The sequence below is a fragment of the Tenrec ecaudatus genome, chromosome 3 (genome assembly GCF_050624435.1).
Source record: "Tenrec ecaudatus isolate mTenEca1 chromosome 3, mTenEca1.hap1, whole genome shotgun sequence".
Taxonomy (NCBI): Eukaryota; Metazoa; Chordata; class Mammalia; order Afrosoricida; family Tenrecidae; genus Tenrec; species Tenrec ecaudatus.
The window spans coordinates 25,310,688-25,454,866 of NC_134532.1; the positions used below are offsets into that span (position 1 = coordinate 25,310,688).

General features: G+C 42.2%; 1 protein-coding gene across 1 annotated transcript; it reads left to right on the forward strand.

Moving 5' to 3' along the window:
- Positions 1-40,009: 40,009 nt before the first annotated feature.
- On the forward strand, positions 40,010-88,171 carry LOC142443186 (zinc finger protein 613-like). Its single transcript, XM_075544713.1, has 4 exons — positions 40,010-40,198; positions 43,705-43,831; positions 47,816-48,648; positions 88,127-88,171. Exons 1-4 carry the CDS (start codon positions 40,184-40,186, stop codon positions 88,169-88,171), a joined length of 1,020 nt encoding a protein of 339 aa, XP_075400828.1. The 5' UTR covers positions 40,010-40,183.
- The last annotated feature ends 56,008 nt before the right edge of the window (positions 88,172-144,179 follow it).

The following is a 144,179-nucleotide window of genomic DNA, read 5'->3' on the forward strand; positions in this document are numbered from 1 at the left end:
TATAAAGGGGGTTCAAAATTCCATGGCTTGGATGAAGCCCACCTTAGTCATCAAAGTAACATCCTTGCTTTTCAACACTTCAAAACAGTCTTGTGTTATAGATTTATGCAATGAAATGGGTTATTGGATCTGAGTGCTGCATCTATGAGAATTGACTGTGGGTCCAATCCAGGTGAAGTCTCTGACAACTTCCATCATTTCCTCATCTATTGTCGTGTTTCCTAATGGTCCCAGTTGAGAGCTTCTTAGTTTGTTTGTTTTTACACTGAGTAGTAATCTGTATTTTAGGTTAAAATTCTTGATGTTCATTGGAAAATGCTCCAACATTTCCTCACTTTCAGCAAGCATGATTTTGCCGTCTGCATATTGCAGGTTATTAATGACGGTGCCTCCAATATGGGTGCCACTTTCTTCTTCATGGAATCCAGTTTTGCTGATTGTTTGTTAAGTACACAGAGTATGGTGACAGGCTATCACATCGACACACACTTCCTCAATGGCACCTGACAGCAATGAGTATTCCCTGGTTGTGTTTTCACAACTTCCTCTTGATCCATTTGGAGGTTCTGCATGAGCACAGTTAAGTGAACTGGTTCTCCCATTCTTCTCAAGATTATTTGTCGTTCGTTTGCGTGCACATAGTCAAGTGCGTTTGCTAGTCAATAAATCAAAACCAAATATATTTTTGGCATTCTCTGCTTTCAGGACAGATCCATTTAAATTCAACAATAATATTCCATTTTCTATGTTTTCTTCTGAATCCTACCGGAATCTCTGACAATGTACTGCTGCAAATGTTCAATAATCATCAGCCAAATTTTACATGAGTGTGATATTAATGTTATTGTTCTACTGTGCGTTCTGTTGGGTCACCTTTCTCCCCAATAAATGCAGGTATGGATCTCATGCATTTGGTTGTTTTAATACTTGTCTTCCATATTTCTTGGCATAGATGGCTGAGTTCTTCCAGTGCTTCATCAACTTGCTGAAACATTTCAATTAGTATTCCATCAATTCCCAGAGTTTGATTTTGATTATTGCTTTCAGTGTAGCTTGGGCGGCTTCCTTCATTAATGTTGCTTTTGATCATATGCTAATTCCTGAAATGGTTGAATGTTCACTAGTTCCTTTTGGTACAGAAGGTCTGTGTATACTTTCCACTTTCTTTTGATGATACCTGTATCATTCAATATCTTGCCAATGGAATCTCTCAATACTGAAAATTGAGATTTGATTTTTTTCGTTTGTTCTTTTAGTTTAAGATTTGCTAGGCATGTTTTGAGTTAAGCTGATATTTAACTCTAGGTCTTTGCATATTTCTTTATATTTACTTTGTCTTCCTTATTTCCCTTTAAAATATTCTCTTCAGCTCTTTGATGTCATCATTTCCTCCATTTTCGTTATACACTTGACAAACAAGAACTGATTTCAGAGACTTCTCTGACACCCACTTCGATCTTTTCTTTTTGATATATTTTTTGCTTTCTTAAGGAGCCCCAGTGGCATAAGGAGCTCTGGTGGCATCGTGGTTACCAGTTGTGTTACAATCCACGAGGTTCACCATTTGAAACCACCAGCTGCTCATGGGAGAAAGATCGGGTATTCTAGACCTGAAAACTGTTACAACCTCAGAACCTCACTGAGGCAGTTCTGCCCTGCTCTATAGGGTCTGTATTGACTCGATGGTAGTGGGTTTTGTTTTGATTTTGTGTTCTTAAGTATGATGTTCTTGATACCCACCCCCACCCCACAGCTCATCAGGTGAGAAGTATTTAGTGATCAATTCTTGAAATCTTTTCTCGTGATATCATTGAAATCCAGATGGGAGATCCTTAAGGTTGTATTTTGGCTACCAATGATTTTTCTTAATTTTCTTCAGCTCTAAAATGAATTTACCAATGAAAAATGGATAGTCTGTTCCAGTTGCTGATACTGAGCTTTCCCATCAATTCTTACCACAAATTCAGAGTCTGTGATTTCTACATAGTCTATCTAGCTTTATATATATATATATATATATATATATATATATATATATATATATATATATGTTTTCATGATCCATGCTTTTGTTGTATGTCTAAAATCGTGAATATATAAACATGTACAGCTAGATTTTTTATGATTTACTTCTAGATGTTTTGAATTTCATACACAATCTTTTTGTTTTCTGAATAGTTTTAAAGTATTAATCAAGTTGTTTTATTTACAATTCTTTGCGATAGTTTGTACTGTGTGTTGGGAGCAGCATTTTTCCTCCTATGTAGTTTGCAACAGTAAGAGTCTTCGCTTAGATGTGGTGCCTTCAATTTGGATTTCTACTCTGCAGACCCTGAAAAATGCATTTTTATTTTTAAAATCCACCAACTTGTTATATTAAGTTACAATAAGAATTTTGGTGACATTGGGTTACAAGTTGCTTTAGCATGTCAAATCTACCTGAAACAGATGTCGTGAAAACGTGTTTAATGAAACAAATAAATTACTGGATATTCTATCTTTGATCCCCTCCATTCCCTCTTTCCCAGGGACACTCATGTCACTAGAGAAGGAGGTCGTATCAAATTAAAAGTACTCATATTAGAATCATAATCTCCATTTTTCAAAATATTGGACTTTTTCCTCAGACTTAAGGGCTCTGAAGAAGATGTAGTACACCCTTCTAACCCTAAAATATTTGGGTCTGTGACTGCTTGATTTTCCAGTAAACCAACCACTTAACCTCACAAGACATCCTTCAAGTAGGAGCTGCAGCTTCACCGTTAAGTGTAAAGATGTTATTCCCCGGGACATACTGTGGGTCCAGTGCCAGGAACTCCCTCTTGCGCACACTGGGCTCTCTACTCATGGAGAAGTAAGTCCTCAAAGAGTCACTCGTGATAACAACAGTAGGCACACCCCATGCTGACTTAATCGGTTAAATCCTGACCAGGCACCCTGGGCGTGTGGATATCTAAATATACCCTGGAATGAAAGAGAGGCCCAGATGTGGACAATTCAGCAACTAAGAAGCCATTAGTGGAGGTTTCAGAGTCAGCGTGTTAGCACAGGCTGAATATATTTGAGCTCAACCCCAGGGACTTACGGAGGCGAAAGGTTATGTTCCTCCCTGAGCCTGTCTTACATACCTATTCGCTGAGGGTACCTGTTGTGGAATAGTTACCTATGCCCAGGTCCCAGGTACTTTTACCTTCCAGGAAGTGCAAAATATCCAAGCAAGGATGATTCACTCTCTTTCCACACAGCACACCCTAATCTGAAATCCACATCTGTCCCAATTCCAACACCTTGAATTATCTGCGTCCAGGTCCACCTGGATCCTGAGCAGGAGCTGGGAAATAAAGGAGGGAAGGCAAGGGACTGATTAAAGGGTAATCGCCTGTAATACTTCAGCATCATTATTAAATCGACGTAATTTATACTCCAGGAGTCTTCCTTATTGGAATCTCTATCCTTTGGTGAGTCCAGAAAATCAGGGTTCTCAACCTTCCTAAGGCCATGGCTTTTAATACAGTGTCTCGTATTGTGGTGATGCCCAAACATAAAATTCTTTTCTTTTTCTTTTTAATATTTTATTAGGGGCTCATACAACTCTTATCACAATACACACATATACATACATCAATTGTATAAAGCACATCTGTACATTCTTTGCCCTAATCATTTTCAAAGCATTTGCTCTCCACTTAAGCCCTTTGTATCAAGTCCTTTTTTACCCCCTCCCTCTCCACTCTCCCCTCCCTCATGAGCCCTTGATTATTTATAGATAGTTATTTTGTCATATCTTGCCCTATCCGGAGTCTCCCTTCCCCAATTTCTCTGCTGTCTGTCTCCCAGGTAGGAGGTCACATGTAGATCTATGTAATTGTTTCCCCCTTTCCAACCCACTCACCCTCTACTCTCCCAGTATTGCCCCTCACACCCCTGGTCTTGAAGGTATCATCCACCCTGGATTTCCTGTGCCTCCAGCTCCTATATGCACCAGTGTACAACCTCTGCTCTATCCAGTCTGGCAAGGTAGAATTTGGATCATGGTACTTGGGGAGAGGAAGCATCCAGGATCTGGGGGAAAGCTGTATTCTTCATCGGTACTATATAGCACCTTGACTGACTCATCTCCTCCCCTAAACCCCTCTGTGAGGGGATCTCCAGTGGCCGACAAATGGGCTTTGGGTCTCCACTCTGCACTTGCCCCTTCATTCACTATGATATATATATATATATATGATGATGCCTTATACCTGGTCCCTTTGACAACTCGTGATCGCGTAGGCTGCTGTGCTTCTTCCACGTGGGCTTTGTTGCTTCTGAGCTAGATGGACGCTTGTTCACCTTCAAGCCTTTAAGACACCAGACACGATCTCTTTTGATAGCCAGGCACCAGTAGCTTTCTTCACCACATTTGCTTATGCACTTGTTTGTCTTCGGTGATGGTATCATGGAGGTGTGCAGCCAATGATATGATTTTTTGTTCTTTGATACCTGATAACTGATCCCTCATAAAATTATTTTCATTGCTACTTCATGACTATCATTTTCCTACTGTTATGCATCAGGAGAAACATGTTAAAGGGGCGTTCAACCCCTAAAGGGGTTGTGACCCACAGGTTGACAACTGCTGGTCCAGATGAATAAACCCAGGGTGGATTGGGTGAAGTTGCTGTGGGAGGTGTTCTTAGGAAACACTTGGCACCTCTGGGAACGCCTTGCACACACAGACACACATGCACACAGGTGCTCACATGAAAATATTAGCAAACAAGAACCTAAAATGTACGCACAGAGAATTCAAAAGCCAAGTGAAGTGAGAGACCATGTATAATATTTAACTTACAATAAGGACTCACCCCAAAAAACTAGAGCTTAGCATCGTGATCTGCGTGTTTGTTGCATTTATAAACTGTAATACTTGGTGACACTTTTTTCCCAGTTAATCTCATTTATCAAACGATGCTTTTTCAACCGTACATAAACTCTTGTCAAACTTCATTGTGCATTGTTCAACCATAACCACCCCTTAAATATTATAAATTCTCACAAAAATATTATAAATTCTCTCTCTCTCTCTCTCTCTCTCTCTCTCTCTTTCTCCTTTCAGTGTAGACTGCTTAAATTTTTTCATGTTTGCAATTTATGAATACTAAGAGGGCACTACAACTTCACCACAGGGCATAATTACCAATGAAAGCAAATTAATTATTTATAAAGATTGTTTAGCTTAATTTTGTATCCTTAATTATGTGTGTCTTATTTGGAGATAAATAGAATGAATGGGATTAACAATGAATGGTAATTTTTTATCACCATTATTTGCAAAAATCTGCCCCGGCACACAGAGAAGACAGTAAGGCCAACATCAGCTTGAGAAATGATGTCCACTTGCTGGAGAGTACATTGTCAGAGGACCATGCTGGGGATACATGGTGTGGAGTGAGCCTGGTCTGACCCCCACCTCCCTCCACAGTGGGGTGGACCAATAAGGGAACAGAACAGGTCAGCAATGGGAGCGAAGCCGAGCCATAAAGCCCCTGAGGAGCCACAAAAGTAGACTTCAGGCTAGGAGGGGAAGTTCCCCAAACCCCCCAGGACCGTCGGCGAGAGTCATAAAGGTCAGCGGACAGACCTGGGAATGTGTATGTTTTTAGGTTTGGGTTTTTCTTTTTTTGCTATTTTTTCAACCCGTTTAAATTCAATCTATTCTTTTTGTTTTGTTTCGGCTTTTGTTGTTTTGCCTACCCATATAGGCAATGGTTCTGGAGGGCCTTGGGGAAAGGGGGGTGGGAAGAGGGAGTGTTTATCAAACAATTCCATAGGTAGAGGAACAATTAGGGAATTAAATCAATAATGAGGAGGACTTAGAGATTCTGGGGGTGTTGGAGCAATAGCAATTTAGGTGAGAGGCATTACTAAGAGGCAGAAAAGGCGTGAGTGTGATGGTAGGACAGTGGGAATGTAAAACGAAATAGAGAAAAGATCTAGGAAGCAAAGGTATGGATAGAGGTATAAACATAAGGGTGTACATATATAAATATATTAATTCATAAAATAGAGGTATGGACTTATGTACATATAATTGTATGGCCATACATTGAGGAAGTGGATGGACTTTGGGCTTCTGCTCCAGCCCTCCCTCAACACCAGAACACTTTGTTCTAACAACATGGCATTTTAGTGTTTTGTTATTTAAGTTCAAGTTAATTGGGTACAAACATAACAATGGTTGAGAGACAACAATTAATAACACATTCTATGAGTCCAGTAATCTGATACCAGTGTCAGATAATACTTCAAGAAAACTGTAGACCAATATTGATAATGGAGCTACATGAAAAAGTGGTTTTTTTAATATTAGGAACTGAGTCAGACAACATTTAATATGTTGTCTGACTCAGTTTCCAAATAACTTGAACTTAAATAACAATACAATAAAATGGTATTTATTCATAACTGCCAGAATCTTCACTTTAAAAGTCTTACAATTAGGCTAGAAGTGTCTCATGGAATTTTATTTATTTTTATTAAATATTTTATTGGGGACCCTTACACCTCTTATCACAATTCATATAGTCCTCCATTGTTTCATGCAGATTTGTACAGGAATTAACAAGACTAACAATAGCATTGACCACACATGCTAATGATCCTGAGAAGTGAGGATGGTGACATGTTGTCTCATATACTTTGAATATGTTATCAGGAGAGATCCATCCTGGGAAAATGATATCATGCCTGGTAAAGTAAAAGGGCGTTTGAAAAGAGGAAGGCCCTTGTGAGGGACTGGATTATTGGCTGCAGCAATGGGCACAAACATAAAATCCACCCTGAGATGGAGCAGGACTTGAGAGTGTTTCTTCTGATTGTACCTAGGTTCTCTGTGAGCTGGAATATATATATATATATATATATATATATATTATATATATATATATTATATATATATTATATATATATATATAATTATATATAATGATATGGACATAGATCTATGTACATATATTTATATTTTTAAGGTAGCAGATAGGTATTCGTTCTCTACTGAAGTATCCTCTCAACGAAATAGTACTTTGTTATAAAAACATGGCATTCTATGGTGCTCAACTTCCTGACATGATCGCTGAAGACAAAATAAGTGCAAAAACAGTGTGATGAATAAAGCAGAGGATGCCCGGCTGTTGAAAGATAGAGCATCTGGAGTTTTAAAGGCTTAAAGATAAACAAGTGGCCATCTATCTCGGAAGCAGCAAAGCCCACATGGAAGAAGAACACCAGCCTGTGTGATCATGAATTGTCGACAGGATCAGGTATCAGGGATATTTAGACCAAAACCAACATTAATGAGAATGAGGGAGGTTGGAGTGGAGACTCAAAGCCCATCGTAGACAAGTGGACATCTCCTCACAGAAGGGTCACAATGAAGAAATGAACCATGCAGCGTACAGTATAGCACCGGTGAAACATACAATATTCTTCTGGTTCTTTAATGTTTTCTCCCACCCACTATGTGTAAATTGTTTTTGTTTGTTTGTTTGTTTTATCAATCTTGAGTTTGTTGTTGTTCGTGGGATGAGGTATGCGTCCTGTGTGATTCTTCTGCAGATGGAGATCAAATTTGTAATCACCATTTGTTGAATCGAGAAATTCTTTCCCATTCAATATTTTTTTGGCTCTTTGTTGAAGGTTTTTGTATGTTTTCCAAAGTACCATGCAGTTTTGACTGCTGTGGCTGTTTTTGAGGCTGGGTAGTTGGAGGTCTCTTACTTCATTCTTCATTTTTTGCAGTTTATTGCTTATCCTGCATATCTTCCCTGTTCATATGAAGTTGATAATTACTTTTAACATTTCTGTATAGACTAAAGTTGCCACTTGGTCATTATTTTGTTGTAATTAGAGATTGTTTTCAGTGACATTTATATTTATATGATACTGATTCTTCTTATCCATGAACATGAGCTATTCTTCTACTTGTGTAGGTCTCTTGTTCTTAGGTGCCGTGAAATAGGTTTCTGACTTATAGCAACCCCATGCACAACACAAGGGAACACTATCTAGTCCTGCGCTACCCTCATAATTGTTCTATTGTTTGAGCCCATGCATGCAGCTACTGTGTCTCCATTGTGTTGAAGGTATTCCACCTTTCACTGATGTTGTGCTTCAGCAACTGTTCTCTGCTGACAACATTTCCTGTATGTGTGAGATAAAGTCTTGTCATCCTTCACTCTAAGGAACATTCTGACTGCACTGTTCTATAGTTTTGTTTGTACATATATTTATTTCTCTGAATTGTTTTAATCCTGGGTATTTCATCTTTTGTGTGGCTATTGTAAATGATCATTTTCTTTGTTGCTTTTTTCCAGCAATCTCTTCATTGTTTTACAGTAATATTATTTATTATTTTTGTGTTAATCTTATATTTTGACATATTGTCACACAAACTGTCTCATCTTTGTTTATTTCTACATTGAATATTATGTCTGTGAATAATGAGAAATTTACTTTTTGTTTGCCTAACTGTATTGTTATGTAATATTTCTCAATAATATTTCCAGCACAAAGGTGAATAAGAGTGGTGATAGGGGACATATTTGTCTGACTCTTGTTTGCAAGGAGAATGCTATTAGTTTTTCCACAATTGAACTCAATGTTTGACGTAAACCAATGGCACATAACAACGATGAAAATGTCCACGACCAAATGTATATATTAATATGATATATATATTGGCATATATATATGAACATAAATTTCTACAAGGTTACAGAAAACTTTATTAAATAAAAATGTTGTTTCTAGTTTTATCCTTATTCAAGGCCAATACATATGTGAACTCAGGGTCTCTGTCTTTTAATGTACTGTCACAAAACAGATTTTAAGGATTAAAGAGCAATGTGGTCAAATCCAGGACTAAGGTGAACCTGATCCAAGCAACCAGTACTGCATGGAAAATCTCATATGTGTGGGAAATCTGTACAATGATTAAAGTAGACTGATACAGAGTTTATCCTTATGATTAGGTGTTGGGGGAATATTGAGGATATCATTGACTACCAGGATAGTGATAAATTTCTGTGTTGGAAGAAGTACCATAAGAATAATCCTTAGAAATTTGAATGTTGACAGTCAGATCAGAAACTGCTCAAGATTATGGAGGGGCCAGTCCCTGGAGAATGATATTTTTCTTTCTTATTAGAGGATAAACGAGATGGATTGAAATGTAACAATGTGATAAGACATGCCAAGTATGATGAAGATTTAGGATCAGGCAGTGTTTTATTCTGATGTACAGAGAAACACTATAATTAGGAGCAAATTCAATGACACATAACTACTTGGTTTGGATTGAAGAAATGTGATTTCCTAACCAGTTAAATGTTACCTAAAAAAATTAGTGCTAGAAAAAGTATGACAAATGAAGGTTTAAATAATGAACTGAATCACTGTCCTATGATAACTCTCTTTATCTGAGAATAATCAGGATTTACAAAAGACAAGCACTAATGTTCATGTCTAAGGTTGTTGCTGAGTGTGAACAGTGAAGAGTGAGATAAAAAGGAAAGCTTGGACTTCCTCTGCAGCTGCTCCCTGCAGGCTTCCTTTACTACATGCAAGCTGAGCACCAGCTGCAGGTCCACCCCATTCCTGCTGGGAAGGTTTGTGTCTGGGCTCCCTGTGACTTCCACACACTGTGTCCCTTGTACAGTAATACATGGCTGTGTCCTCTGCTTTCCGGTCTGTCATTTTTAGAGTGATTGTGTTTGTTGGGTTGTCCCTGGAAATTGTAACTGTTCTTCAACCTGATGGAGAGTACCACTGAGTACTCCCACTTGGATTACTCCCTCCTGCCACCCACTCCAGCCCCTTCCCTGGAGCTTGCCAAACTCAGTGCATGTGATAATCAGTGAAGGTAAATCCATAGGCTTTACAGGATAAGCTCAGAGAAGTCACAGGCTGTGTCACATCTGCTCCAGACTCCACAAGCTGGATGTCACACAGGACACCTGAACAATGAGAACAGAGGCTAAGCTCAATCCAAACCGCAGCACTTAGACCAGGCCTGATATAGGAGGGAAATTACCTTTGACAGTGATCAGAAGGGAAACACATATCAAAGCTGTCGACATGATGTGGATGAGTACAGACCAGGGATGCTCTGAAAGGACCTGCACACAGAGCATCAAGTGCCTTTCGTGATCAGAGGAGGAGGGACTGCATTTGCAAATTTTTTGTTCCAGTGGACATTTATGAGCCTCCACCCATGGATTCCTGAGACCTGATGCTCAGAGTTACTCTGCTTGTTGCTCTATGGACCACATGAGAGCTGAAGGGCAGTGGCTGCCCCTCCCCAAACCTATGTATAGAGGGCAGGAAGCATAAGAAAGGAGGACAAATGTCAACAGAACACTCAAATAGGAAAAGGGGAGATAATCAGCGAAGGCAAATTCCCATGACTTTGAAGGACAAACTCAGAGAACTCCCAGGCTGTGCCTATCTCTATTGCTGACTAGTGAACAAGAGAGAGAATGTACCACTGCCTAAGTACTTCTATGGTATCAGCGCATATCACCAGTTAAATCCAGTAAGTGGCTGAATAGAGGAAGTGAACAGCCAACTGTAGTCTATGCCTCAGTTAGCGCTGTAAGCTACTGTCTAAATGTTTTGTGTTAATGAAAGGAAATCCACTGTGTATGAAACCATGTCTGTACTAGCTGGTCCATATATCATATTACCAGTATGCGATTTCTCCTATAATATTACATGAAAAGCTGACCTTCAGGGACCTCTTTATGATCCTTCCTGTACATTGCAAAAAGTGGTTGAAAATGTTCCCGATATAAAAACCGAACTTTTACTCAATCCTGCTCTCACCTGGCAACAATTTACCTAAAATGGTATAAACACTGGTGGCATCTTGCTGATGATGTGTCTGAGGTCATCACAAAAGGTGACATTATTTTTTGTGGATTCCATGGCCATACTCTGTAACATTGAACTTGATCATATTCTCAACACCACCAGCACACACACCTCAGTTACAACAAAAGCATGATTTAGTTACTGTTTCTATCCTTGTGTACATTCCCTTTTCTGTTCACAAGTCAACAAATGGAGCATCAAAGGAGATACTCCTGGGGGTTTCTGGGTGATGATTATTAATATGATTCCTATCTGGACGGTGTTCTAGTTGGTACCAAATAGATTGTGGGGAGACCACTCAACTTCCAGTTTGTGTAATACTATTACAAAATGAAGTCCTAACTGACCTCTCCTGGAATCAGGATTGGGAGAGATTGTGTAGAGTGGTCAATCAGGGATGAAAACTGTGATCAGTTGTGCAGATCACACAGGTGTGCATATGTTGTGGCCTACACAGGAGCTTCTGTGGCTTGCCTATGTCAATTACCAGTGAGATCATTAAAAAAAATAAAACTGGAACAGAGAGTTATCCAGCAGATGATTGCAGCCATAGAACTTTCATTCTCACTGTAAAGTCAATGGTGAAACACTAAGACCCTTTCTTTATTGAAGTCACGGGAGAACACATGGGATAAAATATTTCTGTTGCTAGCTGATGTTTCAGTTCTGATGCAGCGATCCTATGTAAAACAGAGTGAAACACCACCCAGTCCTCAACCATCCTCACAATTGTTCTTAGATTTGAGCCCAACATTGCAACTGTGTGCCTATGTATCTTGTTTAAAGTCTTCCTGTTTGAGCAAGAAAAGTCCTGTAGCAAAATATGCAAACACTAATGTATACATATTATCGTACACACAATAACATATATGCTAAATGTCAACACATGCACAGAAACTCACATATTTATATTTGTATTTTAACAGTTGCAGTAACATACATATGCATACTTTGAACAAATTAGCACATGCACGCACACTAGCATTAACAACCCTTCATACAGTACCCACTCAGAATAATAAATTCCTATGCATTTACATAAAAAGATAAAAAAACATACCATAAAATATACTAGAATCAAAGCACTAAAAACAATGCGGACAAGACTGCAAGTTCTATCACATAGCATTACATATTAAAGAGTAGCACATATAATTAGCACAACCAAACACAGAGACATATGCAGATCATATGCAGAGAGGTAGTTAAAGAATATGGAGGTCGGTGGCTGTGTTAGTCTGGGTACATTAGAGAAACAAATCCACAGAGACTCATATGTATAAGGAGAGTTTTATATAAAGTGTAAGTGCACATCAAGAAGACATCCCAACCCAATGATGCCCAAGCCCACAAGACCAACATTAGTCCATATATCTGACACCAATCCACAAAGTCCTCATGATGCCAACTGAATCAGTGAGCGTGTAAGCATCTCAGAGCTGGCAGGGGTCTGCATGTGGCTGCTGCAGCACTCCTCGGGGATGTCTTGCAGGAAGTGAGCCTTGCCAGTTGAAGCAGGGAACTGGCTAAGGCGCTGCACGCTGGTCCAACCATCAGAAAGCAAGAGACTCAAGAACTGGAAAGGCGAGGTTCTCTGAGCCTTTTATCTCTCCGCCTTTCAATTAAGCTCACATGTGTTTATCAGCCAGGTTGGCACAATAATTGTTAACTCTCCCAGTGGCAGAGAAATTTTCTCTGCAGAAAATGTAATAGGTTTTGTTTATAAAAACAAAAACAAATTCCTCTTATGCTCCTATTCATTTTCTCCCCTGTGGGTCCCTGTTGTCTTTGGATCTTGGGTGATCCCTCAAGCCCAGCCCTCTCCCTCCACTGGGGTTTGTGTCTAGGCTCCGACTGCCTTTCCTTCTGTGTGTGTCTGACTCAGAAATATCTGATCATAACTATACCAGTCATAGAGCTAGCAGAGGGAATTTCAGTCCCTGGCATGTCTCTAGAGAAGGATATTCTGATCTGGAGTGATGTTTGGAGGTCCTGCCATCCACTGAACATGTAGGTAACCATTGGATGCCCTGAACTGAATAGGACTTGTATAGTCCGTGGGAAGGGGACACTGGACTGGAAGGGAGGTGAGTTCTGTGGATGCAAATTGAGATTCAGAATAAAAGGTGTCTGCCTTTCCCTTCCCACACCTGTATTAATATTTACAACTACTAAATGAAACAAAAATAAGAGAAATTTGAATTCAGAGAAATGATTGACTCTTAAATGAGTCTGGTGAACAGGGACAAACAGGTGTTGTGAATTATTATAATGAATGAACTCAGAGAGGAAAACTCCTGATTGCATGAATGGAGACAGGGTGACTTGACTTTGGACAGGTCTACTGGTCATAAGCTCTTTTAGTGTTCTTTGTCTGAAAGTATATAACAATAATAATAAAGTTAGATCTGGCGCAGCAGAGGGACAGTTGTCCCAGGTAAGGAAGTATTACAGGAGCAGAATTGAATGCAAGGCATAATGTGATTGAGGAAGCAGATGAGATGAAGAGAATTCAACCTAAACATAGGAATTATCAAGGAATATGGGAAGTTTAGGGGATTTAAGGTGAAAAAAAACAAAACCAGAAACTAAGTTCAAAATCATCATATCATTACAGGGAGGTTGGCTCATAGTGCTGACAGAAGTGAGGAGATCCACAATTTCCCTTAGGGTCAAGAATTTTCCTGAGAGGGACACGAATTCCCAGACACAACAGGAAGCCAGTGGTGATGCTCCACCCCTGGGTCTTGTGCTGTGTGGGTCCTGAGAGCTCCCTGCAGTCCAGCCCCTCCCGCTAGGGGACATTCGTGCCTGGGTTAACCTCTAGTTCCCCTCACTGTGCGTTTTTTGCAGAGTCAGACATGGCTGTGTCCTCGAATTTCAGGTTGTCCATTTGATATCGTATGTTCTTGCTGTTGTCTCTGGAGATGGTGGATTGGCCCTTCATTCTGTCTGGGATGTCCTACCAATACTATAAAGATACGAAACCCATGGCAGCCCCTTCTGTGGAGGTAGACATACCCAGTACATATGACAGCTACAGATAGACATACCCAGTGCATATGACAGCTACAGATAGTGAATACGCCTCTCACTGAACACCTGCAAACAGACATCCTGGTTACCAAAACTGTAACACATATTCACTGGCTCTCACTCATGCCCACTTACCACACACTTGCTATCCATCAAATCATCTTTTAAAACTCCAAAAAGTAACGGTCAGCTGAATGGAGATTCCATGGTGACTTAATGTGTTAAGTCCTGAATGGGGACAACTGGAAATTCCAGTGCTGGGGCACCTCTGGAAGACTTTCAGAGTTGGGGCTGGGTGGTTCTCATCAGCAAGCGGGGTGGGGGGGCTCTATTTGCATACCCTCTGCATATATATCCATAAGTGAAGTTGAATGACTTTTAAGAGGGTCATTTCAAGAGTATATAAGTATATTCTAGATATCTTGCAGATCCTGTGTGTGTGTGGTTCATTACACCGAGGCTGCTAAGCTCAAGGTCACTAGTCATTTTTTTTCAATCATTTTATTGGGGGAATCGTGCAATCCTTATCACAATCCATACATACATCCATTGTGTCATGCACATTTGTACATTTGTTGCCATCATCATTCTCAAAGCATTTGTTTTCTACTAGAGCCCTTAATATCAGCTCCTCATTCCACCCCCTCCTTTCCCCCTCCCTCTCCCTCATGAACTCTTCATAATTCAAAAATTATTTTGTCATATCTTACACTGTTCAACTTCTCCCTTCATCCACTTTTCTTTTGTCCATCCCCCAGGGAGGAGGTTATATGTAGATCCTTATATGTAGATCCTTATATGTAGATCCTTATATGTAGGGTACTCAGTTACCCCTTTCTGCCCTACCTTCCCTCCAACATCCAGGTATCAACACTCTCACTACTGGTCCTGAAGGTGTCATCTGTCTTGGTTTCCCTGTGTTTCCAGTTCCTATTTGTACCAATGTACATCCTCTGGTCTAGTCAGATTTGTAAGGTAGAATTGGGATCATAATAGTAGGGAGAGGAAACATTTAAGAACTAGAGGAAAGTTGTATGTTTCATTTTTTCTCCACTGCACTCTGACTGACTCATCTCCTCCCCACAATGCTTCAGTAAGGGGGTGTCCAATTGCCTAGAGATGGGCTTTGGGTCTCCATTCTTCACTCCCCCTCATTTATAATGATAAGATTTTTTTTTTTGTTCTTTGATGCCTGATACCTGATCCCTTCGAGACCTCGTGGTGACACAGGCTGCTGTGCTTCTTCCATGTCAGCTTTGTTGGTTCTGAGATGGATGGCCGTTTGTTTACCTTCAAGTCTTTAAGACCCTAGATGCTATATCTTCTGATAGCGTGGCACCATCAACTTTCTTCACCACATTTGCTTATGCACACAATTGTCTTAATTGATCGTGTCGGGAAGGTGACCATCATGAAATGCCAGTTTTATATACCAAAGTGTTTTTGCATTGAGAGTGCACTTCTACAAAAGACAGATTTTAAGGATTAAAGACCAACGTAGTCAAATCCAGGACTAAGGTGAATCTGATGCAAGCAATATTAAAGCTACAAAATGCTATGAAATAGCTATTCCTGAATATCTATGGAAGCAGAAAATCACATCTGGGCTCACTCCTACACCTGCTCTAGGATCCTGGGCTTGTGCTGTTTATGCATGGTTTCCCCCTTCTGGTCTGAACACCCCCTGCATCTCAGTTCCTCCACCTGTTCTTCAGGGAGGTTTGTGTGAGGGCCCACACTGATGTTCCCTCACTGTGTCTCTTGCACAGAAATACACACCCATGTCCTCTTTGGTCACAGAGCTCAATTGCATGGAGAACTGGTTCTCCGATGTGTCTGGGTTGATGACTAGATGATCATTTAGAGATGGTGCATAATCTCTGTTTTACTTTGTTCTGTAGTAAGTCCTTCCCAGCCACTCAAGACCTCTTGCTGGGTGCTGCCTGATCGAATCTTAAGTAGCACTGATGCTGGAAACAGAGTCCCCGTGGTGGGACAGGTGAGAATGAGGGTCTGTGAAGTCCTCGCCATTTGAGGACCAGACTCCTGCAGCTGCACCTGGGACAGGCCACCTGAAGACATAGGAAATAAATATTAACACACCATCTGTCAGTTAATCTGCTGTGAAGGATTCCATATCCCCTTGACACTGTCCCGATGGGAGACCCAGCACCATGAGAATAAAGAGGAAGGAAGCCGACATTTCTGGAGAAAACTCACCCTGATTCAGCAGTTGCATGTGTTCCCTGAGGGCGAGGCAGCATTTAAACAGGAAATCATGTGAGGGATTTGCCTATGAGTGTCAATGGCTGGATAAGGGCTGGAGACTGTGAACAGCTCATGGGAACATAGGTCCTATCACTCCAAAAGCTATTTTCTCCAAGACTCGCACCTGTGCATGTGGGACCAAGACAGTTAGCAGAGTGGACGTATTTGGACGCCTACACATAGGCTCAGCTTAGTGTCTTCCCAGATGGAAGTGTTCGCTGTCTTAAGATGGTCAGGGTCCAGGTTTATCTGTATTGTTTGATGTGAACATATCCAATTTTCTTTTTATTTCACTTTTAAAAAATAAATCATTTTATTGTTTTTTTACACTTTATTAGGGGCTCATACAACTCTTATCACAATCCATACATATACATACTATAATTTTATAGAGCACATCCGTACATTCTTTGCCCTAATCATTTTCAAAGCATTTGCTCTCCACTTAAGCCCTTTGCATCAGGTCCTCTTTTTTCCCCTCCCTCCCTGCTCCCCGCTCCCTCACGACCCCTTGATACTTCATAGATTGTTATTTTGTCATATCTTGCCCTGTCCGGAGTCTCCCTTCCCCCCCTTCTCTGCCGTCCATCTCCCAGGGTGGAGGTCACATGTGGATCCTTGTAATCAGTTGCCCCTTTCCAACCCACTCACCCTCTACTTTCCCAACATCGCCCTTCACACCCCTGGTCCTGAAAGTATTGTCCAACCTGGATTCCTTGTGCCTCCAGCTCCCATATGCACCAGTGTACAACCTCTGCCGTATCCAGTCCTGCAAGGTAGAATTCAGATCATGGTAGTTGGGGGGAGGAAGTATCCAGGATGTGGGGAAGCTGTGTTCTTCATCGGTACTACATCCCACCCTGACTGACCCATCTCCTCTCCTAAACCCCTCTATGAGAGGATTTCCAGTGGCTGCCAAATGGGCCTTGGGTCTCCACTCTGCACTTCCCCCTTCATTCAAAATGGCATATATATATATATATATATATACACACACACACACACACATACATACATATATATACACATATATACACATATATATATACATACACACATTCTTTTTTTTGCATGATGCCTTATACCTGGTCCTTTTGGCACCTCGTGATCGCACAGGCTGGTGTGCTTCTTCCATGTGGGCTTTATTGCTTCTGAGCTAGATGACCACTTGTTCACCTTCAAGCCGTTAAGGTGCCAGAAACTTTCTCTTTCAATAGCCGGGCACCATCAGCTTTCTTTGCCACATTTACTTATGCACCCGTTTGTCTTCGGCGATCATATCATGGAGGTGTGCAGCCAATGATATGATTTTTTGTTCTTTGATATCTGATAACTGATCCCTTCGGGACCACCCGATCACACAGGCTGGTGTATTCTTCCATGTGGGCTTTGTTGCTTCTGAGCTAGATGGCCGCTTGTTCACCTTCAAGCCATTAAGACCCCAGACACTATCTCTTTTGATAGCCGGGCACCATCAGCTTTCTTCACCACATTTACTTGTTCACCCGCTTTGGCTTCAGGAGTTGTGTCGGGAGGGTGAGCATCGTAGAGTGCCAATTTTATTAAAGAAAGTATTCATGCATTGCCTGAGTGCTTGAGTAGAAGCCCAAAGTCCTTCCGCCACCTTAATACTAAACCTACAAATATAGACACAGAGATCTATTTCCCCATCCTCATATATATATTTGCATGTACATGTCTTTGTCTAGACCTCCATAAATGCCCCTTGACTCCTAGCTCTTTCCTCCATCTCCCTTGACTTTCCTCCTGCCCTACCACCATGCTCCGTCCCCACCTGGGCTACAGCTATCCCTTTTCTCTACGCAACCTTACCCTTGCTCTTTCCCCACCAGGCCTGCCACTCCCCCCTGATTACCATTTTTGGGTACCGTATTGTTCCCTTGTCCCTGTGTTTGTTAACACCACTTCCTTACCCCCCTACGTCCCCCTACCCCAAGTCCCCCTGAAACTGTCAGTCCCATTGTTTTTCCTCCATATAGTTCATCCAGCTGGTCTTATTCAGGCAGACCTGTGGAGGCACTAAAACATGCACGAAACCAAGAGAGGAAAACAAAGCAAAAGTGTACAACCAGACAACTAAACAACAAAAACAAACCACTGACAGAGAACAAAACAAAACACTTCACGAAAGAAAAGCTTGTAGTTAGTTCAAGGATCGTTTGTTGGTCCTTAGGAGTGTTTTTCAGTCTTGTCTGTTGGGGCACCACGCCCTAGCCCCAAATTCCACTTTCAGGATTCCCTGGGGGCCTTGCCACTCCATTCCATTGCTGTTCCGCTACACTCCCCCAGTGCTTTACCTTGGTGTGGTGGGATCAGGTCAGGTGCGATTCTCACACTGTGTCTCCGGTGCTGTCCCCTGTATAGCCCTTAGTCATTGATTGGCATCATGTCTCATAGTGGGGCCAGCCCTGTTGTTCTCTCTGTGGACTGGCTGCTCTATTCAGGAACATCATCCTCACGGCCTGGTGGGCCAGGCTGTGTTCCACTCTCTTCTCCTGCCCCTTCATCTGCTCCCATGTGCTCTGATCAGATATGTCCACCTGCCCAAGCTGCAGAATCAATGTCGTCCTTTGAAACAAATTCTTTTGGCGGGAGGGGCAGGAATCCACTTAATTTTTGATGCTGGGGCCAGCTTCCCAGACCTCTCCACTGGTTCCCTACTCCACGCCAGAATGTTGAATTCACACCTTGCGGCACTGGGTTGAAGTCTGGTCCCACTTTCCCTGTGGAGATACAAACAATACCCTCTCCTTGAGTGGGTTAGTGTCCCATGCCCCCGCTCCCCTTTTCTTACTTATATTCATCCTTTTATTTTCCTTTCCCCTCCTCCTCCCCCATTGTCTACCATGCGCATCCCTGGTTTTGATCTGGTCTCTGCCATACTACACATTCTTCACCCCAGAAATGTTTGTATACAGTAGCTTTTTCCCCTATGCCACTTTTGCATTTTTTGTAATACTTACCTCAGCGGGCTCATGTTGTACTTGTCCTTTTATGTCTGACTTATTTCGCTTAGCATGATTTCCTCCAGTTCTTCACATGCCGGTATGTGCCTCATACATTCCTCACTGCTTTTTAGTGATGCGTAGTACTCCATTGTATGTATATACCACAGTTTTTTAATCCAATCGTCACGTGATGGAAATTTGGGTTGCTTCCAGCTCCTTGCAATTGTGAACTGTGCCTCAATGAACATTGGAGCACAGATGTCTGGCCTTGGTTTGTTTCTTGCCTCTACTGGGTATAAGCCCAGTAGGGGGATTGCTGGGTCATATGGTAGTTCAATTTCCATCTGCCCTATGTACCACCAGATTGATTTCCATAGTGGCTGTACATACTTACAGGCCCACCAGCAGTGGATTAGAGTTCCTGTCTCTCCACAGTCCCTCCAACACTTGTTGCTTTCTGATTTTTTTTTAGTTGGGCTACTTTGAGGGTGTCAGGTGGTACCTCATTGTTGTTTTAATTTGCATTTCTCTTATGGCTAAAGATCGGGAACATTTTCTCATATGTTTGTTGGTCATTCAGATTTCTTCCCCTGTGAAATTTCTGTTCAAGTCCTTTGCCCACCTTTCAAGTGGGCTATTGGTTTTTTTCTTTTTGGAAGCTAGCAGAATATGGTAGAATTTAGTAATAAGGCCTTTGTCTGATGTGTCATTGCTAAAGATGTTTTCCCAGTCTGTGGACTCTCTTATTTCTCTCTTGGTGAATTCTTTGGATGTACACAAGTGTTTTATCTTCAGTATATCCCATTTGTCAATTTGTGCCTCCTCTGTGTTTTTGTCCTTCCCTATTTCTGATAGCCTGTGTATTCCCTGTGCCAATGTTCTCAAGTTGGTCCCAATTCCCTCATTGATGGCCCTAATAGTTTGGGGGTTAACTTCAAGGTCTGTGATCCACCATGAGTTTATTCTTGTGCATGAGTGAGATAAGGGTCTTGCTTCATTTTTCTGCATGTTGATACCTATTTTTTCCAGCACCACTTGTTAAAGAGGGCATCTGTTTCCCATTTGATATTCTTTGGGCCCTTATCAAAGATCAGTTGTCTGTATGCTGATGCTTTTATTTCTGGGTTTTCAGTTCTTTTCCATTGGTCTGAGTATCTGTCATTGTACCAATACCATGCAGTTTTGAGAACTGTGACTGCATAGGAGAACATATCCAATTTTCATTCACATTTCTTCTTTCATTGTGAGATCTGAGAGCTATGCACACACCAGGAATCCTCTCCACTGAGGACAAATCATTGAATCAAGCAAGCAAATCAACAAGCCAGCAAATAATATTTGCTCCCAAACCAAACTCACTGTCATCGAGTCTTTTCTGAATCTCAGAGACCCTGTATGGTTAATAGAACTGTTCTGTAGGATTTTTGGTAGAGTGTCACATTTTATAAATAGTCTCTGGGTCAGATAACCTCCTATTCCTGACAAGGACTAATTAGTTATTTTAAATCCATGAACTTTCATTCAATAACCAGACACTTAACTCAAAGTGTCACTCAGGTATGCATACCTCTTTCCTAGGGGTCTATATTACATGGGACTGTGCTTTCATGTTGAGGATTAAGAAGGCCATGAATTTAACCATTGGTTAGGACTTTCAATCACATTATATGCATGTGAATGCTAGACTGTGTTGAAGGAGGACTGGAGTAGTGCTTCATGGACCTTGATGATAGTGTGGGTGAAGAATATTGAAGATACCATGGAGTGTCATAAAAATAAACTGATCTGTCTTAAATGGAAGCACAGCCAGAGAATTTCTTAGGAGTAAGAGTGGTGGTACTTTCACCTCACACACTGTGGTCATGCTATGAGGAGAGAGCAGTACCTGGAAAAAGACTCCATGCTCAGTAAAGTTGACGGTCAGTGAAAAAGAGGAAGCTCCTCGGTGGCATGGATTGATACAACAGGGGTAGCCATGAGATCAAGCATAACCAGGGTGATGATGGTGCAACATCAGCCCATGCTCTGTTCTGTTGGACACAGGGTTGGTATAAATTGTAACAAACCCAAAGGTAACTCAATAAACAAAAATATGTCAAATCACACAACGGAACTCCTCACAGGCTCTTGTAGAATAACAGTTCTCAGAGTCTGAGAGGCAGGGGCAGATAAATATGTAATGTCACGTTGAATAAATACACAGCAAGAGGAAGTGGGTCCCAAGTTACCAATCCAGGTAAGCCAGGGGGCTGTACAAAAATGAAATGGGACCCTAATAAAATGTAAAAAAAGAAAAGAGGAGAAAAAAAATGATCAGGGCAAAGAATGTACAGATGTGCTTTATACAATTGATGTATGTATGTGTATGGACTGTGATAAGAGTTTTATGAGCCCCTAATAAATTGTTTAAAAAAAAGAAAAAAAATGAAATGGGGAAGCTTTACTTGGAATAAGCAAGGAGTGAGCCAGAAGAATCCCAAAGGCAAGCTGCTTAAGGGAAAAACAGTGAGGAGGGTGGTTTATAGTTGTAGGTATGTACACAACGAAGGAAATGTAGGGGATAGTGGGTATGTACCAATTTCACAGCAACATTCCTGAGTATGCATCAGGGTGGGGTTGTGACTTTTAAAAAGAGATGGATTTTTCATAATTTCTCCTTCTAAGTGTCTTCTGATTTGATGTGGAGATGTCTTTCTGTTCCATGTTGACCTGAACATGGGACTCTCTTTTCTCTGCATGTTTGCCAAGTATATTTAGATATAACTGATATTAGGTTGGTGGAATGGTATACTTTTCCAGAAAGAAATGTGTCAACAGAGTATCAGGAAGGAAAATACAGAATAATTATCGGCACTATATGACCTATATATATATATATATATATTTCATCATCGTGTGTCAATATGCCATATCCCAGGGGAGGTCCCATGGGCAAGTGTGAAATTTACAGTGTTACACAAGGTTAAGCAGGTTGGACAGTGGTTTCACACAGAATGTCCAATGACTTCATTGTTCTTATTTTGGAATCTGATTCTTCTTGACTAATTTATTGGTAGTAAATACATACTTGTCAACAAAGATTAGCTACTAGGTTAATAAAAATAAAATTTCCTTAAGATGGCAACTCTATTTCCATATATTGTTGCTTTTATATTCCTCTTGCTCTGTCCCTTCCTCCATCCTTCCCTCACGCCCTTGTTTCTTTCCTTCCTTTCTGGATGTAGCAGTAATTGATAAACAGCCTTGAGAAAAATGTGCGTACTATCTCATCTTCCCTCATTCCTGTCAAATAGCAAAAGGGTTTCTGTTAAAAATTAAAGAGTTTATTTTGGTAACCAAACAATCCACGGATTGGCAGTAGTACCTCTCAGGATTCACAATGAAGAGCAGAGAGATAAATGGCTCCATGAGCCTCGCCTTTTGAGTTCTTGGGTATCTTGCTCTCTGATGGTTGGACCAGGGTGCAGCTGCCTTAGCCAGTTCCCTGCTTCAGCTGTCAAGGTTCACTGCTTGAAAGACATCCCTGAGGAGAAGCCCCATGTACTTACCCTGATGCACCCCTGGGTGCTGAAGCAGCTATGTGGAGACCCCTGCCAGTACTGTGATGCTTACACTCTTTGATTCGGATTTCCTCCTGCAGTCAGCGTCATTGCGTGTGTTTTGTGAGATGGAGGAGGACTTTGTAGGTAGGTGTTCGACATATGGGCTAATGTTGGACTTGTGGGCTTGGACAGCACTGGGTTGGGAAGCTTTCTTAATGTAAACTTACTTGCCTTTCATATAAAACTCTCATACGTATGGATTTCTGTGAATTTGTTTCTCTAATTTACCCAGACTTCCACAGTATGTTTCCTATATGTCTATGAGGTCAGTAAATTGTGTTATCAAGATTTATTATCCAATTGATCTTTTGAGTTGTTGTGTAAAACTCAGAGGGGCATATTTAGCTCTAATACTGTAAAATTATGTATTTCTCTCTTCAAGTCTATAAGAGTTTGATTAATATATTTTGAGGGTCTGCCATTGAGTGCATATATTTATATATTTTTCGTCTTGCTCTTTTGTTCCTTTTGTCATATAATGCCCTCATTTGTTTTCCGTGAAGGATTCTGCCTTGAAGTCTATTTTATTATTAATTTTTATTACTAGTACTCCTTTTTAAAATTGTTACTTGTTAATATTGCTTTTTTATTCCCATTTTCTTGATATATTTTCTTCTATCTTTCATTTTTAGATTATATTTGTCTTTATGTCTCAAATGTGTTTCTTGTAAGCATAGAATTATGGGTCAAGTTTCCTTATCCATTGTGCTTGTCTCTGCCACTTTAGAGGTGCATTGAATCCATTTACCTTCCATGTCATTATTGATGTGTCTGCATTTATTGCTGTCATTATGCCTTGCGTTATCTTTCTTGTTTTATCCACCATTTGTGGAATTATTGATATTTTCCCTGAATTTTTCTGCTCTCAGTTCATTTTACATGTTTTCTCTTAATTTTTGTTATTATTTGTAATTCTTTATACTCTGCACTTGTTGTTCTTTTGGATGAGCTTTTTTTCATTCTTTCCATTGTCCTTGAAAATCTTAATAATTATTTGCTTCCAAACAATAATATTGGCATAGAAAACGTTTTTGAGGTCATTCTAAGGGATGTTTATTGAATAAATACACATTTGTGAGTGAGTATTCGTTAGAATGAAAAGCTTCAAGATACATTAGAGTGTGTGGAGAAAATATCCACTCAACATGAGAATACATTTTTGCATTAACTGTTATAATTTTGACTACAGATGCCACTAGTTAGTATCCTGGAGTGTAAACTGAGATCTCATTAATACTTCCTACTCTGAAGTCTGCCTTTGGATAGATGTTGAAAGACAGGCAAAGCCCCTTCCAATGAAGAGAAGGCAGGTTCCAATGCAGGAAGTTTCTCAAGAGTCACTGTGCACGGTGTCCCTAGAGAGATGCTGACAAGGTGGGGAAACCACAGCTTCTGACCACAGCTGCTCAGAGGAAAGCATCACTGACTTCATTCCCTGGCATCTGCTGAAAACAGGGCCTAAAGAACATTCTGAGAAAGTAGTTTTCAATTTCCTCCTCTTGTGACACATTTACTATCTTTTGGGATCAAACTTGTCCATCCAATGAGTTCTCCCTTCATTTTGAATCCAATGAATGATCTTACTAAATACTCCGCCCACCAGACAAGTCATTCCAGTTCACCTGTTCTGGTGTCAGGGGTCTCTCTATGCCTGGAACACTGTTTCTGCATCCAGGGAGACAATGTGTAGCAAGCATCACTAAGGACATGTCACAAAGTTATCCCCAGAAATCACCACAACTATTTTCTGAGACATAGAAATCATTAGTCATTCACTGCCAAGAGTGCTCAGAGAGCAATTCAGAAAGAATCGCTGAACCTGGGCAGTAGGAGGTCACTGAGCTCAGTACATTTAAATCATGCATCGAATGCGTGAATCCAGATTCATGCTGCATTTCATTGTCAACAGGTTTTGAGTAGTGCATAGGGTGAGAATTGCCATGATAACCTGTTTTCAAGAAGGAAAATGGGTTCAACAGGATGACAATGAACTATTATAGTCACTTTACTATTTTTACTACAACCAGAGAATACTAGTTCCTCCTTTCAAGCTGGCAGTGAGGAGAAAATTTAGAGTAAGACAAAGAAAAACTGTCCGTGGAGATGCTGACAGCTGAGAGAGGAGCCCCTCATTCCAACAGGAATTCCTCCCTGTCATTCATTTATGCCTGCCTAGGGTTGAGCGCCTGTGCTCAGCGGGTCCTGCTGACCAGTGTCTTCCCTGCAGGGGAGGTTTGTGTCTGGGCTCACACTGACTTCCCCTCGCTGTGACTCTTGCACAGTAATACATGCTTGTGTCTTCAGCAGTCACGGAGCTCAGCTGCAGGTAGAACGGATTCTTCGATGTGTCTCTGGTGATGGAGAGTCGGCTTTGGTATGACAGGTTAAAATATGCATTACCATTAAAGCATATATGTCCCAACCACTGCAGCCCCTTCCGTGAGGTCTGGCGGATCCAGCTCCAGCAGTAACCACTACTTGTGATGGAGAAACCAGAGACAGAGCAGGTGAGGGACAGTTTCTGGGAGGGCTTCACCAGTTCTCGACCAGGCTCCTGAAGTTGCACCTGGGACAGGACACCTGCAAACAAAAAAGGATGTTTTTTGTCATTCACTTCAAGTCACAGCCATCCCTATAGATACAAGTCAGATATCTGAAGCTCCCTCCTTGGGGAACTGTCACCAGGCACAGGAGAACACATATCAATAGCATCTTTAGACCACAGCTCTACTTTTCCAAAAGACCTACTGCCCTGTCTAAAGACAACTGATAGTTTTCCCAGCCCAAGGGTGAAATTTACCGTAGTGCCTGAAGAATGATTTGCATGTGACGGAGTCTAGTCCTTATAATCAGAAAGTGATAGAGAACAAACAACCCTCTACCTTCTGAGCCCATTCTAGGGGAACTCTTTGTTCAAACTCATATGCCTGTTAGTCTGTAATGAGAGAGCACTTGACCTAAGTGGTGTGTATTAAAGATCAAAGGAAAACCAATTATTTATGAGCTCCATGTTCCCTCCCTCCAGCCCCTCAACATCTCTGCCCTGCCTTGGACTCCTGTATGTCCTGTGCCCCAGAGAGTGGACAGAATATCATTTGTTGAAAGCATCAGATGGACACCAGGTTATTGTCATCACACACAGTCTCCATACATCTTTTCTTTCCACTCCAACACTTCCTTATCAATCTCCTCAGTCTTCAAGGGTTTTCTTTGGGCCCCTGCCATCACCAACTCCAGCACTCCTACAAACAACGCGTCTCAGGTTTTGATAACTAAGGCCAATCCTAATGTAAGTAAAGAGATTCAAGTGTCAGAAGGTCACAGCGAGGAGGTTTCCAACTGGAGAATGTTGGCCCCAGAATAGAATAGAATAGTTTCAACTCTATAACTTCTAATTGATGCAAGACTGTGAGATGAGAGTCCCTTGGTTTGCCAGAGGAGATGCAAAATTCGGGCAAAACCAGTCAGGAGATCAAGTAGAAAGATACAGCAGAGCAGTGAGTGGAAAATCAAAGCTAACGGGGGCAGAATAAAAATGACAATGTTGCAGGTTTGGAACAAAAAGACATCTGCTTGAGACCCAGCAGGCACCCTGAATAAAATACTTTCTATCCAGGCAACTAATCCTCAAAATTTAGGGGATGACCATAGACACTATTTAAAATGTCCCTTTCCCAAAATGTGAGCATTTCCAACCAAAGTCAACCTCTACATTTGTTCCCTGGACACAGCCCCCTGATAACTGTTCGGGTATGTGATCTTTGAGGTTATTCCCTAGACTCAGGAAAATAGCTCATCTTACTGACTATGGAATCAGTGGGACTGTCTCTAAACATGCAGTTTACCAAGCCATTCCCCATTCAGATTCCTTCCTCATTCCTCTCCATCATAACAAATATTATTTTCCCCAGATTAGGATTGGCCACACTCATTTTTCTGGCCATTTATAATATTTTTAGATATCTGTATAAATATATATATGAATGGTGTGACGATCTGAGTCCAAGCTTGTGGTCACCTGGAACTCTCTGGCCCAGAATTTGCAGATGGGAATCAGCCATTGCTTTGCAAAAATGAATCATAAATTTCACCAAAATCCAGGAATTCAAGCACAGGACATTATCATTGATCATTTGGAGATCATTGAGTTAGTTTACTTTTCAAATGCAGACTGATATGGCATCACTTTGTCGTCATTTCTGCAAACTCCCATCTCACAGAATCTGTACTTCTTCTTGGCTCACCAGTTTTAAGTTCCATCCTGTGATGTAGCTGCACATTAGTCCAAGTCACCTTCCTGTCTGACTGTGACTGCCATGGTCATCTCAGTTCATTTCATGACAGTGGTTAGTATGGGAGTGCTTCAGTGTCACCTGATGACTGTCTGCACATAACTATATATCTGTCTGCACATAACTTTCCTGTCGGCTCTACTAGACATATCCCGAATGAGCTCATGAGTACTCCCTGAACTATCCAGGAATATTTTGGACTCTGAACTCACATGTACTGGGCTTGTTTTCCAGTGCACCAAACATGGGGTTGGATTTGGTCAGTCATTTACTCAGATGCACTAAGTACCTCAATATTCTGGAATGTCAAAATGATCTAAAATATGATCAAAGGAATATACAATCAAATTTACACTGGCTGTGTTCAGTTAATTGGTAAATAATAAAGCTTTGAAGCTAAAAATTCTAATTTTGTTTCTGTTTTTCTGACTGTGTCTAAGAGATGGCATGGAGGAGAAGATCCCATTCCATATCTTATCTAGTGCCCAATTGAAAAGCTCAACAGATGAATGAAGCCTTTTCTTCCAAGATGACTTTGTCTTAAGTCTGGCCAGCTGGCCTGGTTGTAAGCTAGGAATGCATACAGGGCTGAGGACCAGGACCTTGTTCTAGCACCTGGATCTCTCCTTTGGCCTAAGCTTCCTCCCAACATGGTGCTTGCGTGTCTCCTGAAAGTCATGAGTTAAATAAAATGAAAGTTACATTAAAATTTATTTTCACTTCTTTTTAAATTAAAGATATGAAATGAAATTATTTAAATTAACATGGTCTCTAAGAGTTGACACATAATAAATACTTTGGGTAATTATATACACTCAGCCCCACAAGGGAAAGTGTTGAGTTTTACTCAGGAATAAGCACCTCTCCTTGCTTCAAGCACAGGAGCACACTATTCCAAGGGCCCCAAATGTGTCCTCTGAAACCAATCACTTCTTCTGCCCTCATTCCCAGTCTGTGACTTAGGATGGTAGCAGTATTTAGGCCACCAGTTTTTTAGACCCACCTGCCAGCTCTGATGAGCAATTATGGCTTGAGGATACCATTATGCTCTTTCTGGTCTACCCTGGACTGAGCAAAATTTAGGGAAACCATCCTATATCCTCTCCTCCTAATATCAGTTACTGGGCACAGGGTTGCATCAGAGCTGACAGGTCCTTCAGCTTTGCCTCGTTCCCTCTGCATGATGTGCCTCCATGTGTGGCTTTTAGTGTTTGATACAAACCCACACATCTAGAGAGATCCTCAAGGGAAATGGTGAGCTAGAGAGGAAGCCCCGCACACAGACAGGAAGCCAGCTTTTAATTCCTCTCTGGTCTGCTGAACTGAGCCCTGGGCCTGAGGGTTCTCAGCAATCATTGTAGTTCAGTATTCCACTGTAGGGAGATTTATGTATAAACGTTTAATGATTCCCTTTACTGTGTCTCTGTTTTGGTGATACAGGTTATGTCCTTACCTTTGAGCCTGACTATTTGAATATGGAGAATGTTCTTGTCCTCTCTGGGGACTGCCAGTCAGCCACCCACTGAGCTTATGTAGGATGTAGTACCAACATTAGTACTAGTAATTGAGACCCACTGCAGGCCCTTCCCTGGAGCTGGCTGATGCAATCCATGTCATAACTGCTGCTGGTAAATGCAGAGACAGGACAAGAGAGACAGGAGAGTGTCAGACATTGTTTAGTCGGCCTTGGGTCTCCCCCAGACTCTACCAGCTGCCCTTTACCCTGGACATCTGGAAACACAAAGACATCCTATTTCTAGGAAACTATCACACATATCCACTCTTTGTCTAGTTCATCATCTTTTCTTCCTTTTTTATAATTGCCACCAGGTAACCTTAGGTCAGCAAACTCCACTGGGACTTGTGCACATCATACCTGCTCAGTGAATGGGGAGGCCTGGGCAACCCATGGCTGTGCACTCTCGTTCCTCGAGTTTAAGGGTTAGGCTAGGCTGCTCTTCATCAGCAGACTAATGCGCTGTTTGGGAGATGCTTTCATTATAAAGATAGCTGAGGGGAAGGTGTGAGTGTCCTGGGGCATATAGCTGCTAATTATAGTGTTTGGAAAAATATGACAGCCGATTGTACGAGTTTACTCCACTGATTAATCCACAAAGACACCAAGAGGAACAGAGGGAACAATATTTCCCCCATAACACAGCTCCTGTCATCCATAAGATAATTGCCTAAGTGTATAAGCGATTGACACCAAAACAGGATGTTATGATCACGTGGAAAACTGCTGTAATTTGGTGGATAAATGTGTGTGTGTGTGGGGGGTCGGGGTGGAGGGTGGACGAGGATGAGGGAAAAAAAGAAAAAGAAGTTCTATCCTGGAAAGGGTCAGAAATTTCTCCTGGGCACATAATTCCCCTGAGGGAGAGACATGGATACTTTTAAGGTCCCAACCCAGACTTTGGTTCACGGTGCTCCCTTAGAAATGATGCAAACTCAGAAGATTAGATTAATCACCACTCCCTTTAGCAAAGCCCCATCACAAAACTAACAATCATTAAATATAATAACCCTGAATGCACCTGATAGTGCTGGAAAGGCAAGTGGGGTTTGGGGGATTTTTTATTGTTTGTTTCTGGAGAGTGCAAAGCTACGCAAAAGAAGCAACGAAAGAACTTCAACTCTGATACCCACGAATTGAACCTCTAATAACATTCCCTCCTCTGAATTTGGCTTTACCATTTAAAATCCTTGGGTCATACTCTGAAGCCCGAGGCTTTGGGTTAGCAGTCATCTGCACCTCCCATACCAGGATATCCCAGCTTTAAGTCCAATGGAATATTTCCATTCCTTTAATAACAGCAAAGTAAGTTATACTATTAAATTGAGCTGAGCTAACCCTAGACTGCTGCTGCATTGTAAGAGTTATTTGGTCTTTCCCTTTTCCTGCTAAATGCCAAAATTTCCCCATCCAAGGTGGAGCTTCCATTGAAGCACTATATTCATTTTATATTTTTGAGATAGAAATGTCATAGAGTGATAAACATTAGAGTCATGTGACAACATTGCCTGGGGCATCATATGAAATGATTACCTATCTGAGAACAGGTCTCAGACTCTGTTGTTTATGCTGATAGTGGTCTCATGCAATATTTGTCCTTTTGAGATGAACTGCTTTAATTCAGCATAGCGTCTCAGGGGTGTTGTTTATGATGAGTTGGGCTGCTAATTACAAAGTCAGCAGTTTGAACCACCAGTGGTTCATTGGGAAGAAGATGAGGCTTTCCACTTCCACTGAGATTTGCAACCTAACACACCTACAGGGCCAGTGCTACTCTGTCCCCTTGTGTCTTTGAGAGGAAATGACTCAATGGCAGTGATGATTTTTGGATGTGCTTTTGGAAGGACACTGCATTCTGGGTAAAATAAGGCATGTATAATTTTACTATACTAAATGGAGAGAACACATCACTTTATTGCATTTTTTTAATAAATAGACAAAATGTTGGTAGAGACACTGTTACCATCTCAACTTTATAGGTGTGAAACTACAAATGAAATTCTTAAAATTTCAGCTGTGTATCCCCCAGAGACTCACCTCATGCTCTTTGTCCATGTTCTTTGAGCTTTTAGGGGAAAAAACTAAGATTTTGAGGTAAGCTACTTCAGTGCTATAGAGTGAAATTTGTAAGATTTTCATATGAAACTATCAGAGGACAACTCTTCTTACCTAAAAGAATAGGTGAGCACAATGTCCCAATGGGGAATAAATCCTCAATTCTTCTATCCACCCATATTCCCATCATTGCATGTTTCCATTTTCTTAAAAATTCATAATATGTTCCATGTTCTATTTCCTTAGTTTAAAAAAAGTCTTTGACGATTAACGATTTGTAACAAAATTTACTCATCATGAGCTTCTGAGTTAACTTTTATGTCTTTAATTTAACTGACCCAACAGATAGATTATACAGCCCCCATTAGCCTTAATTATTGGTACTTTTACCCACACTTGTGCTTCTGGTCTTGGGTCACAAGCCAGGTATGTGATAAGACAGACTTTAAACTACTTTGTCGTTATGCTTCTTGCTTCTGCTGTAATATGTTTATTTCTCATTAAATAAAACTTTTAAATACCAGTCTTACACTTACTTAAAAATGACTTCATTGTTCATGCTTAGATCTTTGGATATTTTTAGTTGTATGTCTGTGTGTGGCGGGTGGGGGACATGATCTGATACACGGATTCATTTTTCTTCACGTGGAAATCTAATTCTTTTTATTATTATTAGGGGCTCATACAACTCCCACCGCAATCCATACATATACATATATCAATTGTATAAAGCACATCTGTACATTCATTGCCTTCATCCTTTTCGATGCATTTGCTCTCCACCTAAGCCCCCTGCATCAGGTCCTCGCTTTTCCCCTCCCTCCCCGCTCCCCCCTTCCTCATGAGCCCTTGAGAATCTACAAATTATTATTTTGTCATATTCTTGCCCTATCTGGCATCTCCCTTCACCCCCTTTTCTGTTGTCTGTCCCCCAGGGAGGAGGTCACATGTAGATCCTTGTAATTGGTTCCCCCTTTCCAACCCACTCACCCTCTACTCTCCTAGTATCACCCCTCACACCCTTGGTCCTGAAGGTATCATCCACCCTGTGCCTCCAGCTCCTATATGCACCAGTGTACAACCTCTGCTCTATCCAGACTTGCAAGGTAGAATTTGGATCATGGTAGTGGGGGGTCGGGGGAAGGAGTAAGCATTTAGGAACTGGAGGAAAGCTGTATTCTTCATCGGTGCTACGTTGCACCCTGACTGACTCATCTTCTCACCTAGACCCCTCTGTGAGGGGTTCTCCAGTGGCTGACAAACCGGCCTTGGATTTCCACTCTGCACCGCCCTCTTCATTCACTATGGTAAGGTGTTTTTTGTTTGTTTTTTATGATACCTTATACCTGATCCCTTTGACATCCCATGGTCGCATAGGCTGGTGTCCTTCTTCCATGTGGGCTTTGTTTCTTCCGATCCAGATGGCACCTGTCCACCCCCAAGCCTCCAATAGCCCAGACACCATCCCCCCTGATAGTCGGGCACCATCAGCCCTCCTCACCACACCTGCTTATGCACCCATTTGTCCTCGGCGATCGTATCATGGAGGTGTGCAGCCAATGATATGATTTTCTGTTCTGTGATGCCTGATAACTGATCCCTTAGGAACCACGTGATCACACAGGCTGGTGTGTTCTTTCATGTGGGCTCCACTGCCCCTGAACCGGATGGCCGCCTGTCCATCCCCAAGCCTTCAAGACCCCAGACGCCAAACCCCCTCCACAGCCGGGCCCCATCAGCCCTCCTCACCACACCTACTTGTTCACGTGCTTTGGCTTCAGCAGTTGTGTCGGGAGGGCGAGCATCACAGAACGCCAATCCAATAAAAGAAAACATTCATGCATTGAGGGAGTGCTTGAGTAGAGGCTCAAGGTCCCTCCGCCACCCCAATACTAAACCTATAAAAATAGACACATAGATCTATTTCACCATCCTCATATATATATTTGCATGTACACATCTTTGTCCAGACCTCTATAAATGCCCTTTGCCTCCCAGCTCCCTTCTCCACCTCCCTTGACTTTCCTCCTGCCACACTACCATGCTCCATCCTCACCAGGGCCACCGCTACACCTCTTCTTCACGTTACCTCACCCTTGATCACTCCCTGACAGGCCTGCCACTCCCCCCTCACCATCAATTTGGATCTCATGTTGTTCCCCCATCCCTGGAGCAGTCAACACCACCTCCCCGCCCCGTACCTTCCCCCAATCCCAAGTCCCTCCAGAAAGGCTGGTCCCGCCGTCCCCCCTCCAGACAGACTTATCTTTATGATGCACCTCCTGCGATCCTGCAGCGTTGAATTTCCCGCTAAGCAACTCTCCTCGGCTGGATTTTGCGGAGTCCTCCTGGTATGTGTCACTCCGTCGCCATCTTCCCGGAAGTCCTGGAAATCTAATTCTTACAGAATCATTTATTTAATGGTTATTTCACATAAGAGGATTTAATACTCTTATATTAAATAAGTTTACCTCAGTTGTATAAGCATATAATTTTTACTTTAAAATTTACTCCATTGGTCTATATGGAGTTCCTCTGTGAAGGATTACACTCTATTCTGCTCACCAAATGACAGGTGATTCACACTCACCCAGAGGTGCCTGAGAGTAAAGTCTAGTGATTCACTTCCCAAAGATGCCTGGAAAGTAAGAGAAGGGACTGCATTTGTCTAAATGGTGAGATTCTGTTTTGCAGGAAACTGTGGAGGACAGTGGAATCCCCAATTACATTCATTGGTATATAGTATTTATTATGTATTTATTGCACATTGTTTTCCTGATTGATAGCCATACAGCTAAACTGAATAAGGAATGGTATATGTATTGAATGTTAAACATTAAATAATTTAACACTTTGTGAATGTAAAAAAAACTATATTATTATTTTAGGTAATTACTTGACTAAACAGCATTAATCTAAACTTTCTGCACCTCACTGCATCAGAGATGCTGTTGGGTGCTTTTGTGTCAGCTTTAATCATCATGGTTCTGTGTACATCAGAAAAAATACATACACTGCCACATCTTGGACCGTCCCCACTTGTTCCTAGAGAACAATTTTGTAGCCACTCTCTGTGTATCTAATTAACTATTTTCATCTATTTTGCTGACACTCTGTCAAACAGGATGTCCTTCTCTAGGAACTGGATTCCCTGATCACAGGTTCAAAATATGTGAGAAGTCCCATTATTCTCAATTCTGTACAGCATTCTGAGATATTAGTCTGCAAATTCTCCCTCTTGTGACAAATTTGCTATTTTTTTATCAAAGTTTCCTTCCATTGAATGTTTGCTTTTTTATGACTCCAAAGAGTAACTCCAACCACAAAGGTCATTCCAGTTCCCCTGTTCCCTATGTTAGAGATCTCTCTCTGCCTGAAACACTTGTGTCTGCATAAACTGAGACCATGAGTAGCAAGCATCACTAATGAGATGTCACAAGTTCAGCCCCATATGTCACCACATTAATTATCTCAGACATAGAAAATCAATTAGTCACTACTCACATTGCAGAGGGAGCAAAGCAGTCAGACATCTGACCCTTCAGCAAGTTCTGATTAACAGATAGAATGATAATAACCATGACAATCTGTATGCTAAGAAGGAAAATTGATCATATGGAATGCCAATGAAGGGTCAGGGTCACTTTTAATATTTGGACTGCAAACAGAGAATGCTAGTTTCTCCTATCAAGCTTGCAGTGAGGAGAAATTTAGAGAAAAACTGTCCAGGGGATGCTGAGAGCTAAGAGAGGAAGCCTTAATTCTAACACGTAATCCTCCCTGTCATTCACCTGTGCCTGTCTATGGCTTTGTGTCTGTGCTCAGTGGGTCCTGTGCGCCCCCTGCTGCCCGTGTCTCCCCTTCAGTGGAGGTTTGTGTCTGAGCTTACACTGACATCCCCTCACTGTGCTCCTTGCACAGTAATTCATGGCTGTGTCCTGAGTTTTGATGGAGTTCAGCTGCAGGAAGAACTGATTCCTAATAGTGTGTCTCTGGTGATGGAGAGTTGGCTTTGGAAGGATGGGTTATAACTTGTACTACCCTCATAGCATATTACTCACATCCGCTGCAGTCTCTTTTCTGAGGTCTGGCAGATCCAGTTCCAGCAGGAAATACTGGTGATGGAGAAAACTGAGACAGTGCAGGTGAGGGACTGCTTTTGGGAGGGCTTCACCAGTCCTGGTCTCGACTGCTGAGGTTGCACTCCTGTAAATAAATATAATTGGTCTCTGTCAATTACTTGCAGTTACAACCATCCCTATAGACCCAGGTCAGATATCTGAATCTCCCACCTTAGGGAACTGTCACCTGGCACAGGAGAACAGAGCAATATCATCTTTAGACCACAGCTCTGCTTTGCCAAGAGACCTAGAGTTCTGCTGAAGAGAACTGACAACCTTCAGTGCCCAAGAGTGAAATTTTGACCTAGTGCCTGAAGAATGATTTGCATGTGTGAGTTTTAAAAGTTTGGCATTGAATAAGGAAGACCCCCAAAAATCTATCCATTTGAATTGTGGTCCTGAAGAAGAAAGTTGAAAGTACTGGGGACTGCTCAAAGGACAAACTGTCTAACTTGGAGTGAAGTGAAGGGGTATGGAAAGAAGAAGGCCTTCAAGGAACTGGACTGACAGTGTCTACAACAATGGGTTGAAGCATGGGGACAATTGTAAAGAAAGCGCAGGACCGAGTTGTGTTTTGTTCTGTTGTGTACAGTTCACTATGGGGTTGTAACCAACTGGATGGCAGGTAACAACAACAAATGGGTGATGGCTGTGGTTGAGTCATTTGAATGACAGAAAGCATGCTGGCTGGGAAGTAGGTTGACCATAACGCAGAGCCGTGTGTAAGCAGAATGGTCACAAATGTGATACAGTGTCTGTAAACATTTGTTTAGGATCTGATCCTGTGATTGCAGAAAGGTAATGAGTCAAGAGGTAGTACAGTGGAGAGGTCTGACTAGAAGATCTTCCAGGCCAGTTAGTAGCAGAGAATCTGATGGCAGGGATTCTGGCACCTGAGCTACCCAATGTAGATAGCAGGTAAGGGCTGAGAAATCTGCTATCCACTGCCTGTGAGCTAGGTCACATAACAGTAGAGAGGTTGCTAGTGCAGAGACCAAATGCAGAAATGCTGTACTGACCTGGAGTTAGACCAGTGAGCAGCAGAGAGACCCCACTGGTAGAAAACTGTCCAATGCTCTGATCAAGAATTGTATCAACAGGGAATATTTCTGTTCCAAGGTTTATCTGCTTCGAAAGCTCCCCTGGTTAGCAAACTACATACAATTTGTATCTTGTTACTTTCAAATTATTATTTTTCTTTTAAAAAATACCTTTTTGGGGGGCTCTTACATCTCTTATCACAATCCATATGTTCCTCAAATGTGTCAAGCACATTTACACAAATGCCACCATCATCATTTTCAAAGGATTCTCTTACCACTTGAGCCTCTGATTTCAAATTAATTTTCATCCCAATGTATAACCCGTTTCCAGCCTCCAATTAACTACATACCTGGGAGTGTGGTGTGAGTCTGTACAGCTAGTGGATGGGGTTGTCAAACCCAGCTGAGCAGGGAGTGAAGTACAGGGAACTGTTGAGTTTAGAAATAGTGAAGGAGTTGGAGAACAGTAGTGGTATATCTGACCTCCAGCTTATAGTAATCACCTTTATGTTGATTGCAAATCTATTCCATTGTGAATTTTACTCAAATAATTAAACTACATCATAAATGCATATGTCCCCACAGGTTATTACAAATTCCTTAAATGTTTTTGAGTTTTTATTCCTAAATAAATTAGCAATAACTTGATGGCACTACTTTACGATTTAAAAATACAAACCTTAAAATTTACAACCCAGTTTTTTATTTATATTGATCCCATTTCATGTGTTACCTAGACATGTGCTACCACCCTACCAAATTGAACATCAGAGATAATGACCAAGACTTCCTGTTTTATAGCTTTGACTATATAATGAGAAATGTAAAGTATAATGAGAATTGTGTATGTGCGTGCATATATATACATATATGTTGAAAAAAATATATGAAAATCCGTGAAATCAACATTTAAATGATCCCAGACAATAAAATTTCAAAACTAGTTGATATTACACAGCAGAAAGATTGTATATATATTTGAAAGTGAGTGACTAACCTCATGAACCCGTGTGGAGTGAAGGATTGCTTTTATATGGCCTTTCTGTTCACTGCTTTGTCCTTACCAATAAAAGAATGGGTAAGGCTATGCAAATAGGGTGGGGGGACACCACACACACACACACACACCACACACACACACACACACACACCCACCACCACCCCCACCCCCACCACCACCCCAACCCCCACCCCTTTTTTACGGAAAGTAACACATGCTTGCATTTTGTACGGATAGGATCTAAGCATGGCGGCCTCCAGCAAGTCTGTGAAGGGCGGGACCGGAAGTGCGTGTTTTTGGGCCTTTTGCGGCCGCCGTAGTCACGCGCTGCGTTCCCGTCGCGCCGGGAGCTGTGGCGGGAGTTTGAGGAGGGTCCTGCGCACCGGCGGGGCGGTGGAGCCTTTGGGAAGTAAGTGTAAGTTGTCGGGACGACGGTGAGAGGAGAACAAGTGCGTTTCTGTCTCTGAAACAGGGCGAGCGACGCGCGGACGTGTGGCGTCAGGACCCGGGCTCCTGAGGGCGAGGCGGAGCAGAGAAGCTCGGTGGGCAGCAGGCGGGAGCTATGTTTTCTGGGGCCCGACGGGGAGAGCGCCCAAGCACAATCGCTAGGCTGTTCTGCCCGTCAGGGCCAGAGGGCTTTGCGCCTCTCCCTGAACGACAGAATTCACTGGGTGGACAACCGTTTATAATTGTATTAGAGCTTCTTAAATTCTGAGCGCTCCAATTTGCAAAAAGTGGTGGCCTCCTTGGTTACAGATTGGGCTGCTGACTGCAAGGTCAGCAGTTCAGAAATACAAGCCACACCTGGACAGAAAAGCAGGGTTTCTACTCTTGTCTTGGGAACCCACCCGGGGCAGGTCCAACTGCTCCTAAAGGGTCGCTATAATCGGAATCCACTCGATGGCAGTCAGTGGGGTTTTAGGTTTGGGTTGCTGATGACAGTGATAACTCTGTCCATTTGCTGTGTTCCCACTTTGATTAAGCTGCAATTAATTTCTCTCTGATCATTAACCAAGTGTATAGATCATGTCCCCCTCCGGGGGAATGCATTAGAAAGTAGATTGCCTGCACTCCTCTGCAGCCAGCCCTCTCTGGCCTGCCTCGGTGTATGCCTGATGGAGGTCACCTTACTGAGCACAGAACAAGGGACATTGTCGAGTCTTGCCTTGACTGGCTTTGTATGAAGGTCCTGGACCAGTCTTGTAAGTTCTTCTATTGAATAAGGTACATGTCCTAGTCATGGTCCCTTTCCTGCTTCTGAAGTCCCACCTGTACCTGTGATGTATTGATCTGCCACCAGTCATGATCTGTGACATGCTTTTTGTTCTATGCCCTGTTATCCAGGGTCCAGGCTGTGAATCCTCAGGTGTTATTTTGACCTCGTGCTAGTGGTCTCCCTTATCCATCCGGTGTGTGTGTGTGTGTTTGTGTGTGTTTTGTTTTCTCTTACAGTTCAGTAAATCTCCTTAAATTATATTTGGCATAGGGGTAACTTTTGTACCCTAACACACAATTTGGATCCTAAATGACTCAAGATACAGTTCAACTTTGGGACAGCATCTTGACAGCCATACCTGCAGCTAAAGTGCGGCCCTGCAGCCCCTTGGCTTCTGTCCTGAATGGGCAAGTGTTACAAAGGTCTTTTAGTTCTGCAGAGAAGTGCCCACTCTGTCCCTTAGCCTCACAGACCTCTGTGTAGGTTGGCAGATCTGGTTCCCCAGATAAATACTCAGATGTATACTACTTCATGTATTAACCTCCTGCCCAGAGGCACTCAGCTCTCTTGTTCCGTGCCTTGGGAATTGCACTGCTCTGTCTCAGTCTCTTGGTTCTGCTGCCAACATGTCTGTGTTGCTGCTTCTCCCCATCACTTCCTCTTTTGTGTCACAGCTCTCTGTCTTCTACATTGAAGAGTTTCAATGCAAGAATCTGAGATCCAAAAGCCCCTACTCCTGGCTCTCTGGCTCTCTCTCATTTTTTTTTTTTATGGTAGTGAGATCCCAATTTCTGTCTGAGAAATGCCTCAGTTAAACCTAACAGACGTCCAATGTGACTCATTTCCAGGTTGGGTTTTCAGGCAGCTTATTTGCATAGCCCCAAGTCTCAAGGGTATCAATCTATTGTTTGGCAATTTTCACAATTCTCTTAAACCAAAAAAACCAAACTCACTGCCATCAAGTTAACACTGACTCATAGCGAGCCTGTATGACAGGGTACAACTGCCCCATGTGGGTTTCCAAGACTGTCACTCTTTAGTGGACTAGAAAGCCATGTCACTCGTGAAAGAAGAAATCCCCAACTTACTTTCTAGGAGAAATTGGTGGTTTCCAACTGCTGACCTTGCTTTTAGAAGCCCAACAGTAACCACTATGCCACCAGATCTCCTTTTCCTCATTCACATTGTCAGATGACACACCCACCTAAATATTTGGAAGGAGTTAAGGGGCCATCGCAAGGAAGACGTAGAGGCAACTCATTGCATTGGGTTACTGCAAATAATGCTACAATAAAATGTTACTTGTCTTGGAGTTCAAAAGTGCACTCATTATGGGGGGACGTATACTTCTACATATATATACACATATATATGAATTTCAAAGTGTAATAGGTGATATATGTGTTTAATATGGAGCTGTGGTTTTTGACAAGTGTTAAGTGTTGGACTGCTAACCCATTAGCTGCCTGTAGTGGCTCTATAGTCTCGGAAACACTATAGAACCGTTCTTCTGTGTCCTATCGTTGCTTATATGTGTAACTCTACTTGATGGTGAGTTTTAAAGTGTTTCTAAAGTGATTGTACAATTTACAGCTCTAGAAAAACAGCATTCAGTTTTAAATAGTTCTTTATATAGCCCATTTCAGTCATCATAAAGGTTCATTGATTTGTCATTCTCCTTGAGAGTCACACAGTAAGGAATTGATATTTCATGTGCTTTGAGGTAGCGGTCCAGGTTTATTGTTTCTTATTTTTGACATGTGTATTTGATTACGCAATCTCTTTATTATAAAGTCATCTTTTATACATAGGTCTGAAAATTATGAGTTTTAGCTTTTATTGCTCATGGTATTAAGATGTTTTCTGTCACTCAATTAGGAGACCGTTAACAGTATTGGGGACTGTGTTAAGAAGACGGACAGGAACACTTACAGCATTTGGACCTAAACTACTCACATTGTATCCTCCCATCAGCCTGCAGATTTTCACCAACCAGCAGCTTAGAGGAAGAAGGAAGAAGTGCCTGGTTTGGGTATTATTATTTCTGGGATGTCCTCCTGAGAGGCTGAAATTCGTGAGCATCATTGGAGCTGATACAGAAAAGACAAACATAGAACATCCCAGTTCCTGGCAGTATTACAAGGACCAAAGAAAATGACCAAGACTCAGGTAATTCTGATGCATTTTTTCCTTTTCTGTATTACCTACTAGAAGTGTAGAAGCCTGTATAATACTGATTCAGTTCACTGGAAAGTGGAAATTTGAAGTAGTAGAAGTTAGAGATGAACTTTGACTCTGACTTCAACATTGGGATGGAGAAGATTAGGAATATGTTGATCACAGGAATAACACTAAACTACTGACATTGAACATAATACATCACTAAGGATTCTTTGGATGATATTAGCTTTCAACTGATATTTCATTATTTTATGGCCAACCCATGAGAATCATTCAAATTTAACACTATGCTAAGTTTTTAAGGAGAAATAAGATCACTTCTTTAGGAGAGTCCATTATTCCATGGGTTTTTTTGTCTGAGTGAGTTTCTGTAATGTTTCTTTCTGAAGGTGGTGTTGAATAATATCCCAAACTGCAGCATTCTCATTAATGCCTCTGAAATGGGCCTTGTAGGAATACTAATTTTAAAATGGTTGATGGCTTCTCACTTCCTCTAATTAGAGATGTAGGAGAGCGAACCAACCATCAGCATCAACCCTGATTCATGTGAGGCAGAACTTAAACGTAAATCTACCCTCCAATGGTTTTCCAGTTCTGACAGCAGTTATCTTTACATAGTTCTCTCCTTCGCAGATCATTATTTTTTGCAGTGGCCACATAGAAATTACATGCCAGAATCACAGGCACAAGTTTTATTAAGTAGCAAAATGTAACTTGCTAACAGAATCAATAAGATAGACATTGGGATTCATGTTAAGGAAACATGTAGGCAGATTTGCTCTTCTTCAGAGCAGGCCTGTTCTCTGTGTCCCTCTCAGACATTGTGCCTTCTGGTTCTCATTTCTTGGTTCCATCTTTATCAGTTCATCTATATCAGCTCATTATTGAGATTGTCCTCTTGATCTTGTCGGCCTGTTCCTCGATCTTGGCTGGAAAGCTCTTTGTGGCTCTGTCACTGTGTCCCATGTGCCCTGGTCATTATCTTCATTGGTATAGATCTTGATCCATGAATATTACAGTTCATTTTGCAGGACCAGCAGTAGACCTTCCCTGTGAGGTAGAGCTTCAGGATGCTCCATGATTTGCCCTGCTGTATCTCACAAAACTAAATAGCCATCAAGTAAATAAATCCCTCTTCAAGATGTGGAAGCTGGTGAGTCCCAAATCCATAGGTCAGGTATCACTCTGGAGCAGTGGTTCTCAACCTTCCTAATGCCGCAACCTTTTAATACAGTTTCTCACGTTGTGACCCCAAATCATAAAATTATTTTTGTTATTACTTCATAAGTATAATTTTGCTACAGTTATGAATCATAATGTAAGCAGGATGTGTTTTCATTGTTACAAATTGACCGTAATTAAAGCATAGTGATTAATCACAAAACAATATGTAATTATATGTTGTGAAATATTTCTTTCTAATGACAAAAAATGAAATTTTGTTTTGAAGCATGTGTAGCATGGGTAATAGTCTTCACACCCGGTACTCATATGTGGGCGTATCTGCATGTGAGTGGACTTGCCTGAATAACGATAGAGGAGTGGTATCTTGGTTCCTAAGACCATTGGAAATATGTGTGTTCCAATGGTCTTTGGCGACCCCTGTGAAAGTGTCATTCGACCCCCAAAGGGGTTAAGAGCCATAGATTGAGAACCGCTGTTCTGGAAACTTCTCATTGATGTGTTTGCTAAGGCTGATGAACCAGATCACCAGGACAACAGTACACTGCCTCACAAGGTGAAGTTGTTGAATCTGGTCCGATAATAGGTTGCAGGGGCTGAGGAACCCAAATGGGAAGGTCACACAGCAAGTTGTTGACTCATGGAGTGGAGGAAGCTCTCAAGTAAGTTCACACAGGCGGCTCGCAGTTGTCATTCAAAGAAATGGCTCATGAATTTCTGGAAGCTGCAAATCCCTAATCCATGGGTTCCTTCTGAACTGTGTGGCTGCAGGGGCTAACAAACCCAAATCAACAGCTCAGATGACAGGCTAATGCCTCACTGTCTCCTCTCAAACCCTGCCTGCAGGCAGTTCTCTCTCTCCCTCTTAATAAGATGGCTTCTTGGGCCAACCTAGCACCTTCCCTGCCTAGGCAAGATTAGGAAGGCTCCAGAGATCCACCCAACAGAACTAGGAGGGGCCCCTTGGGGAGCATGTGGTGAAAGATGGCAAGTTCAAGAGGACCTTGTAATTAAAGTTAAGGTAATTCGGTCCAAAGGTGGCTGAGGAGAATTTATCCTAAGGTTGTCAAGAGGAGCTTGTTCTAAGGTGGCCTTTAAGAGCTTAGAAAGTTGTTCTGCACTCAGGAAGGGAATTATGTCTATGAATATTCTGATCTTGGTTCTGAGTTATGGCTTCTTTTTCCTGATCCCGAGTTGTACCTTGTTCATTAATAGACCACTTTTATCTATTGAGTGTTGTGTGACCACAGCAACAGATTATCAAACCCATAAGTGAGACAGAGTGGTGTGGAAGGACTGACTTTTTTTAGTGTTGACAAAAAATGTTGGAGAGGTGAGGTATGTTTGACCTCCGCCATCTGCCCTGTTCCTGATACTTATTGCCACTGAAGGTACCGAGCCTCTTATAATGGTGATGCCGGTAGAAACCCTAATTCCATTTAATAACAAGCAGGTGTTTATCTACTTTGTGTGATTATAAAGCTGAGCTATTGCTAGAACATTCAGATAATGTCACTGGAGCTCAAAATTCTAATTTTATGAGTGGGTGCATTATTTTCGGACACTGGGGTCCCCAACACTCCAAAAGTGATCCTCAGGAGTGACATTGCAATTGTGGGAAATATTAAAAGACAGAGAGCAGACAGCCGGACACAGGGGCTCTCTTCCCATGTCAGGCCTGAGAGAGTGAATATATTTTCCAGTGGGTATATATAATGGAGCTTACAGACCTTTCCATAAGGCGTTCGTGTCATGCAGTTAGCATGTACATAGTTAATGGGTCATATCTTAAGCGGGTAAGATTATAAACAAGCAAGATGCTGAGTTACCATCTTGACCTAGTGTTAGTTGACTTCAAACCGGCCCTGTGCCCTCTCCAGGGATTTCCTGCATTTATGTTGGGCTGGCTCTAGAGCCTGATTGTTCAGACCTACAGATAACTTTCAGGCATAATTAAGTAGCCAGGCACAGAAATGATTCATCTACTATGGGAGCTTCTTTAAATCTGCTCCTTAATGTACAGCTAGCTATTGTTGGGGGCACATTATTTGACCTGGAGAATGTATATTTGAAAACATTTATTTCTCAGAACACTGGAGATCTTTCTAAAAATAGGCCTAGTTTTCTGGGCCGATGGTCGTGAATGTAGAAATAAGGTAAGTATATTGTCTACCATGTCCTCAGTTAATGACACATTATGGAATGAGCTACCACAATAGTTTTTATTACTGTTTTGCTTTCTTTACTGTAAGATATATTTTTAAAATCTTCAAATGTAAAATACTCTATTAAATAAACTCCCCTTACTACAGGAACCACTGACATTCAACGATGTGGCTGTGAAGTTCACCCGGGAGGAATGGCAGCTCCTGAACCCTGCTCAGAAAACCCTATATAAGGATGTGATGTTGGAGAACTATCACAACCTGGTTTCCATTGGTGAGAAGAATTCTCAAGTCATTGACCTCGTCACTGGCTTTTCCTGTCTTATGTGTTAAAAACTTTGCGGTGTTTGTGGTATTCTCAAAGAGGTAGATTCTCATTGCATTGTCTCATCCTAGGTTAGTGGGTTAGGTCTTCTACCCTTGAGAGAACACTATTTACTTTGTTCCTTTGAACGTTATTTTCCTAGAAATACAAAAGTGCATGCTTTGCAAACTTTACGTTAATGTTGGTGTGTAGGATTCTGTAATTTCTCATAACAGGTTATCTACTTGTCACCCCAGAAGCTTTCTCTCAATTGGAACAAGAGAACTGTGTTTGGTATTAGAAGCAAACTATAGTGGAATTTTCTCAGATGCGTGGTCAAAATACCTTAAGGGGAATTGGCTGGGGTAGTTGATTGAACAGGGAGAAGGCCTCCTATCTATGATAGGGGTCCGAAAGTGCTACTTTGAATGTGAGAGTTCACTTGTCCAAGATGTTGAGAGAAGTACACCTGTAGCTCCAATGAGATTAGATTTCCATTTTCTTGTTTTATACTATTGTATGTTTGCTTCCATAATTTTCTTTAACATTCTGAAATTTTCCCTTCTTTTATGTTTCCACTTTACTATGAAAATCTGTCTTGCATGCCTCTCCAAACAGAGAACTCTGAATTTGTAACTGTCCTCTGAATACAGCACATTCCTCCCCTACTGAGTCAGAATGGATTGCCATTTGCAGTATGCAGCACCGTCTTGGATCTTGAGCTCCCACCATAAACGGGTCTCCTTTCTGCTTCCTTAGCTTCCCCCCTTGGAGTTTCTTTAAAGGTTTTGGTGTCCATTTTCTCATTTGTTGCCCTGTTCCTTTAAACGTTTCTTCATGCAGATGATATCAGTTCTTTTTTTGTTTTCTTAGAGAGATGGTCAAATTGCCTTCTCTGCTGGAATTCTTTAACAGACATGTTTCTCCATATTTTATTCCTCTTGTTAAAACACATTTATGACTTCTGTTATTTTTAGGTATTTAAAATCGTCTTCCTAGCAAGAAAATTGTTATCAGCTTAGAACATACTTTAGCACCGTACCTTCAATATTTTTGTACCTGTAAGATTTTTATTTTAAGTTGTCTATACCTCTAGTAATTTTCTAAGTGGAAAGGGCATTTTTACCATCGTGTATTCTTGCTTTTTTCATTATGCACATGTCTGCTGTAGATCCCTTAGGATACAGTTTGCCTTCCTTAGGCCCACTACTTCTTAACAGGTCCAATACACGACAGATGACCGTTGCTGCTTGTAAAGAACATTTTTGCAAGATATTCCAATAGATTTTTTTAGTTATTCAAACAATGCATAGTATATTCAATATTGCTCTCTTTTCTTTTCTGTCTTTTGAGTAGCCTTTTGGTTTCCATATGGAAGTTGGCTTTCATGTCATCCCACATCCCATCTGGTCTCTGTCATTAGTCTTCAGTGAGTCTTTTATTCCCCAAGTTTATTCTTTACATAGTCTCTAAGCTTTGTGCTCTAGCTACTTTGGATAGCTTCTACTTGGATTTGAGCAATTTATGATCTGTTCCATAGTTAACCCATGGGCGTGTTTTGACTAATAAAGCGTCTCCACCATTTTTTTCTTTAGATGTGGTTGATTTGATTTTCATTTGTTCCATTCCGAAAGATCCATATGTGTAGTTTCCATTTCTGGTGTTTAATAAGGAATTTGCTATGAATTCATCAGTAGTCTCAAAATTTTATCAGTAAACTTGCGCGTCATCTCTATTACTAAGATCACATTTTCCAACTACTGATACTTTCCCCAAATTTTACATTCATCAGTGTACATGATTGTATGGTTGATCAATGTCAGGCTGAAAAATTCATGTAAATTGTGCAATATATTTTTAAAAATATTTTATTGGGAGCTCTTATAGATATCATAACTTCCAGTAGTTCAATTACATGGAGCAGTACTGTACAATTGCTACCACAGTACATTTTCTTCTTAAATTCCTGATGTCAGCTCTCCTTTAACCCCTCTCCCCTCAATTTCTTTATTGTGGAAAACAGAACCTGGATGAAAGTGTGAGCAGCCTTATCTCTACACTCCTGACCATAGGGCTTGGGAGACCAGTACTAGTGTTGGAAGAAAACTTCCACAAGCTCCAAAGCTTGAACTGCTAATGCACAATCTTCAGATAGAGTTTTCCCCAGAACTGTCCTCCAGTAAGATGTTAGTGTACAGCTGCTACAGGCGCCTGACTCTTGCTACTCAGCTGAAAGATGCCTAGCTTTAAAATCAATCAGGTTCCCTTTGTTGCTGTCACTCAAGGAATCAACTATCCCTTTGTCTCTTTAATGCCCCCTGGATTGGTCCTAAGGGACAGTTGTGTAATTGAAGGGCAGATATAAATGGGCTTTGTATTCTTTCACCAGTTTATGTAAACTCAGGGCATGCAGCTCCCATCCCCACTCACCCCCCCCACCCCACCCCACACACACAGGCAGACACCTACCTACCTAACAAGGTAGGCGGGATCTTTACCCTGGGGATCCCTGAAATAATTGGATGAGCAACTTAAGACCAGTGCTGAGGGTAGCTGGAGTAGAGTAACTGTCTCCTGAGCAGGGAGAACAATACCAACAACATGTCTGCTTTCGTAGTTAAAGCTGCTGGCAGATAGTAATTAGTCATATGCTTGTATGAAGTATCATTAAGGTAGCACTATAATGAGAGGGTATTGTGGGGATGATTTTTAATTAAGAGAATGTGACTGGGACTCTTCTCCAACTTACAAATCTGAATGCTTCTGCGTTTGCTTTAATTGGTGCACAAAACTAAATAACACTTGTACTAAATGGTCTTGCTTGCAGGCATATGAATATTAGCCTACCACTGACAAAATTATACATCAGGGAAGATATTGCAGTGTTCTTTTGGATAATGAATGTGATACCAATCTTCTTGAATTTGTCAATCTCAGCCTTATAAACCACTTGATTATCTAGTTAAGAAGAGCTAGTACCAGTCTATTAAAGTTGATTAATACATATACTATCAATTTTTTACCATTCCGTTTTGTCTTGACAACTTGCAAATTTTTCATTATAATATTGCATGTATGCCATTTTCCAATTATTAGAGGATATTTGCAGCTATTTTTTTCTCATTTTCAGTTATGCCATGTCAAGCACTGAAGGTCCCCAAAGCTCTTCCTCCATCCACATCATTACTGTTGACTGTACTTTGAGGATTTAGTATTTCCTCAGTGTTATTTCATTGCCATCAAACCTGAGGGGTCCATGTTTGATCACCAGGTCTTCCTCGCAGTCCCTATTTCTGGAGATTCCACTAAGACCTGTGCACCATGGATGGCCCTGCTTGTCTTTGAAACACTGGGTGGCAGTGCTTCTGGCATCACAGCAACCTGCACGCCACCACAGGACAGCACTGTAAGATGAGTGCTGTGAGCTAGAATACAGGCTCCATAAACATAAAGAATGTGTTTCTGTTCCATAATCCTTTTCATATATACCTGTAAAAATGGTTTTCTCCCAAGTAGAATATTCAGCATGTTTCACATTCCCAATTTTGTCTAGTACTTAATTGTTTTTCAGTTAGATTGATGCAATGAATACATCTAACCTCTACCAACTGGAATTAGCAAGTCTTATCACTCCTGTGGTCTATTGGTCTCATGTCTTCCTTCTGTTATGTTTGTTTTATGTATTCATGTACATCTTTAAGCAAATATCAAATCTGTGTCCATTTATCACTTTCATATCCAACCTGATTTCTATAATAACTATTTTTATCATTTGGATTGTTTACATGTTTGTATTTCGTTCAATGGGCAATAAACATTAAGCATAGTGTTTTATTTATATTCATATAAGAGGGTTGTCACTAAAGATCTACTTTGTATCAATGCGTATTTTAAGGGCTGTATTGTAAACCAATATGTTGAAAATAGTCAATGTTCTGTTCTGTTCTTTTATAGGAATCCAGGAAGATGATGATCATTTGCTTGAGCACTTACAATGTGAAAGATGCATGGACAGAATAGAACAATGCTATAAATTTAATACCTATTCTCAGCATAAAAATAATTTTCCTCCAAAGGAAGCTTACGAGATGTTTGAATTACATGAAAAAATTGTAAAATCAGATTTAATCATTCTAGAATTAAATCAGAACAGAAGCAACAAAATACAGAAGTCAGTTGTGCTCAGTGAAGATGAGAAAACTTTTCTCCACATTGAACAAGAGCAATTTTGTGCTGAAAGAAAATTTGCTGAGTGTGAACCACCCAGGCTCATGAAGTCACAATGCATTCAGCATCAGGAGTTTGATGAACTTGAGAAACCACACGCAGGCGGTAAATGTGGGACAACCTCCATCGAGGACTCTGAATGCAGTCAGCGTGGGCAAAAACTCAAGAAAGTGTTCAAACTCAATGAGCATTATCAAAAAAGTCACAAAAGACAAAAGCTATATAAATGTTTGCAATGTGGGAAAACTTTCCACAGTGTGTCATACCTCAAGGGACATCAGGAATCTCATGTGGCAGGCATGTCCTATGTATGCAGTGAATATGGGAAAGGCTTCACCAGGAAGAGTGATCTCACTGCTCATCAGCAAACTTATACTGGAGAGAAGCCCCATGTATGTTGTGAATGTGGCAAAGGCTTTAACCAGAAGAGTTCTCTCACTTTTCATCGGCGAACTCATACTGGAGAGAAACCCCACATATGTGGTGAATGTGGAAAAGCTTTTATCAGGAAGTGTATGCTTACTGTTCATCAGCAAACTCATACTGGAGAGAAATCCCATGTATGTGGTCAATGTGGAAAAGCCTTTCTCAGGAAGGATGGTCTCACGGGTCATCAGCGAATTCATACTGGAGAGAAACCCCATGTATGTGGTGAATGTGGCAAAGGCTTTATCCAGAAGGCTTCTCTCACTGTTCATCAGCGAAATCATACTGGAGTGAAACCCCATGTATGTGGTGAATGTGGAAAAGCCTTTATCAGGAAGACTTTTCTCACTGTTCATCAGCGAACTCATACTGGAGAGAAACCCCATGTATGTGGTGAATGTGGAAAAGCTTTTATCAGAAAGGGTAAACTTACTGAGCATCAGCGAGCTCATACTGGAGAGAAATCCTTTGTATGTCGTCAATGTGGAAAAACCTTTCTCAGGAAGGATGGTCTCACTCTTCATCAGCGAACTCATACTGGAGAGAAACCCCATGTATGTGGTGAATGTGGAAAAGGCTTTATCCAGAAGACTGCTCTCACTGTTCATCAGCGAAGTCATACTGGAGAGAAACCCCATGTATGTGGTGAATGTGGAAAAGCCTTTACCTTGAAGTGTACTCTCACTGTTCATCAGCGAACTCATACTGGAGAGAAACCCCATGTATGTGGTGAATGTGGAAAAGCTTTTATCAGAAAGGGTAAACTTACTGAGCATCAGCGAGCTCATACTGGAGAGAAACCCCATGTATGTGGTGAATGTGGAAAAGGCTTTATCCAGAAGCCTTCTCTCACTGTTCATCAGCGAACTCATACTGGACAGAAACCACATAAATGTAGTGAATGTGGCAAAAGCTTCATTCGTAAAGGAAATCTCAAAACTCATATAAAAATTCACAGGAGAAAAACCCTATGTATGTAGTAAGTGTGGCAAAGGGTTTATCCAGAAGACTTCTCATACTGGTGAGAAATCCCATGTATGTAGTCAATGTGGAAAAGCCTTTCTCAGGAAGGATGGACTCACTGTTTATTGGCGAACTCATACTGGAGAGAAACCCCATATAAGTAGTGAATGTGGCAAAAACTTCATTCATGAAGGAAATTTGAAAACTCATCTATAAATTCACTGGAGAAAAACCCTATGTAGGTGGTGAGTGTGGTAAAGCTTTCAGCCAGACGCAATGCCTTACAGCACATCAGAGATTTCACTAGGAAAGAAGCCCTTTGCTTGAATTAAATGGAACATCAAATGGAACATCTTATATGTGGACGTCAGATCTCATTAAACATGAGAAATTTTCAACAAGAAAACCTTTCATTGGTGTTAGTGTAATAAAGTTTTCAAAACAAAGGAAGAGGTGCTGGAGTTTGTCCTGAGCCAAGTGTGTGAACGGACAGTTGTGGCTTACCACATGGGTACCCATGTTATGTGTTGCTGTCCCTCTACTGACATGGCCCACCATTTTGGGGGCAGATGACTTTCCAGACTTCCACAGAATGTATGCTCTTCCAGCTTTCAGTGCCTGAAAGAGAGCTGAACCTGGTGTTTTTGGATAACAGATGTACCAACCAGTAGAGTGCCCACCTAGTTGCCAGTTGTGCCTGCTGCACTTGCATGTTCTTTGTTACCTCCCCCTCCTGCCGGAGACAGCACAGAATTACCATAAAATAAAAATAAAGAAAAGAGAGGATGTGTGGGAACAATTCATCCTGAGGATGAATGGACCACAGTGAGCTTCAACCTCCACAACCCTGAGATAAGAAGAACTAGATGGTGCCCAGCTTCCACTGCTAATTACTCTAAAGGGATCACAAAAGAGGGTCCTGATTTGAGTGGGAGAAGAAAGTGGAACAAACCAAAATCATAAAATAGATCAGGCTTACTGATCTGATGTAGACTTGGAATCCCCAGATTATGTCCTCTGGTGACTCTTCACTCTTGGATCTGTACTCACTCCTCTGACTCAGATTTCAGCCCAACAATTTACAGGCTCAGAGGGGAAGAATTACATCTGAGAGGTATACACTCCTTAGAACAATCAACTATACTAAATCAAAAGGACAGCATTTGCTTATGGATAAGAACTTTTGAAAACAAGGAATAGGAAAGAAGGATGAATAATATAAAAACACAAGGAGGGCTGAAGTGGGAAGAAGGTTGGTATGTCTCAGGAATTGCAATCAATGTATGAATGTGGCAACCACATACATGGGGTTTCTCTTCAATTTACTCTGTAAAGTTTTGAATCATAAAAAAGTTTTTTAAAAAATTGAAGAGCTCATGTCTCATCAATGCTTTCTTGTAGGATAGTTACCAGGTAGCTGTAATGAGTGTGTAACAAACTTTTACCTGTGTTTCTAAGTTTTCTTGGCGTAAATCTACAAAATGTAAAAGCCTTAAATTCAGTCAAGATGGGAAACTCTCCACTGGTAGTCATATGACATCACATACCAGTGATGTCACACAGAAGGAAGTTTCTGGCAATATAGTGACTTCGCAAATACCTCCTTGGTTTCTCTCTGTCAGTAAACTACATTAGGATTTTAACCTCTAAGTCCACTGCACTTGGAAAAAGTAGCAGAAAGGGCACAAGCTCAAGGAAGTATAATCTACAGACATAGCTATTTATATAGATTTTGATATTGAGATATATACCACAGTAAAATACTGGTAAAAAATCTGGCTCAAAGACAATAAAGATATTCCACAGGGTTTAGGCTGCTTTCTTTACTGAGGAAAGGGGAAGTATTTAAATCAGGCTATTCGGAAGGCTTGCTCTACCTGAAATTTGCACATACATTACGGTTACTGTAGTCAGAACAGAGTGGTACTGGCTTAATGACAGATATTCAGACCAATGTAAAAAAGCCAAAGACCCAGAAATAAAAACATCAGCATACAGGCAACTTATCTTTGATAAGGGACCCAAAAATATTAAATGGGAAGCAGATGCCATCTTCAATAAATGGTGCCAGAAAAAATGGATATCTACCTGCAGAAAAATGAAGCAAGACCCTTACCTCACTTTGTACTTTTTCTTTTGAATTCATGTTTTTTGAGAATTTGTTAATAATTATTTGTTTCCTAACACTAGTATTGGCATAGACAATATTTTTTAGGGTGTTCTAAGAGGAAATTATCGCACAATGTGCACTAGTGAGTATTCATTAGAATGAAAAAATTCAAGATATATCTGAGGGTGTGGACAAAATTTGAGACTCAACATGATCATTTTTTTACTGCATTAAATATTTCTAACTTTGACAACAAATGGCAGTAGGTAGTATCTGGATTGTAAACTGAGGTCTGAGCAATACATAGTGCTCTGAAATCTGCCTGGTGAAAGATAGACAAAACCCATTCCAATGAAAAGAAGGCATGGTCAGATGCATGAAGGTTCCCTAGACTCTATGCACAGTGGTCCCTGGAGAAGTGCTGACAAGGTAGGGAAACCACAATTTCTGATAGTAAAGCCTCACTGCCTTCATTCCCTTGTCTCTGCTGAAACCGAGTTTGTCTGTGCTCACAATGACCTCCCATCACTGTGTATCTTGCACAGTAATACATGGCTGTGCTCTCAGGATTCACAGAGCTCAGTTTTTAAATAAACATGGTTCTGGACAGTGTCCCTGGTGATGCTGACTCAGTACTGGAGAGCTGGATTATACTTCGTGCCCCCCCCCATTCTCCCATATTATCCCAATCCACTCCAGACCCTTTCCTGGAGTCTGGTGCACTCATGTCACATGATAGCTGGTTAAAGAGAATCTAGAGACAGCACAAGTGAGAGACAGGGTCTGTGAGGGCCTCACTAGTCCAGGGCCTGACTCTTGTAGCTGCACCTGGGCCTATACAGCTGGGGATAGAGAGAAACCCAGTGAGTCATGTGCTCGGATGCTGCACTCCCAGACTTCATGTCTGACTCCCTGAACCACTCACCTCCCTGAGTTGCCAGAAAGAGGAAAACCCACACATGCTTCTTGTTCATGTGGATAAGATCCGTGACACCCAGAAAATGCTCTCCTGGTGAGAAGGAATATGAATTTAAGTCCATGCGTGCTGTGGTTTCATTTGGGTTCTAGTCAGGCATTTGCGTGTGGGAGGTGAATGGTATGTAAAAGTAGAAAGGGCTGAATGGGGCCCCTGCCTCTGGCACTCACACTCGAAAAGTGATGCTGGTGGAGTCCTTGGGAGAACACAGCCCTCTCTGAGGTCTTCACTCTACCAGTCATGCGGACAGCTGTGCAGATTGTAAGTTGAATGTAGCTTTACATCCATTACCATCAGAAGTACACAGATGATCTGGTGAAATTAAAGACAGTCTCTATCCTTACCAAGCAATGGAATCAAGACTAAGCCTACCTGAATCTTGTCATTCCTTTGACCATGTAGGGAAACAAGTATATGTCATCCCTAAAACTCCTTTCCCCTATAACGTTCCAGAATATTTGGGAAGGGATAAAAGACACTTTGTTATATTCTATATTTAATATTGGAATAAAAGTGTTTCCTAACAAGTTTATTTGTGGGGTTACAGGAACCCACAGAAATCACAAGAAGGTCGTTTTTCTTCCCATGGATTAGTACCCTATGTGGGTGATGGGTATTCTGAGCCCCCTGCTGACAGCAACCCATCACATACAGAAGAGGTGTTTCCTGGGCTTACACTGTCTTCCAACTTCTGTGGGGCACACAGTAACATTTTCTCTGGTCATAAGCATTCAGACGATTGGTCAGGAGTGTTACCTGGAGTTGTCTCTGCAGATTTCCAAACATGGGGAGTGGAGCTTCCATAGTGGTCAGCACAGCAGCTTTAACTGCAGTCTGTATCCAGGCTCCTGTGGGGCCTTAGCACCCCTGCAAGTCAACTTTCTCCCTGAGGTTATTATTTTTTAAACATTTTATTAGGGGCTCATATAATTCTTATAATCCATACATATAAATACATCAATTGTATAAAGCACATCTGTACATTCTTCACCCTAATCATTTTCAAAGCATTTGCTCTCCATTTAAGCCCTTTGCATCAGGTCTTTTTTTTTCCCCCTCCCTCCCTGCTCCCGCCTCCCTCAGGAGCCCTTGATAATTTATAGATTATTATTTTGTGATATCTTGCCCTATCCGGCGTCTCCCTTCACCTCCTTTTCTGTTGTCCGTCCCCCAGGGAGGAGGTCACATGTAGATCCTTGTAATCGGTCCCCCCTTTCCAACCCACTCACCCTCTACACTCCCAGTATCACCCCTCACACCCCTGGTCCTTAAGGTATCATCCACCCTGGATTCCCTGTGCCTCCAGCTCCTATATGCACCAGTGTACAACCTCTGCTCTATCCAGACTTGCAAGGTAGAATTGGGATCATGGTAGTTGGGGGGAGGAAGCATTTAAGAACTGGGGGAAAGATGTATTCTTCATTGGTGCTACATCGCACCCTGACTGACCCATCTCCCCTAGACCCCTCTGTGAGGGGATCACCAGTGGCCGACATAAGGGCTTTGGGTCTCCACTCTGCACTTCTCCCTTCATTCACTGTGGTAAGATTTTTTCTTTTTATGATGCCTTATACCTGATCCCTTTTGACACCTCGTGATTGCACGGACTGGTGTGCTTCTTCCATGTGGGCTTTGTTGCTTCTGAGCTAGATGGCCGCTTGTTCACCTTCAAGCCTTTAAGACCCCAGACACTATCTCTTTTGATAGCTGGGCACCATCAGTTTCCTTAACCGTATTTACTTGTTCACCCATTTTGGCTTCAGCAGTTGTGTCGGGAGGGTGAGCACCATAGAATGCCAATTTAGTAGAATGAAGTATTCATGCATTGAGGAAGTGCTTGAGTAGAGGCCCAAGGTCCTTCCGCCACCTTAATACTAAAACTATAAATATAGACACATAGATCTATTTCCCCATCCTTGAGGTTATTTTTATCTCTGATCCCTCAGTGTGAAAATCTTTAGAGGTAGAGAGTGCTACAAGTTGCAAACACTGTGAGTTGGATACAGTGAAAGGAAGTATGATCTACAGACATAGCTATTTATGTAGATTTTGATATTGAGATATATACCACAATAAAATACTGGTAAAAAAATCTGGCTCAAAGAGATATTCTACAGGATTTAGGCTGCATTCTTTAGAGAGTAACAGGGAAGTATTTAAATCAGGCTTCTATTCAAAATAATTGAAACAGGAAAATTTTAATTAATTATTCGACGTTATGGGGAAACCTGCTAGGCAGACTATTTTGGGGGTGGTTTTCTGTTATGTTTGATAGGAAATTTTGCAGGTGTTTGTAATTGTTGAAAACAGTAATCTAATGCCACTGAACTACACTTGAGAAGAATGTTGCAAATAATATTTTGTTTCATGTTTCATGAGAAAAATACGTTCAAATACATGACAGAATGTTTTGCACACATAGCTGGAAACTCATGGAAATTCTTGCCAGTCCAACATTTCTAAAACTTTAAAATATTGAACAGGAAAAGGGATTATGATATAAACCAATAACTGAAATTACAAGAAAAAAATTCATAATGAAATCGTCTGTTTATTATTTTATTGTTTGTTTTTTTCCCAAAGCATTTTATTGTTAGCTGTGGTCATCATATAATTTGTCAATTTGACACGATTAAGAGTGAAGGGGTGGAGTCTAGTCAGTTAATCAGATCATAGCCAATGTGGCCTCTGTGTTGGCATGGCCTTCTGAGGATTCTGGGAACTCCTGCATTCCTCCTTGGATGTCGGAGTCTCTTTCTCTGTCCCTGTTTCTCTCTGTTCTCTCCCTGGGAGACATTGCAGCTTACAAGATACATAGAAGTATGCTAATGCCCTGAGCTGGAGAAACCACGTGGACCCATGCCAGCACTTAGATGCTTGCAATGCCACCGGATCCAGAAGACTTCCCACCCACTGGCCTGTGCTTTTCCTGCATTTGGCATCATTGCATGTGTTTTGTGAGTCTGAAGAAGACTTTAAAAATAGGTATCGGACACATGGTCTAAGATTGAACTTAAGGACTTGATCTGGGCTGGGATGTTTTCTCAATATTTGATTTCTCTTGTATATAAAGCTATTTCTCAAGGAAACGAGTGTCTATGAATTTGCTTCTCTAGTCTACCCAGAGTAACACAGATGCCGTATCATTCCACAGTTCAATCACATCAAGCAGTATTTTCTGATTGCTACCACAATCAGTATGAAAACATCCTCTTCTTTCTTGAACTCTTTAATATCGGTGCCCTTTTACCCCACCCGCTACCCCACTGTACCTCCAAGAAACCCTTGTTTGTCTTGCTGCCTCTATACGTTCATTCTGGGTTTGTATACTGTTAAACAGAAAAACACATAACAAAACTCAAGAGTATTACCCCCAGTTGTAAAATTCATCTAAGATGAACCCCAATAGGAATTGGAAGTTGAGGAAGAAGGCAGTCCAAGTGTAGTCTTCTGTCCTTCCCTGGAGTCCAGGACTGAGCCAGATGTGTTTAGGATCAATTATGTCAGTCTGGCTCCTGGAAGGTGGTGACCTTGCTGGATAACTGCCTTTCCAGGGCTTCTGTGTTCAAACATACTCTTTAGGTCTGGCGTCCTACAGCCTGCCCCTTGTACCTTTGACTGAACACATGCTAACATTCCCCAAACTGATTGTTAAACATATTACAAGGAATACAGACGACAACGACAAAACTAACTCCCTGTCTTCCAGTAGATTCTCCCCATAACACAGCCCTATTTTGTCATCTTTGCTGGTGAGGAGGGAACACTGTTCTTTTAGCAGCACAAATGAGGGATGCTTATAAACCACGATCCCTGCACTGGCCGCAAAATGAGACCGCTGATTGTGGGGAGTGGGACCCACTCCTGATGATGAGCCGGCTCCATCTCTTCTCTGTGTGAGCAAAGTACTGTTGCAATGTCTGTGGGTAAACTGCTTTTGCTGGTGACCACAGACAATGGTTTAACAGAATTATGCTGTTAAGTTGACCTTACACTGCAATAGAGGGGAATACTGTTGGAAGGAAGAATGAGGCTATTTTTATACATCTACCTTTCAATTGAAGCACAGCAAGTGAAAAAATGTATTTAAAAGGAAAACTAAGTATTGGATCGCCCCTGTGTACAGCTTACTGCTGTGGGATCGCCAAATTTGCGGATAGGTAGCTGGGTTGGGAGACTGGGATATAATACCGGGTGTCCTTTAAACTGGTTTACCCACAGAGAGCACAGCTGTGCTCTCAGTCATGCCGTCCCAGTTCACAGCACCTTCCTGTGCTTTGCTTCCCTTGCAGGTGCTGTGGCAACTCCCGGCCGAGCTGTTGATACTTCAGGAGCATCCCACAGAAGCCTGTAGAGGCATCTGGAGGCTTGATGCTGAACCACAAGGTCCGCAGAGTGAGGAGAGCTCCCACTGGTGATAATTCCTAGCTATGCCCAGCTCCCTCCTGCAGATGATTAGATCAGGCTACCTGGAGAGAGGCTCAGCACTGGGGAAACAGGAGTGCTTGGAATCTGCCAGGAGCTGGGCTAGGTGTCAGTGGAGGTGTTTCTATTTTGTTTTGAGAAAGGAATCACAAAACTTCTCACCCTGCTAGTAGAAATGGGACCTGGCACCTCCAGGTTTCCCAGCAGTTTTCCTGCTACAGGCCAGGTACTTTTCAGAACTGGTGCCCAGACTCTAGCATGATCCACTTCTGAATGTACACCCCTCCTTCCCGAGCCATCCACTGTACTAGAAAATTGAAACCCCAGGACCACGCGTAAACAGCGGATAATTCTGAGCTGTATAGGAAATCACTGTTATAAGCAAAAATAAAAGTGTACTCTTCTAAAAATAATACAGAGAGTCCATAAGGGACTCTAGTAGACTGTTTATACTCCTTCTTTGCCCCAAACCACAATAACCTCTGGAAATGCAGACCAGTATCTGTCATGAATATAGATGCAAAAAATCCTCAACAAAGTCCTGGCCAATAGAATCCAACAGCATATGATTTTTTGTTAAGACCAATATTCTCAGGCCAATGAATCAGGATAAAACCCAGCAATAAAAACATCCACATACAATTGATGTTTACAATGGCCCAAAAGACATTAAATGGGAAGCAGGTGCCTCCTCAACAAATGGTGCTGGAAAATCCGGATATCCACCTGCCAAAGAATGAAATGAAATATCCCATTCCATGCACCAAAACAAATTCCAGGTGGATTAAAGACCTATATGTAAAATCCAGAGCTAGCAGGATCATCAGAAGATCGGGTCATTGCTAGGAGGCCTAGTTCAGGGACTACATGGGCTGGCAGAATTAGCAAAAGAAACATACTCCATAAAAGGTAAAATAGATGAGTGGGACCTATGGAAAAAAACACTTGTGTAAATCAAAAGAGTTTATTTATTAAACGAGTAAAAAGAGAGCCCAGAGGCCGGAAGAAGGTATTTAGTAATGACACATCAGATAAAAGAGTAATTACTGAGATCCACAGAATTTTACAAGCTTATAGCAAGGAAAAAACAAACTTTTGATAAGATGGGAAAAAGACCTGAACAAACAATTCACACAAGATGACACTTAAATGGCTAATAAACACATGTGGAAATGTTCCAGGTCAGTCATCCAGGAATTGGAAATCAACACAACAATGTGATACCAACTAAAGCCCAGTACTGTATCCCAATTTAAAAACAAAGCAAAACAACAATAAAGGGTGGACAGGGTCTGGTGGGATAGGGACTCTTGCACACTGCTAGTAGACATGTAAATCTGTACAGCCACTATGGAAGGAGATACGGTGATACCTAAAACATGGAAATTGAACTACCATCTGACTCACCAATACCATTACTGGGCATATACCCCAAAGAAATAAGGAAGCGATGACGAACAGTCATGTGTTCCCCCATGATCATTGCAGCACAGTTCACAATAGCACGAAGCTGGAAACGGCCTAAATTCCCATCAAGAGAAGAGTGGATACATTTTTTAAAAACTCTGATACACACAATTAAGTAATATGAATCCCTAAAAAGCAGCATTGAAACACCTCAACTCGTGGAGGGCTCTGGAAGAGATTAGGCTGAGTGAAGTTAGTCAAGCACAAAAGGACAAATGCTATCTAAGTCCACTGCACTTGGGAAAAGTGGCAGAAAGGGCACAAGCTCAATTTTGCAGGCCATCTGGTCTTCTGGCTGGGAGCTAGATCGGCTGGGAAAGAGCTGGACCAGGCAATGAACCACAAATCATCTGGTCAAGGTAAGTATAGTGGAGGTCATTTGGCCAAAGGGCACTTCCTGACCTGATAGCTGGGATCCATTGGTGGGGGGAAAGAGGGCAGGATGCTGAGTGATAGCAATATGGATCTGGGGTGAGGTCCCCTGGAGAGGGTGGTGGCCCTCTCAAAGGGGTGAGGCTTAGTGATGATAGGGAGTGGACAGCACTGAAGAGGGGAGATGGAACAGTCAATTTTGGGTGAACATAAGTGCGTGTCTGTTGGGGTGTGGGAAAGGAGAGCTGACAGCCAAGTGGGGGAAGGAGGGACTGCAGGTGCTCTTGGGATCAACAGGTAGGGAGGGTATTTCATGACTTGCACTCAGAGAGCAGAGCTGACTTAGGGCTCTGGGGTTACCTGGGAAGCCAGGCCAGATGTCACAGAACAGTGGACATCGAATCTTGACTCTCAGAGTACAAGTCATGCTGCAGAGCTGCATCTGTGAGATCCCCAAATGGGAACTCCACTGGGGGAACTGGATTCTACCCCAGACTCTCTAACCTGAGGATTTAAGCAGGAAAACACATGGTGTCTGGGGTTGAAGAAAACAGCTGTACCAAGAGCTGTGTACTATTGGTTGTCAAACAAGTCTTGGTACAGCGAGTGTGCTGTGTTAAGACGTATTATCCTGGCAACCCTGTGATGGCTGTCCTGTTGCAGTCTGCTTATACTCATCTACATTAGACTGTGTCTCAGAGGTGTGCCGCCATTGGGGCTCACCGTCTTGAAGCAGTGTAATTTGTTTTATTATTTTTCAGAAAGTGAAACCTAGGGATGTTGAGCCCACAGAGAAAGAAAGTATAACAAGGGTTTAGGGTGGGTGCTTGAAGAGTGGAGGAGACAAAAGGGAGATGATTTCCAGAAGTCTAGGAAGGAACCCTATCATTTGGAAAACATGTATGAGTATGCAAGAAATTGCACAGTTTCGATAGAATTGAAACTGTATGACCTATACAGTGGTTCCCAAGTTAAATCATTTTAATTTTATCAAATAAAAGGAAATAAAGGAATAGATCAAGGAATGGGTTTGGAGCTTGCACTAAATCCTAGCCCCAATTTAAGAACAATCAGTTCTTACATCATGGCCCTGCTTGATCCTCGGCTTAATGAAATGATCACTTGATATAAGGGTGCTACAGCAAAGTGTTGAAGAAACCAGATGGTCCCTGACTATCAATCAGAACAGTGTCTGAGGTCTTAAAAGCTTGCATTCAAACAAGCAGCCATCTAAGCAAGGAGTCCGCTAACTCCACACTGAGAAAGCACAGCAGCTCATGTGACCCAAAGATGGCAATTACAAACCATCAGTACAGTGAGGAGAAAAGCATGAGAGCACACATTGTGAACACCCAATTTGTGGAGGCCTTTGGGGATGGTGAGAGCCCCAAACCCATCTGCAGAGCATCTGGTCAGACGGATCCACTGGCAGATGGCTCTAGTCACAGAAAAGAGTCTCCATCAACCTTACTATCAGACAGAGACCATGGTCATCCTGATTATGCAAGGTTGAATTCAACACTCGGCCAGGGGACCACCAAACAGATGAGACTTGACTTGGTTCTGAGCGCAAGCAATTCTTACTGGTTCTATGACAGAAACCTCTTCCCTGGCTTTTTGAATATTTTTGGTGGTCTTTTCCTTCTTACACATTTGCCTTTATACTATTATGTTTTTACCCTTACCCCCTTAGCGAATTTTTGTTTGTTTTTGTTCGGTCTTCCCGCAGTGATGTACAGGTAGAGCAGATGCATACTGATAGTAACGTCTATAAGGGTCTATCGGAATAGGTAGGGGGAGATCGGGAGGGAAACAGGATTTGGGGAGTAACTAATGAAGATGGGAGGGGGGAGGGAGCACTAGGACAGATTGTGATTGTATAAATCTTCTTGGAGACAATTTACCTATGGCAGGGCAGGGGGGCGATGCTCTATAATTGATGTGGGGCCGATTGTAAAATTCTCCGTGACAGGATTGAGTAAATAAACTATAAAATAAACAACACAAACCATTAACATCTTAATAAAGATATTATAAATGATATCATAAGTGATGTCACAGATGAAAGGGCATAATTAAAATAAGAATGCCATGAAGAAAATTCTGTGGAGACCAAGGTAATGGAAAAATAGAACAATTCCTGATAATAATAAATATGGTTAAACAAAATACAGAACACACAGAAAACAAACTACTGGAGAAACGCAACCAAAATAAGATACAAATTGGAGACACAATTTCCATAACCCACTGGCACCAAGTGAACCCACATTCACAGTGACCCTCTAGGACCGAGGAGACTGCTCCTTAGGGTTGTTTCAGCTGCCAGAGATCTTTTTCCTTCATTAAGAAATTGACACATTTTACTATGAAATATGTATTAGATAATCAATTTTAGACTCCCCTTTGAATGTGCAACTGTGTTTTATAAAAGTAATTTTTAAATATGTTCAAAATAAAAATGTTCTGAAACATTTATCAACTAAGATCCTTTAATATTGTCTTAAAAACATTTTATGATCTATTTCAGACATCATACTATTCTATAATTCAGTCCTATTAAGCAGTGTTGTACAATCACTACCACAATCCATTTCAAAACATTGTCTTCCTTCTTGAAATCCTTTATGTTAACTTCCCTTTACCTGCCACATCCCCTGCCATAGCCCTCAGAACCCTAATTCTAATTGTCTCTGTAGATTCACCCATCCTGGGGTTTAAAAATTTTGAAAAATACCTAACCAGGATTCAAAAAGATTACCAACAATGACAAAATACAAGAGCAATAAACGTGTATCTGGAAAAATAACCCACAGAAAATATTGAAAACCAAACCAAGCACAAAGGGTATCAAAAGGGAGATCAAATGATAAAGTTTTAATCATTGAAGTCAGATTTGCCATTTTAATTTACTTAAGTCCTTTCTCCAATGCTCTCAATCTGAGCACCAGGTTATTCCCATTCCTCAATTATGGTTCGAGGGAAATTCCAGAGGCTTATAACCGGTGTAAATTCTGAGTGTTTTGAGTTTTTCCTGTAAGTGTGTTTTGAGTTTTCAGTGTCACCCACAGCTTTCTGCACACCATAATCTCACAATTTACGCCCTGATACTATCCCCCCTTTTGGATTTTAATGATACAATTTACAATTCCGGCACATCTTTTTAGAGCCTTAACGCTCTCTCTTGGATTGGCTGGTGATTTTGAACTGCTGATCTTGTACTTGGCATTCCAATGTGAAATCCAATGTTGTATCAGGGAGAGTATATTTGTCTACCATGTTTATTACTTATTTATTAAATTTTATTTTCCTGATTATGATAGCCATATAGTTAAATTTAATAAGGAATGGTATATGTATTGAATTTTAAATATTAAATAATTTATCACTTTCTGAATATAAAAAGCTGTAATATATTGTTATTTTAGGTAGTTACTTGGCTAACTAGAATTAATCTAAATGTTATGTACCTCACTTCATCAGGGATGTTGTTCGGTGTTTTTGAGTCAGTTTTACTCACAATAACTGTGTACCAGAGAGCAAACACATAAACTGCCACGTCTTGAACCATCCTCACTTGCTCCTGAGTTTGAGACCATGTTTACAGCCACTCTGTTTGTGCATCTAACTGAGCATTTTCCTCTGTTTTGCTGACACTGTACTAAACAGGATGTTCTTCTCTCGGGACTGGTTCCCCAATAACATGTTCAAAATATGTGAGGTCTCACTATTCTCAATTCTAAAGAGAATTCTTAGATATTAGTCTGGAATTTCCTCCTCTTGTGATACATTTGCTATTTTTAAAATCAAAACTGTCCTTCCAAAGAATGTGGACTCTTTATAACTCCAAAGAGGACTCTCACAAAGGACGCCGCCAAGCAGATAGGCCACTCCAGTGCACCTGTTCCCGGTGTCGAGGGTCTCCATATGCTTTGTTTGTGCATCAAGAGAGACAATGGGTAGCAAGCATCCCTGAAGACATGCCACAAGTTTGGCCCCAGAAGTCACCACAATTATTTTCTCAGACCTAGAGATCTTTAGTCAATCACTACCCACAGCACACAGGGAGCAATGCAGAGAGACATCTCCAGAGACCTGACCCTTCAACAAACTGATTATGAGATAGGATGAGAATGACCATGTTAATCTGTTGACTATTTGTACTGCGAACTGAGAAGGCTAGTTCCTTCTTTCAAGCTTTCAGTGAGGAGAAAATTTAGAGAAAAGAAACACCATCCTTGGGGATGCTGAGAGCTAAGTGAGGGAACCCCGATTCCAACAGGAAATTCTCCCTGTCATCCATCTGTGTTGTCTAGACCTGGGTGTCTGTGCTCTGTGGGTCCTTTGTGCCCCCTGCTGCCCATTGTCTTCCCTGCAGGGGATGTTTGTGTCTGGGCTCACATTGACTTCCCCTCACTGTGCTCCTTGCACAGTAATACACGACCATGTCCTCAGCAGTCACGGAGCTCAGCTGCAGGGAGAACTGATTCTTCAGTGTGTCTCTGGTGATGGAGAGTCCGGTTTGGAAGAATGGATTATAATATGTATTACCGTCATACCTTATATCTCCCATCCACTGCAGTCCCTTCCCCAAGGGCTGGCAGAACCAGCTCCAGCTCTAAACACTGGTGATGGAGACACTAGAGATAGTGCACGTGAGGGACAGCTCCTGGGAGGGCTTCACCAATCCTGGGCCAGACTCCTGAAGCTGCGCCTGGGACAGGATCCCTGCAAACAAAAACAGATGGTCCCAGTCAGTCACTTGAAGTCACAACCATCCCCATAGACTCATGTCAGATATCTGAGACCCCCACCTTGGGGAACTGTCACCAGACACAGGAGAACACACAGCAATAGCATCTTTAGACCACAGCTTTGCTTTCCCAAGAGACCTACAGCCCTGTCTGAAGAGGACTGATAGCCTTCCCAGCCCAATGGTAAATTTTACCTTGGTGCCTGAAGAATAATTTGCATGTGAGGGACCCCTGTCCTCATAAGCAGAAAGTGTTGGAGACCAGATTGCCCTCTTCCTTCTGAGCCCATTGTAGGATAACTGCTTGCTTTAACTCATATGCATGTTAATCTATAATGAAAGGTTTTTCTCAAGAGGTGTGTGGTAAAGGACAAAAAATGTCCAGAATGTCTGAGCCCAGTGTTCTCTCCTTCCAGCCCCTCATTGCCCCTGCCCTGCCTTGGACTTCTATAAGTCCTGTGTCCCAGAGAGTGGGCAGGACAGGGTTTGTTGAAAACATCCATTGGACACCAAGGCATCTTCAGATCACACTCTCCAAGACCCATTTTTTTCCTGTCCACCCTGACACCTCCTAATTAACATCCTCATATTCCTGAGAAGTTGTACATGTGTGAGAGTAATATCTATTAGAAATATTAACACCAAATCAGTCCCAAGGAGTTGGGGTTGATAATGTCCCAAAGGTCCAACTCTTCTATGATGCCATTCAGTTCCAATTTCTAGGCACTCTACCCTTGAGGAGATCCCCTCATGCTTCAGGGTTCTGAGAATCACTGCAGCGTCCACCAGAAATTCATGAACGCTTGAAGGAATGAATCACGTGGTGGTGGGGTCTGGTCAGTCCAAATTCTGAAGATCAGGAGAGGCTAAACCAGACACTGGGTAGAAAGATATGCCCCACTCCTAGCTTTGCATTTTATTTATGCACATCTGACCCTAAGCCTCTGACAGAATGTTTCCAGTTGGCATTGTCCTGCTACTAAGCTTATCCACCAGGGTTTTTCCAACCTTGGGTCATGGTCATCAACAACTCCACTGCTCTTACAAGCAATAGACACACCACATCCCAGAGCCTAATGATCGAGGTCACCCTCAGTGTAAGGAAAGGTATTCAAGTGCCAAAGAGTCTCAGGGAAGCACATGTGGCCTATAAAAGTTGGGCTTAAGACAGATAATGTTTTAACTCTGTGGCCTCTAAAAAAAAAGCAAGATACTGAATAGACACGTGCACGCGCGCACACACACACACACACACACACACACACACACACACACACACACACACACACCCCTTTGCTTTCTGGAATACCCAAAATGATGTCAAATCAGTTGAGTCCTGGTTTCAAGTATAAAGATTCAGAAGAGCAGTAGGTGGAAAACAATCGTTTGTGAAAATAATCAGAATAAGAAGAAGAACCAAGAACAGTGTTTTAGATCTTGAACCAAAACACAGTTTCTTGAGACCCAACAGGCACTCTCCATTAACTTTAGGTCCATCCATGCAGCTGATCCTCAACATTTAGAGAATGAGCGCAGACACTCTTGTAAATGTCCCTTACCCAGGGGGCTCTGGTTCAATTGAAATGGGAGCATCTCCAACCAAAGATAGCCTCTCCATTTGTGCTCTGGACACAGCCCCATCACAACTACTCATGGGTCTCACCTTACATTTATTCCCTAAACTCAAGGAGAGTCTACTTTTGTAAAACTGTTCATATTATTGACTCTAGAAGCTGTGCCACTATCTCTAGCCATGCTGTTTTAAAGCGGAAACCCCTTCAAATACTTTCTTCATAATGTATCATTTCCGAATAAATGACAGTCAGTATAATGTCTTGATAATTTAGAAGAGTCTTTATTTGGTTATAACTGGATGGCTAGAATCTAAAAGTGATTTGTTGTTTGCAGTCCCAAGTCCACATTTCAGTCAATCTTTTTTCAGTCACCCTTCTAAAGGCAGAAAACTTATTTATCCTTTGTCTAAGATGTAATCAAGCATGGACAGAAGCAGAAAGAAAAACTAATGCTACTATTCTTTAGGCTTAGGGAGCATTACAGGGCACAGCATTGATTATAACATTCTGGCAACTAAAAAAACCAACCATGCATTACCAGGTACATTCCTTATCATAAAAGAAACAATGCCAAAATTGACTATAACATCCTGGTTACCATAACCATAAGATTAACTATACCGTTCAGATTACAACATCAAAGGAAGCAATATTGAATCAGAACAAATGATATATTGAAGAATAGTCAAAACTAATTGTGTCCAGAACCTGGGAACATGGAAGTACATGCTAAAATTAATCACCAGCAGATACTTTCCCATAAGGGAAGGGAGAAAGGATAGGTCAACTAGCAGTCTACATTCTGAGATGTGACGGAGGAACTGGTAAGTCACTTAGCAGCTTACAAAACCAAGTCACTTAGAAGCTTACAAAAATGGAGTTTTTTTGCTAGTCTGCCTCAATAACACAGTTTAAAATATTTTCCCCAGACTAAGCTTTGACACCATTAATTTACTGAATTAAAACATCTGTATATCTCCAAATATATATATATATATATATATACATACATACATACATACATACATACATACATACACACACACACATACATATTACAATGGGGGAATCCAAGCACAATGTTTTGGTCACCTGGACTTATTTTGGCCAGAATTTGCTGAAGGGAATAAGCAATTGCTTTGAAAAGAAGACACATAGATTTCAGTACAATCCAGGGGTATAAGCACAGGACACTAGCATTTTTTGTTTGGAGATAATTGAGTCAGTTCCCTTTTCATATGCGCACTTGCAGAGCATCACCTGATCCTGTTCATTTTACCAAGCCCCCATCTCACCGTCTGCCCTTGGTGCTTGTCTGACCGATTTAAGCTTGAGACCATGATGTAGCTGCACACGAGTTCAGCTCACCTCCATGTCTGAGTTTGACTGCAACGATCGTCTCAGATAATTTCATAGCAGTGGTTCATAGGGGTCTCCTTAAATGTCACCTTGATGACATGACCCATCTGCACATCACTTTCCTAACAGGGTTGCTACACATGTTCTCAGTGAGCTCCTGAGTGCTCCCTGTACTCTGAAACAGCAACACATCGAGCTCTAGACGCAGATGGTCTGGGTTTGCTTTGCAGTCCTCCATCTCCTGGAGTTAGGCTTAGTCGGTCACTTAATCAAGGTGCCCTGCATCTCTCTTAATTCTGAAAGGCGGAAATGATGAAAATATGGCTCCAAGGAAAATTCAATCATATTTGCTCCACTTGTCTATAGTTGTACACGAAATAGACATACAACACTGCAGCCTAAAATTACAAGAATTTTTGTTGTTGTTTTATTTGTTGCTTGGTTCCCCTTTTATTCTTTTGATGCACAAATGTCTGATTTTTAGAAGGTCACTCTCATCCATATTGTTTTCTTTGTGTGTACTTCTTTTGCTATGTTTGACAGTGTATGAGTGCCCTGCAATGGGGCACTTACATGTGTCCCTGCTTCCTTATAGATGGACCCTATGGCTCTGGTATTGACATTAGGTCCTTGATCATCATGTGTTTGTTTTTGTACATGAGCTGAGGTTTCAGGTCTCTTTCATCTTCTGAGAGTTGTGATTCAATTGTGCTGGCACCATTGTTGAAGAGAATGTTGCTGTCCCTTATAATTTCCCCTTGGACCTTTATTGAAGATCAGTTGCCTTCTTGTGGATGGATTATTTATTTGTTTTCTATTCTGTTCCATTGGTCGGCATGCCTGTCATTGTATGAGTGCCAGACTGTTTTGATGGCTGTGGCTGTAATAATTTTAAGGTTGGTTTCTGTGAGGCCCCTACCTTGTTCTTATTCTTTGGGGTCTCTTACTTATCCTGGGACTCTCCGTATGAAGTCAGTCATAGGTTTTTGTTGTTGTTGCTGTTTTCATTTCTTTAAATGATTAAGTTGGTATTTGGATTGGAATTGAATTGTATTTAAATATCTCATTAGGTAGTATTGACATTTCCTTTATATTCAGCATCCTTATCCATGAATGTGGCATATTGAGAATGTGAACAGATTTGCATTGGGAAGCATGAACATTCCTGAATCATGTCATCTTACTGAAAAAGAGAGACTGAAAATAGATAAATAAAGACACAAAGAGATTTTGGACCAGTTCTGAGTCTGGCCTGCACACTTCCTACTGAAGATGAGAGTCCTATGGGAGGCACATTCTGCTATGATGTGGTCCATTCCCTAACTAATTGCCTGCATATCTCTAACCTGGAACTCACCTCCCCCAGTTTCTGTGGAGAGTTACTCTAAGCACTATTTGTGATCACTGCAGGCTGTACTGTAGAGTGATTGTCACACTTCTTGGGTAGTGTGTTAGTCCGGGTTGACTAGAGAAACAATCCTGAAACACTCATTTGTGTGTACGAGAGAACCTGATACTAAAGAGCAATTTTACATTATGAAAACATCCTATTCCAGTCTAGATCAAGTCCATAAGTCTGGTATTACCCCACATGTCAATACTAGTGCATAAATTCTTCTTTAGACCCACGCAGCCATGCAATGATGTTGAATACAGGAAGATCACAAGCCAATGGGTGAAAAGTCTTGTGGATCCAGTGGTGGTGGAAGCCTCTCAGTGCTGGCATGGGTCTCCACGTGGCTCCTCCAGTTCCAGGTCTCTGGCTCCATCAGCCTAGCTCTATATGTCTTGTCAGTAGGAAGACTAAGCAGAGAGTATGTGTCTGGCCTCCAGTGAGATATTAATCTCAACGGGACCTCTAAATGAGGTCATCAAGCTGCAACCCGATTGACAGGTTAAACTCTACCCCTCCACCAGTAACAGTGTCAAGTTGACACCAGATTTTTTGACTACCACAGATAGGTTGTACTATCTCTGTTATTGGGGAGCTAAGGCTTCCAGGGCATCCTACTAGAGCTTTCTTGACTTGTTCTGCAAGCCAAGTTATTTGTGCATGTATCAGCCTCATGCTGGTCTTGTAGACCTATGTCCCTGAATCTCAGCAGCTCCACCATCCAAGCTAGCTCCTGGACTGGGAAAATTAGGTCTAGAGATTTGGGGATCTTTACACAGCCAGCGAGTCAATATCAATGTGAAGTCTATCAGCAAAGGTTACTGATCTTTTACTAAATTTGTGTTTACTTTATGCTGATAATCCTGCATTCTGGAAGTATAGGATATCCCTCTCGAAGTTATTTTCCACTGGTCTTTGTGGAGTCCCTCCCATGTGTGCTACTCAGTCACCATATTGCTCCGTCTCTGAGATATAGTATATATATATATATATATATATATATATATATATACAAAATATGTTTCTCTACAATTTTAAACATTTTTCTAAAGAAAAAAATTAAAATTTAAAGCTATTCTTCTAAACTTTTCCCCAAAGAATTCTATCCCCCTTGATTGACAGCACGTCAGAATGATAGTTCCACAAGCCTCAAGAAAGTTCTCTGATTTTGGGGAACACCCAGAAATATGCAGGGGAAGGTCAGCTCTTCAGTGTCCATGGTGTAAAGTTTGTCAACAAAATCCTCTATGGACAACCTTTCCAACTCTTGAAGAATGAGCTGGTGTATTGTCACGATAGATAGAAAAGATCCTTTGTGCAATATTCTAGGATGTTTTCTCACTAATGTCATGTTTCATTTTCTTTAAACTTATTCATAGTAATATTCTTAGGTTTTCTATGTCTTATGAGAATTTCACTCCAGACCTACCTGTTAGAATCCACAAAACCGCTGTCATATTCTGAATTGACCTTTATGCCTTGAATATCAACCTAGATGATTCCCTCAGAACTGTTTTCATTGTATCTTTCTCTTTGGATCATAGTGATACATCTAAGAATTATCAATAATTAAGTTTCATTACATAAAGCTGGCTTCATTAACTTCAGTTTTCTTTTAAAACAGTTGTGTAATATCAATTTTTGGAGCTCATTGATCTGTGTGAACAGCTTTCTGGCACCAATCAAGAAACCAAAATTATCACTTAAAATTTAAAATACCGAACCATGTGATATTCCCACTTCATAAGTTACCTCCTGAATAGTAACTCGACAGTCTTCTTCCACAAGTACTTCATGTCTGCCAGTTTCATCATTTGTAGCAGTTGACTTTTCCCCTCTTTGACCCATGTGTGAAGTTTCCACTACTTTCCTTATAGCACTTGATCCATTTTTTAACTGTCTTGTGTGCAGAAGACAGAATTTCTGTCGACCTAGTTTCTTTCTTTCTTTCTGTCTGTCTGTCTGTCTTTCTTTCTTTCTTTCATGACTTCCACACAAACATGTATTTTAAATCACCCTAATGAAACCAAGTTAAGTGTGTTACTGAGAAAATTTGGCCACAGCCATCCCCTGATAGCAGAGGCATGTTTAAACATGTTTTACTTGGAATAAACACATGAATGCAGAACTTACTTTCCTAATTCTTACATAAACTATAGCTCTTCTTGGCTAGGCTTAAATATGTATGAATGTGTGAATAACTGCAACTTTGACTTTATTAATAACATAACCAAATATTTATAAAAGGTTAAGGGTTCTAATTTGATTTGGTGAAGATGGTCATAAGCGTAATTTTCATAAACTGTCATTTACTCTGCAGATGAATATTTGTATTTACGTAGTAAGTTTTAAGGCTATATAGTACAGTTTTTCAATCTTAGCATAATTGATATTTGGGGTTATATATTTATTGTGATTTTAAAATAAGAATCCCTGGATTCTATCTACTAGTGCCAGCAGAACTTCCCTAGGTTTGGCAAATTGAGATAAACTTCAAGAATTTCAAGGTATCTCTGGGAGAATAAATTTCCTCTGCAATGTGAGATTGTTAATATCAATGTACATAACATTACCCAGGTTATTCTAAATATGACATTGCAGTAACATAGATTGATGAGTATTCATATAAATGAGAAGATTGATGATATATGTGAAAGCTGGGGAAAGATTTCGTTTTTTTATTGTTAAAAGATAATTTTATTGGGAGCTTTTACAACTCTTATTATAATCCATATATCAACTGTATCAGGCATATTTGTATATATGTTGCCATCGTTCTTTTCTAGACATTTACTTTCTGTAGAGCCCTTGTTATCAGCTCCTCTTTTTTCCCTCCATTACCCCCTCACCCCAGATGTAGTTTTAACATGATCAATGTTACAACCAATTCTGCATTGTTTCTAAACTTTGCCATTAATGACGCCTTTTAGTTCCATGAACTGCAAACCAAAGTCTCACCAAGAACTATTTCTTTAAAATAATCTCTGGGATGATCAGTGGAAGACAAACAAATCCATCCCCATGAAAAAGTATTGTTCCCTCTCAAATTTTCCCTAGAGTTATTGTGCTTGGGAGTCCCCAGGGAGGTGGTGACAAGATGTGGAAACCACAGCTTCTGAGAAGAATCCCACACCTAACTGTTTTCCATAGCATCTGCTGAGAAGACAGGGCACTAAACTGAGTGTGGACTGGGGACCCCAACACACCAGCACCCTGCTGGCTACCACAAGGAACTTTTTGTCTGAGCTCACACTGTTTTCCCATCACTATGCCTGTCTCTTGCACAGTAATAGACTGCTGTGTCTTCATAATTCACAGAACTCAGCTTTAAATCATCTTGGCTCTTGGAGATATGTCTGGTGATGCTGACTCGGGACTGGAGAGTTGGAGCACCGTTTGTGCTCTCCCCACTCCATATCATACCAACCCACATCAGCCCCTTTCCTTGAGTCTGGTGGACCCAGTGCACATGATTGCTGGTTGAAGAGAATCCAGAGACCGTGCAGGTGAGGGACAGGGTCTGTGAGGGCTTCACCAGTCCTGGGCCTGGCTCCTGCAGCTGCTCCTGTGACAGAGTCCCTGGGCACAGGGAGAACCCACCGAGCCATTTGTTCCGAGGTAGAATTCCGGACTTCACAGGGAACCCCTGAAGCATGCACCTCTAGGAGTTGCTGCCAGAAAAAGGAAAACCACCACATGTTTCATGTCCCTGTGTGTGAGGTCTCTGATGCCCAGGAACTGTTCTCCAGGATGAGGAGGAACCCGAGTTTAAGTTCACATGTGCAGTGTTCTCATGTGGCTGCCTAAGAGGGGTTTGCATGTAGTACATGCATTTGTATGTAGAGGTTAAATAAGGTGAAGGAAGGTCCCTGGCTTAGAGACTCACACTGCGGGGAGACTGATGCTGAGCGTACCATTGAGAGAAGACATTTCTGGCTCAGAGTTCTTCACTTCAACTAGTCCAGGGTTCTCTTTATCCACATCAGGACATATTCAGGCATCCGGATATAGTTATGGATCAAGGAAATCTCCTAGGAATAGGGTAAATGAACTTATACTCCAAGGTGTGGATAGATTTTTAGATAGTGTCAAAAATAAAAGATAGATTGGTGAACACACCTGCAGATAAATAATTTATGTTAGATATGTGGAGATAATAAATAGATATAAAGAGAGATCTCTCACTGCTGTTGAGTCCAGTCAGACTCAGCACAAATCTGTAGGACAGGGTTGAACTGCCCCTATGAGTTTTGGAGAATAATTTTTTATGGGAATAGAAAGCCTGATCTTTCTCTGCAAAGCAGCTGGTGGTTTTCAGCTACTGACCTTAAAGAACACATCCTCACACGTACTCACTACACCACCATGGATCATGTTGAGTCGTGATCCATAAGGTCAACAGTTCAAAATCCTCACCCATACATCAGAGTCACACTGGGCTTTCTACTCCCCTAACAAGCTCCAGTCTCGGGATCTCACGAGGGCAATTCTACCCTGCCCTATAGGGGCCCTGTGAGTCAGCATTGGCTCAATGGCTGTGATTTTTTTCATAAAGAATGACAGATAATGGTAAATGGAGAAGTAGACCAATAAACATCAAAGAGTCACCAACTCCCCAGGGTTCCCTGAATGCTCACATTTTTAATCATTACAAATGTCCATTCACACTTGTTGAAAATATTAAATATTCCAAAGTATGAGTAAAGGAATTAAATGGTCCCCAAACATTGACTCATGATGAAACCGGAATCAAGGTGCTATTTGTCATGCACCTTGAAGCATTCATTAACGTGGGCGAATAGTCTGCACCAAAACTATCTTTTGGAGTCAGGTGCACTTAAGAGTTATTGTGCCGGGAAATATCTCCATGTCAACATGAAGTAGATTTTGTTTTTCTCCGCCGATGTGTCTGTCTCTCTGCCCTAAGTTTACCTCTCTGCCTAGAAAGTACTTCCTTTCCCCTGAAATGGAATTTCTTCAGAGTCTGTAGATCATGACTTGAAGGAGAACTTTGGGAAGCAGAAACCATCAGGACCGCAAACAAAGATAATACATGGTCCTCAGTTCACAACTATGTTCCTGAATAACCAGGACTTCATACTTTGATCTCTGATTATTATCACCTGCCCTGCAGCCTGACATCCACCTGCCCCTATCATATTCAAGGTCAGTAGTTTGAACCCACCAGCCACTACATGGAAGAAAGACTGAGATTTGTGTTCCCCTAAAGAGTTATAGTCCCTGAAGCTCACAGAAGCAGATCTGCCTGTCCTGTAGGGATGCTATTAGTCAGAATTGGCTTGATGACAGTGAGGCTTTGTTTCGTGTTGTTTATCACATAAGACATCAGCCTGCCATTTAATCCAAGGATTTGGTACTTGTGAGTCCTCATTTATCATGTGAGCTATTTCTTGATATCAATCTTTGTGTGTGTGTGTGTGTGTGTGTGTGTGTGTATATTTCACCAGGTTTATTCCTCTGGGTAACTCAGATAAGTATGTGTATGGATGTGCATGTGTGTGTGTTATTGAGAACATTTTCAATTCAGCTAACCTAACAGTGACTTATAGAATATTTCACTGCATTGAAATATCAACAAACATAATTTATATCATTTTTTGTGTTTTGGTTTTCATTGTCTATTACTGTTGAAAATAATTTAGTGGAATGATATCCTATGTGAATATCTATATATCCCCAAAGTAATTGAAAGTGATTTAAATTAAACTAATTGTTCAACTAGAAGTAAATGCCATTATTTTGAAACCCAAATTTTAAAGAAACTCATATTTACCTCAAGCCTTCTTATTTTCCAATTACATAGTACTAAGTTTAATATTATTTCAAGTGGTCTCATTGATGTGCAGTTTATGCACTTGCTTGTTGGGAAAATGTTCATATTTCTAATCCACCAGGCTATTTTCCTTAGAAAAATCTAGGATTCTGTTCCACTGAGGCAAGCTATTGTACTCTACCAGATGGTGTTGTGATGCGTGGAATAACAACTGCAGTACACCTACCAACAAGCGTGATATCAGTGGCTTATTCATAATTATCAAAATACCAACCGATTTCTCTGCAATATTATACTTTTTGAGATTTTATGATTAAAATAATTATGAAACTTATTTCCTATTTCATAAAGTGGTAAAATAGATGTTCACAATTTTAAAATATATATATTTCTTCCATGAAACAAGAAGAACAAAAATAAGCCAGAATTGTATCCTGGACAGAATCCAGGTTACAACATTTAAGAACGTTTTGTGCTGTTGAAACTATAAATATATTAACCAAGAGCCCTACATTGCTTTAGGAGACACACAGAGTGACAGTTCATGAAAGAGAGCTGCCCCATACGGTTTTCTAGTCTGTGATCCTGAGGGGAGCAGGCCATCAGATCTTTTTCCAACTGAGATACCAAGTGGCTTTGCATTGCCTAACTTTTGGTTAGTGTATTAGTCATGGTAGACTAGAGAAACAATTCCATGGACACTCACATGTGTATAAGAGAGAGTGTTATATCAAAGTGTAATTGTACATTAAGGAAACATCCCTGCCCAGTCTAGATCAAGTTCATAAGCCCGATATTAGCCCATATGTCCAATACCAATCTATAAAGTTCTCTTCAGACTCATGAAACACATGCTATGATGCCAAATACAGGAAGAGCACAGGCCAGTGGGTGGGAAGTCTTGTGGATCTAATGGTGTTGTAAGCATCTCAGTGCTGTCAGGGGTCTCCATGTGGCTCCTCCAGTTTCCAGGGCACGGATCTATCAGTGCAGTGCTATGTATCTTGTGAGTAGAGCATCTCTCAGGGAGTGAGCAGAGAGAGAATGCCTCCTGCCTCCAAGGAGGAAATACAGGAATTCCCAGAACCCTCAGGGGAAGGCCATGTCCACACAGAGGCTTTATTTGCTATATCCTAATTGGCAACCTAGGCTCTACCCCTAAGTTCTTAATCATCAAATTGGCACCAGATTATGCAACTAGCACAGTTAGAAGTTGGGCACTTACCTATTCTGCCCCAAGGCTTTCTGTTCCAAATTCTTCTATGAGGGAATGCAAGGTGGGCAATGTACTAAGTTCCATGGATAACTTTGAGACTGAAGAAAGGAGCTCTGTTTCTTTCAACCTTTGTCCCAGTTTTAATTCTTTAGTAGAACCCCTGCCCTCTGCCAACACTCATATAATACTAAATTAATTCATTACTTATTTACAAAATGCCTCTATATTCCCATGAACTCTCAGTCCACAGAGTTCTTCTGAACATATATGTATTTTTCTCCAGATGTCCTAGACCCTTCACTCTGGACGCACTATATTTCTCATGCCTGAGATACAACCCATTGCCCATTATGCTGTAGAAGTTAATGATGTGCATGCCTACGTCCTTTTGATTCTAATTTCTGTCCTATCATCTCCTCAAGAAACCAAAGACAATCTGCTCTCAGCTCAACTTTTGGTAAGCACTCTTCAACGGCTAAGCATTACATATCCCAGATGATCAAGATTCACAGAAAACAACACATAAGACAGAAAGGAGAGTGTGAAGGAGGGGGGTAGTGATCTCTGCATTAAAATGGAAATCATACATTCTTAGAGAAATATTGGCCTTTTCTTTGAACATGGTTCTAGAATTATCCTAGTGCTTACATGATCATGCGCATCCACTACTGTTTGAATGTACTCGCCATATATAGTGAGAGATACTGATCTCTCAGATTTCAGCAGAAGAAATGGGATGTGGGGTATGCAGACTGGTGATAACATGGTAGGTATGAAACATGCTGAAGCAGAAGCATGAGGAAGCACCCTATCTATGTATTTGTTCACACCTTCATTACACCCAACTATTGGTGTGTCTTTATCGTGTGGCCTGTTTTGTATTCTCCTGATGCAAATACTTGCTCACAGCTATATATTATTGAGTCCTGAGAGGTCTTGGGACAGCAATCTTGTCCAGGCAAATAATAAATTGCTTTACTTCTCAAGCAAGTGGGTCATTTAGTGGTGTTCCCATACTCCTCCTTTTCTCCCCATCCCACAGTCTTCCTCCGGGAACTCTTGCAGTGAAATCCTGTCCTGGACTGTCTAACCTCTGAATATGGAGATGCTCTAGAATCTAGAGTCTAGATTCTGTGGAGCTCTAGTACTTGACTTCAGCCCATCTATATAAAAATATGAAAGAAAATGTTTTGAAACTGACTGGGGTAGCAATTGTACAATACTGTTTCATGTGATTGAAGGAATGTTATGATATATGTAAGAGCTTCCAATAAAATACTTTTTAAAGAGAGAAAAAAAGAGATAGGATGAGCATGACCATGTTAACCTGTTTGTCAAGAAAAAAAAGGATCGTATTGATGACAATAAAGGATCAGAGTCAGGTTTAATATTTGTACTGTCAACAGAAAATGCTAATTCCTTATTTCAAGCCTTCAGTGAGGAGAGAATTCAGAGAAAAAGAAAAACTATCCTTGGGGACGCTGAGAGCTAAGAGAGGAATTCCAACAGGAAATTCTCCCTGTCATACATCTGGGCTTGTCTAGGGCTGGGTGTCTGTGCTTTGAGGGTCCTGCGCGCCCCCTGCTGCCCACTGTCTTCCCTGCAGGGGAGGTTTTTGTCTGGGCTCACACTGACTCCCCCTCACTGTACTCCCTGCACAGCAGTCATGGAGCTCAGCTGCAGGGAGAACTGATTCTTTGATGTGTCTCTGGTGATGGAGAGTCAGTTTTGGAAGGACGGGTTATAATATGTATCACTATCATACCATATGTTTCCCATCCACTGCAGCTCCTTCCCCGAGGTCTGGTGGATCCAGTTCCAGTGTAACCACTGCTTGTGATGGAGAAACCAGAAACAGTGCAGGTGAGGGACAGCTTCTGGGAGGCTTCACCAGTCCTGGACCCGACTCCTGAAGCTGCACTGGCAAACAAACACAAATGTTCCCTGTTGGTCACTTGTGGTCAAAAACATCCCCATACACCCAGGTCAGATATCTGAATCTCCCGCCTTGGGGAACTGTCACCAGGTACTGGAGAACACACAGCAATAGCATCTTTAGACCGCAGCCGGGCTTTCCCAAGAGACCTACACCCATGTCTGAAGAGAACTGATAGCCTTCCCAGGTCAGTGGTGAATTTGACCTCAGTGCCTGAAGGATAACTTGCATGTGAGGGAGCCCTGTCCTTATAAGCAGAAAGTAATGGAGATCAGACTCCCCTCTTCCTTATGAGCCCATTGTAGGGTAACTGCTTGTTTTAACTCATGTGCATGTTAATCTATAATGAAAGGTTTTTCTCAAGAAGTGAGTGGAAAGGTCAAAGAATGCCCAGAATTTCTGAGCCCAGTGTTCTTTCCTTCCAGCCCCTCGTTGCCCCTGCCCTGCCTTGGGTTTCTATATGATGTTTGTTGAAAGCATCTTCAGTCTTAATACTCTCTAAGACCCATTTTTTCCTGTACACCCTGACACCTCTTAATTAACCTCCTCATAGTCCTTAGTAGTTTTCCTTGTGTGAGAGCAACATCTTTTAGAAACACGAATACCAAATTTGTTCCAAGGATTGATAATGTCCCAAAGGTCCAACTCTTCAATGAAGCCATTCAGCTCCAATTCCCACCCACTCCACCCTTGAGGAGATCCCCTCAGATTTCTGGGTTCTGAGAATCACTGCAGCATCCAACAGAAATTCATGAAAGTTTGAGGGTTCTGTTCAGTCAAAATTCTGAAGTTCAGAAAAGGGTAAACCAGATGCTGTGTCTGAAGAACAGTCTCCACTCCTAGCTTTGCATTTTATTTATGCACACATGATCTGAAGCCCCTGACAGAATGTTTCCAGTAGGCATTGTTCTGCTACTAATCTTATTTAGCCAGGATATTTCTGACCTTGGGCCATAGTCTTTACCAATCCCACCACTCTTATAAGCAATATCCACACTACATCCCAGAGTCTGATGAATGAGGTCAACCTCAATGTAAGTAAAGAGATTCAAGTGCCATAGGGTCTCATGGAAGAACGTGCCACCAAGAAAAGTTGGTCTTCAGACAAGTTACTATTTTAACTCTGTAGTCTCTAAAAAAGTAAGATTCTGAACAGACACCCCCCCCCCACACACACACACCTTTGTTTGCTGGAATATCCAAAATGATGCACAATAAGTTGAGTCCTGATTTCAAGTATAAAGATTCAGTAGAGCAGTAGATGGAAAATAATCATTTCTGAAAATAATCAGAGTAAGAAGAAAAGCCAAGTGCAGTGATTTAGATCTTCCACAAAAAGATATTTTCTTGAGACCCAGTAGGCACTTTCCACTAAAATTAGGTTCATCCATACAACTGATCCTCAAAATTTAGAGAATGAGCTCAGACACTCTTGTAAATGTCCCTTGCCCAGGGGGTTCTGGTTCAATCGAAGTGTGAGCATCTCCAACCAAGGACAGCCTCTCCATTTGTGCTCTGCGCACAGCCCCATCACAAATGCTCATGGATCTCACCTTACATTTATTCCCTAAACTCAAGGATTGTCTAATTTTTGAAAACTGTTCATATTTCTGACTCTTGAAGCTGTGACACTATCTCTAACCATGCAGTTTTAAAACGGAAAACCCTTCAGATTCTTTCTAGATAATATTGCAGGTTCGAATATATGACAGCCACGGTAAAGTCTTCATAATTTAGAAGAGTCTTTGTTCACTTATAACTGGACTGCTAGATTATAAAAGTGAATCCTTGGTTGAAGTCCTAAGTCCACGTTTTAGTCCATCTTTTAAAGGAAAAAACTCAGTTATCATTGTCTAAGACTTAAGCTAGCATGAATAGAAGCAGAAAGCAAAATTGATGTTACTATTCTTTAGGGTTAGGGAGCCTTACAGGGTACAGCGTTGATTATAACATTCTGGTAACTTCAAGAAGACCAAGTATGCATTACATGATACGTTCCTAATCAGAAAGAAACAATACCAAAATTGACTATAACATCCTGGTTACCATAACAAGATGAATTACACCGTTCAGATGATCACATCACAGGGAACAATATTGAATCAGAACAAATGATATATTGAAGAATAGTCAAAAGTAATTGTAGTGTCCAGAACCTAGGAACACATGGAAGTACATGCTAAAATTAATCACCAGCAGAGGATTTCCCATAAGGGGAAGGAGAACAAGAAGATCAATTAGCAGTCAACTTTCTGAGATGGGAGGGAGGAATGCGCAAGTTACTTAGCAGCTTACAAAAATGGAATTTCTTTTGTTATCTGCCTCAATAACAAAGTTTAAAATATTTTCCCCAGACTAAGGTTTGACACCACTCATTTACTGAATTAGAATCTCTTTATATCTCCAAATTAATATATATATTTCAATAGGGAAATCCAAGCACTCAGTATTGGTCACCTGGACTTCTTCGGGCCAGAATTTGCTGAAGGGAATAAGCAAATGCTTTGAAACGAATACACATGAATTTCACTAAAATCCAGGGGTTCAAGCACAGGACACTCTAGCATTTTTTGTTTGGAGATCATTGAGTCAGTTCCCTTTTCATATGCACACTGGCAGAGCATCACTTGATCCTGTTCATTTTACTGAACTCCCATCTCACTATCTGCTCTTGGTGGTTTCCTAACTGATTTAAGCTTGAGACCGTGATGTAGCTGCGCAAGAGTTCAAGGAGTTCAAGTAACATCCGTCTCTGAATTTGACTGCCATGATTGTCTCAAGATAATTTCATAGCAGTGGTTAGTAGGGGTCTCCTTAAGTGACAACTTTTATGACATTATCCATCTGCACATCACTTTCCTAACAGGTTTTTTACACATGTTCTTAATGAGCTCCTGAGTGCTCCCTGCACTCCAAAGAAGCAACGCATTGAGCTCTTCTAGACTCGGATTTCTGTGTTTGTTTTGCGGTCCCCCATCTCCTGGTTTAGGTTTGGTCAATCACTTAGTCAAGGTACACTGTATCTCTCAAAATTCTGAAAGGTGGAAATGATACAAAATATGTCCAAGGAAAATGCAATAATATTTTCCCTGGTTGTCTATTGTTGTACATTAAATAAATATACAACTCTGCAGCTTAAAATTACAAGAGCCTTTTGCTTTTTATTCATTGCTTGAGTTCCCTTTTTACTCTCCTGATGCACATAAATGTCTGATTTTAGAAGGTCACCCTCATCTATGCTGTCTTCTTTGTGTGTGCTTCCTTTGCTCTGCTTGACAGTGTATGAACGTCCTGCAATGGGGCCACATAAGTGTGTCCCTGCTTCCTTATAGATGGTCTCTATAGCTCTGGGATTGACATTAGGTCTTTGGTCATCTTGTGTTCGACCTATTTGTACATGAGCTGAGGTTTCAGTTGTCTTTCATGCTTCTGAGGGTGACGATCCAATTGTGCCGGTCCCATTGTTTAAGAGAATGTCACACTCTCCCTTATAAAATCCCTTTGGCCTTTGGTGAAGATCAATTGTCTATTGTGTGGATGGATTATTTGTTATTTTTCTATTCTGTTCCATTGGTCGACATACCTTTCATTGTACGAGTATCAGGCTGTTTTGACTGCTGTGGCTGTGGAATAGTTTTCAGGTTAGTCTGTGTGAGGGCCCCTACCTTGATCTCAATCTTTTGGGGTCCCTTGATTATGCTAGGATTCTCCATATAAAATGAGCAACTATTTTCCCCATTTCTTTAATGGATTAATTTGTCATTTGGATCACAATTACATTGTATTTAGAGACAGTATTGTGTCGTTTTGACATTTTCTTGGTATTGAGCATCCTTTTCCATGAACACAGCATATTGAGAATGTGAATGTGAACAGACTTGCGTTGGGAAGCATAAACATTCCTGAATCATGTCATCTTGCTGAACAAGAGGCACAGAAAATAGATAAAGACAGAAAGAGACTTCAGACCAGTGCTGAGTCTGACCTGCACAATTCCCACTGAAGAAAGGAGGCACATTCTGCTTTAATGTGGTTCGTTCCCTACCTAGTCAGCTGCATAACTCTAGCCTGGAACTCAATGTCACAATCGAGGAATTCTATGGAAGCCTCTGCTCTCTGTCCTTTTAGCAGCACATCCCCGTCTTTCTCTTCAGGCACCATTTGGAGAATTTGAATAACCAGTCTTTCTGATCCAATTCAATATCTAACCTTTGGCAGCACCCAATCGCTCCACTTCTCTAAATCTCATTAGATTTGGAGCTCTGAGTTTCCTTGACTATCTTCTGGACCCTGATTCTGAGAACCACGTGGCTAATTTTCCTCCACACCAAGCAGACTGATTTTTGTACAGAACGTTTACTTGTTGTAATACAATTATTGTAACGTAGAACATTTCAGGGATAGGCACTGCAAGGTATTAAAATAGAGAGATTCTCTAAGGGAAATGAAGAGATGGAGAAGAACACCAATAAATACCACAACAGGAAAGTAGTCCTGCTCTGTGGGTCTTGAGCGCCACCTGGGGACCTGTTTTCTCCCTGCAGGGGAGGCTTGTATCCTGAATCTGAATTTTCCTCTCTGTGATGGTAGTACAGTAATGCAAAGGCATGTCCTGGAAATTCAGGCTGTTCGTGCGCAGGTGTAACATGTTCTAGGAATTGACGTTGGAGATAGTGAATTGGCTCTTCACAGAGTCTTTGTGTTATGTACCACCACTACCCCAGGTACTGAATATTGAGACCGACTGTAGGTCCTCCCCAGAGTCTGGTGGACCTAGATCATGATTTAGCTACTTTAGGGAAAACTAGAGGCAGTGCAGGAGAGTATCAGAGGCCCCTCAGACTTCCCCAAGGCGCCTCCATACTCCACTAGCTGCACCTCACTCTCTGAGCAGGAAAACCATCAGACATATTCACCATGTCTCTCACTCACACCCAAGCACACAAACTGGTTCTTGACAAAATCACCTCTTAAAATAGCAACAAGGACAAACCCCTTTCAGCACAGACTCCATGCTGTCTGTGTTGTGCTCTGTCCTTATCACTGAGAGGGGACTCCTGAGAATCCAGGAGCACTTCCAGAGCTGCAGGGTTGGAGCTGCATTGGCTTTCATCAGCAGAGGGAGGGATGGATTTGCATTACCTCCTAATCCATAACAATAAATGAAGTTGCATGACTTCTGAGATCTGAGGACTCGGTTCCTAGAACACATCTGAGTGTTTTAGGTGTGAAGGGCACAATGATAATAACAATATCATGAATTATGTGACTTTCTATTGTAAATTGTCATCACACATTAATCCATTTTATTTTTCTATTTACACACAAAATGTGTGTGTAAATTTATATCTCTGGTTGATAGGAATAATACTATAAACAGAAATGTAAAAGTGCATTTTTATATCTTTGAGGAACTCACAGTGTGTTCTTTCTTAATATCCTTTTAAATTTGGGAACAAAAATATTTGGGAAGGGGCATAATCAGGGTTTTAGGGTAGATGAACAAAAGTTTCCAAATTAAATTCCCAGGACCTCCCTTGCTATCCTTGAAAAATAGGTAGATAAAAATCATGAAGGATTTAAAAAATAGTAAATAAATACTTGGCCCAACTTCGTTTTCTCACAGTGCAGTTTTATATCTTCTTACAACTTTTTCATAGAGCCCTGGTCATCACCCTGAAACCTGTTTGAATTTCTACACGATTACTCCATAAAATAGGTATCCCGACAGAAAGTTGACCAAATTATTGGGCAATTAAAATATCTTCTTCCCACTAAAGCATTGTGTCCTGAATGAAGGCAAGATTGGAATTCACGGTCATGTGGTGGTGGTTGTTGTGGATAGGTGCTACTGAGTCAGTTCTGACCCACAGTGACCCTATTCACAGCAACAGAACACTGTCTGACACTGCACTGTCCATATACAAGTTCCTTTGTTTTGGGGACAGATAATTAAGGACAAATTGGGGAGAACTTTCTTCATAAGCTATAAGAGGAAAACCCAGCATTTTAAAATGCATGATTTAGGAGAAATGACAGGAAAAGTACCAAAAATATAATGAAGCATTTCAAAATATGCTTATTTGTCTTTTTTAATTGACAGAAGCTCAGGCTCTGCTTCTGATCCTTTGCAAGGCAACATCGGAATGGTGTAGGATCATTCTATGGATGCCTCCTCTTCATTTCAGAGAAGGCTGAGTTGGGACAAGCAACTGCAGGGCGTATCTCCCAAAGGAAGCACAGAACTGCATGCTGAGATGTTCATGGTAAAATGTGACTCAGCATGCTCAGTGCAGAGTATAGGGGAGATGCCACATTGTGAAAAAAAAAAGTGGCCTGAAAAATTCTTAAGGATGAGATATGAAAAGAGTGACCCAAGAGGGAAAAAAAGCACATTATGGTGTGGCAAGAGGCAGGGGGCAGGGCTGTGTCAGGTTGCTGTGAATCAGAACTAGATTCCGCAAAGTACAGGAATGAGCACTTCATTGTTTTCTGTGTCCTTCACCTTAGGACCTGCAATCAGGGAAGGTGTTACTGTTAGGATTCTTCCAGTGCCTCTCATGTTGAAAGTCAACGTGGTAAGACTGTGAGGAGGAATAAATGTAGGGAGAAGGGAACATGAATATCCAGGGGTGAGGAGGAATCCATTGTTCTTGGAGTAGAGCAGAGAGGCAGCAGGTTTGTGAATGGTGAGGCGGGGACACGAGTGGAGTGCTAGAAACTGTGATAGGGGAGGGAAGTCAGTCTTGGAGAGGTATGCTATCACAACGCTGCTTGGGGAAACTGCAGTCTGGTTCATGACTCCTGGGGACCAAGTGGTCCTGTGACCAAAAAGATGCACTTCACCCAAGCCAAGCATTTTTAATGACCTCCTATGCATGCTAAAGTTGCACATGGAAAATGGAAGACCAGAATGGAATTGACACATTTGAATTTTGATGTTGGTTAAAAATATTTAAAGTGCCATGTCCTAAAAAAGAATCCATAAACTCATCTTCAAAGAAGTACAGCCAGAATTCTTTTCAGAGGAAAGCATTGTGAGGCTTTTGGACATGTTATCTGACAGACTTGTCTCTGCAGCAGGCCCTCATGCTTTGTAAAGTGGAGAGGCAGCGAAAGGAGGAAGACCCTTGAGAAGATGATGGACACAGTGGCTCCAACAACAAGAACAATTTTGAGGATGGCACAGGCTCGGGCAGTGTTTCATTCTCTACACAGGGTGGAAACGAGTCCGAACTGATGGACAACTTCTAACAACAGCAGCAATATTGCCGTGGGTTTGTGGGTGAAGGTTCTGATCGATTTCTGTGCCCAGGAAGAGTGCCTATCATATGAGAACTCTCTGTAAAAGGTCCTGATGCCCTTGGGATGCCCAAATTTCTGTGTTCTTCAAGAAGCTGTCTTTTGGTGAATGGGGGACACGTGTCAATGAACAACCAGGACAGACAGCAAGGGCTCTTGCTGCTCTCATACCTTCCCCTGCAAACTCATCCTGTCCTGAGCCAGAAGAGGAACTTGTGGACACTGGGTCAGCCCATGGTACAGAGGGCACACACCTCAACCTAAGGAGCAGCTTTGACTGAAGACAGTTCTCTTTAGAAGAAGGCACAAACCCAGCTGTAGGAGCTGGATGCTGCAGCCTGTGAGAAACCTCTGGGTTGCAGGTGGAGGCAACAGCAACATCTGCCAAAACCTGGTAAGTTACTGGGAAGATAATAGAGAGAGAAATTTATTCAAAAGGATCTAGAATAACAGATTCCAGAACTTTCTTTTCCTGGTTCATTCAAACTTAATGGTGAACTGTGTAACCCAATACAATAAAGCACATTTTAAAACTGCAATTATTTACTTTTGAAAAATGTACATTTTCCCTCGAGATTTTATGTATCAACATATTGAATGGATATCATCTTAGTTCATATCAGTTCTTCATAGATTCCTATCAACTGGGCAATCATGTAATCAGGATCATTAACTCTGCTTCACTGGCTACTTGAAATGTTGACTTGGAAGGCTTGCAAAAGAGGTTCTGGAAGATTATAATGTCACCGAATCCATGGGAAAGTGCCCTTGGAATGACACTGCCTGGAGTGACTCGAGTTATTTGAAGAGAACTTTATAAAGTTGCCTCGAAGGAACCAAACTGTTTATTGGGAAGATGGAGGGATGAGGTCAAATTTACATCAAAGATTGCTGGTGGTGCAACGGGTCAAACATGGGCGTGGTAACTATATGTGTTTGTGGTTCAAATCTGTCAGCTGCTCCTAAAGAGAACAGTGTATCATTTTGCTTCTTTTGGAAACACCCTTTCAGAGAAGCAGGGAAGCACTGCTCTCCCATCCACTGGTGTGAGACAGAAATGATTTCATGGCAGCGGATCAGTGGGAGGGAATGGACTTCGGACCAGTTTCTGCATGTTTAATACAATGGCAGAGATGTAAACTCATTAATTTATTTTTAATTTTACCAGTAAAGATAATAGAAAGACATACCTATACAATCTCCCCCAAACCATTACCTCCCAGCCTTTCCTGATTTTCCCTTGCATTATAATGGCACATATTAATCATCAAACAGCAATATTGATACACTGTTATGAATTAAAATCTATGATTTGTTTGGATTTCCTTAAATCTTACATAAGGTACTATCCCTGCCATAGGATTCCATACAAGACATCATATTACATTTAGTCATCATGCCCCTTTAGCTTGCTCTCTATTGTGACAAATTCTGAGGAATTCCTTTCTATTTTTAAAATTGTCTTGACAGCTCTGACGGTGTTTGTCAGGTTTTATTTTGGGGTTTTTTTGTTTGTTGTTGTTGTTGATTTGTTTTGGAGAATAGCCTGATTGGAAACTGTCTATGTTATTGTGACAGTATTTACACCGTCACAAACTTATCAGTGTTAATTTGACCTTGATCACCTGACTGAGGAAGGGTTTGTCAGAGTTCTGCATTATGAGAATGCTCAATGATGCCCCAACTAAGAAGTACACTATTGAAGAAGCCAGGTTTTATTTTATTATACATAATAATAATAATATGATAGATATCACATAATTCGATAGTTAAAACATTCAGCAGAGTTGTACAATTGCTATGACGGTTTCCAAACATTCTTTTCGTGCATGGCCTCCTTGACATTGCCTCCCCTTTTTCCCCCTCCACTATTGTATCCCCTCCTCCTGAAACCCTATTCTCCTTGCTGTCTCTATGGGTTCATCAATCATAGGATGCATATAACAAAAAATGGAAAAACATATAACACAAATTCAAGAAGGTGACCTCCAATGACATAACACCTCTGAGATACATTCTAATATGGACAAGCACAAACCAAAGCAAATACCACAAACCAAAAATAAAGAAAATGTAGGACACCAGATAAGGGTCGGCCTCATCAGTAGAGCAGGCGGAATCTACTGACAATGTTGTAACTGTTCAAGCCAGATTGACGTTTTTGATCCTTTATACTCATCTCTCCAAAGCTCTCTGTTAGATAACCACTTTTCTCCATGCATCAATTGTAGATGGAGGGACTTCTCCAGAGACTTATTTCCTATGAAGTTCGACAAATGAATCTTGGGCTACCACTCTCAACCATCACAATTTAGTCTTTGATACTAGATCCTCCTTCAACTTCAGATTAAATGGTTTACCATCCTTCAGTGATGATGGTGTGCTTCCTCCATGTAGGCTTAGTTGACATCTCACTTAGAGGGCCGCTTGTTTGGAAACAATCCTTTAAGACCCCATATGTGAAGAAAACAGATTAGAAAGTTTTGTTTTTGTTTGTTAGCTTGTTTGAAATAGAAGTTATGAAGGCAGGATGGGGGCAGAGGGCTATGGGTCACTGTTTGTTCATAGAGGGAAAAAGAAGAGCAGAGCAGTGGGAAAACATAAGAACAGCAAGCAGAGCACAGAGCTGGTGTGATTTTTCTCCTAACACCAGCTCCGCGCACCTGGGTATGAGCTCTGACACTTGGGCTCTGGGCACAACCTTCAGCCTGAGCCTTTGTCAGACTGCAGGGTAGGCTGTGTCTGGGCTCACACTAACTTCCCCTCCCTGTGTTTCTTGCACAATAATGCACAGCTGTGTCCTCAGCAGTTAGTGAATTCACTTGCAGGGAGAATTGGTTCCTGGCTGTGTCCCTAGAGATGGAGTTGCTACTCTTGAAGGAAGAGCTGTAGTAAGTGTTACCACTAGCACAAATCTCCCCAGTCCACTGCAGCCCCTTCCCTGTGCACTGGCGGGTCCACTCCCAGCAGTAACCACTGGTGGTGTTGGAGAATCACAGACTGTGCAGGTGAGTGACAGGTTCTGTGAGGGCTTCACCAGTCCTGCCCCTGACTCCTGCAGCTGCACCTGGGACAGAACACCTGGGAACAAAGAAAACCACAGTGAGTTCCAGACAGACCTACCGTGCCTTGTTCTGATCTCTAAAATCAGGGACGATCTCCCCTGGGACTGCAGCCACCGGGAAGAGAAGGAGACACAGCCACACCATGTTCTCCTCTTGGAGGATCTTGCATTGCTCACAAACTCCAGTCCTCACTGAAAGCAGCACTGACCTGCCCAAGCTTAAAACTCTCCTCTCTCCATGGCCAAAAGAGTTTTTTGCAGGTGGGGGTTCGGAAGTGATACAAGAACATTGTGTAGAGAGGACTCTGTACATCAGCTGCCTTTGAATACAGTTGTTCCTGTGTTTCCCTGGTCCTGACAGAGAGGAAATTGAAGTGGACCACATGTAAGGAGAGGTGGAAATCCAGAGGAAATGATCACCTCCCAGCGCTTCCATTGCTTCTCCTCAAGTGCTGCTGGGGGTTATCTAGAGGATGCAAATACTCAGTTGGGAACCACTACGGATTGTAGCGCACAGCCAATGACACTGTGAATGCCACACATGAGGAAGGAAGCCTTGCCCAGGAGAAATGGCCACTCTCCACTCAGATGCTCCTGCACTCCTGGGTTTGAGAAAAGTTTCCCCAGTGCGAGAGAGAGCTCTGTGTATCCCTGTGACCTAAGGACAACGTTCTTTCCTTGTATACAGAAGAGACTAACTTCCTAAACTCTTATGGATAGGACAATATCTTACTGTTCACTATTGAACATATCTAGGTTCTACTATCCATTGTAATAGCTGCACAATTCATGGACAAGTTGTAATGCGGCAGGGACAACTCATTGCTCCAGAGACAACAGGCCTCAAAGGAAGCCCCTGACATTGCTAGCACACCCTCCACTAATATAACCTCACCTGCCTTTTTTAGCTGCTGTCCTCCACTGGCCTGCCAATCCCCAACAGCCTCCTGTGAGAGACCCATTTCCTGTGAAAGTCCTCAACACCCCAGGTGTGAAGGCTCATTTTCTGGATACAGACTCACTGCGACACATGTGGGCACAATAAAGTTCTTCCTTTTTGATATGACCCGTGGCAACTCCTTCAGAGCAACTCCAGTAAGAGTAGTGCCAGTGGAAACGTCACTGAGTTCTTTATGAGGACATGTAAAGTTCAGTCAAGTCGCTAATATATGCCGGAAGCGCATACCTCTCTGTTATAAATATCAAACGGAAGGCATTCCGCTCAAGCACCTTGCGGCACCCAACTCCAGCAAGCCTCATCCGGGAGGCACTCGGCACCAGTTTCCAGGGTGAGTGAGCCCAAAGTTCTGAAGGAACCCCCAGAGACACTTGAGTCCATTAAGCAAGCCTCCTGCCCAAGAACAGTTATGGTAATTTACTCTGTGGATTGGGAAGTGCATCACGGTTCCACGCTCAGGCTCTGATGGAGTAGCTGTCATCTGGATCGGGGAGTCCACTGTGCAGGGATCATAGGACTGGAGAATTTCATCCATCCGTGACTCCTGTGGGCAATGCCATCCTTCCTCCTGCTTTTCATGTGGTTCATTTTATAGAAAGTGGGATCCTCTCTAGGGAATCCTATTCTGAATTACTCAGGTGAACCCCATCAATATTGCCCCCAAACCTTCCGAATAGACCCAAGCAGGGAAAGGTCATTTGTGGGAGTTAGAAACATTGTCTGGAAGAGCTGCATTAAAGATTTTACTTGCCCTGAAAATGTAAAGAATTTCAAACATATTTTCCTAATGACAGCATCCAGGAACCCAGCTTTCTGTGTTACAAAGTGTGGAAAATGTGTTTTGAAATTAATATATTTCCAAAGTAGGATAATTTTGATCCCGTCCTTCCAAATAAATGAATTATTAGTAAACACCAACTGCAATAAGAAATATGTTTTAAATAAAGTAACTTATTAAGAACAATTACATTGGGGACTGGATGATGTATTTTCTTGCACTGAGTAAGGTGGTGTGGCTGGCACCTGAGCGTGGAGAATTGCATGAAGTAGGGCAGGGAGTCAAATTGGGGTCAGAGGGAACTGTGGTCTAAGCTATGAAGTGGGAACTTAATCCTGAGCACAGCCGCTTCCAGACTCGTACCGAGCAAGCCATGATAGCCACTTTAAACCATCTGCTCTGAAATTATAAAACAGTGATGACTGCTCAAGAAAGAATCCAAAGAAGTCTTCTAGAACCCAACTTACTTCAGTTACCAGGTAAACAAGTAAAAATCAAGCTTTCTGAAGCTTTTAATCATTGACTGAAAGTTCCAGAAGACAAACTACAGGTTATTAGTGAAGTGACCAAAGTGTCTCATAAAGCCAGTTTGCTCACTGATGATAAAAAAGAGAACTGAGAACTTAGACCTGGCTTGACAGTGGCTCACAGTATCAATAAAATTCCTTTTGTCACACTTGCTATTTATGTATATTTTATTTCTTTGGGGAAAGTCTTGACCCTTGATCACTCAGATACAGGAAAACAGGGAAACATTTTACCCACCGTCTTTTAGAACTCCATCAGGAACAAGACCTAGACAATTACCCTTGGAGGGACAATTGCTCTTGTCCCACTGAAGAGGAATATAAAGCCATGGTCCCACAAAGGACCAGTGGGCCCTTTAACGGGAGGATTCTTGCAATTGTTCTCTGATTACAAAGAAGACGTAAAGCCTCTATGTAATATACGTGGGCTCTTTTTCCAAATTAGGGATGATTATGCTAATGCACACTCCCAAAACTATAGTGAAAACAAAAGTTTTTTGAAGATCTAACTGAAAGAAAACTCTCGTTTCCTACAATTCATGCTATTTAGTCAAGGTTGGAAGCACCCAGGTACAGAACATTTTGCATCAGAGAATCAAAAACATAGATGTTAAGAAATACTGAACCTCCCTGCCCTACTTCATACAATTCTCCACCCTCGGGTGCCAGCCACACCACCTTACTCAGTGCAAGAAAATGTAGGTTCTTTTGAATAGATTCAGAATACTCTGAAAGAAGGGACTAGGAAAAGATAGTGGAACACACCCTGGCCCAGCAAGCCTTGAGGACAATATCCCCACTCACAGCAGCCAATCCACAGAGAGGACCCTATGGCAGGACCCACTATGTGATATAGCATCCCTTACAGACACAGAGCTCTACAGGAGACAACACTGGAGACACAGTGTTAGAATTCGGCCCTATCTGACTCCACCACACCGAGGCAAAACAACAGACCAGCAAGGGGGCCAGAGCAACAAAGTCTGGAGGGAATACCAAAAATAGACTTTGGTGCTAGGGCATAGCACCCTATCAGACTTGATCAGAAAACACTCCTAAAGGGCAACAAACAGTCCTTGAACATAGATAGGCTTTTTTTTGGTGTGGTAATTGTTTTTATTGTTGTTGTTTTGTTTTCTTTTGTTGCTTTGTTTTCCTCTGTGTTGTTTTTGTGGCTGTTATTATCTCCGCAGGTCTGTCTAAATAAGATAGGCTAGATGAACAAGCTGGAGAAGAAAACAACAGGACTGTCAATTCTGGGAGGACTTGGGAGAGGGGGAGGGGGTGAAAAGGAAATGGTGTTAACAAACCCAGGAACAAGGGAAAAACAAGGGATCCAAATCGGTGGTGAGGAAGGTGTAGGAGGCCTGGTAGAGTGTGATCAAGGGTAATGTAACCGAGAGGAATTACTGAAACCCAAATGAAGGCTGAGCATAATAGTAGGACACGAGAAATGAAAAAAGGAAATAGATGAAAGAACTAGGAAGCAAATGGGCAGTTATAGAGTTCATGTACATATGTAAATATATTTATGAGAATGGGGAAACAGATCTATGTGCATATATTTATAGGTTAAAATTAAGGTAGCAGATGGGCATTGGACCTCCACTCAAGTATTCCCTCAATGCAAGAATATTTTGTTCTATACTACTGGCATTTCATGATGTTCACCTTCCTGACTTGATCGCTGAAGACAAAGCAGGTGCATAAGCAAATGTGATGAAGAAAGCTGATGGATCCCTGTTATCAAAAGATACAGCATCTGGAGTCTTTAAAGCTTGAAGGTAAACAAGTGGCCATCTAGCTCAGAAGCAACAAAGGCCACATGGAAGAAGCACAACAGCCTGTGTGATCACAATGTGTCAAAGGGATCAGGTACCAGATATCAAAGAACAACAAATCCTATTATTATTATTAAAAATCCTATTCAGATTGGGGACCCAAGACCCATCTGTAGGCAACTGGACATCCCCTTACAGAAGGATTCGGGGAGGACACAAGACAGTCAGGGTGCAATGTAGCAATGATAAAACATACGACTTTCCTCTAGTTACTAAATGCTTCCTCTCCCCGCCCCATGCACTATCATGATCCCAATTCTGCCTTACAATACTGGCTTGACGAGAGGATGTAAACTGGTACAGATAGGAACTGGAAACACAGGGAATCCAGGACAGATGATTCTTTCAGGACCAGTGCTGAGAGTGGCGATACCTGGAGTTTGGGGGGAGGGTGGAGTGGAAAGTGGGGAACTGATTACAAGGATCATTTATATAATCACCTCCCATGGGGATGGACAACAGAAAAGTGGGTGAAAGGAGACATTGGACAGTGTAAGATATGACAAAATAATAATAATTTACAAATTATCAAGGGTTCATGATAGTGGGGAGGGAGAGGGAAAATGAGGAGCTGATAAGGGCTCAAGCAGAAACCAACCATTTTAAGAATGATGATGGCAACAAATGTACCAATATGCTTGACACAATGGATGTATGTATGGATTGTGATAAGAGTTGTATGAACCCCCAATAAAATGATTAAAAAAAAGAAGAAGTACAAAACCAAGGTCTTAACTTCGCTGGAGTATATGTCTTGAATGGCATTTAATCTCTATAAAGGTTAGCCTGGAACATTTAAAATAATTTAAAGACTTTTTGTGTTAAGGTGAATAAGTTCTCCCAGGAGCACAGATTTAAGATAATACTTGTTTTATTGCAGAGCATTCCATTATGACGTAGAGAGTAAACAAAATAAATTTCCTTCTCTTCCCTTTATGGTGGTTAGGGTAGCAGGAAAGTAGCCACAATTCAAATGCATCCAAACCTGACTCTAAGCATGTTGGGATGCTTTCTTGATGTACACTTACCCTTGATATTAAACTCTGTCTTTCTCACCAAGAGCTGCTGGTGGGCTTGAACTGCCAACCTGTTGGGTGGAAGCCAAGTGTTTTACCCACTGTGCCATTGGGGAGACTTTTTAAACTCTGTCTTATATACAGATGTTTAAGCACTCAGCTCACAGCATAAAAGGTGGCAATTCAGAACCTGCCAGTGACTCTAGCGAATAAATGTTTGGGTGAGATCCTTCTTTAATAGTTACAGATAAAAAGATATGCTGGATGAACTGTCTGAAGGAAAAATAACGGGACCGACAGTTCCAGGGGGACTTGGGAGAAGCGGAGGTGGGGGGTAAGGAAGTGGTGTTAACAAACCCAGGGACAAGGGAAAAACATGAGATCCAAATTGGTGGTGAGGGGGGAGTGACAGGCCTGGTAGGGAATGATCAAGGGTAAGGTAACATAAAGAAGAGATATAGTTGTAACCCAGGTGAGGACGGAGAATGATAGTGGGGCAGGAGGAAAGTCAAGGGAAATAGAGAAAATATCTAGGAGGCAAAGGGCATTTATAGAGGTCTAGAGAAAGACATGTGCATGCAAATATATATGAGGATGTGGAAATAGATCTGTGTCTATATTTATAGGTTTAGTATTAAGGTGATGGAAGGACCCTGGGCCTCTACTCAAGCACTCCTTCAATGCATGAAGACTTTCTTCTACTAAATTGACATTCTATGATGCTCACCCTCCCGACACAACTGCTGAAGCCAAAGCGGGTGAACAAGTAAATGTGGTGAAGAAAGCTGATGGTACCCAGCTATCAAAAGCGATAGTGTCTGGGGTCTTAAAGGCTTGAAGATAAACAAGCGGCCATCTAGCTCAGAAGCAACAAAGCCCACATGGAAGAACACGCCAGCCTGTGTGATCACATGGTCCTAAAGGGATCAGTTGTCAGACATCAAAGAACAAAAATTCATATCATTGGCTTCACAGCTCCATGATACGATCGCCGAGGACCAAGGGGTGCATAAGCAAATGTGGCAAAGAAAGCTGATGGTGACCGGCTCTTCAAAGAGATAGTGTCTGGGGTCTTAAAGACTTGAAAGTGAACAAGCGGCCATCTAGCTCAGAAACAACAAAGGCCACATGGAAGAAGCACACCAGACTGTGCGATCACAAGATGTCAAAGGGATCAGGTATAAGGCATCATCATTAAAAAAAATCTTACCATAGGGAATGAAGGGGGAAGTGCAGAGTGGAGACCTAAAGCCCATTTGTTGGCCACTGGAGATCCCCTTGCAGAGGGGTGTAGAGGAAGAGATGAATCAGTAAGGGTGCGATGTAGCACCGGTGAAGAATACAGCTTTCCTCCAGTTCCTAAATACTTCCTACCCCCAGTATCATGATCCGAATTCTACCTTGCAAGTCTGGATAGAGAAGAGGTTGTACACTGGTGCAAAAAGGAGCAGGAGGCACAGGGAATCAGGGTGGATAAAACCTTCAGGAGCAGGGGTGTGAGAGCCGATACTGGGAGGGTAGAGGGAGAGTGGGTTGGAAAGGGGGAACCAATTACAAGGATCTACATGTGACCTCCTCCCTCGATGATGGACAACAGAAAAGGGGGTGAAGGGAGACGACGGATAGGGCAAGATATGACAAAATAATAATTTATAAATTATCAAGGGCTCATGAGGGAGGGGGGAGCATGGAGGAAGGGGAAAAAAGAGGACTTGATGCAAAGGGCTTAAGTGGAGAGCAAATGCTTTGAAAATGATTAGGGCAAAGAATTTACAGGTATACTTTGTACAATTGATGTATATATATGTATGGATTGTGATAAGAGTCGTATGAGTCCCTAATAAAATGTTTAAAAAATAGTTATAGATAAGCCCTCCTGAGCCAAAATTGTCTTATCATCTTTAATACCGTATATTTACATACACATATAGACTTATGTTGTTATATGTAATAAGTGTCATAAATATATAAAGATGAGTTGTTATATGTGATATATATAACTAATTGTGCACAATGAACACACAGTCTACACATACTTAAACCCTGCTCTTTAGTCCATTTGAAACTATAGTGACAAAGAATTACAGAATGGAGTTCTACATAGGATTTCTTGAGGATGTTAATCTCTATAAACCTAGATCGCCTCATCTTAAATACGGAGATCAATTTTGTTCATTTCAACAGCACCATGATTTGCAGCCCAAACCTACTCACCTGGTGTAGTGGTGAAGGGGAAAATAGTCCTCTTTTCATCTTTAGTGTTATATCTGGCTTTTGCCCTATATCTTTCTAACTTGATATTCTAATCATAATCTATATTTGTTACTGTTGTAAAACTTCAAGGATTAATTTAATTGCCAATTTCTCTTTGAATACTGCTTGACAACTACAAGGTCATCAGTTCTAAATCACCATGTATCCCAAGGGAGAAACTTAAAGTGTTCTACTCCTCTAAAGAGTTATTGTCTCAGAAAAATACAGGTGATTTTTTACATGGACCTAAAGGTTTGACCTGAGTTATAATCTACTCAATTAAAGTGAATTTTGAGATAGAATAGGTACATCAATAAAACACGAAGAAGTGGAATATTCCCAGAAACCTTTCATGCCCATCTCATGCTAATGTAGATGAATATAAATGTATGTTTGTATACTATGTATATGTCGACACAGAAACATAAAGCTGGTGATATTATGAATTTGATTGCTATCTGGAAGGAGAGTGGTTCTAACATAACGGCCACACACTATGAGAAATATGACATGATCATTCTTATAAAAAACAATATTTGTCACACATACCAGAGGGACTCGGCAGAATCCAGCCCAGGAGAGTTGCTTAGAGGGAAATTCAATGCCACTGGATTGCAGGAGGCACATCATAAAGATAAGTAGGCACAGATCCACGGGGTTTTGAGGGGCTGGGGGCTTTTGGTTTACCTCAGTGGAAGCCGGCTGGGGCTCGACACTCACCCAGCTGCTGTATCTGCCGGAGCCGGGACCATTTGGAGCCTGTAGCAGGGCTTGGTCTCAGCACAGCCACAGTTTTCACCTACCTGCTTCAGGGCAGGGACAGGACCCTTGCTGCTCCACTGGCAGGGATCCGGTTCCGATACATTGTTGCTTCTGTTTGCATCTCTGCTCTCTATTCCCACACAGCTTTGGAGGGCTGCGCAGGGGCTTTTTCACAGCACAGCCACAGCTTGCCACACCGTGTTGTCTGAGCAGGGACTAAACCCAAACCCCCAAACATCCACAGGCAGGGAACAGGGATCAGGTACACTGCGGGGTCTGTTAACAACTCTGCTCTCTGTCCCCCCACTTCTCTGGGGGCTGCTCAACAGCTTTCTTGCGACTCTTCTTGGGGCTCAGCTGCGGACTGCCGCTGGGGCTTGGGGCAGGGAGCTGACCTGCCATCTGGAGCACTTCCCTGATAGGGAAGCCACAGGAAGATAAAGTGGTAGGTTAATCCCATAGCAAAATCAGCTGTAGGCAGTTCAAAGAAGTATTCCTATAAGACTTTCAGAGAGAGATTAGAAAATGGCACCTGGTCCCTCTAAAACAACTCAATGCAAACAACCACAAGCCCCAACAACCTCAACGAAAACACAGGAGAAACAAAAGACAAAGGCAGGAGATGTCCTGAACATAGCAACATACATAGAAGAAGGAGATATTGAGATGCCATACAAAGAAACTCTCAGAATGCTGCTTGGAGCCATGCAGGATATGAGGGAAACAATACAGAAAAAGGATGAAATGATACAGGAACTTAGCGAGGAGATAACGAAATACAATAGCAGAATCATGTTCCTTGAGAATCCATTGGAGGAATCAGAGAACCGCATCAGTGTCTTGGAGTACAGCCAAGCAGACTTTAATAAACGTGAACAAAAATCTAATAAGAGCATTAGATAAGCTGAAGAAAACCTAAGAGCTATGTCTGATGCTATGAAGCAGAACAACATTAGAATTATTGGCCTACTGGAGGAAGACACAACAAAGAAGTCATCTGCAACAATGGCAAGAGAATTCTTGGAGGAAAACTTCCCCAGCCTAATGAATGAAAACAAGGCAACCATCCAGGAGGCTGAAAGAACACCAGCATGATGGGACCTCAAGAAGAAATCACCAAGGCACATAATAGTTAAACTATCCAACTTTGAGGGAAAGGGGAAAGTCATGAGAGCAGCTAGGGAAAAACAAGCAATCACATATAAAGTTTTCCACATAAGGATATGCTCAGACCTATCAGCAGAAACTATGAAAAAAAGGAGAGAGTGGAGTAGCATATTCCAAAAATTGAAGGAAAACAACGCAAATCCAAGAATACTCTACCCAGCCAAATTATCGATCAAGATCGATGGAGAAGTAAAAGTCTTCCCAGACAAGGAAAAACTCAAAAAATATGTTACAACAAACCCAGCCTTACAAAAGTTCCTCGCCGACTCAGTATAGGCAGAAGAACAACACTCACCAAGCACAAATAAGAGACCAACACATAGAACAACCTCACCCAGAGCACAACAAAGAGAAAACATACCCCAAGATAGCAATGCCTTAAGGATGGAAAGAAGTCAAGGAAGATACACACACAAAACACACACTAATGAGAAAGGAAAGTAGGAAAACTCCCAACACAAAAGGTGTAAAATGAAATCACAGTCTGCACATGGAGATAATAACCCTGAATATCAATGGCCTGAACTCAGGCATTAAAAAACTGAGACTAACAGAATGGCTTTGAAAACACAACCCATCAATTTGCTGCCTGCAGGAGACACATCTCAAGGCTAAAGACAAAAATAGGCTGAAAATTAAAGGTGGGAGAAGGACCTACCAAGCAAACAGCAATACAAAAAAAGCAGGGATTGCAATCCTAATCTCGGATAAAATTCACCTCAAAGTGCAAACCATAAAAAGAGATAAGGAGGGACTCGATATAATGCTCAAGGGAATCATAGACAATGAACCACTAAGCATTCTAAACATATATTCCCTGAATGAGAGACCAGCTCAATATGTCAACCAAACCCTCCAAAAGATTAAGAAAGAAATCACATCCTCGACAATTATAGTGGGTGACTTTAACACACCACTCACTGAGAAAGATAGATCACAGGGAAAGAAACTCAACAAGGAGACTAGAGAGCTAAACTCCATAATTGGACAATTTGACCTGATTGATATTTACAGAGCTTTTCATCCAAATATAAAAATTTTTTATTTATAGCTGATAAACTGAAACATGTTGTCAGCTACATTTCAGTCCACAATTTTAACTCGATACTTCAATCCCTATGCATTCACTGCTTATCACCTTCTCCCAAACCATTAACCCTTATACGTTAATGTGCTGAGAATCCTTCCAACACACTGATAACTAGTTAAAAAGCCACTCATACTCCAGAACTTCCACTAACACCCTGAGCATCGCCTGATGCCACAACAAAGTTAACATGTGCTTAACAAATCCAATGACCATGCACCCTAATCTAACCTAATGCTTTCACTCCAATTCTTTGAATCAGAGTCTATCAACTTAATCCTAAACTTATGACCCTAAATCTCAAATTCAGAAACTACCCCGAAAATTCTAATCCTTAAATAGTATCTCTACATCATTATACCTTAACAGATACACTCCTAATCAACTCGAAACATAATCTGTTAGGCAGAAACTTTCTAAACGTAATGACTTTTAATCTCTCCACCAACATCTGAATCTCAAATCATCTCAATTAACCCAATTCTATCTCTTGATTCTTGTTCTTGAACCAGGAACATTGATTAATCTCAGGACCTAGCTTCCGATCTTAAGTACAGACTCTGTCTCTAACACACTAAAACCCTAAGCTAAGCACCAAACCTAACATACCAAAAAAACTCATGCTGCTAAGTATGTGTGTGGATCTGTCTCCTCTCCCAGATTTTACCTAAATGTAAGGGACTGCGAGAGGTAGACATGCACAATTAGGAAATACCAACACATCCTCTGTTTTCAGTTAACTTTTACAAATGGTTCATGAAATTTGGCAAGCTGAAGGGATATACAAATGTTTAAATATGAGAAAAAGCATTATGACTAAGATCTATCACAGGACTCGTGTTCTTCAGCTCTACTGTGTCCTACACTCAGGGAGCCTTCTCTGCTATTAGACATATGCTGGGATGTGTTACCCAATAACCAAGGTGACCAAGAGCTCAAGTACTCACTCACTAATTTGCAGGTCACAGCGTATCCTGGTTTCTCCCTCAAAGATGTAGTGAAACCGACACAGCAGCGCCCGCGCGGCCCAGCGCAGCGGACACCCAGGACTGAAAGATGGCGTTTCCCGTGACCCTGAAGGAGAAGCGCCTCCTGGATGTCAGGATCTCGGAGCTGCCCAGCTGGGTGCTGATGCGGGACTTCACCCCGACGGGCATTGTCGGCGCCTTTCAGAGAAGTTACGATCGGTATTATAGCAAGTGTGTGAACGTGAGGAAGGGGAGCGTCGCAGGCCTGTCCACGGTGTTGGCGGCCTATGTGGTTTTCAGCTACTGCCTATCCTACAAGGAGCTCAAACACTAGCGGTTAAGGAAGTACCACTGAGAATGCCGCGGTGAGGGCGGCCTGCTTTCCTGGTCTGGCCACTTGCCTTGCCACCATCCTCTCCCCTCTACCCGGCAAGAGCCCTTGAGAATGTGCCCAATAAAAGGTGCAGGCCTGAAAAAAAAAAAGATGTAGTGAAACCATATTTAATGAAACAAATAAATGACTGGTTATTCTACCTTTGATCCCCTCCATTCCCTCTTTCCCAGGGACCCTCATGTCACTAGAGATGGAGGTTGTATCTTATATTGGAACCATGATCTCCATTTTTCACAATATTGGACTTTTTCCTCAGACTTAAGGGCTCTGAGGAAGATGTAGTACACCTTTCTAACCCTAAAATATTTGGGTCTGTGACTAAATGAGTTTCCAGTAAACCAACCACTTCACCTCACAAGGCATACTTCAAGTAGGAGCTGCAGCTTCACCCCTTAAGTGTAATGATGTTAATCCCAGGGACATCCTGTGGGTCCAGTGCCAGGATCTCCCTCTCAGCGCACACTGGGCTCTCCACTCAGGGAGAAGTAAGTCCTCAGAGTCACTCATGATATCAACAGTGGCCAACCCAGTGCTGACTTAATTGGGTAAATCCTGACCAGGCACCCTGGGCGTGTGGATTTCTAAATATACCCTGGAATGAAAGTGAGGCCCGGATGTGGACAAAGCAGCAACTAAGAAGCCATTAGTGGAGGTTTCAGAGTCAGCATGTTAGCACAGGCTGAATATCGTTGAGCTCAACCCCAGGGGCTTCCGGAGGCAAAAGGCTATGTTCCTCCCTGAGTCTGTCTTACATACCTACTAGCTGAGGGTACCTGGGGTGTAATAGGTCCACATGCCTAGGTCCCAGGTACGTTTACCTTCCAGGAAGCACAAAACATCCAAGCAAGGATGATCCACTCTTTCCACACAGCACAACCTGATCTGAAATCCACAACTGCCCCAATTTCAGCACCTTGAATTATCTGCGTCCAGGCTCACCTGGATCCTGAGCAGGAGCTGGGAAATAAAGGAGAGAAGGCAAGAGACTGATTAAAGGGTAATCACCTGTAATACATCAGCATCATTATTAAATCGACGTAATTTATACTCCAGGAGCCTTCCTTATTGGATTATCCATCCTTTGGAGAGTCCAGAAAATCAGGGGTTTTCAACTTTCCTGAGGCCACACCCCTTTAATACAGTTCCTCATGTGGTGACGCCCAAACATAAAATTATTTTCATTGGTACTTCATAACTATCATTTTGCTACTGTTATGCATCAGGAGAACCATGTGAAAGGGTCATTCAACCCCTAAAGGGGTCGCGACCCACAGAATGAGAACCACTGGTCCAGATGAAGGCAGAATAAACCCGGGGTGGATTGGGTGAAGTTGCTGTGGGAGGTGTTCTCAGGAACACTTGGCAGTTCTAGGAACACCTTGTACACACTGACACACATGTACACAGGCAAACACATGAAAATATTAGCAAACAAGAATCTAAAATGTATGCAGAGACAATTCGAAAGCTAAATGAAGTAAGAGACCATGTATAATATTTACCATAAAATAAGGGCTCACCCAAAATCCAGAGCTTAGCATCATGATCTGCGTGTTTCTTGCATTATAAAATGTAATACTTGATCACACTTTTTTCCTGTTAATCTCATTTATCAAACAAGGTTTTTTCATCAGTAAATGAAATCTTGTCAAACTTCAGTGTGCATTGTTCAACCAGAACCACCCCTTAATTTTATAATCTCTCTCTCTCTCTCTCTCTCTCTCTCTCTCTCTCTCTCTGTCTGTCTCTCTCTCTCTCTTTCTCTCTCTCTCACCTATCTCTCTTGCTCTCTCCTTTCAGTGTGGACTGCTTAAATTTTTTCACGTTTGTAATTTATGTATACTAATAGGGCACTACAACATCATCGCAGGGCATAATTACCAATGAAAGCAAATCCATTACTTATACAGGTTTTTAGCTCAATTATGTCTTTTTAATTATGTGTGGTTTTTTTGGAGATATTAGAATGAATGGGATTAACAACGAATGCCCGGACACAAAGAGAAGACTGTAAGACCAACATCAGCTTGAGACATGATATCCCCTTGCTGGAGAGTACATCGTCAGAGGACCATACTGGGGATACATGGTGTGGAGTGAGCCTGGTCTGACCCCCACCTCCCTCCACAGTGGGGTGAACCAATAAGGGAACAGAACAGGTCAGCAACGGGAACCAAGCCAAGCCATAAAACCCCTGAGGAGCAGCAAAAATAGACTTCAGGCCAGGAGGGGCAGTTCCTGGAACCCCAGGACCCGTGGGAAGATAGTCATAAATGTCAGCAGACAAACCTGGGATTATGTATGCTTATATATGTTTTTTGGGGGGTGCTAGTTTCCCCCAGTTTTAATTCAATCTATTTGTTTTGTCTCGGCTCTTATTGTTTTGCGTATCCATATAGGCATGGGAAGCAACTGGACCAATGGTTCTGGAGGGTCTTGTGGGAGGGAGCGGTGATCAGACAATTTCATAGATAGGGGAAGAACTAGGGAATTAAATCAACAATGAGGAGGACTTAGAGATCCTGGGGGTGTTGGAGCAATAGCAATTTAGCTGAGAGGCATTACTAAGAGGCAGAAAAGGGGTGAGTGTTATTGTAGGACAGAGGGGATGTAAAACAAAATAGAGACAAGATCTGGGAAGAACGGTATGGATGGAGGTCTAAACATAATGTCATACATACGTAACTACGTTAATTCATAAAATAGAAGTATTGGCCTATGTGTGCATTTTTATAGTCATACATTGAGGAAGTGGATGGACTTTGGGCCTCTGCTCCAGCCCTCCCTCAACACAAGAACACCTTGTTATAACAACTTGGCATTTTACTGTATTGTTAGTTAAGTTCAAGTTAATTGGGTACAAACATAACAATGGTTGAGAGAGAACACTTAACAACACATTCTATGAAACCAGTAATATTCTGACACCAGTGTCAGATAATGTTACTTCAAGAAAACTAGACAAACATTGATAATGGAGTTACATGAAAAAGTTTGTTTAAAATATTAGGAACTAAGTCAGACAACATTTAACATGTTGTCTGACTTAGTTCCCAAATAACTTGAACTTAAATAACAATACAATAAAATGGTATTTATTCATAATTCCCAGAATCTGCAGCTTTAAAAGTCTTACAATTAGGCTAGAAGTGTCTCATGTAATTTTATTTATTTCATTTTTTTATTAAATGTTTTATTAGGGGCCCTTACATCTCTTATCACAATTCATATATTCATCCATTGTTTCAAGGAGATTTGTATAGGAATTAACAAGACTAACAATAGCATTGACCACACATGCTAATGCTCCTGAGAAGTGAGGATGGTGACATGTTGTCTCTTGTACTTTGAATATATTATCAGGAGAGATCCATCCTGGGAAAATGATATCATGCCTGGTAAAGTAAAAGGGCAATTGAAAAGAGGAAGACCCTTGTGAGGGACTGGATCATTGGCTGCAGCAATGGGCTCAAACATAAAATCCACCCTGAGATGGAGCAGGACTTGGCAGTGTTTCATCCGATTGTACCTAGGTTCTCTGTGAGCTGGAACCTACTTGAGGGCAACTAACAACAACAACACACTATCAACTTTTTCCAGGACTTTCCTGTTTCCATTCTTCCCCATCAGCTAAATCCTGTCCTTGACCTTACTTACATGACTGGTTAGCCTAGCAGGGGGTGAGTTCAGTTCTGGACATGAAAGTGACCAAAGGCCATTTCTTTGAGGGTCTCTTTTGTGAGTAGGAGTTTGGGTCCACATTTTTCTCCCAATCTATGCAGGGAATTCTAATGGGATTCCTTTTGGAGGACTTGGTAGCGGAGGCTGGGCACATCTCGTTCTGCTGATCAGTCACTAGTTTTAGGTGAGCAACCCAATGGGAAGTGGCTTGTACAACCAAGGGAACCATTTGGAATCTAGTTGCATACTATTGTGGGTGGATCTACAATGAATGAACAAACCCTTGTTTGTGAAGAGGGTATAAGTTGGGCTGCTAACTTTAAGACTAGCAGTTTGGAACCACCTATAACACCACAGTAGAACGAATGAGCGGTCTACTCCAGCAAACATTTTCATTCTTGGAAACTTACCAGGGAAGTTCTCCCCTGTCCTATAGTATCTATGTGATTCTGTATTGACTCGATGACAATGAGGTTTTTATGGTGGGGGTGGGGGAACGAGAAACAGGAAACCTCACATGAAAGCAGGTGTAGTAGCTACATAGTTTCATTTCAACTTGGGAAATAAATCTAGGGGTAGAGGTTAGCCTGTCAATCAGATCACAACTTGATGATGCCTCCTGGTGGGCATGACCTTCTCATGTAGATTCTGGGAATTTCTACTCTTTTTCCCAGGAGCTGGGCTACCCTCTCTTTCTGCTTCACCTTCCTGCTCTTGAGTCACTTGGATAGCTGGAAGAGCCACATGGAGACCCATGCCAGTGCAAAATGCTTCTACCACCATTGGATACACACTGGCCTGTGGTCTTCCTGCATTCGTCATCATTGCATGTGCTGTGTGAGTCTGAAGAGGAAATTATAGACTACTATCAGACATATGGGCTAATATCGGACTTTTAGAGGTGATCTGGCCTGGGATGCAATGTTTTCTTGTTATCTATTAGTTATTGGTGTAAATCTCTTTCTTACACATATTTGAATTACCCTGGATTTGTTTCTCTAGTCTATCCAGTCTAACACAGCAAGTATTTCCAGAGAAGTCACCCTTTAGTTGCAAAATCTAGGCTAAGTTTCCCAAGGTCTAAGGATAAGCTGGCTCCAGCAGAACTGGCAACATAAACCAGTTTAATTCAGAAAATATTGGCTGATAACTGACATTTTTGGATTCCTGATCAAGTCAGGTGACAGTTTTCTGTCTGGGGAATTATGTAACCATATTGGGAAATGTAACAGAGTGTTACAATTCTCCTATCTCCATTTTAAGCCAGGAACTTTGGAATTTGACGTGAACTTTCAGAAAGGAATTCCCAAGTATGACAGGCATGAAAGAAGCACAATCTTTATGGATGCAAGTTAATCAGGAAATAGTTCACTTTGATCTTTCCCAAAAACACTTGTTCTGAGAGTCTGGGCAGCCAAGAGTTACCTGGAGGAAGGAAATTTAAATTTCAGATCACTCAACTTGGTAAAGTCTTTCCCACTGTCCATACACGACCTCTTGGACAGATAGAAACTTGAGTGAGTGATACATTAAATTAGCAGAGTGCATAAATCATGATAAGCATCATAGAAAAACATAACTCTCATGTTTAACTGTCCCAAAAGCTTCCCGGTGAAATTAAACAAGAAGATTGTACAAATTCCAGCTCTTAGGACAGGCGAGTTTAACAACCATCCTCCCATCCACGTTCCTTCATTCCCTTCCACTACTTCTGCTTAAGATTTATTTTTAATTTTGTTAAACTGACATATAACTTACCTAGACGTGCATGCTAGGTACTTCTCTTTTCCTAAAAATCAGTCATACACGGCAGTGCTTTAGGTCACAGAATGGACTGTCATCACAAAGGTTAAGCAAGGACCCTTAGTTCGTGCTTCAGCCCCATTAACACCTTGGCAGGATTGGATGGTTGGGTGTTTCCAGTTTGTTAGGAGGATGGACATCCAGGGAATCTGATCACAGGCTTACACACCCAACGTACATTGTTCTATTTCACCCATGTCACCCATGCACGCTCTCTGCTATGGGGGAAAGCACTGGTTGCCTTGGCCATTGTTATCTGAGTCTTTGCAGCTGCAGTCTCAGCCACAGCTGTGGACCCTCTTGAGTGTACAGCCTCTGCCTGGCTCCTCCCCGAGCCCCGCCCCAAACCCGCCAGACCCCGCCCACCCTCACCAGGCACCTGTTTTGGCGCCTCAGCAGAAATGGGCGGGGCAAGAGCTGCCTTGAGAGGAGTGAAGGCAGAGACCCTACTCCTCCCTGACCCCACTAGCTCCTCCCCTTCCGGATCACGCCCAGAAAGGGCCGGAAGTGGCGGTGTCTTATTCTGAACTGCAGCTCTCAGCGAGGGTCCCATTGTCCATGCTCTGCTCGCAGTGCCAGAGAAGCGCCCACAGCCTGAGCACCTTTTTGCCAGCGCTCCCAGGTGGGAGGCTCTGGGCTCTGGGACATGTGTGTGGGCGGAGGCTATTTTAGTTCAGCTGACTAGGGTGCAAGCGCCCTTTCTCTCCCCCAGGAACCCTGCCAGCGCTTCTCTTGGTGAGAGGTGGGCGGGTGTCCTTGAGGCAGGTCTTATTTCCCTGCTTTCAGATTGATTGGGGTTCATGGTGGGAGTCCCTTTTGGAGACAGGGGATCCCGGCTGGGGTTTGGGGCTTTGTGCTTCCCTGATTCTCTCTTTGCGGGTCTCCTAACCCCCCTCCCTTGTTTCCTTCCACACAGCGATGCCTCCTCCCGAGACTCCTTGCGCCTCCTCAGCTCAAAGGTGAGCCCCTGGGTCTTGTTCTGCTGACCTCCCTCTGGACCCGACCAGAGTCTGTTCTAGGCGCAAGATCTCTTGCTGGTCTGTGACAGAAACATCTTCCCTGGTTTTAAAATATTGGTCGCGGCCCTTTTTTCTTACTCCTTGTTTGAATTTTTATCTATATATTACTATGGTTTTAAAAATCATTCCCATTTCATTTCCTTTCTATTCTTTATTGTTTCTGTTGGGTTCAGTTTGTGAAGCACAGAAGGGGTGGATGTCTGGAGATGAAATAACATGTGAGGGTTTGTAAGGATGTCTGGGTGGGGTTGGGTGGGTGGGTGGCGGAGTTGGGGAGGGTGAGGGGACTTGGGGAATAAGAATGAAGGATGGAGGGGACTGAGCACTAGAACTGAAGGTGACTAACAAGTCTTTTTAAAGGTGATTTAATCATAGTGGGAAAATAGACAATATGAAATCGATTGTGGTAATGATTGTGCAATGCTTAAGATGGATGAACTATGGAATTGTGGGATTATGTGAGATATATGGATTAAGTTCCCCAAAAAGTGTTTAAAAAAAAAAGAAAGAAGCTCTCCATCACAAAAGTAATCTAACTAAACATGCACAGAAGAATCAAAACCCAAACTGAAACAAAGAAACCAAAAACAAGGTAATACTAAATGGAAGTGACCGTGAAATGGGCCCTTGGGCTTTGAACGTTGTGAGGCTAAAGGAAAATTTACTTGGGGCTGGTGTGGTGGACGTTGGCCCTGGTGCCCTCGGCCACGGCTGCTTGGCCAGCTGTGCAGGCGGCAGCAGGCGCATGGTCGCCAGGATGTTCCAGGCTTTGATAGTCGAGCAGTTTGGAATGAAAATATAATGTCTACAAGAATTCTCAGGAAGAGTCATTTCTATCTCTGAAGAGTGCTTAGACAGGGCCATAAGGTTGGAGGATGCTGAGAGCACACACTGGTCTCAGAGGTGGAGGGTGATCATCCCCTCTTCCTTTCTGCACAGAGGAAAATGCATCTCCCCTTTCCTTGGACATTTTTCCCTAAGTCAGTGAGGATGAGGGGAGGAAGCTGAACCTTTTTCATCCAGCCTTCTCATGGAAGAACTGTGCCAGGAAACCGCAGAATATTTTACATTACTGACTTCTGCCTTTAGGGTCGGCATCCTGGCCCTTCTGGCTTCTCATACGATGAGATGCCGCAGGTCCTGCTGTAAATGAGGCTGACTATACATGAGTCAGGTTTCATAGGAGAATGTAACGATATTGTGTTAGGATGGCATTGAGTAGATTTGAGAGCTGAATTCTTTGCAAGACTTTGTCTGTTGCATTTAAATCTCATATCTGGCTCTGACCCAGGAAGACACACAGGTGCCACTGCCTCCAATTGATAGGTGTTAAGAAGGGATCTATTCTATGATGACTGGGTGCTCAAGGCTGGTATTGGGTTCTGCTATGTGAAGTGAGACATGGTAATGTGATAAATTGCCACCTAGATTTTGTCATGATGGCCAATAAGATCCTCAGATTCATTCCAGGGAGATGGCAACCAGGCTTTCAATTCTTAGTAGGAAAGGGGTGAATGCATCTCTATAAAAACCTTAATAGGATACTTAAATGTATGTGTGTATATGTATGTGTGTGCGTGTGTGTGAATTTTCAGTATTTCCTTTCTTTCTACAGATATTCTATCCGAGTTTGTTGTTGTTCTTTTTCTTGATACCATGGGTTTGTTGGTTTATTCAGCATTTGGACACTCTATTTTGTTTTGAAGATGTTTCTCAAATATTTGTAACATTAGTGATATAGTCATGTAGAATAATGGGTTTTAAAAAATAGAGTCGAAATTTTTTTTATACTTTCATGATTTTGTAACTTGTAGAAAGATCTGAAATAAAGGTTTCCTTTATTATTGAGAAACATGCTTGTTTGCAACCTTATAGTGTTACATTAAAAAGTACCCCTAGTGTAATTCCAGTTTAGACATGTATGATTTCATTCTACAATATGAAAAAGAAAAGCAATTCTTTAAGCTTGCTATTAGAACCAGTAGATAGGTAAGATAAATTCTTGGTAGAAAACACACACACACACACACACACACACACACACACAAACACACTCACACCTTCAGTCCTTCCAACTCACTTGGCCACTAGCCCAAGGCCAAGGAAGCAGGCAGTGGGAAGGGGAGGTGGTGAGGTATAGTGGAGGCCAGTAACACGGCTTAGTGAGGCAAGTCCCAGTGGAGCCTCACAGTGTAGGGATGCAAAATGACTGGCGGGAGGTGCAGCATCTGGAGTGGTGGCATGTAGAGTGATGTTGGCTCACAGGCAGCAGACACTGCACATTGTGACCACATGGTGGCGTGGTACAGCATGGCACAGTGATGTGGTCCACCAAATTTGGCCAGGTTGAGCAGAGTACTGCACAGCCCACAGCTTGCACAGCACATGTGTTGAGGAAGGGCATCTAGATCAGGCACTGTGCTGACCAAACATCTTGCCATCCTTGCCTTTGAGAAGCACTCTGCATGTATTTTTACTAAGGCAGATAGGTTTGTCCTTTTAGCTGTCCATGGTATATTCAATCTTCTTTTCAAACACCAACATTCAAATGCTTCAATTCTTCGGTTTCCTATACAATGTGCAACTTTCGTATGCATATGAGGCAAGTGAAATGATCATGGCTTGGTCCTCAAAGTAACCTTAGTCCTCACAGGAACGTCCTTTTTTCCAGTACTCACAGATATCTTGTGCAACAGACTCATCTCATGGAACTCGTCTTTTGATCTCTTGAGTGCTATTTCCATGATCACTTATAGGAATAAAGTGTGGATGAAATTTCTTTGTTTTCACTTTTTGTATTATTTGCTCAAAAGGTTTTTTCATCAAATGATTTTTTCAACAGTCAAAAAAAAGTCCTTTAGAGTTGCCCTAGAATTTGAACTTTTAGTCTTCATATATTCAATCAAAAATATTCCTATTCTTAAATACTCTATTTTTATATCAAGTTGAAGAATTTTTCAGACACTTAGATGGCATTCATGTCAAAGTCCATTTTATGAGAAAGAGTCATAGTTCTCTAAGTAAATGTCAACATAAAAACAAAATAATTTTTAGCTTCATCATAACACTAGCAAATTAGAAAGTCATACTGTTTAGCCTGCAAAGGCTGCAATATTGTTAAACCACACCACCCTGTGCAGTGAGTAAACATACAATCTGTTGAGAGTGGGAAGCCAGTGGGACTGCGTGACCACCCCACACCCTCAGCCTCATGGACTTACATATTTTCAACCATTGACATGAAATAAGCTTACCACTTTGCTATCCCTTATTTTTTGGAATATATTCATGTTCTAGTTTTGTGGCAGGTTTTCCCCTTCCACAGGCACCAACTTTTTGGGGTTTTACTATATTTGTTTCCTTTCTTCGAAATTGAGAGACAATAGTACAATCCCACAGCAGAGGATTTGAACCACTGACCTTGAGGTTAAAAGCCCAATACTTAGCTTTCAACATCACCACGCCCGTTTATTTTTCCGTTCCATGGTCCAATCTCACAGGTTATTATAATGTTACTCTCATGCAAACGGAAGGTTTATTTATATAACAAACATCATATTTTCTATTTTGAAGTAATTAAGTTGAATCTAAGTAAAAAACCCTGCAGATCACATGACAGAATTTCGTAAGAACAAAACTATGCAAATATTTTTTACAGGAGTAGTTCAAGCCTGTCTGAGAAGGTCATTCTCGGTCGCCATCAACTCGATGATGGTGAGTTTCTTTCTTAGAGTTTAGGAGAAACTTATACACTTTCTATGATTGTAGATAGTGATCCCCCAGAAGCTCTTTGAGAGCAGTGGGAACAAAATCAGATGAAGTGAAAGCAGAAAGCCGCATCTGTGCTCAGCCCTGCACCTGCTCCTGCTCCTGCTCCTGCTCCTGGGCCTGTGCTGTTAGTCCTGAGCGCCCCCTGCTGGTCTCAGCGCCCCAGGCTGTCATACAGGATAGTGTATGTGAGGGCCACCCTGGCTTCCCTGTCTGTGTCCACCTGCACTGTAACACACAGGTTTGTCCTCGGTGCTCTCAGAGGTCACAGGTAGGTAGCACTGATTTTTGGAAGGATCAAGGTCACTACCATAGTGACCAATAATAGGAGCTCTCCATCGCCACGGCCTCTCCCTGGGTGCTGCCTGATCCAATCCCAAATACCCTCTCTGACACTGACCCCATGGTATGACCAGCACCTTCAGGAGAAGGAGGGGAAGGAAGGAGATAGACATTTCTGAACTAAGGTCGCCCTGGCTCAGTAGGCTCCAGAGTCTCCTGGTAAGGCCACGTTTAACCAGGAAACTACACAAAGCATTTTCCTATGAGTGTAACTGACTGGGATCAGGTCTGGTATCCATGAGAAGTTTGCTAAAGCCACAGCTCCACCGCTCCACCAGGAGATTTCTACAAAGCACCTTTCTGAATCAAGTTGAATGCAGGCAGGTGAGTCAAGTACAAAAGCAAGCAAATGAACATACAGAGTGATCATGGCTACTATGATTACACTAGATCTTAGCCAAAAGGCTGAGAAGCGATAATCAGCTACTTTTACGGAAAAAGTTCTGAAAATATTGGGGGAAGATTTTGTGAGAAAAAGGTCAGGAAAATTGAGCTGAGGATTAACCCCCCACCACAACCACCATCTTATTACAACAATGCACCTGCTCATTCTTCAAGGGCAGCAAGGGCTGAACTCTGAGAATTTCATGAAGAAAACTTACTTCATCTGCTCTCTAGTCCTGAAGTTATTCAAAAGTCACAGAGTGACCACTATAGAGAACCCCGATCCAGTAAGAGGCATCAGTGCCCCCACGTGGGGAGATGTTTCCCTGTCGTGTCAGTGGCCTGTGTTCTTGTTCTCACTCCCGAGGAGACATCAGACACTGTGTCCTCTGATGCTGAGCTGAGAGATGCTCTGAGACTCCTGCTCTGCAGCTGCATCAGGCTGAGGGTTTCTGTTCCTCTCAGGAAGGAGTTTCTCTCACGGTGTCTCTTGCACAGTAATACATGGCCATGCCTGAGTCCTGCAGGCTGCTCAACTGCAGGGACATGGTGCTGATAGGGTTGTCTGTGGAGATGGTGACTTTTCCTTGGAAGGATGGGTTGTTCTTGGTTTCAGAGTCACTAGGATAAATCATTCCTATCCATGTCAAGCCCTTTCCAGGTGTCTGCCTAAACCAGCCGATCCAGCTTCCAGTAAAGGTGTACCCAGATGTCTTACAGAAGATCCTCAAAGACTCCCCGGGTCTCTTCACCTCTGCACCAGCTGCACCTGAGCACACACACCTGTGGAGATAGGATTCAGAGATCAGAGATTCCCTCTACACACACACACACACACACACACACACACACACACACACACACACACACTCCATTCATCTCAAACCCTGTGGCGATCCTGACCTAGCAGACGAGCAGTGAGGTGATCTACGGGAAAGACCCCATCTTGCAAGGAGAATGGAAAGAATCACACTGTGATCCCCAGCTGGGTGATGAGGGCGCTTCCCCTGTGGACGTAGCCTGTGGGTCTTCCACTTTGCATATTTCTGCCCGGCCCTCCATTTCAGACTCCTCCAGCCTCACAACCCTGGAAACCCAAGGCAGGGGGAGGTGCAGGTCTTGGGACTGCTGGGAGGGACAGAACATGATCCTAATAACATCACACAATACACACACACACATGCACATGCGTATTGGCACCTTGACCCCGGACAGTATTGAACTGTGGCTCTACACTCAGTGCATCTCTCAGTACACATTTGGGGGAGAGTGTTTGAAACCCAGTGTGACCAATAAGCCCTCACAAACGGTCCCTCCTTACTGTCTGTGGGGAATTATGGCCAGGAGAGAAAATACCTCTGTCTCCTTAGAGAAAGCTGAAGACTCTGATGTCCCTGATGGTCCCTTCTCAGTAGACCTCTCAGGTGTGTCCCAGCGCCCAGGTCTGCCCTGTGCTTCCTGCTGCTTGAGGAGAGGAAACACATTTCAGGGAATGTCAGCTTTACTCAGAGTGTCAGACAAATCTGTGCAGATTAAAGCCAAAGATAAGTGTGTCACTCTGAATACTCATGGGCAACCTGGCCCTTGTCACCGTCTCTCTGACAGTGGAGCTCTGTTCAGAAGAGAAGTTAAAAGTCCAACATGGGGAATATTTCAGTATCATCAGTTTTTTTCCGGTTTCCTCTATTAACTTTAATCACATTTTCAACATGCAGCCAAGAATGAAGCTTTGACAGTTAGTCATACCATTACAGAGACAAGCATTGTCAATTTTCGGCAGGGACAACTCTGAGATGACACGAGAAAGTTGGATATTTACTTTCTTGCCTTTATTTCCCGTAGAACCATAAAAAATATTAAAAATAGTGATCCATACATTGAATTCACTTGTAACAAATGACTGAAGTTACTGCCTTTAATTTTAGTTATTGCAAAAAAACCCCAGACAGTTATTTAATTAGACTGCTGCTAATAGGTTTGTAAAGATCACAGTGGTGACAGGATTGGTACATTTTGCCATAATGCGTCTGCTTATGAGAACAAACATTAACACTACAAAGGATTGACACGTAACATGGGTTATTTGCCGTGTGGGCAAACACTGCGTTATTCACAGCCAACATCCTCATGTGGCTCCAGAGGGACTGTTGGCAGATCTTGCTGAGTTCTCCTTAAGCATTTGAAACCCAGACATGATATACCATAAAGCTAACCCATAGCGAAACAGACACAAACATGAGGTAAATACTATGGGGAAAATTATGGTGCTTGGTAGGCTAAAAGTCAAAATATATTTCTGATAAGCTTTTCCTTCTGAGAATATTTAAGAGGTGAAAATATTAAGTACTAGAAGGTCACAAAATTTAGCAAATGTGGGTTCTTGTCATTCAGTGAGATCAATGGCAGGATGCTCCCTTGCAACATGTGGAACACTTTCCTGTAGCCACTTCGAAGACCAACAGGGCTACCTGTTGCCATAGTTGAGACAATGCTGTCATTCCCATTCTCCTTAAATATTAACTGCTCCAACGACAGTTGTTTTTGTTTATATTACCCATAGAATAACCCTTTATACTTTTTCTTACACCCTGGGAGCTATGGCAAACCTCTTTTAAACCACAATAATAAACTTCCATCAATTCTGTTTTATTTTACTAAGACATCTATACTTACAATTCTCTGAGCTAATCAATGAAATCCAATTCTGATTAACAGAGTTAATTTATCCTGTTTTTCCTCCTCTTACTGCCTGTTTAGGTAATCACATGTAGGTGCTTAAAACTAAAAGATATATCCTTCTTCTTCTATAGGAAATTGTTGAAGTTACTGCCAGAGGATGGGCCCCTCAGGTTCGAGGGCACTCAAAATGTGACTGAAGAGAGGTTGATTTCTTGGAGGGGAGTCGTCCATGAGGACGTGATTTGAGTAAAGCCTCTGGGAGTGGAGACATCAGGTTCTTCATTTGCTGATGCGACATGCCTTAAGGTAAAGAGAAACAGCTACAAATGTCTTCTCAATACCAGAACATGGAATTTGCATACTATGAATTTAGGAAAATTGAAAGTAGTCAAAAATAAAATGGAATGCATGAATATCAGTATCCTCAGCATTAGTAAGCTTAAATGGACTGGTTGGTATTGGCCAATTTGAATCAGATAATCATCAGATTTACTATGCTAAGAATAGCACAGTCAAGAGAATGGCATGGCACTCATTGTCAGAAAGGATCTTGCTAAACCCATCATGAAATATAGTACTGTCTGTGATAAGATTATATCCACCTTCAAGGAAATCCAATCAATTCAACTATTATCAAACATTACGTTAACAATGCATTTGCTACCAACTTTAACATACAAATAAGTAAGGTATAACACTAATAAATAAAAATTAATTTTATTTGCTCCTTTACCACCACTTTCTGCTGTTGAGATTTAAATTCCATTATTATACATCATACATTCAATAGGTCTGATTCTACATATTTCTTATGCATTAATATTATATTCCTATTTTAAATAAACCATTTTATTTACATCCAGAAATTAATACATGCAAAGCTATTGGATTTACCCATGCTGTAATTGGAAATGGCCACACACACACACATCCTTTTTTCATGGGCATTTAGAGTATTTGTTTAGTGCTCATGGAGAGAAAAAAAAAATCCCCTTTTCATCTTTCATGTTACATCTGCCCGGTGTCCACTTCATTTTAAAAATTAATCTTCTAATTATAAGCTATGTGCTTTACTGTACCTTTTAATCTTCAAGAGTGAATTTACTAGCCATTTATTCTTTAAACATTGTCAAAGCACTGAAACAACAAAATGAGACCGAGAAAGCTCTCAGGTTTGATACATTGTTTGAATTTTTTAATAAAAATAATTATCTGAAATATAATCACTACCCTATAGAAAATTAACAAATGAAAAAGTCACAGCAGTCTCCAATTCTTGCTGCCTCAAACCATTTTACATTTGCTTGATACACCTTTCCCGGTTCTTTGCAGTGATCTGTGTGCACAGGAAAGAAACCTTTTCCCAGTGCTGACGGGCTCCTAGCTCATCTGAGGAGTAGCTTATGAATGGTTTTAAGGAGGAAAAGCCTAATTTACTAAAGGGGTGAATTCAAGATAAAGACATTATGAAGTTTTATAAAGACTGTATTCACAGGGGAAATTCTTTCTGGGGTTAAGAGGAAACCACAGGTCCTCAGAAGATACTGGGCATTTTTTCTTATCCTGCTCCTAGAGCTGGCTCATACAGCAACCACAACCAAGCCATCTTAGTTTCCTGAGGCCTTCTGCAGGGGAAGTTTATGTCTATGTCTCCTGTTACATGTGTCTCTCACACAGTAGTATACAGCCATGTCCTCTGCTCTTAGATTGCTCATCTGCAGATACATCATGCTCTTGCCATTATCGCTGGAAATAGAGAATCAGCCCCTCACAGTTTCTGTATAGATTTTAGTATTTCCATCAGGACTAACAGCAGCCACCCACTGTGGCCCCTTCCCTGGGAGCTGGCAAAACCAATTCATCCAGAAGCTGCTAAAAGTGAATCCAGAGGCAGCACAAGAGAGTCTCAGAGAACCCCCAAGTGGTCTCAGGTCTCCACCAGATACCACCAGCTTCACCTCACACTGGACACCTGCAAACACAGAAAACATGTGTTTAAAGGCCTATACCAATCTCTCTGTTCCTCTCAGACTCCCAAATCTATATTCATATTTTTCAAAATCATTTCCTTGTAATATTGCAAGAATAAAAAACCCATCCCAGCTCAGGCGCCATAGTGAGAGTCCTGGCTTGGTGCTGGCTTCTGAATGGAGTAATCTCAGAAACTGGGCTGAGCTTTCCTTATAATCACAGTCAGCAGCAGAGAGAGCAGGCTGCATGTCCTTCTCTAGATAGCCGATCAGCCATCGGTTAGTGCAGTGTCTGCCAGAAGGATCAGCGTGTGAAGAATGAGAGTTAATGGAAATCTGTGGCAGAAGTCCATTTGCATTGGGATATTAGGACATAGTTGTACTATAAACCTCTCTTCACCAAGTGTTACCAACAAATGTGAGTTCGTGTTCTGATCCTGGTCCATCTGGGACACTAATAAACCCTCTAGCCTCAATTTCTAGTGCTCACCAACTAGATTACTTTTCTTCTTTCTCTCAGCCTATCTTTAAGCACACATGGATGAGTTCTGAGCTAAGAGTCCTTGCTGAGCCTCACTTGCTCTGGCCTAACACAGAGTTGTAACTGAGTGTTATGGACACTAGGACAGATTCCATGGCTCGTGTTCTGAGGAAGGAAGCACTAAGCCACTTCAGTGACTGACTGGAGAACCTCTCATTAGGAAAACACACAAGGTAGAGAACAAGGATACATTAATGGTGTTTACTGCTTTATCTTTGGGGAACATAGAACCCAAACAACAAGAAATAAAGACAACAACAATAATGCATCCTGGCAATTCTGACTCATAGAGAGTGTATATAACAGGGAAGAACTTCTTCCTAGAGTTTCTGAGGCTATAAATCTCTATGGGATGTGATCACATCATCCTTATCTCACAGATTAGTTGGTGGGCTGGATCCAAACATCACACTTCATTTAGCAGAGATGAGGTGGAAACAGACAGAGAAGGAAAGAAAGAGGGATGAAGGGAATGAGCGAGAGAGAGCGAGAGAGAGGAGAAAAGTCTTATTTGTTAATTAATGTTCAACTCCCCCCACACACACACAATTTTGGGGTTAATTAGGGAAATTGACAAGTTAAAATTGACGTGCTTAGCACTCAATGGTTCAGTCAAGACATACAATTCTACCAATGCAACGGAGCTTTATACTATAAAAATAAGTCCGTGAAAGTGGATAAATTTCATCCATGGAAATGAAGAAAGGTAGCACATTTTTGTCTGTTTACTTGGATTACAGTTTCACTCAGATAATTAGAGCTATTCATCTTTCCATGTTTCATCTAATCCTCATACAGTGGATTTCCCTGCCGTGGTTTTCACGCCCTCAGGATGTGGTTATCACACTGTGTCTCTTGCACAGTAATACATGGCTGTGTCCTCAGAGCTCAGACTGATCAGCTCCATGAATGCTGTGTCTCATCAGGGAGTCTGCCCTGGAACTGTGGTCCATAGTTTGTACTACCACTTTGAGGTTAACTCTTTCAAGTCAAGGAAGAGGTTGACCAGCAACCTGTTGCACGCAGTGCATACATTTGTCCATGAAAGTATATCTGGAAGCCTGGCAGGAGACCTTCACAGAGGCCCCCGGCTTATTCATCTCAGTGCCAGACTGCACTAGTTGGACCTGCGGGTGGATGGCTGCAAAGAGGAGACAGGAACATAAGAAGCATAATTCTTCAAGTTCCACCACACTCTCCTAGGAACTGGGTGTGCATTTCCTGCAGTCACAGCTGTCGAAAGAGATTCCCCAGCACCACTCCATAGTGAGGGGGCTCTGTCCTCAGAGGAGTCTGTGTACGAGAAAAGTTCTTATTGAGTGAAGTTGTGGAGGTCAGAGACACATCTGTATTTGCCTGAATAGACTTTATATTATTTGCATATTCAAAAGCCAGAGTGTGTTATAGCTCAATGCCTGCAGAGCTGAGAAGAAGAAATGAATCACAGAGAACACGAGTCTACAGGGTGCTGAAGGCACAGACCAAATCTCTGTGGAACGTGTTCCTCTGCATCGTCCCCAAACACTACACAGAGAGAATTCTTCTCACTGAAAGGACCCAACACTGACAAGGTCTGTCCATTCTTGTGACCACACCTTTAGTGGTACAGACACCACTTGAAAACATTTTGGGTCCATCAAGAGTTCTGATTCTGAACAGGTGTATAGTTTTTACCCTCGTCCCCTCCAGCATAAGCAGCTAACTGGTAACTCTGGGTAAAAGGCAGTTGATGCGCCATGGGAGGGCCTGACAGGATCCCGACTGCTATGAAATCTACACCTGAATTCAAGGCAGTTCCTCCCGGGCTGTGCAGTAAAAACGACTTTTTCTGACCACTCTTTTGATGAATGATCCAAACCTGCGCATCTGATATCAATGATCATATTAATTGCAAAATTGACAGGCCCAGAGCCATTTCCATGAGTGGTTTTGTGTTAACATATGCTCTTCGTTCCATATTTCACACAGTAGAATTCCGGGGCATGTATGTATTTTCAGTGAGTTTCTATATGCTCCACCTTTGCTAATTGTTTTCTGATGAACCTGGACTCATGCCCACGCCACTACCTCTGATCCACCACCTCTCTCTTCAATACACAGTCCAGGTCCTGTCACCAAGGCGTGACATCTGAATATCTTATGTTTAAAAGCTGTTTGTCTGATGATGTGCTTGAATAATTTAATTAATGTACCTTCTGGAGCCCTGCTCCTTAGTAGATACATATCTGTATGTATGCATAATTAGTCCCATGGAAGCCCTACTAAGTGGAGTCGGGTTTAAGTTCTAAGTCGTGATATCATCACAGGCAGCTGGATTAGTAGTGCTGAAAGAAAGGCTGAGATCCACTTATTCCTTAGAAAAACAGATGGAGAAGAATCCCAAGATGCAGCAGAAAACCAGCCCTGAACCTTCAGCGGCACCTGCTCTAGGTCGGAGTCTTTGCCGGTGGGTCTTGAGCGCCGCCTTGAGACCAGTCTTCTTGATAGAGTGGCGATTAGCGTCTGGGCTCTCATTGATTTGCCGTGTGTATCTTGCACAGTAGTAGATGGCCGTGTCCTCAATTTTCAGTTTGTCCGTTGGAAAGTACACTATGTTCTTGGATCTGTCTCTGGAGGTGGCGAATCCACCCTCAACAGAGTCTATGTAACTACTACCATCACCACTAATGCCTGCTACCCACTGCAGGCCCTTCCCTGGAGCCTGGCAGACCCGTGGCATGCCGCAGCTATTGAAGGTGAACTCAGAGGCTGCACAGGAGAGTATCAGAGAATCCCCCCAGGCTTTCTGTACAGCCCCCAACTCCACCAGCTGCACCTCACACTGGACACTTGCAAACACAGATTGATTAGGAAAACCCTCACACACACCCACTGGTGCTCAGTGAGGGCCAGTAACACACTCTTGCTCTCCTGAAAAGACCTGTTAATACCTAATTCAGGGAAACCCAGCCCAGCACAGATGCGGTGATGTCTTGATGTGCGCAGTCCTGATCACTGAATGGGGGCCCCTGAGAATTGCGGAGCTGTGGCGTCTCTGCCAGGGATGTAGGGTGAGGGCTGGGATGATTTGAATAGCAGAGGGCAGGAGTCGATTTGCATGCACTTCATTTCTATAGCAGTAAGTGACGTTACATGTATTCTGGGAAGATCATTCCAAGAGCAGGGAAGAATATTCTAGGTATCCTGCTGAACCCTACAAATATACACATTGGTATGCTAAAAGGCAGGTCAGTTATTGAAACCCAGTTTCTACTAAGGACAAAGATAAGGCTTTCTATTCCCATTAGAATTTATGGCCTCAGAAACCTACAAGGAGAGGTGCTCTGTCTTATGCATTCGCTAGCAGACATAATTGAGTTGAGGGAGCCGCCAGCCTACAGTTAGTAGCCGCTCACACACCTCCTGTGGCTCTACAGCATAACTGAGCTACCTACTGTCCCTAGAAATGCCCCTTTGTCAGTGTGGTGCACATTCCTTTATCGAGACACTTGAGCATTCCCAGTAGAATAAGACATTTTAATGGACAAACGTTCCTCGTGAAATTCTGCTGTAAATTACCTTCTGGAGAAGGAGACCCACATCCTGAAAGGACGCCCTCCCCTTCTCTTCTGAACCTTCCCTGTGACGATTCCCTTCAGCTGGATGTGTCAGTGCCTCTTGGAATCTCTCCCCTTCCCTGCAGAGAGCTTGGGTGCATCTCGTTACCTCCTACCCACACGGCCTCTGCAGATGAAGACCTTTAAGGAACTGAGTTAACATTAGGAGTTGTATAGAGGGTTCTTTGCCAATTCACACAACCCATGGGAAAGGTTCAGGCGAGTCTTCCATAAGCTGGAAGAAAGTAATATTTCTTATTTGCCATTCATCCAAATATAGGTATTCTGTCATATTATATGCTTCCTGCTGGTGATGGGATACTTTGGGGCTTTATTTCAAGTCTCAAAACTTCAATTTCCCCAGATTTCATAGTAATGGACATCTACCACTTACTTCAGGAATGTAAAAGAACAACAAAAACACGGAAAATCAACATTTTATTTCACAATAGCTATTTGGGTTGGGAGACACACAGACAAAATTTCTCTGTCTTCTGAACAAAGGATTCAGAGGGAGAAAAATGGACTGTGCTGAGAGAAGCACTTGTAGATGAGAACTTCAAGGCGTTCTTTGACCACTGGCCATTCCGGGAGGGGATTTCATCTCATCCCAACGTTGGATATGTTTCCCCCCCTGTCCTTCCGGAAAGAACCAGGGCTTTTCATTTTCAGAATCTTCTCTTCAGGAAATTAAGACATGAGGATATTGGTTGCTGAGGAGTCCCTGGAGAGGTTCTGAACTTGGGAGCATCGGGGAACTCTGACACAAGAGGACACAAACACCCAGCATCCCCTGCACCGGCTCCTGTGGAAAAACTTGTATCCCATGTACTGTGAGCTCCCTCTGCTGCCCAGGGTCCTCTTGGCTTCCTGTCACTTGAGATGTGGGACCACATCCCTTTCACTGTGTCTTCTGGTGCTTCTCTTACAGAGTCACAAATGGCAGTGTCCACAGGGTGCAGACTGCTCAGGTCAGATATTACCAGCTGCTTGGACTTGTCCTGCTGGTAATGGTTAGATGTGGGAAGGCTGGGTTGTGGCTAGCACACTGATCAGTAGCACGGTTTGCTGTGTAATATGGTTTTGTTTCCCAGGTTCTGATCAATTCAGAGGTGATAGCTGCTGCAGTGGAAGTTAGCTACTCTGAGAACACTTTCCTACCACATGACTGGATTCTCACAGCTGCAACTGGGATGTTACACCTGTTGCTGCTGCTGCTGCTGTTGTTAGGTGCCATTGAGTCGGTTCTGACCCACAACAGTTCTATGAATGACAGAATAATTGTTCCTTTCCTAGAGTCCATTGGCGACCTTCTGAACTAGAGAAAGAAAATGAACCCAGAGAAAAAACAGCTTGCAGACTGATACTGAGAACAATGTGCTTATCTCTGTGTAAGGAGTAGGATTGACTCTGAAACCCTTCTGCTTTTGCAATATTCTGGCACTGAACTAGACACCCTTCTGGGTGAAAAGTGTATTCACTGAAGAATCTCACTAAGGTCTGCGGAATGAGTATGACCTTTCAGAAGCAACTAGCCAGGCCTCTTTCTCGAGACGTCGCTGGGTGAATTGAACCAGCGACTTTTCAGCTAAACTCGTAAACTTTGTGCAATCCAGACACTCCATGTGCTCTGAATCTCATGGGAAAATTCCCTCCGGTCTCCATGAATTTCATTAGAGAGCTTATGGTGGGGACCGACAGACACCTCACAGAGTTACTTCCCCTGCAGTGCAGACAGGCGGATGTTTCACATGTGAGAATATCTTTCAGTTGACATTTAAAGTCATGCATATCAGGGAAAGGCACTGAATCATAAAAGTAGATTTCTTTGAGGACACTGTGAGATGGAGAAGAAACATGGAGCACAAAGTACAGCTGCACCTGCTCCTGGGTCTGTGTTCTGTTCTCTATGTGTCCTGAGTGCCCCTGGAGACCACGCCCACTCCCTGCAGGGGAGATTTGTGTCTGGCTCTCACTGACTTCCTCTCACTGTGCGTCTTACACAGTAATACACAGCGGTGTCCTCAGTAATCGCGAAGCTCGGTCACAGGGAGAACTCGTTCTTGGATATGTCTGGGTTGATGGCTAGATGATCTTTGAGAGATGGCGAATAATCTCTGTACTACTTTGAGCAGTAGTAGTATGTCCCTGCCATCTATTCAAGACCCTTCCCAGGGTGCTGCCTGATGCAGTTCCAACCAGAACTGCTGCTGGAGACTGAGTCACCAGTGATGGTGTAGTTGCAGGCCAGTGTCTGTGAAGGTCTCACCATCTGAGGGGTTGACTCCTTTAGGTGTACCTGGGACAGAGCACTTGGGGACAAAAGAAAAAAGTACAGTAAATACCCCCCATATAACTGAATATATTGTAACCTATTCTATCTCCCTGGCTATGACCTGATGGGAGACCCAGCACCATCAGGAGGAGGAGGAAGGAGACAGACATTTCTGAAGTAAGGTAGCCCTAGCTAAGCAGACTCTGGAGCCCCTGGTGGGGAAGTTGCATTCAAACATTAAACCATGACTACTATTTGCCTATAAGTGTCACTGACTTGTATAAAATCTGAGGACCATGAACAGCTGCACAAGAAGGTTTCTCCAGAGGTGGTTCCTGAAGCCACTCGGAAGCAGGCAGGTGGAAGGGCTGGAAGCAAAGGTGCTCACAGCTTGAGTTCGGAGCTTCTGCCGATCCCAATGTCTATAACCTTCAAAGAAGGAGAGTTTCATTGCACAAGTACACATATTTGAATGACCCTGGATTTGCATCTCTAGTCTGCCCTGTCAGGGGAAGCCAGCCTCTAACACATCATTATGGGTCCAGCAGGCGCAATTGTACAGCGATAATAAGTAAGGATTATAGTAAAGTTATAGAGAGCATGAGAGATAGAAGGGAAATATAGAAATAAATGAAGTCAGACACGATTCATGGCAGCATGCTCCCCTCAGCCCTGCTTGGTGGTTCGTGAGGAGGGAGAGAACCTCTTTAATGCTAGCCCAGGCTTTTTATATTATCTGGGGACATGCAAGCCCCCTAATCACAGCTGAGTACAAATGTCACAGAAAGGGGTTGTGCTATAGGTAATACAATAATGAGAGGGGATAGTCTAGGGACATACACGCAATAATAAGAGGAGGGATTGGAGGTAACATGCGATAAGATGGGCAGATAACTTAACTTTGGATGTCATAGAGTCAGTTTGGCCTGTTCCCTGACTCAACTGATAGAGATCATTATTTGTAGGGTGAGAAAGCTTGGTCGCAGGTCTCAGGGAGGAATAGTTTATTGTTCCCAGTAGCAAGGAGTGAGATCTGCGATATAGTCTGGTGACTATATGCCCTGGAGACCTACCCTGTAGTCTGGGGACTAACTTCCCTCAGGGAGGATGTCTGTAAGCTTCTGACCGCTCCCCACACTACCCAGTCTAACACAGCAGGCATTTCCAGAGAAGTCGCCCTTTAATTGCAAAACCTTGGCTAAGTTTCCCAAGATTTAAGGATAAGGTGGCTCCATCAGAACTAGGAACATAAATCAGTTTAATTCAGTAAATATTTGCTGATAAGTGACATTTGTGGATTCCTGATAAAGTCGGGTGACAGTTTTCTGTACAGTCTGGGGAACTATGTGACCATATTGGGAAATGTAACAGAGTTGATAGTTGATAGTTTTCCTATCAACATTTTCAGCCAGCAACTTTTGAATCTGACTTGAGCTTGCATAAAGGAATTCCCAAGTATAACAGGCATAAAAGAAGCACAATTCTTATGGATGCAAGTTAATCAGTAAATGCTTCACTTTTTCTTTCCCAAAAACACTTGTTCTGAGGGTCCTGGCAGCAAGGGTTACTTGTAGGAAGCAAATTTAAATTTCAGACCATTCAACTTGGAAAAGTCACCCCAAACACTGTCCATACATTTGACCCCTTGGACTGATAGGACCTCGAGTGAGTGATAAATTAGCAGCGTGCATAAATCATGATAAGCCTCAATGAAGAAAACAACTCTCGTGTTCAACTGTCCCCAAAGTTTCCGGGCAGAATCAAACATGAAGATAGTACAAATTCCAACTCTAAGGACAGGCAAGTTTAACAACCATTCTCCCATCCACGTTCCTCCATTCCCTTTTCAATGCTCCTGCTTACATTTTACTTTAAAATTTTGTTAAACTGACATATAACTTACCTAGACGTGCATGCTAGGTACTTCTCTTTTCCTGAAAATCAGTCATACACGACAGTGCTTTAGGTCACAGAATGGACTGTCACCACAAAGGTTAAGCAAGGCCCTTAGTCCTTGCTTTAGCCCCATTAACACCTTGGCAGGATTGGATGGTTGGGTGTTTCCAGTTTGTTAGGAGGATGCACATCCACACCCAACGTACATGGTTCTATCTCACCCATGTCACCCATGCACTCCCTCTGCAAAGGGCCAAATTACTGGTTCCTCAGACATTGTTATCTGAGTCTGCCTCTGGAGTCACAGTCACGGGTGTGGGCCCTTTGGCGCAGACCGCCTCTCTCTGGCTCCTCCCTGAGCCCCGCCCCAGGCCCGCTAGGCCCCGCCCATCCCATCACCAGGCGCCTTGTGTTGGGCCTCAGCAGAAATGGGCGGGGAAAGAACTGCCTTGAGAGGAAGTGAAGGCAGACCCCTACCCCTCTCTGACCCCGCCAGCTCCTCCCACCCCAGGTCACGCCCAGACAGGGCCGGAAGTGGTGGTGTCTTATTCTGAACTGCAGCTCACAGCGAGGGTTCCACTATTGATGTTCTGCTTGCAGTTCCAGAGAAGTGCCCACAACCAGAGCACCCTGTTGCCGGCGCTCCCACCTCTGGGCTCCGGGACATGTGTGTGGGCGGAGGACATTTTAGTCCAGCTGACTAGGGTGCAAGCGCCCTTTCTCTCCCCCAGGAGCCCTGCCAGCGCTTCTCTTGGTGAGAGGTGGGCGGGTTTCCAGGAGGCCGTCCTATTTCCCCGCTTTCGGATTGGTTGGGGTTCATGGTGGGAGTCCCTGTTGGAGAAAGGGGATCCCGGCTGGTGTTTGGGGCTTGGTGGTTCCCTGATTCTCTCTTTGCGGGTCTCCTAACCCCCCTCCCTCGTTTCCTTCCACACAGCGATGCCTCCTCAGCTCAAAGGTGAGCCCCGGGGTCTTGTTCTGCTGACCTCCCTCTGGACCCGACCAGAGTCTGTTCTAGGCCCAAGATTTCTTGTTGGTCCGTGACAGAAACGTCTTCCCTGGCTTTAAAATATTGGTCGTGGCCTTTTTTTTCTTACCCCTTGTTTCGAATTTCATCTATATATTACTAAGGTTTTTAAAACCATTCCCATTTCCTTTTCTTTCTATTCTTTATTGCTTCTGTTGTGTTCAGTTTGTGAAGCACAGAAGGGGTGGATGTCTGGAGATGAAGTAACATGCGAGGGTTTGTAAGGATTTCTGGGTGGGTTCGGGGTGGGTGGCTGGCGGAGTTGGAGAGGGTGAGGGGACTTGGGGAATAAAGAAGGATGGAGGGGACTGAACACTAGAACTGAAGGTGACTAATAAGCCTTTTTAAAGGCGATTTAATCATGAAATCAATTGTCGTAATGATTGTGCAATGCTTAAGATGGCTGAACTGTGGGATTATGTGGGATATGTGGATTCAGTGCCCCAAAGAGTGTTAAAAAAAGAAAGATCTCCATCATAAAAGCAATCTAACAAAACTATGCACAGAAGAATGGAAAATCAAAGTGAAACAACGGAACTAAAAACAAGGTAATGCTAAAGTGATCGACCTCTATTTTGGGAATGAAATGGGTCCTTGGATTTTGAACGTTGTGTGCCTGAAGGACAATTTACTTTACCAGAGAGCAGCGAGAGCTGGCCAGCCTGCCTACAGGGCCACAGCAGGCGCACAGTCACCAGGATGTTCCAAGCTTTGATAGTCGAGCAGTTTGGAATGTGCCAGTTGAGATGCCTGGTAGGCGATGAGCCCACAGTTGTCATTGATCAACGAGTGCACGACGCCCATGGCACTGAATGAGATGCTGGAGTCTGAGTGGACCTACTGGAGCACCTTGTGCACATACACAGTGTAGGTCTCCTTGCTGCTGCACTGGCATTTCTTGCTGTGCTCCCTCTGAGCCTTAGCTGCAGTCTCCATGGGGCCCCTCCCCGGGGCAGGCAGGGACTTATCAGGGGCAGGTGGGTTGTTTGACTGGGACAGTACACCTGGCAAAGGTAATGTAGGTGTCCTAAGGCACGCTGAGGGAGGACAGAAACCTCCCCTGGAGCAGAAGGGCTAAAGCTTGCTGGATTTTGATTTTCAGCAATACAGAGTGTGAAAGCAGGACCTCTACATACCTCTAACTGTCACGCGCTCAGTCTCGCCAGCAAGAAGGATGCGCCACAACAGGATTCTTCCACAGGCGTTTAATGCGGGTTCGATTTGCAGATGCGGAAAAAGACCCTGAAGCCCCAAACTACTGCTGCTTATATGCGCTCTATGGGGATGTGCTGTGCATTGTTTGGTGCGTTTGCCAGAACCCTTATTAGCATACTCCAGGGTGGAGTTATGACTAAGTCATCTAAGCAGTGCGCATGCTCTAAGTGGTTGTTTACCACTTAACTGGGCCACCGCCCTGACTGCCCGGCGCCATCTTGTAATGGCGGCGAGAGCTGTGGCTTCCTACATCTAACCTTTTGGGTTTTCAGCAGGTATTGTTGGAAAAGTTACCACAGGGATAACTGGCTTGTGGTGGCCAAGTTTCATAGTGATGTCACTTTTTAATCCTTCAATGTCGGAATGATTTGATCTGATCTTCCCTGTAAGATGAGGGTGGAGGGTGAGGGGCAGGGGTAGAGGAGAGAGGAGGGAGGACAGAGGAGAGGAAGGAGGAGAGAGGGAGAGATTGGAGCGGCCTCCACACTCCCTAATGGCACATAGCCTGGATTCCCAGGCTGCCCCCTGCCCGAAAAGGTGGGTAGACCAGCCACTGAGTGGGGACTTAATTGTTTTTCGCGACACTACTTAGGTGTCAACAAGGAGGTTCTGCTGGGAAAACAGGTCGGAGATGCTCACATTGTGCACTGTGTGTCAGCATGCCGGTTGGATCCCTGGCCGGCTGTCGGCGCTCTCCAATCCTGAGGTACCCAGGCTCTCCCTCCTGTTCTCACAAACTTTTGAATAGTTGAGTTGGATTCCATTTTACTTTCTTAGATCTTATCATTGTTTCAAAATATTTCACAAAAAAATCTATTTTCAATTCCATTATTTTACTTACGGGATTTCGGTGTGTACATACGTGCATGTGTGTGTACCCTGCACACGTTTTTGTAGTATCCTTTTGGATCACCACTAAGGAGGTCGACCAGTAGTCTTGTTCGGGCTAAATGTGTGCTACCTGCCAAGTGCATATATAAATCCGCTCGTCCTGCTTCTTCCCATTTTAGCCCTGCAGGCAGGCTGGCCAGCTCTCGCTGCTCTCTGGCTAACAGCATCACCTCCTCCTCCTCTTCTGTTTAGGAGGGTATCGGTGTGTTGGAAAGATGCCTAGCATCTTAGTATGTAAGGGGTAATGGTTTGGGAGTTGGATATTAGCAGTTAATCATTAGGGATTTAAGTACCAAGTTATTTTTGTGTGTTGAAATGTAGCCTACAACTTTTTTACATTTACTAGCTATAGTATTTATCACCTATTTGGCATATTTGTATATGAAATCATAAATTTATGATGAAGTTTTTCTTTTATTAATTCTTTTTTTCTGATTAATCTAGCTAGTACAATTTTTAATATGAGTGGTGAAAATGGACATGTATGTTTATGCTGATTCTGAGGTGGGGTGAATTTTTTTCTCTTTCTCCTACATGTGACATTTGCAATGTTTTTTTCCCCATTAATGTATATTAGCATATTGGGTTTGACCTATTTAATGTTAGATTTGTAGATTTTTGTTTTTAGCATGAAAAGCGTTTGACTTTGTTTAGTATGTATTCTGTGTCTGTTTAGATAATTGACTTTTTCCCCTTCAGTAAGCATATTTGAGTGTTTTATTTTCTTGTGCTAAATCAAATTTGGGATGAATTAAAATTAATCATGATACACACTTAATTTAATATATTGTCTGTCTCAGTTTCCTATTTTTAAAGTAACTTTTTCATTCAGATCCTTTATCAACACTGGTCTACAATTTTTAAGTATCATTATCTTTCATTGGTATCAGGTTATTTCTGGTCTCATAGAAGGTGTTACTAAGTGCTCTCTCAAAAGTATTGTTATGTTGGAACCCAATAAGTTTAACTTAAACAACAAAACAGTAAAAACAAGTGTTTATTCATCTTATGTGAGTACTCTAGCTGCCAGAATTTTTAGTTTTCATCTACCGTACTGTTAGGCTGGAAGTTTCCCATGAAATTTTATTTTGATTCAATTGATTATAAACCTAAGCATCCTGGAATCCAGTGAGTAACTGTTGTCAGTCCCTTGCTCTGCTGGATCCTCTGATCTTCTAGCCGAATTCTCAGTGTACAGGACTACATTATTTACAGTTTCCTTGAAAGACAAATAGCTACTCACAACTTAGAGAGTGTGCTGCCCTTAGACTAGAGCCCATGGTCGTGAAAATACTCTGCCATCTGGCATGCTGTGAGGCCCTTAGAGAACTGCCTTCAGCTCACCAAAAGAATGGATTAATGAGGGGTAGAAATGCCTCAGTGATTTTTTTGTCACCTTGCTTGTTCAAATTTTATTAACTGAAGAAATCTCTTCCCTTTTTTAATGAGATAAATAATATCTTTTGTAAACATAACAACACACTAATGTCTTTGTGTTTGTGCTGGGTGTATATTTGTGGTTTCTGAGACTGTTGTCATATCAGCTGCCATTGAGTCAATGCCATCTCACAGTGACCCATTGCACAACAAAACAAAATACCGTATTCTCCTGTGCCATCCTCACAATTGAGGATGAATGCATGTTTTTTAAAAATAATTTATTTTAATTCATTTTATTAGGGGCTTGTACAGTTTGTATTACAGTCCATGCATACATCCATTGTGTTAAGCACACTTGTACATATGTTGGTATAATCATTTTCAAAACATTTTCTTTCCAATTGAGCCCTTGGTATCAGCTCTTTATTTTTTTCCTCCCTCATGAAGTCTTGATAATTTATAAATTTTTATTGCTTTTTCATGTCTTATACTTACCGATCTCTCCACCCACTTCTCTATTATCCATCCCCCTGAGAAGGGGTTATATGTAGATCATTGTGTACATTTCCCCTTCACCCCCCCCCCCACCTACCCCTTACCCTCCTGATATTGCTACTCTCATTATTGGTCCTGAATGGGTTTTATCTGCCCTTGATTCCCTGTGTTTCCAGCTCTTATCAGTACCCGTGTGCATTCTCTGGTGTAGCCAGATTCGTACGTTAGCTTTGGGGTCATGATAGTGGGGGGGGGGGGGTTAGGGGAGCAGTAAAGAAGTAGAGAAAAGTTGTATGTTTCATCGGTGCTATACTGCACCCTAACTGGCTCGTTTAATCCTTGTGACCCTTTCTGATAGTTTCGTTTATTGTCCCAACCTGGCCAATAGGAACATGGTATGAATAATGTTGCAGTTTGATTGGAGGGCAAAGAGATAAATGGCTAGGCAAACCCCACCTCTCTCTCTCTCTCTCTCTCTCTCTCTCTCTCTCTCTCTCTCTCTCTCTCTCTCTCTCTCTCTCTCTTCTGATCAGATCAGGGTGCGCCTGCTAGTTCTCTGCCACAACTTGTGAGCTACTCTAACAGTTGGGCTGTCAACCTGTGAATCATGTCGCTAGAACTTCAGATTCCTTTGAGAAGTGCTTCGTCATGTTGCTGGTGTATACATCACTTGATCTTGGGACTGTTGGATCCTATCATCTTGCTTACTGTTGATGACCTGCCCTTCTGTTTGCTGCCTGTGTCCAGACTGCCTGCATTGCCCTACATAAGACTCACCTGTCTGCTTCCTTTACCATGGACCCAGTGGTTTTCATGAGTTGAAGGGCATCCAGTATATTAAATGTTTCACAGAAGTGAGTTGAACTGAGCAATCTGTACAGCTGTGTGGACTAATTAGGTGCTATATTCTTTTGTGATTTATATGTATATCCATTTTATATAATACATAATAATATATAATGGTTATATATATAATTATATATTGTGTATATAATAGCTGTATACAGCACATAAATATATAAACATATACATATATACACACACACACGTATATATATTTTCACAAGTGTCCTGGTTTTGTTTCTGTATAAAACACCCTTCTGTAAGGGGGTGTCCACTTGCCTACAGATGGGCTGTATGTCTCACTCCACACTCCCTATCTTTCATATTGATAGGATTTTTTATTTTGTGTCTCTGATGCCTGATACCTGATCCCATTGATGCCTCATGATCACACGGGTTTGTGTGTTTCTTCCATGTGGACTTTGTTACTTCTAAGCTAGATGGGCTTTAGGACCTCAGATATTATTCTTTTGATAGCCAGACAGCATCAACTTTCTGCATCATATTTGCTTATGCACCATTTTGTCTTAATCTATTGTGTCAGGAAGCTGAGCATCACGGAATGCCAGGTTATTAGAACAAAGTCTGATTTCATTGAGGGAGTACTGGAATAGAGGTCCAATGTCCATCTGCTACCTTAATACTTAGTATTTAAATATATGTTCATAGATTTATTTCCCTTTCGTCATATATATATATTTATATTTAAATATGTAAATGACTGTATTTAGAACTCTATAAATGCTCTTTGTCTCCTAGTTCTTTCCTCTATTTCCTTTTACTTTCCTCTTGTCCCACTATCATGTTTGGCCTTCATCAGTTTTGAGTAATTCCTCTCATTACATTGCTCTTGATCACGCCCTACCAGGCATCCTACACTATCCTCAACGTCGATTTTAGATTACTTATTGTGCCCTTGACCCCAGGTTAATACCACTTCCTTTCCCCCCGCTTCCCCATCTCCTGTATCCCCCCAGAACCATCAGCCCCATTTTTTTCTCTTCTGGTGTGTTTACCCTGCCTATCTTATCTAGATAGACATGCATAGACAATAGGAAACACAAACACAAGACAGAGCAAAAAATAAAAACAACCATCAGAGAAAAAGAGAAAAGACTAGATATCATTCCAGGTTTGTTAGTTGACTATTAAGAGTATTTTACTGCTGGTTGAGTCTGATGTGGTACCATGCCTTGGCCACACAGTCTAAATTTTCTGTATTCCCCAGGGACTTCATTGCTTTGCTCCCCTTGCTGCTCTGTTGCATGCCATTAGCATTTTGCCCCAGTGTGGTGGAGTCAGATCGAGCACATTTCCCACACTGTGCCACTAGTGTTGTCCCTCATGGCACTATTGGTCATTGAGGGATGTCATGTCTTGTGGTGTTGCTGGCCCTATGGTCCTCTCTGTGCATTGGCCAATTTTAGCAGGAATATCATCCTTAGGGTTTGGTGGGCTGTGATGTGAGGGTGAACAAATTGTCAGTCACTTTGTTAATCCATTTAGTACAGATATTCATGTTTTTCACTGCCTTTCATCTTTTCCAAACAGAATATCCTTTTCAAGGAATGATCTTTTCTGATAATATGTCCAAAGTATATAATATGAACTCTCACCATCCTTACCTCTAAGTAGCACTCTCACATTACTTCTTCCAAGACAGACTTGTTTGTCCTTTGCCTGTTCATGGCAGCTGGGATATTCTTGACCAGAATTACAATTCTAATGCATTCATTGTTCTTCAGCCTTCTTTTGTCCATCTTTCAAGTGCACACGAATCAATTGAAAATAGCATGTTTTTGTCAGGTGAACCCAGTCCTCGAGGTAATATCTTTTTACCCCAATATTCTACAGAGACATTGTTCATCAGATTCATCTAATGCAATGTAACTATTGATCTCTTGACTGTTTCTTTCAGCATTCAGGGTTTTTGTTTGTTTGGTCTTTTTTCCACAAGCTAACCATTTTTCTGGAAGATGTTAAAATGAACTAAACTTTAGATTAAGAATTTTGATAAAGGAGGGCCTGTCGGAGCCAGCCAACTAGTCAAACAGTCCTGAAAGGGGGAGTGAGGATTAAGGAAAAAAGGAGAGACAAAAAGTATTGGGAATGCAACAGTGAATACTGAAGCCTCGAGTTTATTTTACATACTCTTTTTATCCAAGCAGATACAACCGGGGTTAATTATCTCATTGTTAAGCAAGTGCATTTGATACACTTAGCAACTCTATCTTCTGCCAAGCCAGACATCCTTGAGAAAATTAAACAACCTATCTTCCCAGACCTTGCATACTTTCTTGTTCTTGTTGTTAACAGTCCATCCTAAATGTAAAGTCACAGAAGAAATTAGCAAACACTGACACATAGGTCATGAGACTTCTCATTCGTTTCAAGGCTGAGTCTTAATGACCTTCAACATCTCCCCCTATTTTATTTACTGAAGACGTCTTTACTCAAAACGTCGGCATATGCCTGTGCCTGTCTTAGGTTTTCGAGTCCTCAAATCGCCCTTACCCGTCATCAGTCACAGTCCTGCTGGCGACTATGACCTGTCTTAATTTGGGAGACTCCGACTTGATCTTACGTGTCTCTGACTAACCAGCCTCTGCCTTACACCCCTGTTTGGGGAGGTGGAAAAGTGTTCAGGTGTACTTCATGAAGCTTTGTTGTTAAGGCCAATAATTCAACCATAAACCTGCACAGTATCATAGGGAGTATCCATAAGATCAACAATACACACACTCCCACTGTGGCTAGAGACATAAGCATGTGAGGTAGGTCTCTGAGATTTCCTAACGAAGGGAAAGCACCTCGATAATGCTGGAGCCAATCCTCAGCAAGCTTAGCGGCATCAAAATCAAGAGACAGCGTCATTAATGGCTAATGATTCTTGATGCAGGTGTAATAAATCTAAAGACTCATTAGCATTGTGCTATATACATTGAAGATGATTCTTCATTTTAATCCAGCTATACTGACTGCTGTTGTACTATTTAGGTGTAACACAGATCCATGTATGTACAGCATGACATTGTGGACTAGACCTGGCCTTAAGCCCCTGCACCTCATCTCCTAAATATATGACCATGTCATAAAGAGCATTTACTTTTTGTTCTAACTTCCTGTCTATATCTTCTTGAGTACCCAACACATTAGTCACATTTTTGGATAATTCATTTACACAGTGGGCAGTTTGTATGATTTGTGAAAGTACAATTGCTGCAGTAGTAGCAGTAGCGCCTAAACTTAATATAGCTAAAACACTTGCTATAAGCAAACCTACAAAACGCTTCGGTCTGGTTAATCCTATTTCAATCTCTTCTAATACCTGTAACCCTCTTTCTGAATACCAAGGCCCAGTAATATTCACTGGTAGCATAACAAAAGAAGGTTGATACAAAATGGCGATGACAATACCTTCAGGGAACCAGGTAACACAATTAGACAAATTGCAGTGATTACAAGACCTGTTAAACTTAGAATCATCATGATATATAGTATATAGTGTTCTTACTATTGTCTCTGGAGATGGTGAATTGGCCCTTCGGAGAGTCTGTGTGGCTTTTCCTACCAACACTATTAATGTATGAAACCCACTTCCGCCTATTCTCTGGGGCTAGGCAGACCCTGTGCATATTATAAATACAGACAGTTAATGCAGAGACTGCAGAGGAGAGTCTCAGAGAAGCCTCAGGCTGCCTAAAGTCTCCTTCAGATTCCATAGCTCCACCTCACAGTGGACACCTGCAAACACACAGACATCCTGATCGTGAAAATCATAACATATTCACTGCCTCTCACTCATGCCCCCACATACACACTTTCTCTCCATCAAAGCACCTTTTGAAATTCCAAAAAGGGAAATTGAGCTCAATATAGAGTCCATGGTGACTTGATGTGTTCAGTCCTGAATGTTGGCACATGGGAATTCTAGAGTTGGAGCACCTTTCCAAGAGCTTCAGAGTTGGGACTTGGATAGTTTTCATCAGCTAGGGAGGTGTCTATTTGCATACCTTTTGCCTATATAGTCATAAGTAATGTTGAATGACTTATAAGAGAGTCACTCCAAGAGTAGCTAAGGATGTTCTAGATATCTTGGAGAGCTCTGCGTGTGGAGTTCATTATGCGATGGGCTGCTAAATGCAAGGTCATTCATTTTAAATTTCCAATGGCTCTGCAGGGGAAAGAATGCTGTCCAAACCCATGAAGGTTTACAGATGCAGAAGCCTAGAAGGGCAGTCCTATGCTATCCTATAGTGTTGTTATGAGAAAGAATTGACTTAATGGAAATGTCAACCTACAGTTAGAGACACTTCCTTGAAATGTGCACCCCTCCTCCCCACCCATTTGTGTGGTGCTTATTCTTTTCTTTATGCAGTTAAATATTCCCCGTAGAAATAATATTTAATCTGACACAAGCTTCCCTTGTCTAATTCTATTTTAAATTATCTTTTGGAAAAGGAAATTCATATGCTAAAAGTACACCCTCCCCAGCCCCTTCTAGGTCTTCCCTAATTGTCCTCTAGAGCTGAATATGACAGTGGTTCCTGAGTCTTGCTCCTTCCCTGCTGGTTTGTCTTGCCTTAAATCAAACTTTCCTTCCCTTCACAAAGTTTTTGCACACCAAGAATTTTAAGGTACCAAGTTAAACTTAGAAGTTCTCTAAATGCTGATGGTCTCTACATCTCCCAGAGAAGCCAATGCTGTTTGTGAATTGGCATAACACATTGGGAGGTTTCCAGGGCATCTTCCAAAATCTAGAGGAAGTCTCCCATGGTTGAGGAGTTGATTGTGCTTTCCAAATCTAGGTATTATGCTTTACAATACTGATGCTTTCTTTTTTATTAAATACTTTTATTGGGGGCTCTTATGGCTCTTATCACCATCCATGCATTCGTCCATTGTCAAGCTCATTTGTACATATGCTTCCATCATCATGTTCAAAGTGTTTGCTTTCTACTTGAGCCCTTGATATCAGCTCCTCATTTTCCCCTCCCTCTCCCACTCTTCTTCCTTCATGAACCTTGATAAATTATAAATTATAATTTTCATATTTTACATTGTCCGCTGTCTCCCTTCACCCACTTTTCTGTTGCTTGTCCCACTGGGAGGGAGTTATATGTCAATCCTTGTGATTGATTTCCCCTTTCTACTCCCACTTCCCATTATCTTCTTGGTATCTCTATTCTCATTATTGGTCCTGAGGGGTTTATCTGTCCTGGATTCCCTGTGTTGCGAGATCTTATCTGTAGCAGTGTACGTGTTCTGGTCTAGTCAGATATGTGAGGTTGAATTGAGATCATGACAGTGGAGGGTAGAAGCATTAAAGAATTAGAGGAAAGTTGTTTGTTTCATCGGTGCTGTAGTGCACTCTGACTGGCTCTTCTCTTTCTTGCGACCCTTCTGTAAGGGGATTTCCAATTGTCTATAGATGGGCTTGGGGTCTCCACTGCACATTCTTCTTCATTCACATAGATATGATTTTTTTTGTTCTGGGTCTTTGATGCCTGATACATGATTACATGGACACCTCATGAGCACACAGGCTGGTGTGCTTCTTCCATGTGGGCATTTTTGCTTCTCAGCTACATGTCTATTTTTTTATCTTCAAGCCTTTAAGACCGAAGACACTATATCTTTTGATAGCCATGAACCATCAACTTTCTTCACCACATTTGCTCATGCACCCAATTAGTCTACCACCATCGTATTGGGAAAGTGAGCATCTCAGAATGCAGGGTTTTAGAACAAAGAGTTCTTGCATTTTGGGAGTACTTGAGTTGAGGCCCATTTACCATCTTCAACCTTAATACCTAACATATAAATATAAGTATGCATATCTATTTCCCTACCATTACATATAAATATATTTACAAAGGTACATGCCTATATTTAGACTTCTATACATGCCCTTTGCCTCCTAATTTTTCCTCCATTTCCTTTTACTTTCATCTTGTCCCACTACCATGTTCAGCCTTCATTCTGATTTCAGTAATTCCTCTCAGGTACCTTAACCTTGGTCACTTTCTACCAGTCCTCCCATCCCCTTCCTCAACTGGTTTCGAACCACTCATTTTTCCCTTTTACCTGGGTTGGCCAACACCTCCTCCCTTCTCCTACCTCCCACACTCTCATGTCCCTCTGGGACCATTGGTCCCATTATTTTCTGCTCACATTGTTTGTCCAGTCTATCTTATCTAGGTGGACCTGCAGATATAATAATATGTGCATACAAATGCAGATGGCTTTGACAGCATACAAGTGGCATATAAGAACATGCCACTGATAGCAGCAACACTGACATGCTGACAAAAAAAGCCACTGACAAACAAAATTTAAAAGATAAAAAAAAGAAAACAATAAGAACAAAAAAATTCTGTTAGTAGGTCAAGGTCTGTTTTTTGACCTTTAAGAGTGTTTTCTGGATGTATCTGGTGGGGTGCCACGTTCTGGCCCCAAAGTCTATACTTTATAGTCCCTCAGGATCTCCTTTCCCTGCTTCCCCCGCCGCTCCATTACACGCCCCCAGTGATTGCCTCAGTGTGGTGGGTTCAGCTCAGTCGTACATCCCCCACTGTGTCTCAGGTGCTGTCCCGTGTAGGGCCAAGGTTCGTCTGAATTCCCTGCTTGATGGTCATAATGGTTTGGGGTTTAACTTCTAGGTCTGTGATCCACCTTGAGTTTATTTTTGTGCGAGGGGTGAGGTAAAAGTCTTGTTTCATCTTTCTACATGTGGATATCCATTTTTTCCAGCACCACTTGTTCAAAAGGGCATCTGCTTCCCACTTGATGTTTTTGGGACCTTTGTTGAAGATCAGTTGTCTATATGCTGATTATTTTACTCTTGGATTTTCTATTCTTTTCCACTGGTCTCAGTGTCTGTCATTGTGCCAGTACCATGCTGTTTTGACCACTGTAACTGAGTAATAGGCATTAAAATTTGGTAGAATGAGTCCACCAACTGTTTCCTTCTTCTTGAGGAGTTTGCTGCTAGTTCTGGGTTTTTTCCCACTCCATATGAAATTGGTGGTCAGTTTGTCAATTCTTTGAAGAAGGTTGATGGCATTTGAATTAGTATAGCATTGAACTTGTAAAGTGCTTTAGGTAGGACTGTCATCTTTACTATGTTGAGCCTTCCTATCCATGAGCAGGGAAGGTTCTTCCATTTGTGGAGGTCGATTTTGGTTTCCTGTAATAGGGTTTTAAAGTTTTCTTTACATAGGTCTTTAGTATTTTTTGTTAAATATATTCCTAGATATTTCAGTTTGTTCTTAGCTACTGTGAAGGTTACTTCCTTCTTAATCCCCTCTTCCATAGCCCTGTTCAATGTGTATAAAATACCTACCGACTTCTCTTTATTGATCTTGTAACCTGGTACTTTTCCATATTCCTCTAGCGCTGTAAGTATTCCAGCTGTGGAGCTTTTGGTGTTCTCAGTGTACAGGATTATGTCGTCTGCAGGTAGCGATAGTTTCATCTCCTCTTCTCATATTTGGATTCCTTTGATGTCCTTCTGCTGTCTTAGTGTTGTTAGCCAGAACTTCCAAAACTATATTGAATACAAGTGGAGACAGGGGGCATCCTTGTCTTGTACCCCTTTTCAGTGGGATTGTTCTCGTCTTTTCTCTATTGACTATGATGTTGGTCATTTGTCTTTCATAGATAGCTTATATAATCTTGAGGAACTTACCTTCCAATCTTATCTTCATGAGTGTCTTGATTAGGAATGAGTGCTGGATGTTGTCAAATGCTTTTTTTTCCTGAATCTATGGATATTATATGGTTTTATCCTTTTTCTTTTCGATGTGATGTATAATTTTAATGGATTTTTGGATGTTAAACCAGCCCTGCATCCCTGGGATGAATCCTACCTGGTCGTGGTGGATGATATGTTTTATGTAGTTTTGTATTCTATTGGCCAATATTTTGTTAAGGATTTTTGCATCTACGTTCATTAGATATATTAATCTGCACTTCTCAATACCTGTGGGGAATTTGCCCTATTTGGGTGTCAACGTGATGCTGGTTTCATAAAATGAGTTTGGGAGTTTTCCATCCTCTTTTATGTTATGGTATACTTTGTGGAGAATTGGTGTCAACACTTTCTGGAATGCTTGGTAGAATTCGGCTGTGAAACCATCTGGCCCTGGGGCCTTTTTCCTTGGTAGGTTTTTGATGACACTCTATTTCTACTTTTGCTATGGGTTTGTTGAGGTTCTTGATTTCTGTCTGAGATAATGTAGGGAGAGACTGTTTTTCCAAATATTTATCCATGTCTTCCCGGTTTCTGAATTCATTAGAATACAAACCTTCATAGTACTTTGTCATTTTCCTTTTTATCTCATTTTGGGTTTGTTATTATTGCCCCTGATTCATCCCTCATCCTGGCTATTGATGTTTGCTTCTTGCTATCTTTGGTAACCTTTGCCAGAGGACTGTCAAGTTTGTTAATTCTTTTGTAGAACCAGCTTTTAGCTGCATTTATCTTTTGCATTGTTTTCTTGTCTTCCCACTGGTTTAACTCCGCCCTGATTTTTATTATTTCTTTCATTTTTCTATTGTTCTGCAGACTCTGCTCTAGTTGTTGGAGGTTTTGTGTTAACCTGTCATATGCCTTTCTTCTTTTTTTCATGTATGCATTTAATGGTGTCAGGCTACCTCTGATAACTGCCTTTGCCATGTCCCATAAGTTTTGGTATGTTGTATGCTCGTCCTCGTTAGTTTATAGAAACTTCCTAATATCCTCTCTGATCTGGGCCTGTACCCATTCATGTCGCAGGAGATCGTTGTTCATTCTCCAATTTGTTGCTCTTGCTTTTCCACACGCCCTCATATTAATTTCCAGCTTTATGGCATGGTGATCTGAGAAAGATGTCTGGATAATATCTATATGTTTGAATTTACTCAAGCTGGACTTGTGTCCCAGCATGTGGTCTATTCTTGCAAAAGATCCATGTGGATTTGAAAAGAATATGAAACCCTTTGTTTTTGGATAGAAAGCACTATAGAAGTCTGTCAGACCCTGTTGCCTAATTACATTGTTTAGCTCTCTGGCCTCTTTGATAAGTCCTTTCCCAGTGATCTGTCTTAATCCGTGGAGTGTTAAAGTCACCCACTATGATTGTTGTTTCCTTGATTTCTTCTTTCACCTTTTTAATAGTTTGTTTGACGAAATTCGCCACATCATTATTAGGAGCTAAAATTCATGCTTCCTGGTTTACTAAATCTTAGAGCATTATGTAGTATCCCTCTTTGTCTCTTTTTATGTTTTGGATCTTGAGGTCCATTCTGTCGGAGATTAAGATAATCACCCCTGCCTTTTTGGAGTTACCATTCGATTGGTAAACTTTGCCAACCCGTTATTCTTGGCATATTCTTGTCTGTGCGCTTAAGATGTATCTCTTGCAGGCAACAGATTGATCATGTTTTCTGAGCCAATCTTCCAGCCTCTTTCTTTTAAAGAACGAATTGAGTCCATTGGAATTCAGAGTTATTATCAGTATCTCTGTATTCATAGTTGCCATACCCTGTTTTGTGTTTTGGGTGTTTACCTATATCCCTACATATTAGTGTGCTGTGTTTGAGTGGAGAGTTTCTATCATGTCCTCTTTTCCTTCTGAGACCCTGTTTTTCTGGTAATTGTTGCTGGCATGTTGGCTTCTAGATGGAGATGGGGTATATGGTGGTCTCCTGATGGTTTTAGTTGGAGCTTGATCCTCTGGCCATAGTGAGTCAGCCACTATCTTCAGCAGGGTCGCGTGACTTGCAGCATATTCTTTGAGCCTTTCCTTGTCCTGGAAGTCCATTAGCTCACCATCTATCTTAATAGATAACTTGGGAGTGTACAGGAATCTGGGGGAGGCATTTTTTTCTTTCAGCGTTTGGAAGATGTTGCTCCATTCTCTCCTCCTCTTCATATTATCTGCTAAAAGGTCTGAGCATAGTCTTACCTGCGCTCCTTTATATGTGACTGTCTTCCTTTCTCTTGCTGTTCATACATTTTTGTATTTTTTCTCTAAGTTGGATATTTTCACTATTATATGTCTTGGTGTGTTCTTGGGATTTAGCTTAGCTGGCGTCATTTCTGCTTCCTGTATGAATGTCTGGATCTCCCTTGTTAGGATGGGAGAGTTTTCTTTTAGAAATTCCTTTGCTATCTTGGTTGTCGACTTGTGTATTGTGCTGTGCTCTGGTAGATCAATTATTCGAATGTTATTCCTCTTCATAGGATCTGTCATTGATCTCAGCCTGTCTTCTATTTCTTTAATTTTCCTGTCTTTCTCTCTTGCTTAGATCTGTTTGAGTGTCCTCGAGGTCACTGATATGTTTCTCTGCTTCCTCAGGCCTAATAATCGTATCTTCTGTGACCTTGTGTGTGGCTTCTTCTACCTTCTCTGTTAGCTCCTGATGTTCCCCTTGGTGGGCGGATTTCATCCCCTCTATTGTGAACTTCATCCCCTCTATTGTGCATTTAATCTCCTCTATAATTTCATCCTTATTCTGGGTTGCTTCCCTTAGCTCCTGTATTACTGTGAGCAGCCTTCTGAAGATTTCCCTCTGTGGCAGATCTGTATCTGTTTCTTCTATGAGAGACATTAGTTCTGCTACTATGTCTCATTTCTCTTGGTTTTTTTGTTGGGAGTGATGTGGTCTGTTGATTTTTCCTTGATCCTTTCATAAGGCTGCATGCTTCTGGAAGGCCAGGGTAACCTTATCTGTGTTACTGTTAAGGATTATTTCAGGCGACTGCCTATGACCTACTATAAGGATGGGTCAGACTGCTGTGTATGCCGAATTCCCGGATGGCTTAGTGACCCGCCATGGTGAGATGTTTGAGCAGCTGAAGTGGGGCTGGAGCCTCAGTGAGTTCCCTGAGGCTCCTTTGACCTGGTTAGACGGGGTACCCTTAGCAGCTCTTTTTTTATTAATAAAAAATAATTTAAAAGGTTAAAAATTAAAATAATAATTTTAAACAAAATTTTGGGCAGACGAAGAAGAAGAAAATGGAGAGAGGAAGAAGGAGAATCTGTCAAAGAGGAGAGAAAATCCGTGATAATAGGAGTGGAAGAAGAAAAAAGAGAAGGAAACCCTATGGAAAAGGGGCAGAAGGAGAAGTACAGGCAATAATGAAAAAGGAGGAAGAGAGAAGAGGCAACACAGAAAGTAAAAGAAAGAGAAAAACCAGCGCGAGACAAAAGATGTATAGATGTATATATCTAAAATTTGCCCTTTCTTTTCCCCCTAAGCTTTAGTGATATCTGATATAATGTGGTGGTGGGGGAGGCCTCACTGTCACGGCAGGTGGTGCTGATCGGGGCTCAGTTGCGGGGCTATGTCAGGAGGAAAATGCTCTTCAGATCAGCAGGCCCTCCCAGGTCCCTGCAGGCCTGTAGAGTTGAGCCTGTGGCGGAGGCTACACAGGCGGGAGCAGCTCCATAGGGCGGGCCTCCTGCACTGGCTGGAAAGTCCTAGGGCCACTACTGGTCCTCAGAGAGGCACAGGCCGCAGCACCCACCTCCTATACCTGCTGAGAAGGGCTGGGCAGGCTGAGTTGCTGGCACGGAGGACCCCACATGAACCCTCGGTGGAGAGCTGGCTGGAGCACACAGACGGCTCCGGCAGGGACTGCAAAGCCATGTCCCAGGCTCCCCGGCAGGCAGAACGTTTATTGCTTAATCTGCTGGGCTTGTGAGCGGTGCAGGCTGGCTCTGCAGCATCGTGGTCCAAGCCGGAACGGTCAGCGGTGGCTCTGGCAGGAAACTGCGGGGGACAATGGCGCTTGCCATCTGCCCTGGTTCAGTGCTCGGAGCCACCAGCTGCTGGAATCCCTGCAGCGCACAGGGGGCGGGGGTCACAATATCTCCCCCATAGGAGTGTAGAACTCTGTCACTCGTACTCCCTATAGGCAGGGGCACCCTGGCTCTGGGAGGGCTGCCCTCAGCAGGCAGACTGAGTGTGCCCCGGCCCGCGGCCAGAGGTCTCCCAGGCCATCCCGCAGTGGCCCTGGGAGAAATGCAGGGTCAGAGGTAGCAGCGGATGGGCTGTGGCTCGCGCCTGCGGGAAGTACTCAGCGCAGGTTCCCAGCCACGAGTGGAGCCCGCGCTAAGCTGACGGGGGTGGGCGGTCGGGCAAACGGAGTGCCGGTGGAGAGGTCCCAGGCAGCGGTGTGGTTGGATGGTCCACCGTGGGGGTCGCCAGGCGGCTCGCAGGTCAGTTACCCAGGCTGTGGATGAATGGAGGGAGGGACGCGGGCCCAAGGGCAGATCACTGCCAGGAGGGGAGGGGCGAACCACAGGAAAAGGAAACTTCTCTCCTAGTGGGGTCCCCTGAGTGGTCAGCTGGTATAGGGGGATTGTGGGACCTGCTGTGCGTATCTCTGCAGGGCAGGTGAGCGACTGTGGGCTCGGGGTGCCGGTCTGGGAATGGCATGGGGCTGAGGCTAGTCACCTCCGCGATGGCGGCAGCCTAGTGACGGGAGATGTCCCATGAATCTATCACCCAGGTCCCAGCTCAGGACAAATGCATGGGGTGGGGCTGGATTGCTGTCTCAGTGGGATATTTCACTCAGCAGACTCCTGCCGCTCAGCTACCTGGACACCAAATCCACTTTATTCAAAAGAGATATCAGAGTATACGGTTCCCCTGGTCGGCCATCTTTTTCACGATGGCTTTTTCTTTAAGGCTACTCCTGGTCATGGCTTCCAAATTTCTTCCAGCCATATTTTTTGTTACATCTTCATCCATCCAGCCTTTAAAATGTGCACTCACAGTAATTCTCGGTGGGAACTTGATCTTTTTAGGGAAGGTCTTTCTTTTTTAAAAAAATGACAGGCTGCAACTTAATGCCATTAGGTAAACATAATAGAACAGTTCTAAAGTGTGTTTTTTTAATTTCCTGTGGTTTTGAGAAAAATGTTTTTTCTCCTAAATTTGCCATAGTTCTGTTGCTTGGAAGATCAAAAGTCATGGCAATTTCATCCATATTTCTAATATCTGCCAGGTCATAATTATAAATCCTTCTTTGTTTTATAAATAATGACTGGAATGACATCATTTATTTTTCTAGATCTTGTGGCAGTTTCTGGGAAATCTTTGTTCTTTGCCTCAAACATAGTAGGCCAAACCTATTCATGAAACAGGTACACAATTCTGCTGACACAGCAAATTTTTCGTGCCTGGTGCTTTATATTTGTCATCGTTAGCCATTTGTAAACCGTGTATGCAGATTCCCATATGTGCAATTCAATCTCTAGAGCCCCGTCAAAAGACGTTAAACCACGGTGAGCTTTTTTAGCTTTTGGAATCTGTTCCAAGTCAGCCTTAATTTTCCGCCACTCTCTCACTTGCTTTTCATCAACACAGAATTCCCTACTTGCAATACTGTTATTGCTCCCTTCTGCGCTTGACACAACCTTCATTTTGAAACCAGCCTCATACGACTGGTGTTTTTGTTTTGGTTCAAGAGTATCCATTTCTAATAGGAAAAAAATAAAACTTTGAAAAAGAACTTTCATGGTAATGCCTCCCCCATCCCTCGTGACGTGTTAGCTGGGAGGAGGGAAGGAGACCGTGCAGGCGGGGGATGCAGGATGTGAATTAACACAGAGACCAGAGGGGAGAAATGGAGCACAGCCACGGACACATCATTACTATAAGGTTTATTTGGACGCGAAAACAGAATCAGAGGCCCAATTAATGAAGGTTTAGAAGCAGGCTTTATTGATAATCTTGTGGGCGGGTTCAGCAACTCAAGGTATTGAGCTATTGAAGCCGCGCTGGGAAAAAAATCCTGGCGACGTTTTTATGCCCACTGCTGATAGGCACAGCTGGGAAGGATCTCTGCACACAGGTGCTTCAGAAGGGAAGAGGTCGTTAATCTTACCTATATGTCAGGGACGGATGGAGTGACCATATCTTCAGAAAACATTCTGGCTTTGGGAGGAGCTGGTTCCCAGATTTTGGGGTTGAGCAGGGGAGGGGAGGTCAGTTAGGGGTCAGTCTTGAGAGCTAAGATGGAGGTGCAGGACTCAAAATGGGAGTTTGTTGTGCCAAGACCGGTCACTTAGTTCAGCTGCTGGCATAAGTGAATCACTACAGGTGTTTCTGGGAATTGGAGCCGTCCACTTCATAGGACGACTCTGAGTGGTTAGATCTGAGTAAACAAACATTCAAAGCCCTGCAGTATCAGAGGGGCTTTGAATGAACAGTGGAGAAACAGCAATCATCAGCGAGATAATGGGCGCTCATCCCTTTACCTCAGAGGGCCCCAGTAAGATGTTACACCTTGCTGGGGTACCACTGACCCGTGTATAAGCCGAACCCCAGTTTTCAGCACATTTTTGTGCTGAAAAACTTGGCTCATATTAGTATATGAGATAAGTATTATTGCTGATATTAGTGTCCTCATGCTATTTTTCTTTACCTGATTCTTTATTAGCAGTTCTTTTTTTAAATATTTTATTAGGGGCTCATACAACTTTTTTCACAATCCATACATACATCAGTTGTGTAAAGCACATCTGTACATTCTTTTCTCTCATCATTTTCAAAACATTTGCTCTCCACTTATATTCTTGCATCCGGCCCTCTTTTTCCCCCCTCCCTCCCTGCTCCCCCCTTCCTCACGAGTCCTTGATAATTTAGAAATCATTATTTTGTCATATCTTGCCCTGTCCGACATCTCCCTTCACCCCTTTTCTGCTGTCCGTCCTCCAGGGAGGAGGTCATATGTAGATCCTTGTAATCGGTTCCCTTTTTCCAACCCCTCTCCCTCTACCCTCCCAGTATTGCCACTCACACCCCTGGTCCTGAAGGTATCATCTGCCCTGGATTCCCTGTGCCTCCAGCTCCTATCTACATCTGTATACCCTCTGCTCTATCCAGACTTTCGAGGTAGAATTCGGATCATGATAGTTGAAGGCTGTGGGGTGGGAGGAGAGCTGGCTGGAGCACACAGATGGCTCCGGTAGGGACTGCAAATCCGTGTCCCAGGCTCCCCAGTAGGCGGGACTTTTATTGTTCAATCCACCGGCCCTGTGAGAGGTGCAGTATGACTCCACAGCGATGTGGTCCAGCCGGATCAGACAGTGGTGGCTCTGGAGGGAACCTGCGGGCAATGGCACCTAATCTCCACTCAGATAGGAATGTGTCACAGCAGGCTCGGAGCTGGCCGCTGGAATCCCCACAGCACATGGGGTGGGCAATGTCACTCCTGTAGGAATGCAGAACCCTGTCGCTCATGCTACCTGTAGGCAGGGGCACCCACTGTTGTGACTGACGCTATTGGTGCTGGGAGGGCACCCTCAGCAGGCAGACTCAGTGACCAGGGCTGTGACCAGAGGTCTCCCAGACCAGCCTGAAGTGGCTCTGGTGGAAATGCAGGGTCGGGGGTAGGTGCGCGCTGGGCTA

Bases quoted from the DNA above. Each gene is read 5' to 3' on its own strand.
- LOC142443186 (XM_075544713.1), top strand. The intron at 43,832-47,815 runs GTGAGAAGAATT...GTTCTTTTATAG, and splicing joins TCACAACCTGGTTTCCATTG to GAATCCAGGAAGATGATGAT. The intron at 48,649-88,126 runs GTATGTGGTCAA...TGCCTTTTTTAG, and splicing joins ATACTGGAGAGAAATCCCAT to CTGCTGTCCTCCACTGGCCT.